The sequence below is a fragment of the Bos grunniens genome, chromosome 5, assembly GCF_055505025.1.
Source record: "Bos grunniens cultivar Pamir isolate PY7600 chromosome 5, Bosgru_T2T1.0, whole genome shotgun sequence".
Taxonomy (NCBI): domain Eukaryota; kingdom Metazoa; phylum Chordata; class Mammalia; order Artiodactyla; family Bovidae; genus Bos; species Bos grunniens.
In genome coordinates this window covers 1998693-2125003 of record NC_141169.1, presented here as the reverse complement: position 1 = coordinate 2125003, position 126311 = coordinate 1998693, and the positions used below count along the sequence as shown (strand labels likewise).

Here is a 126311-nt window from a genome sequence, read left to right as displayed (position 1 = left end):
TCTTTGGCATTCAGCCTTCTTTATGGTCCAACTCTCACATCCATACATGACTACTGGAAAAACCATAGCTTTGACTATATGGACCTTTGTTGGCAAAGTAATGTTTCTGCTTTTTTGTTTGTTTGTTTGTTTGTTTCTGCTTTTTAACATGCTGTCCAGGTTTGCCAAAGATTTTCTTCCAAGGAGCAAGTGCCTTTTAATTTCATGGCTGCAGTCACTATCTGATTTGATTTTGAAGCCCAAGAAAATAAAGTCTGTCACTGTTTCCATTGTTTTCCCAACTATTTGCAATGAAGTGATCAGTGTCATGATCTTCGTTTTCTTAATGTTGAGTTTTAAGCCAGTCTTTACATTCTACTCTTTCACTTTCATCAAGAGGCCCTTCAGTTCCTCTTTGCTTTCTGCCATGAAGGTGGTGTAATCTGTATATCTTAGGTTATTGATAGATATCTCCCTGCAATCTTGATTACAGCTTGTATTTCATTCAGCCTAGAACTTCACATGATGTACTCTGCAAATAAGTTAAATAAACAGGGTGACAATATACAGCCTTGACGCACTCCTTTCCCTATTTGGAACCATCTGTTGCTTCATGTCCAATTCTAACTGCTGCTTCTTGACGTGAATAAAAGTTTCACAGGAGGCAGGTCGAGTGGTCTGGTATTCCCATCTCTAAGAATTTTTCACAGTTTGCTGTGATCTACATGGCCAAAGCCTTTAGTGTAGTCAGTGAAGCAGAAGTAGATGTTTTTCTGGAATTCTCTTGCTTTTTCTATGATCCAACAGATGTTGGCAATTTGAGCTCTGGTTACTCTGCCTTTTCTAAAACCAGCTTGAACATCTGGAAGTTCACAGTTCACATACTGTTGAAGTCTGGCTTGGAGAATTTTGAGCATTACTTTACTAGCGTGTGAGATGAGTGCAGCCATGTGGTAGTTTGAGCATTCTTTGGCATTGCCTTTCTTTGGGATTGGAAAGAAAACTAACCTTTTCCAGTCCTGTGGCCACTGCTGAGTTTTCCAAATTTGCTGGCATATTGAGTGCAGCACTTTCACAGCATCATCTTTTAGGATTTGAAATAACTCAGCTGGAATTCCATTACCTCCACTAGCTTTGTTCGTAGTGATGCTTCCTAAGGCCCCTTGACTTCTCACTCCAGGATGTCTGGCTCTAGGTGAGTGATCACACCATTGTGGTTATCTGGGTTATTCAGATCTTTTTGTACAGTTCTTCTGTGTGTTCTTGCCACCTCTTCTTAATATCTTCTTCTTCTGTTAGGTCCACACCGTTTCAGTCCTTTATTGTGCCCATCTTTGCATGAAATGTTCCTTTGGTATCTCTAATTTTCTTGAAGACATCTCTAATCTTTCCCATCCTATTATTTTCCTCTATTTCTTTGAACTGATCACTTAGGAAGGCTTTCTTATCTCTCCTTTCTATTCTTTGGAACTCTGCATTCAGATGGGTACATCTTTCCTTTTCTTCTTTGCCTTTAGCTTCTCTTCTCAGGTATTTGTAAGGCCTTCTCAGACAACCATTTTATCTTTTTGCATTTCTTTTTCTTGGGGATGGTTTTGATCCACATCCTATACAGTGTTATGAATTTCCATCCATAGTTCTTCAGGCACTCTATCAAATCTAGTTCTTTGAATGTATTTGTCACTTGAATCTATTTGTCAATCCCTGTATAATTGTAAGGGATTTGATTTAGGCCATACCTTAATAGCCTAGTGATTTTCCCTACTTTCTTCAATTTAAGTCTGAATTTGGCAATAATGAGTTCATGACCTGAGCCACAGTCAAATCTGACTACAAATCTGAGTGGAAAAAGAAGCTGAGACAATGGGTCTCAACCTGGGCTAGGGCCCCAGTGTTGGTCCAATCAATGAATTTGGTAAAAATAGGTCCCCTCAAATACTGATACAATCCAGGCAACCCAGACAGAATGTGAAGGACATTCTGAACTGACAAAGATTACTAACACTGATATTCCATTTCTATTATCTAGAAGTCAAACAAGTAAGTTCAATTTTAGAAAAATAAAATTTCTTGTTTGTGGGCAAAAACTTTGTACCCTCTGTAGAATAAATGAGTAATCTGAATACTGAGAGAGGAGTAAGAATCAGCCAAGGAATGAGATAAATATTCAGATTTCAAGACACAGCATGCCATTAAACAAGCACCAGGAATCAGATGAGCATGGTAAGAAATGAATGTAAAGAACTAAATAAAATCATATGGAACCTGGAACATCATGCTAAAAATTTGGGGCTTTATCATAAAAAACAGTGAGAAGTCCTTTAGGACGATGTGACACAAAATGTAGTCTGCAGACCATCAGGGTCATTTGGAAGCCTGTTAGAAATGCAGATTCTCAGATTTTCAGTCCCCACTTTTGTGACCCCATGGACTGTACAGTCCATGGAATCCTCCAGGCCAGAATACTGGAGTGGGTAGCCTTTCCCTTCTCCAGGGGATCTTCCCAACCCAAGGATCAAATCCAGCTCTTCTGCATTGCAGGCGAATTCTTTACCAGCTAAGCCACAAGGGAAGCCCAAGAATACTGGAGTGGGTAGCCTATCCCTTCTCCAAGGGATCTTCCCGACCCAGGAATTGAACCAGGGTCTCCTGCTTTGCAGGCGGATTCTTTACCAACTGAGCTATCAGGGAAGCCCATAGCATGCTAAACCATTGCTCTCTCCCACCCCCAATCCCCATTAAATCAGAATTTCTGGGGGAATCTGAGTTTTAACAAATTCTCCTTGTGATTCTTATTCATACTAAAGTTTATACAGCACTGATTTTAGGAGACAGGGTTAAGCAAAGTGAGAGAGAAAAGAAGGGACTGAAGTCTTGTATTTCTGGCTTAGGCAATTGGAAAATGGTGATGCCTTTCACTGAAATAAGGAACATACTAGAAGGAAAAAATGTCATATTCTTTTGGTTTAGGGCATTTTTGTTTTGAAGGCTTGAGAAGTTCCCGAATAGAAATACCCCTACCTGCTAGTATAGGAGAGAGATCTGGGCCTGAGGCAAGGATGAGAGAGTCATCAATACAAACAGAGAAACTGACCGCGGAAGTGAATGAGATCCTGCAGGGGGAGTGTGTAAAAATCAGCAGCCCCAGGGCCTAGGACCAAATCCTGAAATCACAGACTTTTTTTTTTTTTTGGCTGTACTGGCTCTTCATTGCTGCGCACAAGCTGTCTCTAGTTACAACAAATGGAGGTTACTCTAGTTGCAGTGCTCAGGCCTCTCACTGCAGTGGCTTCTCATGGTACAGAGCATGAGCTTTGGGGCACACAGACTTCAGCAGGTGTGGCGCATAGGGCTTAGCTGCATGTGGAATCTTCCTGGACCGGGGGTTGAACCCATGTCCCCTGCACTGGCAGGAAGATTCTGAACCACTGGACCACTGGGAAAGTCCTGAAAGTATTGACTTTTAAGGGGTGGGCGAAGGGCTTCCCAGGTGGCTGAGTGGTAATGAATCAGCCTGCAGTTCAGGAGACACAGGTTTGATCCCTGGGTTGGGAAGATCTCCTGGAGAAAGAAATGGCTACCCACTGCAGTATTCTTGCCTGGAGAATCCCATGGACAGAGGAGCGTGACGGGCTACAGACCAGGGGGTCGCAAAGAGTTGGACACGACTGAGCAACTAAACAACAACAAATAGGAGCTTCGAGGGACCAAAGGAGTAAAAGGCAAACTAGGAGTCAACGTGAAGGAGAAGAGAATGTCTTAAGAAAGAAAGAATCTTGAAATGCTTTGGAGAATTCAAGTTAAATAAGGACCTGCGAATGTCTACTGGTTTCTGTGTGTGTGCATGCGTGTGTGTGTGTGTGCTCTCTCAGTCACTAGCTCCAAGGTAGCAATTAGAGATCTTGGTTTAATAGTTTCAGTAGAATGGTAGGGGTTGCATTAAACTTGTAATGCTCAGGAATGAACTAAAAATGGTGGACGTAGATCAGCAGTTCTCAACCAGAGGTAATTATGCTCTCCAGGGGACATTGGCAACATCTGGTGACATTTTCGCTACTGGCATTTAGTGAGAAGAGGCTGGAAATGAGACTAAACCTTCTACAATGCACAGCACAACTCCCCTCCCCTGCCCCAGTGAAGAATTATCCTGCCAAGGTTAATTGGCAAGATAATTAAAATAATGCCAAAGGTCGAAAAACCCTGCTTTAGCCTAATAAAGTCTGTACACTTTTGGGGCCTATCATAATTAGAAATCTCCTGGGTGTATCAGGGACTTCCTAGGTGGCGCTAGTCATAAAGAATCCACCTGCCAATGTAGGAGATGCAGGTTTATTCCCTGGGTCTGGAAGGTCCTCTGGAGTAGGAAATGGCAACCCGCTCCAGTATCCTTGCCCAGAAAATACCACGGACAGAGGAGCCTGGTGGGCTACGGTGCTCGGGGTCACAAACAGTCGGACGCAACTGAGCACACACACATCCATGAACGCTGGGTGTATTAATATTATTGAGGCAAACACAGTATTCCTGAACAAGCAGTAAAAGCATGAGAAACTGGGGACGTCCCTAGTGATCCAGTGGTTAAGACTGTGCTTCCAGTGCAGGGGGCAAGGGTTCAATCCCTGGTCAGCAAACAGTTCCCAAATGCCTTGTGGCCAAAAAAAAAAAAGAAGAGAGAGAGAGAAACTCAAGAGTTCAGAAAACTCTTTCCAATGTTGCCACTATTATCTATGTATGTCTTTTAAATTGTCATTTAAGTGTTTTCTCAGCTCCATTTCTTCATGTAGAATCATCTTGTATTCCCAAGGTATTTATAATCCTCCATGAACATATTTTCCTTTAAGCAAGTGTTACAGGGAGTACATTCTTATTCTAATGAGGTTTCTCCTTAGGGACAAAAAGGGAATTCAAACACACCTTTGATTCTGGTATAGATGCATGTTTCTGTATAGCTGAATTTCTACAAGTGCAAAAAATCTGAGTTTATTGTGCAATCATTTGACAAAGAATAAGTTCAGTATGAGGAGATAAAGTGGAGACAAAACAGGAATACAATTAGAAAATAAAGGAAATGGAGGAAACAAAGTAGAGATATTATTCCTGCAGCTGCCAGAGCTGAGGGAGGTGAAATTTGGAGCGTGGCAGCAAGATAGGGATTTTCAATATAACCGTCTGATGTGCTGTCCTCTAGGGGCTAGAATTGTGTTTGTCATATTTTTTATCTCCAGATGCTGGAATGTAGTGCTCAATTCATATTTGTTAATTAAAACAAGTGAATAAAAAAAGCTAAGCCTATAAAATACTGAGGTTGGGAAATGCTCTTGGACATATGGAGATTTGTTAAATAAAACTGTCAAAAATTTTTTCATTTTAAGAATCTGTTAAGAATAATCAGGGCTTACCTGATGGCTCAGCAATTAAAGAATCTACCTTCCATGCAGGAGATACCAGTTCAATGCCTGGGTCAGGAAGATCCTCTGGAGAAGAAAATGGCAAATCACTCTAGTATTCTTGGCTGGGAAATCCCATGGACAGAGGAGCCTGGCGGGCTACAGTCCCTGAGGTCACAAAGAGTCGGACAGGACTTAGCGACTAAATGAAAACAACAAAGAATAATCATACAAAGAAAAATAGCTATCATCTACTGCGAACTTTCTGTGAATTAAACCCTTTTGTTTCTCTCCTTGCTCAGTCATTAAACAGCCTTCGTTGAATGCCAAGCAAGTATTTTTGCCTTTGTAGCGCTTATATGTGTGGCAGGCAACACAGAAAACAACTACCATAAGGTAAGGGGTAGCGGCCAACTCGGCATTCACACTTCCTTCTCCTTTTCACGAGAGTCTGTTCCTTGCTCTTGTATCCACTCTCTCCTGTGCAGCCCATGTGCCTCTAGCTTCCAGTTGGTCCTCATCTCATTTCTCTATGGTTCTTTCTAGCTTTTAGAGGCCATAGTTCATGCATGTGAAGCAGCAGTTCACATACCTCTTTCTAGCAAACAGAAACTGAGCTGAAATTGTAAGCACTGGGCACAAGGGGGCACTAGCAGCTCAGTGAGGTTTACCAGGTTGGCTGAGTACGGTCAAGACTGATTTTGAAGTCAATTTTCTCCTGAGTTGTAGAAAACAAGAAAATTCCAAGGGACATACGGGCTAGAGGAGGGAGAAGAAACAGTTTCCAAGCCATTTATCCCTCAGATGCCAATGGTGAGTAAAAGTGTCAAGAAATTTTACATATTCCTGTCAAAGAAGGAATTTAAACCAAAACTTGCAGATTCTCAGAACTTATCAATTTATAGTAAAAATATATAATCTCAAAAGTGAAAAAGGGAGGGCAAACAAAGAAGCCAAACAATTTAAAAGTAATGTCCTTTTTATTTTTCCATTTATAAATTCTACATGTATTTTGAAATAAACAGAGCATGCTGCTGCTAAGTCACTTCAGTCGTGTCCAACTCTGTGCAACCCCATAGACACCAGCCCACCAGCTCCCCCATCCCTGGGATTCTCCAGGCAAGAACACTGGAGTGGGTTGCCATTTCCTCCTCCAATGCATGAAAGTGAAAAGTGAAAGTGAAGTCGCTCAGTTGTGTCTGACTCTTAGCCACCCCACGGACTGCAGCCACCAGGCTCCTCCGTCCATGGGATTTTCCAGGCAAGAGTACTGGAGTGGGGTGCCATTGCCGTCTCCAAACAGAGCATGAGGTTGTATCAAATGGAAATGCATGTTCAACATATTTGGCAATAGAACTGTGTTCTAGCAATGCGTAGGAAGGTATCTAACTGAAAAGGTTCAGTTAGAATGGTTGCAGTTTGAGTCAGTCTCACTTTTTAAAACTAAATATCAGTAGTTAAATGGAACTGGAAATTCTAGAGATTTGTCCACTTGAACTAGGCCTGAATGACTATTCTATCTTGAGAAATAAATCAGTGTAGAGACAGAAAAACTTCTTAGAAAAATTGTTTTGTCCTGGTGAAATAATTTGGCTGAGAGTTCTTACAGGAGATTTGTGATGTTGAGTTTGGAGAGCTTTTTGATAGCTGTGGACTGTCTAATAGAAAGTTTGTAAGTAGTACAGATGTATGCTGAGGATTATAGCACTCAGTACTACGTGCTTGAGTGTTTTCTCCTCTTGGCCATTCATTTCTGCCTTATGGTCTCATTTAAAATTTTATCATTCCTCCATACCATTTCTAGATGCTTCCTAGTGTGTATCATTGAATATCACAATTGCCCATTTACCTATCAGTACTTAAGCTGTAAGCTCTATGGTAGTAAATATCTCTACCTGTCTGCCTTGCTCTCCATTATCTTCTGTGACCATTAATGTCTGGAACATGAGAGATACAAAGAAAACCTGACCAAATCTCCCAAATACCAACTCTCTCAGGCCTTCCTTTTCAATATATATATTTTCTGCATTTGCACAAACCTCTAACTCCTTGAACTTCCGTCTGCTGCCAACCCCCTACCTCCATTTGCATAGAGGTCTCTCACTTAAATCTTTTAGATTAAATTCCAATCGTGTGGGTGAAGGGTGGAATTCCATGAGAGAGTGCAAAGAACAGCTGCTGAGGAGGGAACATTTCCAGAGAAGCTGTACTGTAGAAAACTCACCCTCATCCCCTAGTCCATCTCTCTGTCAGCCTGCTCTTGGCCTCTTCATCCCCCTACTTCTAGCTCCCTCATATCCCCAGACTCCTCCAATACATTTGGACTTCTCGTTGAGCATCTAGATTCTCTCTGACCAGCATTCTTGGTTCTATTATATCCTTATTTTGGGTTGGCAAAGAAATTCGTTCGAGTCTTCCATAACATCTTAAGAAAAACATGAAAGAACTTTTTGGCCAACTCAGTATTTCCACTGCATCATCACAGAACACCAACCTTCAAGTTAACTTCTGGAAAAATTTTCCGAGCCACCTAGACTTTGTGCATCAATACAAAATCATAGTCATCAAGTTCATCTTGGGCTACCTGTCAGTTCCTTTACTTTTCTGGCTTCAGCTTCTTCCCATCCTTTTACTACTGTTGCAAACTCTCCTCAGGCTACCTCTGGCTTTAATTTAAATTGTCCATGGTATCTCCTTCATATCTTTTTTAGTATTAATGGATACATAGTGATCCCTCTTCTTTTATTCCTGATACTGGTTATTGTATATTCTGGGTTTTTTTTCTTGGTCAGTCTGGCAAGAAATGTATTAATTATATATCTTTCTAAGAATCAGTTTTGATTTCATTGATTTTCTCAGTTATTTTTCAGTTCTTAATTTTACTGAATTCTAATCTTTGTTATTTCCTGCCTTCTGCTTAATTTGCTCTTTTTCCTCTAGGTTCTCAAGGTAGAAGCTTAGATTACTGATTTAAGATCTTCATTTTTTTCTTTCTTTCTTTTTTAAAATTTTGGTTGTGCTAGGTCTTCTTTGTGGTATACGGACTTCTCTAGTTCAGGAGCTCGTGTTTACTTGTCCCAAAGCATGTGGGAACTTACTAGCTCCCTGACCAGGGATTGAACTCACATCCCCTGCACTGCAAGGTGGATTCTTAACCACTGGACCACCAGAAAAAAATCTCTTTATTGTTTTCTAAGTATTTGTTATAGCCACATTCACAAATTTTAACACCATATATTTTCACTTTCACTCTGTTAAAATACATGCTGTGCTGTGCTTAGTCGCTCAGGTGTGTCTGTCTCTTTTGTGACCTCATGCCCTGTAGCACGCCAGGCTCCTCTGTCCACGGGCATTCTCCAGGCAAGAATACTGGAGTGGGTTGCCATGCCCTCCTCCAGGGGATCTTCCCAACTCAGGGATTGAACCCAGGTCTCCCAAATTGCAGGCAGATTCTTTACCAGCTGAGCTACCAGGGAAGCCACATTAAAAAAAAATATATATATATATATATATATTTTTTTTTTTCCTTGTGAGATTTCCTCTTTGACTCATAGGCTATTGTGGAAGGCAGAATAATGTCCCACCTCTCTCTGTCCCCAACCTCCAAGATGTCTATATCCTAATTCTGGATACTGTGAATATGTTAGGTTACATGACAAAGGGGAATTAAAGTTGCAGATGGAACTAAGGTTGCTAAACATCTGACCTTAAAATAATGTTAAGTTTTAAGAACATCAGGGACTGTTACAAAGAATCTGGTTACTAAGTCAAGGCTGTCTTTCTGCTGTTCTGGGACTCCCCTTCCCCTAACTGAAACAACTAGAAAAAGTAGCGGGGGAAGTAGGGGAAATACGAAACAACTAGACAACAGTCAGCGCAGGACTGTGATCCTTCAGCAAAGGGAAACAAACTAAGTGAGCACGAGGAAGGCCCTGACTTTCTCCCTAAGGACGATTTTCGTCACAGTGCCAGAAAGCCTCATTAAGATGAGAAGACACAGATTAAAGTTCAGGGAGGCCAAGACAGCTAAAATATGTGGGTCGGTGACTCAGAGAGGAAGGGACTAGAAAGAGAACCCCAGAAATGTTCACAGATGTCCCTCCCTTGATTCTTTTAGACTAAATTCTAGTCTTGTTGTGTGAAAAGGAAAACTCCATGAGATTGGGCAAAACACTGCTGAGGAGAGAATGTTTACAGAGGATCTAATGCAAGAAAATTCCTAGAGCTTGCCCAAGCCTTGAGATGATTCTAGTGCCCATCAGACAGAATGAAGAGACCTCATTGAATAAATGGGTCGTTAAGTAGAGATCTCAGAGGTTCCGTCTTAGCAGTGGAGCAAAACTGGTTCTAAATAAAGGCTTCAGTTCAGTTCAGTCGCCCAGTCGTGTCCGACTCTGCGACCCCATGAACCGCAGCACGCCAGGCCTCCCTGTCCATCGCCAAGTCCTGGAGTTCACCCAAACTCATGTCCATTGAGTTGGTGGTGCCATCCAACCGTCTCATCCTCTGTCACTCCTCCTCCTGCCCTCAATCTTTCCCAGCATCAGGGTCTTTTCTAATGAGTCAGCTCTTCGCATCAGGTGGCCAAAGTATTGGAGAGGATACACATACACATACCTAAAACACACTTAAATTCAAACCTCAAGAAGATGAGGCTGGGGACTTCCCTGGTGGTCCAGTGGCTAAGAGTCCATGCTCCCAATGCAGGGGGCCAGGGTTCGATCCCTGGTCAGAAAACTAGATCCTCCATACGGTAACAAAGACTGCAGATCTTGCGTACGGCAAATAAGACATGGTGCAGCCAAATAAATAAATAAATATTTTTTTTAAAAAAAGATGAAGTTGACCTCAAAGTAACTTAACTTTCTGCCAGAACAAAATCTAATACTCATCAAGAAATACTGTAAAATTTTCAAAGGAATATAATTTTAAAAGTTGGGGAGGCAGATATGGGAGTTCAGGGAGGTGGAAGCTGCTAGAATTTCTGAGACAGAATTTGAGAGAAGGGCATGGCACAAAGACAGATGTCTGGAGAACTGTAGAGGGTTCTCCTCAAGTATCTGAGTACTGATATGCACACGAGTGAGAGGAATCTTAGAAACTGCCACGGAAAAGGAGTAAGCAAAACAATTCCTGGAGTTCACACAGGGCAGAGAATAGTTTGTGTTCACACCGGTCACAGACCTTGTCATATACAGGGCATTAGGTATAGCCTTCAAGAGAGTCAGGCCTTAGGAGTAAGAATAAAAATCCCAGAGTAAAGTCTTCTCTGAATCCCCTGTAGCAAAGCTTAATAATAAGCCTCACAAGGATCAAGTTGATCCTCAAGTAGATTGAACAAAATCAGTACTCTAAAAGGATAACTCTTGGTCACTTTTGGTGCGAATGTAAAACGGTGCAAAATCTATCCTCACTCCAGGTAATCTATCATCCTTGTGATTCTTAAATTCAATGTATATAAAGTATTTTCTTTATTTTAGTTCATCAAACTTTTTGTCTTTTCCTATTACATCACATTGGTTTGACAGCATATTTATATTAAATATTCAAAATGTAATGACTTTATTGTTCTTATTTCTTACAATTTTCTTGGCTCCCCTATAGCATTTACTCTTTCATATAAACGCTAGGAGCATTTTATCCAGTTATATAATAAACATGGTTGGAATGATAATAATATATTAATTTGGGTAGAAATACTATTTTTATGCTAACTTTTGCCATCTACAAATAGAGTATATTTTCCAGTTCTTTAGGTCTAATGTTTTTATATTATTTTATAAATTTCTTTTCATATTTTTGACCAACTTATTTCTAAGAATTCTATAGTTTTTCAACTATTATGAATAAAATGTGGAATATTTTTCTCATTCTTCATTCCTACATGCTTGTTACCAGAAATTAAAAACCTAATTAATTTAATATATTGTCTTGATATGTAGCCACCTTACTAATTTCTCTTACTAATAGTATAATTGATTAGTATTTTATTGGTTAACAAAATAAGTATTGTTTTATTACTTAAATAAATTAATTATTACTCAATTTTATTATTATTATTTTTGAATAAAATAAAATAATTTGTTACTTAAGTTAATAAATATTTCACTGGATCTCTTCAGCACTCTTTAATTGTTCTAGGCACTCCTTAATTGTCATAGTAATGAATTACATTGCTACATTTCCTGATGTTCAGACACATCGCATTCCTGAAACAAATCTTGTTTGAACCTAATTTTTATTTTTTTTATATATATATATGGATTCTATTTACTAAATTTTGGAAGAGAATTATACATTTGTAGTTGTGAGATAGGACTATAGTTTTTACCTCCATAAAATAATATATTTAAAATTTATTCTCATGTCCTAAAATACATTGGAAAACTTTCTTATATAAACAATAACTTTAAAAAATGGAACAGAATTATCTGTTCTTAAAAGTTGTGAATCTATCTTGTACTGGAGTCTTTTTTAAGTGGCAAATTTTAAAAAAAAATCATCTTTAATATCTCTTTTGTAAAGACTGTAATTTTATATAAAATACACATATTTGGTAATTTATATTTTGCTAGGAAATTATCCGTTTCATTCAAGGCTTTCAAATGTTTATTTTCAGATTTATTTAATTTACTTATGTGGCTGCACAAGGTCTCAGTTGCGGCATGTGGGATCTAGTTCCCTGGTCTAATTAACGGTGTCGTGATAGTGTGAACAGTGAAGGGACTCAGCCGTACATATACACGTATCTTGTCATAGAATTGCTAGTAGTATTCTCATAATGGTTTTAGTCTCTGCTGCATACGTTGTATGCCTTTTTTCTCATACCTAACTGTTGCTCTCTCTCACTTAAGTAGACCTATAACTTTATCTAGTTTATTTTCAAAGAGCCAGCTTATTTGTTTCTTCTATTATTTTTGTTTCCTGTTTCCTCAATTTCAGCATTTTTAAAAAAAATTTTAATGTTATAGTACACTTTGTTAATTTTCTAATTTCTTAAGATAAAGACTTCGTTCCTTTATTTTTGTTTCTTATCTAGTAATAAATTTATTTAGAGAGAATGATTTCTTTCTACGTTCAGCTTTTGAATGTTCCCTACATTTTGGTGTGAAGTCTTCTCCTTTTCATTGCTTCATAGTTTATAAATTATCTTTGATTTACTCTTTGATCCAAAGGTACAGAAATTAGTGTATTTCTTAATTTCAGTGAAGTTACATTTTCTGTCATTTCTATATATTTTCCTCTAATTTTTATCGGGTTATGATTAGAAAAAAAGTAGGCAGTGATATCTCTATTTGTTTTTTTAATTTGTTAAACTTTTCTATGTGGACAAGTATGTGATAAATGTAAAATTTCCAAGGAAACAAAATGAATATTGTGTATTAGAGGAACCTAAGATCCTTTATATGGGCTCTCCAGTGGCTCAGTGGTAAAGAATCTGCCTGCAATGCAGGAGACACAGGAGATGCAGTTTTGATCCCGGGCTCAGGCAGATCCCCTGGAGGAGGAAATGGCAACCTCCTCCAGTATTCTTGCCTGAAAAATCCTGTGTGGACAGAGGAGGCGTGCTACAATCCAAGGGGTCAAAAAGAGTTAGACACTGAGCACTTAAGCATGAAGATCCTATATATAGCTATTTAATTAAGTTAATTGACTTATTTAGCTTTCCTAGAATTGATTTCTAAGAGGGATATAGTTAAGTCTTTAACTAAATATCACATTTTTTATCATGCATTTCTAATAGTTTTGATTAACATATCTGATCGCTCTGATGCTAGGTGCATAACCATTTTTAATTACATCTTTTTCACAAACTGTGTCTTTAAAAATTACATAACGTCAATACTTTTAACTTCAAATTCCATTTAGTCTTGAGTCTTCCCCCGTGTTCCAGTGGTTAAGACTACACTTTCAACCAGGGGGCTGCAGGTTTGATCTCTGATCTAGGAACTAAGACACCATATGCCACGTAGCCAAAAAAAAAAAAAAAAGAAATTCCAGTCTGCTTTTTTTTTTTGGCCTTGCCACATGTGGGATCTTAATTCCCCACCCGGGGATCCACTTCCTTGGAGTGGAAGTGCTGTTAACCACTGGAACACTGAAGAAGTCTCCTCTGCTTTCTTTTTGTTTGAATTTTCTTGATATCTTTTGCCTATTCCCTTAATTGTCAGTTTTATCGTTTGATTATGCTTCTTTTAAACAGTTTTTTATCTTTTAATGTGAATGTTGTCTTTTTATTTATTTTTATTTGGCTGCACCAATCTTAGTTCCACCACTCAGGATTTTTAGGTGGATCTAGTTCCCTGACCAGGGATCAAAGCTACCTGCAGTGGGAGTGTGCGGCCTTAGCCGCTGAACCACCAGGGAAGTCCCTGGGTATTGTCTTTTTAAAGTTAGTGTAATGATTGGGCTTCCCGGGTGGTGCTAGTAGTGAAGAACCCACCTGCCAATGTGGTAGGCTTAAGAGAAGAGACTTGGATTTGACCCCTGAGTTGGGAAGATACCCTGGAGGAAGAAAGTGAAATCTCTCAATCGTGTCCAACTCTTCGAGACCCCATGGACTATAACCTATCACATTCCTCCGTCCATGGAATTTTCCAGGTAAGAATACTAGAGTGCGCTCCCATTTCCTTCTCCAGAGGATCTTCCCAACCCAGGGATCGAACCCAGGTCTCCCACATTGTAGGCAGACGCTTTACCATCTGAGCCACCAGGGTGGTCACCCTGGAGAAGGCCATGGCAACCCACTCCAGTTTTCTTGCCTGGGAAATCAGAGGAGCCTGGCGGGCTATGGCCCATGGGGTTGCAGAGAGTTGGACATGATTGAGTTGGCACCTTGGATAATGATCTCTTTATTTTATTCCTTCCCTCATACTTTATATGTAACACTTATGTCTTACTTTTCTACATACACTTTTCCATATTTCAGCTGTTTCAATCATGTTAATATTTCACTCTCCCCTCTGTTCAACAGTTCTATTAAAACCTTCCACTACATTTCTTAATCAGACACACATTTTTCTACTATTATTTGAAAACAAAACACAAAAGATTGCCCTATCTAGACACACAATTTCCTCCACTGAGGAACTGTATTTCTCCTCCACTCTCGTTACCAATATGTTAAGATCTTTAGAATAATTTTGCTTGCCTCCTTCTTCCCTCTATCCATGAAGTCTTAGAAACTTTTAATTCCTCTCTTCTTATACTGTCCCTCTGAGTTTCATACTTTCACTTCTAGACACTTAGATTTTCGTTTCAAGTTTTCCTATTTATATTATACATGTATTCTCCACATGCCCAGTCTATTCTCAGCTATTTATATGGAACTGTGCATTTGCCTAGCAACGTGTATTGCTCATTCTGTTTCTTCCGCTTCTGTTTTGAAGTATTTGTGCATATTAATTTGTTGTCTTTAATATTTTTCTAATCAAGGCATGGGAATGATCTTATCTCTGAATTATTGCACATTCTCAGATTAATTACATCATAGCTAACTTGCTTTCTCTCAAGCTACTAGTGTTACAGAGGTAATGCAAAGGTGCATCTTTTTTTTTTTTTCCAGCAGCTTATTCTTTCTAAATGGTAGCATTAATAATATTTCTTTAGAATTCAAGAATTTTACCAGGTTGTGCGCGTCAGTAATCTTTTAATGTATAACCACGTGTAACTAGCCAAAAAACTCCCATGTATACTGTGTCTTCCCCTACTTCTTTGGAGCAATTTCCTAGAGCTACTGAGAGAACGGGCTTCCCAGGTGCCGCTAGTGGTAAAGAAACTGCCCGCCAGGGCAGGGTAGATGTAAGGGTCGATCCCTGGGTCCAGGAGATCCCCTGGAGAAGGGAATGGCAATCCACTCCAGTATTCTTGCCTGGGGAATCCCGTGAACAGAGGAGCCTGGTGGGCTACAGTGTATAATGTTGCACAGAGTCAGACACGACTGAAGTGACTTAGCACAGCACTGAGAGAATGTTTCCTGGGTTATAGTCCTCAGTATGATGTTGAATAAAACTTAACCCACTACTTTTACGTTGCGTGTTTTTCTTTCAGTTGACATTGGCAGTGTAGAAAGCATGCAAGCTGTCTCCTCTCTTCTGAATCCACAGAGGTCTTACAACAAAGCAGATAACAATATGTATTTTGGAGCCAGATGCCTCAGTTCAAATACTAGCTCTGTATTTACCAGTGATGTGGCCTTGGGCAAATCATTCACGCTCTATGCTTCAATTTCCTTATTTAGCCAATGGGGAAATGGTGAGTATTATTATGGGTTGATTGTGAGAGTTATGAGTCTACTTTTGTGAAGTACTACTTTTTCAAAGTCTACGTTTGTGAGAACGGTGCCTGGCAAACATATGGGCTGTTTAAAAGAAAAAAAAAAAAACTCGTGCTGAAATTAGATGCATATGTGGTGAACACAAATTGCTAAAACTGAGCTTTCTAGCTTTCCCTCCAAATTGTTCTTAATTTTGGCTGCACATTAGAATCACAGAGAATCTTTTAGAAACTCTCTTGCTATGTACTTCAGGCTGCTGCTGCTGCTGCTGCTGCTAAGTCACTTCAGTCATGTTTGACTCTGTGTGATCCCATAGACGGCAGCCCACCAGGCTCCCCTATCCCTGGGATTCTCCAGGCAAGAACACTGAAGTGGGTAGCCATTTCCTTCTCCAATGCATGAAAGTGAAAAGTGAAAGTGAATCTGCTCAGTCATGTCCGACTCTCAGCGACCCCATGACTGCTGCTGCTGCTGCTAAGTCACTTCAGTCGTGTCTGACTCTGTGTGACCCCATAGATGGCAGCCAACCAGGCTCCCCAGTCCCTGGGATTCTCCAGGCAGGAACACTGGAGTGGGTTGCCATTTCCTTCTCCAATGCATGAAAGTGAAAAGCGAAAGTGAAGTTGCTCAGTCGTGTCGGACTCTTAGCAACCCCATGGCTAGTTAGATCAAATTTCCCCAAAGGAGAAACAAAGCAATGGAAATTATCAAAACTTCCCAGGTGATTTCATTCTGCAGCCAACACTGAAAACATTGCCTTAACTCCTTCATACACCAAAGAAAATTGAGCGTTTGTAGATTGAGTTTCTTTTCTATTATTCTTTTGATTTGTAGAATGCAGATCTTACAGACAGGAATAGAGTGAGGCTAAATCTCAGATTCAAGGAAATTCGGAAAAACTTGGCAGTTGTTCTCTGTGGCACTGAGATAGAACCCGGAGTCTGAGAAGGCAAAGCTCTGTCAGGGGCTCCGTCCACACTCTTTGAATGACTCTCCCCCTTGTTCACTATGCTCCAGCCTGACAGCCACCTTTGCCTTCCTTTAACAGGCCAAGCTCTTTTCTGCTTCAAGGTTTTTCTGCTGACTGTTTCTTATTCCAGGAATGCTCTCTACTCCCTACCCACCCACCCCCCTTTTTAAAAACAAACAAACAAAACCTGGCCATTGCCTACTATTGTTTCCTCAGAAAAAAAATATTTCTTGACTTTCCAACACAATTAGCCCTTCCAGGTCCCACTATTGTAATCATCCACCAACATTATATTTGCCTTCACAAGTCCTATCATGTCCTTCACAATGTGTCATTATGTGTTTAGTCATGGGATCATTGGCTTAATGCCTAACTCTTGGAGTATAAGATTTATGTTTATTTTGTCTGACTCCCAGTGTTTCATGCCTAATAGTGTATACTACAGATACTCCCTACTTATAGTGGTTTGCCTTATGATTTTTTGACTTTACAATGGTGTGAAAGTGAAACGCATTCAGTAGAAATCATACTTCAGATTTTGAGTTTTGATCCTTTCCCAGCCTAGTGATATTTACTGGGATGCTCTTTCATGTTGCCAGGCAGTAGCAGGGAGCTGGATTTCCCAGGGAGCTACGTGACTGTGAGTGTAAATAACTGATACACATCCTGCACCCAGATAACCATTCTGCTTTCACTTTCAGTATAGTATTCAATAAACTACATGAGCTATTCAACATTTTATTATAATATAGGCTTTGTGTTATATGATTTCGCCCAACTATAGGCAATGTTAGTCTTCTGAGACCTTTTAAGCTAGGTTAGGCTAAGCTATGATATTCAGTAGGTGTATTAAATGCATTTTAACTTAGGATATTTTCAGTTTTCAATGGGTTTATCAGGATGAACACCATCATAAGTCAAAGAAGATCTGTATATCCAAAAGATCATAAATATATATTGAAGAAATGAATAAATGAAATTTAGCCCTGAAAGGGGCTTTTGATTGTCTATTTCAAATAGGTTGTGGTTTGGATGAAGAAACTGATACTCAAGTATTACTGTGATTTGCCCAAAATCATTCAGCTAATTAGTGCTAGAATTAGGACTCAGTCTCATTTTTCCCACCTCTCAGTCCAGTGAACTTTCTAGTATAAATGATTTGCTGTACTGATATAAAACAAGAGGATCAAGAAAGTAATTTAGATATATGGAATGAATGAAAGTTTACCACAGTCATTACACACAAAAACAATTTTTACTATACAATAATGTAAAGTGAGTACTAGAAACACAGGAAACTGAACTGAGCTTCAGTTTCCAAGTGAAAGCAGAAGTGAATAAAGGCTTAGTTTAACTTTTTTCAAAGTTAATGTTTAGTTCAGATTGCATTACTATTTGGAACATATCCAGTTCCTTAGAAAGTGTGCCATCAATCAATAATAAACCTACCCGTCATTAAGTTCCCCTACAAGTGATTATTTTGGGTTCCAAAATCACTGCAGATGGTGACTGCAGCCATGAAATTAAAAGACACTTACTCCTTGGAAGGAAAGTTATGACCAACCTAGATAGCATATTCAAAAGCAGAGACATTACTTTGCCAACAAAGGTTTGTCTAGTCAAGGCTATGGTTTTTCCAGAGGTCATGTATGGATGTGAGAGTTGGACTGTGAAGAAAGCTGAGCACCAAAGAATTGATGCTTTTGAACTGTGGTGTTGGAGAAGACTCTTGAGAGTCCCTTGGACTGCAAGGAGATCCAACCAGTCTATTCTAAAGGAGATCAGCCTTGGGTGTTCTTTGGAAGGAATGATGCTAAAGCTGAAACTCTAGTACTTTGGCCACCTCATGCGAAGAGTTGACTCATTGGAAAAGACTTTGATGCTGGGAGGGATTGGGGGCAGGAGGAGAAGGGGATGACAGAGAATGAGATGGCTGGATGGCATCACCGACTCGAGGGACATGAGTTTGAGTGAACTCCGGGAGTTGGTGATGGACAGGGAGGCCTGGCGTGCTGCGATTCATGGGGTCGCAAAGAGTTGGACATGACTGAGCGACTGAACTGAAGTGAACTGACAAGTGATTTGCATACATGAACTCCAAATCTCTGTGCAACTTCACAAAGTATATATGACTATTCACTGATAAGAAAAATAGGCTTATTATTGCACAGTTTGTAATCAGTTAACATAAGGATTAAAATCACATTGGTGAATTCAAGTTTCTCACCTGACAACAAGGCAAAAGCTGAACACACAAAGTCAACGACTCTGCTTTCCCAGAGAACTGAGGTCACAGAGCAAACTGCTTACCCCCAGACTGGAGAGAGACAGATGGATACAGAGAATCACAGCTATTGTAACAGGGAGCAGAAGCCCAGCAGCAAAATTCAGCAGCTGGAACCAGTATGGAGCCAGTATCAGTAGAAAGACTTTAAACTATAATTGAGGAATTGCTGGAAGCTCAGTATAGAACGTCTTGAGAGTTAAAAACCACTACAGGACCCCAGATTAGAGAGGTTCCACAATTTCCTGAATTTTACCTCCAAGAGTCAAACCACAGAGAAGTCTCCCTCCATGAGAAGAACAAAAATAATCATTTAAAATGTGCCCAGAGGGCTTCCCTGTGGGTTCCCTCGGCTCAGTGGTAAAGGATCAACCTGCTAATGCAGGAGACACAGGAAACTCGGGCTCAATCCTTGGATCATGGAGAAAACGGCAACCCAATCTAGTATTCTTGCATGGAAAATTACATGAACAGAGTCCATGGGTTGCAAAAGTCAGACATGACTAAGCATGCACGCACGCATGCACTCAAGGAGAGGTCATCTTAACAACCCTGATCATAAGTGGGGAAACAAAAATCTGGTGGTGGGAGGTGAGGAAATCTTCCAGGAGCACCCACTAACCTGTCACTATGTAAAAATGGGTGAGACTCATTCAGCTCCTAGGGACAGTGGGACAGTGAGCGTGACAGAGAGATGCCTCAAAGACATGTCCTCTCAAGCCAGATGATTTTTCTCTTCTTCCACCAGGCAGAAACCCAGTAGGGACCACGGTGATCGGGATATTTAGATAGTGCTTCCTACTTTTTGTAATGTCTCTTGTTTCTTCCCTCAAAGGCTCTAAAGATAGAGGCTTCTGTGGTAGGAATATGGGGTGGAAATTAAGTAAAAGAGTAAAGGAATTTGGAAAGTGGACACAGAAATTATTTTACTATATTCCTACCACTCTAGGATCTAATCTATTGTGCGCAAGTACATACGTGTTCTCACAGATGCCAGTCAACTTCCTGCCAGAATAGAAGCAAAAGCCTTCTAGTAAGAATGTGTGGAATAACATGGAGATATCTGAAAGCATAGGAGATACCCTGAGAGTATTAATTGTCCAGATGGCCTGGATATGTGCAGCACGAGTAAGGAAATAACTGTTGATGAGTTTAAAGAGCATAGGGAGCCCTGTGATTACTATTCAGTTCAGTTGGTCAGTTGTGTCTGTTTGTGACCACATGGACTGCAGCACGCCAGGCTTCCCTGTCCATCACCAACTCCCGGAGCTTGCTCAAACTCATGTCCATTGAGTTGGTGATGCCATCCAACCATCTCATCCTCTGCTGTCCCCTTCAAATCAGTGTTGTTTTAAGCCACTAAGTTTGTGATCATTTTTTCCTTTTTCAGCAGCCACAGAAAACTAATAGACCATGTGGGCTTTGAAAGGCAGCCAAATACAGCACAAGTCCTAGAGCTAGACTGCCTGGGTTCCAAGCCTAGCTCTTCCACTCATGAGCTGCATGACCCTGTTTACTTAGGCTTTCTGGCCTCAGGTTCTTCATCCGTAAAATCGGGCTATTAATAGCACCTAGCTCATGATGTTCCTGTGAGCATCACGTGAGTTCACCCTTCTAACCTACCTAGTACAGTCTCTAGTATTATAACATGCAGATAGTTAATGTTATCGTTGGACTTCCCAGGTGGCTCAGTGGTAAAGAATCTGCCTGCCAGTGTGGGAGACACAGGAGACTCAGATTCAATTTGGGTTGGGAAGATGCCCTGGAGGAGGAAATGGCAACCCACTCCAGTATTCTTGCCTGGAGAATCCCATGGAGAGAGGCGTCTGGAGGGCTACAATCCATGTGGTCACAAAGAGTCAGACACAACTGAGCAAATGAGCATGCACACATACACATGTTATCATTGCTATTTGACACATCCAAAGTGCCATGCAAAAGCAAGTTATTTCTACTTTTTCTGAATTTTTATTGATTTTCAGCAGTGCAAGGTCTCCGGTGCTGCTCCCAGGCTTTCTCTAGTTTCCGCAAGTAGGGCTACCGCTAGTGCAGGCTCTGACGGCGGTGGCTTCCAGTTGCAGGCACGGGCTCTAGGTGTGCAGGCTTCAGTGGCTGTGGCACCCAGGCTTAGCTGCCCCGCATCATGTGGAATCTTCATGGACCTGAGATGGGACCTCAGGGAAGTCACTGTTATATTTGACATTATTGGTATTATTTTGTGAAAAAGATAACCTCCAATGTTACATGAATTAACTAGGTTCATGTAATTTATTTTTCCAGAGGGAAGAAAAAAATATATTTTTTATATCAAACTATATTAACTAAGGCCTTCCCAGGTAATACAGCAGTGGCCACAGGACTGGAAAAGGTTAATTTTCATTCCAATCACAAAGAAAGGCACTGCTGAAGAATGTTCAAACTACCATACAATTGCACTCATCTCACACACTAGCAAAGTAACGCTCAAAATTCTCCAAGCCAGGCTTCAACAGTACATGAACCGAGAACTTCCAGATGTTCAAGCTGGATTTAGAAATGGCAGAGGAACCAGAGATCAAATTGCAAACATCCGTTAGATCATCAAAAAAGCAAGAGAATTCCAGAAAAACATCTATTTTTGCTTTATTGACTGTGCCAAAGGCCTTTGACTGTGTGGATAACAACAAACTGTGGAAAATTCTTTTTTGTGTGTGGAAAATTCTGAAAGAGATGGGAATACCAGACCACCTGACCTGCCTTCTGAGAAATCTGTATGCAGATCAAGAAGCAACAGTTAGAACTGGACATGGAACAACAAACTGGTTCCAAATAGGAAAAGGAGTACGTCAAGGCTGTATATTTTCACCCTGCTTATTTAACTTATATGCAGAGTACATCATGAGAAGTGCTGGGCTGGATGAAGCACAAGCTGGAATCAAGACTGCCAGGAGAAACATCAATAACCTCAGATATGCAGATGACACCACCCTTATGGAGGAAAGCAAAGAGGAACTAGAGAGCCTCTTGATGAAAGTGAAAGAGGAGAGTGAAAAAGTTGACTTAAAACTCAACATTCAGAAAACTGAGATCATGGCAGCCAGTCCCATCACTTCATGGCAAACAGATGGGGAAACAGTGGAAGCAGTGACAGACTTTATTTTCTTGGACTCCAAAATCACTGCAATAGCCTTACAGTTCTGCAGGTCAGAAGTCTTGAAGTCAAGGCATCGGTAGGGCTGCATTCTTCTGCAGACCACAGGGAAGAATGCATTTCCTCACTTCACCAGCTTCTAGAAGCTGCCCACATTCCTTGGCTCATGGCCCCCTTCAACCATCTGCAAAACCAGCATCTCTCTGACTCTTCTGTTGTCACATCTCTTTCTTTGATCACAGCCTGGAAAAGTTTTCCATTTTAAGGGATGCCTGTGAGGAAGTTGAATTCACCTGGGTAATCCAGGCTAATCTCCCCACCTCAAAGTTCTTAACCTTAATCTGTAAGTCTCCTTTCCCAGGTCTGGTTGTCATGGACTCCAAAGACTGGGACATGGACAGCTTCCGGGGACCATTATTCTGCCTAGAGCACATGGTATTCTGAGAGGCATTTTACTTATATTGACTGATTTGATACCAACGATATGTTAAACTATGCATATTAACACCATTTTCCTAATAGAAAGACTACGTTTTGCCCCAAGGTCACAGGGTTAGTATTAGGGTCCTTTACAGATTCCAAACTACCAGGGCTTCCCTGATGGCTGAGATGGTAAAGAATCTGTCAATGTAAGAGACCTGGGTTCCATCCCTGGCTGAGATGGTAAAGAAATCTGTCAATGCGAGAGACCTGGGTTCCATCCCTGGGTCAGAAAGACACCCTGGAGAAGAGAATGGCTACACACTCCAGTATTCTTGTCTGGAGAATCCCAGGGACAGAGGAACATGATAGGCTACACTCCATGGGGTCACAAAGAGTTGGACATGACTGAATGACTAATGCTTTCACTTTCAGTCTTTCGGTTCAGTTCAGCTCAGTTCAGTCGCTCAGTCGTGTCCGACTCTCTGTGATCCCATGAATTGCAGCACACCAGGCCTCCCTGTCCATAACCAACTCCTAGAGTTCACTCAAATTCATGTCTATCGAGTCAGTGATGCCATTCAGCCATCTCATCCTCTGTCGTCCCCTTCTTCTCATGCCCCCAATCCCTCCCAGCATCGGAGTCTTTTCCAATGAGTCAACTCTTTGCATGAGGTGGCCAAAGTATTGGAGTTTCAGCTTCAGCATCATTCCTTCCAAAGAACACCCAGGACTGATCTCCTTTAGAATGGACTGGTTGGATCTCCTTGCAGTCCAAGGGACTCTCAAGAGTCTTCTCCAACACCACAGTTCAAAAGCATCAATTCTTTGGCGCTCAGGTTTATTCACAGTCCAGCTCTCACATCCATACATGACCACTGGAAAAACCATAGCCTTGACTAGATGGACTTTTGTTGGCAAAGTAATCTCTCTGCTTTTCAATATGCTATCTAGGTTGGTCATAACTTTCCTTCCAAGGAGTAAGCGTCTTTTAATTTCATGGCTGCAGTCACTATCTGCAGTGATTTTGGAGCCCCCCAAAATAAAGTCTGATACTGTTTCCATTGTTTCCTATCTATTTCCCATAAAGTGATGGGACTTTTTCACTCTCCTCTTTTCTTTCATCAAGAGGCTTTTTAGTTCCTCTTCACTTTCTGCCATAAGGGTGGTGTCATCTTCATATCTGAGGTTATTGATATTTCTCCCGGCAATCTTGATTCCAGCTTGTGCTTCTTCCAGCCCAGCGTTTCTCATGATGTACTCTGCATATAACTTAAATTAGCAGAGTGACAATATACAGCCTTGACATACTCCTTTTCCTGTTTGACAGTGAAGCCAGAGATTGCACTGAGACTGGGTACCACTTCCAGAGGAAGTGCTTCCAGGAAACCTCCAAATAGCCCACAAAAGCACCCCGAAAGGTAATACCAAGTCTAACCTCCTATACGAGACTCATCCAGTAACACCAGCTTTTGCCATCAGCCATGCCTCAGTTCAGTCGCTCAGTCCTGTCCAACTTTTTGCGACCCCATGGACTGCAGCACGCCAGGCCTCCCTGTCCATCACCAACTCCCGGAGTTTACTCAGACTCATGTCCATTGAGTCAGTGATGCCATCCAACCATCTCATCCTCTGTGGTCCCCTTCTCCTCCCGCCTTCAATCTTTCCCAGCATCAGGGTCTTTTCAAATGAGTCTGTTCTTTACATCAGGTGGCCAAAGTATTGGAGTTTCAGCTTCAGCATCAGTCCTTCCAATGAATATGCAGGACTGATTTCTTTTAGATGGACTGGTTGGATCTCCTTGCAGTCCAAGGGACTCTCAAGAGTCTTCTCCAACACCACAGTTCAAAAGCATCAATTTTTTGGTGCTCAGCTTTCTTTCTAGTCCAACTCTCACATCCATACATGACCACTGGAAAAACCATAGCCTTGACTAGATGCACCTTTGTTGGCAAAGTAACGTCTCTACTTTTTAATATGCTGTCAAGGTTGGTCTAACTTTTCTCCCAAGGAGTAAGCGTCTTTTAATTTCATGGCTGCAGTCATCATCTGCCATGCCTAGACAACCAAAACTGTCATTGCAGACTTATTTCTTCCTGCCTCTTATCTCCCTTCCCGCTTCTACACCAGTGTCTCAGTCTGTTCCAATGGCTGTAACAAAAGTACCAGAGACTGGGTGACCTACAAGGAACAGAAATTTACTTTTCACAGTTCTAGAGGCTAGAAGTCCAAGGTCAGGGTGGCAGCAAGGTCGGATTCTGTGAGGTCCCCCTTCTGGGTTGCAGATGGCCATTTTCTCAAGTGTTCTCATGTGGTGGAGAGGACAAGAGAGCTCTCTGGCGTCTGTTTTATAAGGCACTGATCCCATTCAGGAGGATCAATGATCCAATCAACTCCCAAAGCCCCACCTCCTACCACCATCACACTGGAGGTTACGATTTCAACATGTGGGGCCATACAAACATTCAGTCAACCAGATTCAGCAAACTTGAGTTCATCAGCAGTCTCAATTCAAGATTTAGAATAGACACACCTGGGTTAAAAAATAAAAGCCAAACATACAAACAAATCTTCCCCCACCAAATCCCCACTCTCAGCTCGAACCTGCTTCAGCTGGAAGCCTGCAGTGGGGAAGGGGAATGTGTTTTTCTGCTCTCTTAGAGTTCACCCATTCTCCCACCTGTTTCTAGGAACAATAAGGAGTGATCACAGCTTGCTATTCATATGGCAAATGTCCACGTTTCTATATATGGTTATGGGAAGTTTGAAGGGCCAATAGAAGACAAAAAGTGGACTGTGATTAACACAGTCCACGTGTCCCATTTATCCAACATGCTAGTTACACGTCTGTCTTCCCCACTCTTATCAGACCCGGAGGGCACCGTCCTTATCCCAGTCATCTCTGATTCACTGGATCCGGAACACAGTGCCTGAAGCATAAAGACATCAGGTGAACATTGGGCGACTGGATTTATGTTGCTTGAAACCCCATTTTACTTTTCAAATTCATTGCTAATAAGGCTGTTGATAAAAAGAGGGAATACTATTTAAAATAACAATGGGGAAGGGTAGTAGGGAAGAGGGGTTATTCCCAGAGATTATTTTGGTTACTCTGAGCATTTTTTCATTTGCAGAAGAAACTTATTTGATTGCAGACTTTTAGAAAAGTATTTAGGGAATTCCCTGGGGGTCCAGTGATTAGAATTTGGTGCTTTCACTGCTGAGGCCCAGGTTCAATCCCTGGCCAGGGAACTGAAATCCCACAAGAAGCACGGCACAGCCAAAAACAAAAACCTCATAAAGACGTATTGAAAATTATTTTTGTATAAGTATTTTAACAGTAGCTTTATTGGTAAATAATTTATAGATCACAAACTTAAAAATTATCTCAAAAATAAACATAATCTATAACACATTAGTATTTTGGTATATATCCTTCTAATCATTTTTCCTAAATAATTTTTTCTTGGGTTTAAGTACCTGACTTGAAGCAGCAAAATGACAGTGCAAATTATAAGAAAATCTGACTGATTTATATATATTAAAACACATCCAAAACAAGTAATATCTAGAAAATATCTCAAATTTCTAGCAGTTGTTATCTTGAGGAAGGTGGGAGAAAGCTAGATTTGTTGAGGCGATAGTAGAGGCAAGGATGTTTTAGTTTGCCTCTAGTGTTACAATTTTTTAAAAAGAAGGATAGATTCAGAGTATCAATTACGCATTAAAAAAATTGAAACATTAAAAAAAGAGTTGCCACATGTGTAAAATAAGTTTTGAAGGATGTGGTTATGATAAATGAACGGGAATTAACATGTATTCTCAGAAAAAATAAATTCAGGAGCTTTGCCCTTTTAACCCACCTCAACCCCACCCTTTCTACAATCACTTCCTGATTCATCAGTTCCAAAGCCATTAGAACTGTGTCACACGATTGAGAAACACTGGCATCACGGCAGTCCTGTAAAGTTCAGGTAACCAAACTGGTATTTTAATTTTCTTCCAGAAATATGTTCCTGATCATCTTTTTTTTTCCTGCCTTAAATGGGAAAGCTGATTAGGCTCAAACAACTTAACATATACTGAACACTTATTTTTTATATGTTCAGAACCATTTGAAGTTATAGCAATAATGCTCCATGGTGCAGTTGCACATTTGTGCATTCACGCTGAAAGCTCTTGCAAGTCCCCTGGGATCTGCTGGCCAAGCAGTCTCTCTCACTGTGGTGGCATCAGGAACACCAGAGGGTGGGGCTCCAGGACGCCCAGGTGCAGACAGGCAGCAGCTGTCTGCGCTGCAGGCACATGGCAATGTTTACAACATGTCACCTCACATGATTTTTCTTTATACTAAGTCTATGCCTAATTGGGATGAGGTTGGCATTTCTGGACTCAGCATCCTACAGGTAAAGCAGCTAGAAAAAAGAAAGAGATACTGATTCCTGGGTCAGGAAGATCCCCTGGAGAAGGAAATGGCAACCCGCTCCAGTATTCTTGCCTGGAGAATCCCATGGACAGAGGAGCCTGGCAGGTTACAGTCCATGGGGTCACAAGAGCTGCACATGACTTAGTGACTAAACCAGCACCATCCGCACCTGGGCCGAGGCATAGATAAGTTAGTGATGAGAAAAGCTACGGATGGAATGCCTTGTCTTATCAGTTCACTGTTCTCTTGATGGTTCCCTTTGATGAGTCTTCAAATACTCCTCCTTGAAGTCTTCAGATCTCCTTTTGGAGCTGCCCTGAGCCACATATACCTTGCTCTTTTCTACTGTATGAGAGTATGGCAAGAAATAGAATGTATGCCTTTAGGCTGCCCAGGTAGGCAGCAGTACACGTATTACTTTAGTAAATGCCTCCATGGAGCTCTTCCCATGAAAAGCATTTTTTACATAAACTATTTATTGTTACAGTAAAATATCTAATACATGGAAAAATTTTTTTAAAAAAGCACATTTTTTAAAAGTCTACAATTATCATATCCAAATATGCTCTGCAAACAGAGAGTTTCTTCCTAAATTCTGTGACAAAAACTGATCTGACCTGATCTGAGGCTCTCGGCGTCTTTAGTTATCACATTTATTAGTGGTATTCATATATCCACCACAGAAGTATCAATGTATTTGGTAATGGGTGCTCTTCTAGACTCTTTGCACAGTTTTAAGTAAAATATTTTATATTTACCCTATCACTTGTCTAAAATCTGAAAAATTTTGATTCCAAAACACAACTAGCCCTTGGTTTTCAAATAAAGGACTGTAAAGCATATGTCCCCAAACTGTTACCAATGTGGTGATTCCTCCAAACCACAAAATGGTTCCAATGAGCATGTCTGCCCCAAAGAATGTCATGAAGTTAAATCTCCAGGAGAAGAGAGAAGAGGAATGTTAGAACAGCTGTAGGAAAAACACAAGCTGCATATGAAAAAACGACAGAGAAATGATCTGGGAAGTCATGTAAGACTTCTGGTAATACGGAGGTATTACCAGAAGCTATCCATCCATAAAGACAGTACCCAGTACTATTGCTAATAGCTGTCTGCATAAAAATGAAAAGCCCCATTCTTTTGAGACTTTTAGGTATGGGGTATTTTTTAAAATTTATTTTTATTGAACTATAATTGATATACAACATTAATTTCAGGGATACAACATAATGATTTGACATTTGTATAAAGATATTCTTAATTCGGGGCTTCCCTAGTGGCTCAGTGGTAAAGAATCAGCCTGCCAATGCAGGAGACACAGGAGAAGTGGGTTCGATCCCTGTGTTGGGAAGATCCTCTGGAGCAGGAAATGGCAACCCACTCCAGTATTCTTGCCTGGAAAAATCCCATGGACAGAGGAGGCTGGCAGGCTACAGTCCATCCACAGGGCTGTAAAGAGTCAAGCACCACTGAGTGACTGAGGACAGCATATTCTTATTTCATAGTTCTCAAACTGTTTAAACATTGGACTCTCCTAGGGAGTTTGCTAAAAATAACCCATGCATGGATCTCACTTTCAGACATTCTGATTTACTTGGTCTAAAGAGCGGCCTTAACAACAGTGTTTTTAAAAACTCCCTATTAAAATTGTGTTTAAAAACAATTCTAAGGTGCGGCCAGAACTTTTAAAAGTCCCAATACTCAGTCTGTGTCCCAGACCACATAAATCAGAATTTTGGGGAGAAGCGCAGACGTAAGTATTTCTTTAAAAAGATGTTCAGGTGATGTCAATGTATACACAAAGCAGATAGGTTGAGACCCACTGAGTTGCTTGGCTTAAGGCTTAAGTGTGTCAACTGTTTTTTAAAAAATTCTTCCTGAACCAAGTCATTTCTAGATAATTACTGAAGCAGTCACCAATAAAGAATTCTAAGCTTTCTCTACTCTGATAGTGGCTTATTCATGAATCTCTCCTCAATTTTTCTATGAATGCGCAAGCGGCAGGGGAAGAAAAATATTGAAATCACATGAGATATTTCAAAATACTTTTAGCACAACAATCCATACTATATTAAACTCCTTTAGCACTTCCATCAAACTGAAGGACGTAACTGAAAGTGGCATTCACTTTGGTTGAAGCTATAGTAGAGGAGAGCGTACCTTAACAGGAAGTCACAGCATCTTCCAGTGAATTCTAGGACAGCGAATGAAACAATAATTGCACTAATTTTCCAGTGACTCTCACTGGTCAAGATGCTAATGTAAACCACATTCATAGACAAATTTCAAAGAAAGCTACAAAGTACGTTAAAGGTATTAAATTTAAGATAACTTCTGCTCAGAGACCAACTGAAATATATAGAAAGGTGCACATTTTTTAGATCTCAGGTATCTCTTTTGCTTTTACTTAAAAATAATCTTTTTTGTGTGCCTTCTAATGGTCACATGAAAAAGACATTAACTTTTTTTTTCCATCACTAACTCTGAGGAAGGAAGAACAAATGTGGAGAAGACCTTGCAGCTCACCAGGAACCAAGCTCCACACTTCTTGCAGTACTAAGTGGCAGGTAACGGGAGAAGTCCAGGATACTACACTTACGCAGGCTTCCGCACACATTCGTTTAAATATAACATCAGGGTAACTGGCAGGGAGGCATTTCTCCATCACAACTCAACCATTTAAAAATGTTATCACTTTTAGTCCCTTTGCTGATTTAAATAAACAAAACAATTTATATCTACCATGCAGGAACTTTCAGTTCAATATATTGGGACACTATAACTTCACTGTTCAAGTTCTATTCAGCAGAAGAAAAATAGCTAAATTGAGTCTTGTCTTTCACTGGGAAGATATTAGCTATCAGAAATGCATCACAGAGAGGAAAACTGGCATGCCATCATAATGGACTAGAGGAGTAATTGGCACTTCTGCTTTGTCATTACAGTTATTCTTCTTGGGATAAAACTTGGGATAAAACTTGGAATTGCAAGTTTAGCTAAATTCATCATAGTTTTAACTTTGGTAAATGAAATAAAGTTCACTGTCTAGGCCAAAAACCCCAAGCAGCTGTTGGGAGCAAGAGGGCTACGAGGACAGAAGTAAACAGATTCACGGCATTGTTGTCGAGGATGGGTTTCCCGGCTATGTACTTCACTTCCTTCCCTGGGCTGTTGACCACCATGCCAGTGCTTTCATCCAAACCTGGAATGAAAAAGAAGCGAATGAAGTGGAAAATCCAAATGACTTGATTTAAAAAAAAACAACAGCAAAAACCAAATTAGCTTTCTGCTCTAAAGAAGCTACCCTTGCGAAGATTCTTGGCCATTCAAAGAATGACTTTGGTGGATACCTACATGGTGAGCGACAAGGAACCCACGGTTACAAAAGGCCTCCTTGAAGAAGTGGGTCTCAGTATGCCTCAATACTGGTCTCTCAACAATGCTGGAGTTCTTTCAGAAGGAGAAGGGAGGCCTTGAACAGCAGAGGTGGCAGGAAGGCTCCTGAAAGCAGGGGTCACCTTTGCAACCTCTACGATAGACACTAAGGCCCAGCAAGGTGCTCACACAAAGGAGGCACACAGAGATGAATCCAATTTGCCCCCCAGCCCACATTTTTTTCCCAACCCACTCAATATGATCAGAAATTTCCGAGTAAGAACTCAGTTTAGAATAAAACCTAGGCGCTTTAAAATAAAAAGTGTAATGCGTTGTGTGTATGGTTACTGACCCTTTAGTATAAATTAAAATCCAACTGCTTCCTCCCAGCATCTAGATAAGACTAATGAAGCTGAGAGAGCAGATGTTTTGTTGGTGGAACCAGATTATACGGGGGTGTGAAGAGAGACTGGGAGCACTGTGTTTGGGGAACTGTCTGGAGACTTCCAGCCTCTTCACTGTATGAATCAAAGGAGAAGACGTGGTTGGTCAGAGGCTGGAGCAAAGACACACCAAAGAGAACAAGTCGGTACACTGACATGACAGGAGAGCCTTAGGTGCAAAGCACAGAAAATGTTGGAGAAACGCTTATGTATCTTGATGCAGGACTAGCAGACATGACGTCACAGTAGAAAAGTACATCATCCGTGTGGCGTCAGGTTAGCAGAAGAATTATTTCTCAAATGGATTTGGAAAACAAATGGAAAGAGGGGCATAAGACTGGTCTGACTCCCAAATTCTGCTTCCCTGGGATTAAAATCCCATAAGCAAATGCATCTGTCGCCTGCATGGTCATTCCCTGTATAGCTTCTACTCATTGCTCTGCAGGAATAATTCTCTGTCAGTCAGTTTATCACAAAAGAATAAGAAATTCAAAACTGTATTACAGACTTTGCCCTATTATTCTGGCTCCCTGAACAACCTGTGTCTTTGGGATTGTTTTTATTATCTTATCTCTTTTTTTTCTTTTCCATATTTCTTCCCCATTTCTTTCTCTCTTTTTAACATATTTATTTTGTTTTTGGCTGCACTGGGTCTCACTGTTTTGCATGGGCTCTCTCTAGCTGTGGAGAGTGGGAGCATCTCTTCGTTTCAGCGTGCGGGCTTCTCATCGTGCCGGCTCCTGTTGCAGAGCTTGGGCTCTAGCTCAGCGGGTTTCATGTGCTGGCACACAGGCCCAGCTGCTCCATGGCATGTGGAATCTTCAGACTCCTATCCACTGCACCACCAAGGAAGCCCCTGTCTCTTTTCTTTTGGTTTTAAGGACACATTTATTCAGTGTCATGATCAGACTACTACTTTTAGCAATCAACCAGCAGCATAGGTGAAAAAAAAACCTTACATTAAATATCTCTGTTGTAATGCTTTCCACTTTCCACAGAAAAGAAACTAAAATAACTTGTTTACAATTAGTCAAAAATACAGTCCTAGAATTTTTTGTCCATAAACATGACATATCTAAGATATGTCTAAAACATATCTTCTCTGAAGTGGCTAGGCACTGCTACCACTGTCTGTGGCTGAGTCCTCATTTCTTTAATACACCAATAAGTTGCAATAATAAGGTTATGTTCTTACCACTAAATTGCATGGTAGCTCCTAAATATGAATCCACAATTGATCCTAGTAATCCAGCCAGACCCCCAAATGCAATAATTGGCCACTGGGGAGCAGAAATGTCTAAATCGTTAACAAAAACCAACTGTGTGAGGAAGTAAGTGATGCCCACAAAGGTTCCACCAAGAAGACTGGAGGCAAGGCCCACCACCGTCACTCCACCATTGGTCCCTAGAGAAGAACGTGACAAGATCAGCTGGTGAACAATCAGCCAACATATGAAGTCAAAAGAAGCAAAACATCTGGTACCTGTCTAATCAAAACCAACTCAAAGAAAGGGTTCACTCTGATGCAATCCAAAGACCCTCCTACTTAGAAAGGAGGCTTTTCTCCTCAATAATTCCTGACATTTTCAGCAGTGAGTTTAGGAGAGCCAGGCTGCTTGGTTTCACTTTCAGTTCTGTCATTTCCAAGCTTGGTGACTGTGATGAAGTTATGTAACTTCTCTATGCCTTAGTTTACTTGTTTGTGAGATATAAACAATAAAAGGACCAATTCACATGATTATTAAGACTGCTGCTGCTGCTGCTGAGAAGCACTAACCACGTAACAGGCTCCCAAGAGATACTCTACCATTTCTTTCCTTTTCCCTTCCTACTGATAAGCCTGCAGGTCAATCTCTATGTTTGCATACAATTTATCTAGGAGTTATTGCTGCTGCTGCTAAGTCACTTCAGTCGTGTCCGACTCTGTGTGACCCCACAGACGGCAGCAACCAGGCTCCCCCATCCCTGGGATTCTCCAGGCAAGAACACAGGAGTGGGTTGCCATTTCCTTCTCCAATCTAGGAGTTACTAACACTTCCTCAAATATTACTTATTATCACCAGTTTAATAGCCTATAGTCATTTTCCAATTAAGGGGGAAAATTGAAATTCTCTCTTTTTAAAAAAATTATTTATTTGGCTGCGCTGGGTTTCAGTTTTGGCATGTGGGGTCCTCACTCTTCCTTGTGGCATGCAGGATCTAATTCCCTGACCAGAAATGGAACTCAGACCTCCTGCACTGGGAGCACGGAGCTTTAGCCACTGGACCACTAGGGGAGACCCCAAACTGAAATTCTTAAGAGGCTTTTAAGTAAGAAATACAATAAATCAAGAGGCTTTTTTTTTTTGGCCACACTGTGTGTCATGAGGGATCTTACATCCTGATCATGGATGAAACCCGGATCCCCTGCAGTGGAACCTCAGAGTCTTAACTACTGGATTGCCAGGGAAGTCCCTGTTCACTTTTTTTTTTAAAAAAAAAAGAAACTTAAATAAAGACTCACCAACTGGAACTTTCTCCCAGGTTGTTATTAGCCTTGGCGTGCTTTTACTCAGAACAGGGCCAACTTCTGAAGCCCATGTGTCTCCAGCAGAGGAGGCCAGTGCAGCCAAGAGAGACAAACACATCCAGGAAGCAGTGTGCTGTCTGGAAAAATCTATTGGGATTTCCCCAGGGCCACTTTCTATCATGTACAGCAGGGCCAGCTCCGTGGGCACCGCGCCATTACAGAACACCTGAATCCAGTTTCTCTGCCCACCTAGGATCCAACAAGAAAATGAAGAGCACAAGGGTGTTTCCTCCTCAGGAGGAAAATCATGCAGGTACCTGTAACTGCTCCTAATTTACATTGTAGAGTTTAAGAAAAGAAAAATGACTATAATTTTTAAAATGACTACAAGTGGGATGATAACGCTGCCCACATTCTATATTGTTTCAGAATAATTAATGATAGACTTCAGTACTTCTAAAATTCTGCTGTTCTTGCTATCATGGTAAAGTAACAATAAACTATATCAGGCCACTACTTTAAGTAATTCTCATATAAAATTTATGTTTCATGAGTCTAAACAGGTTCTGATTAAAAGCTTCTGTTAAGATGAAATAAAAGTTACTAATTTAAGTGACATTAAATATAATTCATTTTACCTTCCTTGTATTCTGAATCTAGATGCTTCTTTGCTTCTCCTTTCCATTTAGTAAGTTTTGAGGAAGAAAGAAAAAACGTCACCAAAGAGGTGAAAAAGCTGAAATTTGCAATGGTTAGGATAAATCCAACCACGAGCCCTGAAAGAAACACATATATACAAAATTACACTTAGTCTATACACTAATACTGTGAAAAAAAAGAATGAATTTTTTCAGTTATTTTCATATTAAAACCGGAAATGTTCATTTCTAATATATTGACATTTTTACCAACTAAGACATTACCAAACAGTATGCAATGGGAACCCACTCCAGTGCTCTTGCCTGGAAAATCCCATGGACGGAGGAGGCTGGTATGCTGCAGTCCATGGGGTAGTTAAGAGTCAGACACGACTGACTTCACTTTCACTTTTCACTCTCATGCATTGGAGAAGGAAATGGCAACCCACTCCAGTGTTCTTGCCTGGAGACTCCCAGGGACGGGGGAGCCTGGTGGGCTGCCATCTACGTGGTCGCCCAGAGTCGGACCCGACTGAAGCAACTTAGCAGCAGCACAGTCTTTCAAGTTTCTATTTTTTACATTTCCCCTCCATACCTGGGATTTTTTTTCCACTTTACAAAAAATTCAGTAAATAGACCATCCAAGAGTGAATCTGGGAGAAAGAGGCACATAGAAAACAAATTCCAACATGACAGAAGTCTCTACTTATTAATAATTATTTTAAATGTAAATGAGTTAAGTGATCCACTCAAAAAAACAGAGATGGCAAAATGGATAAAAATACTGGTCCAACTATATGCTGACTACAAGAGACTTGCTTTAAATCTAAAAACACAATGGGTTGAAAGAACTGAAAAAGATAATCCATGCAAATAAGTGACCAAAAGAGAGCAGGGGTGGGTATACCAAAATCAGACAAAACACACAAAGTAGACAAGCTCAGAACTGTATTCATATGACATGATCATCTCTTTCTATATATATATTTTTAAGCATTTCTTTTCTTTCTGGCATAACAGAATACTTGAGGCTCATCTTAAACCTACTTTTTGCCCCAGCCCTGAAAGCAGCCATTTCTCTGAGGAGCTCTGGTTCATTCCAGTGGGGAATGGATATTAGAGGTCAAAATCTAGGCTCATGGTCTGTCCATGTCTACTGAGATATATTTGCTTTTTGTGGACAAAGCAAGTGAATACACACATAGAAATATACACTCATGCATATATACTCACGCACATACATGAGTACTTCCAGCCTGGCATTTTCCAAGAATGTGACGAGCACATCCAGGCACAGCTATCTTCCATGCCCCTATCCAGGCTACCTGCTAGTATAATATTGCTGACTACAACCTCTTCCACCCCTAACTGCATGGTGGACAATCTCTGCTCTCTGTAACTCTTAAGATAAATATTTTTGCTATATGAAGATTTTTATTAAATAACACAACAAAACACTACTAAGTAACAGAATAGATATTAAACAATTAAGTATGCTACCATGCATTTCATAGTTTAAGTATTAAAGAACAGAACAAGGGCCCAGATTCCTATTTCTGAAGTAATTCCTTCCATTGGTTAGCTCAAGCTAGACTGATTCATCAGTCACTGAATTACTTGATTATTGGCATTTTACTTAAGTTCAGTACATTTTAATTGAGAGTGCAAGAAACAGGATAATGCTGTATAAAGTACTAATAAAGTAATAAAGTGCTGTACCTCTGGAGTTGAACATTCTGAAGTTAAAACCTCAACTGCTGCACTTACTATTGAATAACTAGATGTTACCTAACTTTAAGCTTCAGTTTCTCATTAGTGTATTAATAATAATAATAATTCCTACCTCACTGGCTTACTGTGGAAAGTTAAATGAGATAATTTTAATAATATGCTTACTATATAAGTCAGCACATAGGAGGTCCTTAATAAATGTTAACGAGGATCATTGGCAATAACATTAAATAGCAGTTACTGTGGCAAAACCTCAACAATCACATTATTGTTGCAATTATGATTATTATTGTAATAATAATAATAATGATGTTATTATGTTATCCAACCTTTAAGTCTTTTCAATTGTTTTTATAATATATTACACAAGTAGTACACATGTGGGCCTCCCTGGTGGCTCAGTGATTAAGAATCCACCTGCCAATGTAGGTAACATGGCTTTGATTCCTGAGTCAGGAAGATCCCCTGGAGAAAAGAGAAAGTTGCTCAGTCATGTCCAACCCAGGCTACCCACTCCATGGCATTCTCCAGGCTACAATACTGGAGTGGGTAGTGTTTCCCTTCTCCAGGGGATCTCCCCAACCCAGGGATCGAACCCAGGTATCCTGCATTGCAAGTGGATTCTTTACCAATTGAGCTATCAAGGAAGGCCTGCCCACTCCGGAGAAAGAAATGATAACCCACTCCAGTATTCTTGCCTGGAAAATCCCACTGACAGAGAAGCCTGGCGGGCTATAGTCCATGGGGTCGCAAAGAGTTGGGCAAGCTGAGCAAATGTGCACACATGCTCACAGTACACAAGCACTGGAGAGGAAAGCCAAAACATATGGAGGTCTATGAAGCAACAGTCAGTGTCTTTCTCCCTCACCACCACCATGCCCCACCCTTCTCCAGGAGGCTGCCCTTTACTTCAGCCACCTCAAAATACCATGTGAAGCAATCAGTGTTTGAGTTGAGGAAAGGTTCAGAATGAGGAATAAATTGAAGGCAACGTGCTTCAAAGGAATGATTTCTTTGATGTAGTCTAAAAATCTTAGAATTTTTTGTATCTCCCAGTTATGTCTGAACTTTTAGATTAGTAACTGCTGTCTCCAGCGCATGTCTATTCCACCTCCTCAACCCACCTCTAACAACTCTAATGGTTCCTCAGTGCTAAGGACTTAATATGTGTAACAGTGGGAGGCTTTCAAACAATGTGAAGACTCTAAGAATTACAGCTATCTTCTGAGTTTAAAACATGTTAATTCTGTAACTCGTGGATGAGATCTGGGGAAGTGAAACAACGCTGTCTATAAATAGCTCTGATAGAGGGAATCAGTCAGTTCAGTCGCTCAATTGTGTCCAACTCTTTGCCACCCCATGGACTGCAGCACGCCAGGCCTCCCTGTCCATCACCAACTCCCAGAGTTTACTCAAACCCATGTCCATTGAGTCTGTGATGCCATCCAGCCATCTCATCCTCTGTTGTCCCTTCTCCTCCCACCTTGAATCTTTCCCAGCATCAGGGTCTTTTCAAATGAGTCAGCTCTTCACATCAAGTGGCCAAAGTATTGGAGTTTCAGCTTCAGCATCAGTCCTGCCAATGAATATTTAGGACTGATTTCTTTTAGTATGGACTGGTTGGATCTCCTTGCAGTCCAAGGGACTCTCAAGAGTCTTCTCCAACACCACAGTTCAAAAGCATCAATTCTTTGGTGCTCAGCTTTCTTTATAGTCCAACTCTCACATCCATACATGACTACTGGAAAAACCATACCTTTGACTAGATGAATCTTTGTTGTCAAAGTAATGTCTCTGCTTTTTAATAAGCTGTCTCAGTTGGGCATAACTTTTCTTCCAAGGAGCAAGCATCTTTTAATTTCATGGCTGCAGTCACCATCTGCAGTGATTTTGGAGCCCAAGTAAATAAAGTCTGTCACTGTTTCCATTGTTTGTTTCCCCATCTATTTGCCATGAACTGATGGGACCAGATGCCATGATCTTAGTTTTCCGAATGTTGAGCTTTAAGCCAACTTTTTCACTCTCCACTTTCACTTTCATCAAGAGGCTCTTTAGCTCTTCTTTGCTTTCTGCCATAGGCGTAGTGTCATCTGCATATCTGAGGTTATTGATATTTCTCCCGGCAATCTTGATCCTAGCTTGTGTTTCATCCAGCCCGGCATTTCGAATGATGTACTCTGCATATAAGTTAAATAAGCAGGCTGACAATACACAGCCTTGATGTACTCCTTTCCTGATTTGGAACCAGTCTGCTAGTCCATGTCCAGTTCTAACTGATGCTTCTTGACCTGCATACAGATTTCTCAGAAGGCAGGTCAGGTGGTCTGGTATTCCCATCTCTTGAAGAATTTTCCACAGTTTGTTGTGATGCACACAGTCAAAGGCTTTGGCATAGTCTTTAATAAAGCAAAAATAGATGTTTTTCTGGAACTCTCTTGCTTTTTGATGATCCAACGGATGTTGGCAATTTGATCTCTGGTTCCTCTGAGATCTAAATCCAGCTTGAACATCTGGAAGTTTTCGGTTCACAAACTGCTGAAGCCTGGCTTGGAGAATTTTGAGCATTACTTTGCTAGCGTGTGAGATGAATGCAACTGTGTGGTTGTTTGAGCATTCTTTGGCATTGCCTTTCTTTGGGACTGGAATGAAAACTGACCTTTTCCAGTCCTGTGGCCACTGCTGAGTTTTCCAAATTTGCTGGCATATTGAGTGCAGCACTTCCACAGCATCACCTTTTAGGATTTGAAATAGCTCAACTGGAATGCCATCCTCTCCACTAGCATCCTCTCCATTTGTTCATAATGATGCTTCCGAAGGCCCACTTGACATTCCAGGATGTCTGGCTCTAGGTGAGTGATCACACCATCGTGATTATCTGGGTCGTGAAGATCTTTTTTGTACAGTTCTTCTGTGTATTCTTGCCACCTCTTCTTAGTATCTTCTGCTTCTGTTAGGTCCATGCCATTTCTGTCCTTCACTGTGCCCATCTTTGCATGAAAAGTTACCTTGGTATCTCCAATTTTCTTGAAGAGATCTCTAGGCTGAAAGTTACCTAGAATTGCAACCAAAGGGGCCTGGGAATAATCTCTGGGAGGCAGAAAAGGGAAAGGTATGATTGTAATTTTTTAATCTAATAAACTTTAATCAATTATATCATATATACTATTGCCTAGAGAAACACTGTGAGAATCAAAAGAAGGCTGGTTAGCCCAAAATATAGCATATGAAGGCCAAGAGAACCAGAGGTTGGCAGACTTGAATGCTATATCAAGGCCAGGACTCTCTGAACTATGCATTTGCATCACTGACTGTTTCTCAGGAAGGTGTGTCTATGCCGTTGTGTCCGACTCTTTCCGACCCACGGACCACAGCCTGCCAGGCTCCTCCGTCGGTGGGATTTTTCCTGACAAGAATACTGGAGTGGGTCGCCATTTCCTCCTCCAGGGGATCTTCCTCATCCAGGGATTGAACCCATGTCTCCCAATTCTCCTGCACTGGCGGGCAGATTCTTATACCACTGAGCCCCCTGAAAAGCAACCTTCTAAATACAAGCTGACTTCTCAACTGGCCTGACCTGAATAGTGATGTTTGCACCCAGTTGGCCCAGGACTTCTATATTTAATCAGATTAATAAAGTATCACTCTGGCTCACTGATTAGTCCTTTGTGGCAGTAGGCAACATAAACCAGTTTTCCTTGGCTCTGATCAATTCTGGGTACCTGACTGAATGAGATTTCTATTTGAAAAGACTGAAAACCGTACCTGAACTATGATAACCAAAGAGGTAAGGGCACTTTTGTGAGACCACATGAAGCACAACCACTGGCCTTTTCTGACAACACCCCACTGGCTCTGCACTCCCATCACCCTTACAACATCTTCTTCCTGGGCTTAAATGCCTCAAACACCTCCTGCTTCTCATCTGCTTCCCCTGACTAGAAATGCAAGCTCTTTGACGATGGAATTTTTACCTATTGTCTTCACTTCTTAGTCTTCAGTGCCCCAAACAGTGTCTGGAAAACTAAATATTTATTGCAGGAATGAATTAAAAAAAGCAAAAATCACTAAACCCGAGAGTCTTGACAAGTGAGATTAAATTTAAACTTGTCAAGAGATTGATGACAAATTATTTACACAGACATGTTCAAAGGAACACACTGAATAACTAGACTGGAGCAGATCACTGGCACAGTGCTTTATAAGCCCTATGTGATCCTCTCCTTATTCTAGAAGTATTCTTTCTCTTGAGGGGACAAGAGCACTCCAAATACCCAGATCCTGAGGATGTTCTGAAACCCTTCTCAGTTCAAAGCACACTAAAGACATACTATGGCAAAACTGAGTAAAATCCCTATGACTATAATAGTAATTGTGGAAGAAAAACAATACTAACATTTATAGATACATATTTTAAGTGCCAGGTTCTATGCTAATCATCTTATATGTATGACTCCTCACGATGAGTCAGTGCTATAGACATTATTATTCCTTCTCATTTTACAGGTGGGTAGTCATTAAGACGAAGTTTAAGTGACTTGCAGTCACACGTTAGGACAGATTTCCCAAGTACGATGATATACTTTGAAACAACAGTACAGTTTTTTTATCCTTAAAGGGAAAAGAAGCTCCAAATAAAAAAGATACCAACTTTCTATAGAATGAGTGATTAGGTAGAGAGTGGAGGTTTTAAAATCCATCCACACGTATTTCCTAAGCACTGCTACAACAGTGCACAGCACCATTCAAACAGCACGGGGCACAGAAGCGTATGGTGCGGTCTGTCTGGGGGTAGTTTACCGTGTAAGACTTCACAGACTAAAGAGATATGGTGTCCCACACATTTTGTTGTTTGAGCCTCACCAAGAAGCCCATAGGGACCTATTTTATGAAGAAAGTGAGGCTCGGAGGAGATAGGTGCCGTGGCCAAGTTCACAGAGAGAGAGGTGGCAATGCCAGGATTCAAATGTTTATCTTCTAATTCTAAATCAAGCCAAGTAGGAGAGGAATAGAGGCCAAAGGGCTAGAAGGCAGAAAAGGAAATGGTAGCAGGAAAGAAAAGAAAGTGGAGATCAGAAAAGTAAGATGAGAAAACAGGATAATAAACAGCATGGAAGTCAAAGGAAGACAGCACTTCAAGAACTTGATGTTTCTTCCCACAGGTCAAGAACGATAAAACCCAAGGCAAGGCTGCCCAAGAAAAAACATTTTTAGCAAAGCCTAACTCTATATTATTATATTTAATCAAAAATTGTTCAAATTGTTTGGTATAGATGAGTTAGTACTGTCAAAGTGCTAACAATAAATTTCTCAATTTCTCAACAGAACTTGAATAGTGTATCTCAGTTTTGAAGAACGAGAATGAGCATGATTCCCCGAGGACCTGTGCCTAATAATGGTAATCACCCTATACGTGCCGGCTATGTGTCTAGGCACTGAGCCAAAAACTTCACAGAAGTTATTTCATTCCCGCTGCAACTCTAAGAATGAAATGAGGGGTAGATCAGAATTTTGTGGGTCTTGAAGCTTACAAATCGGGAGCCTGCTTTTTTTTTTTTTTTAAATCTTTTACCTCTGAAAAATTTACAAAACAAGAGGACCATGAGAGCACATTGCTAGGGCCCTTCCTAGGACTTTGAAAGGTACTACTGGAAATGAGGTGCCATGGAGTTTAAGCTGTTACTTTCATGGTGTTGTTCTTCTCTAGATTGGATATTTGTAATTCACAGGAAGCACTTATTCATCTTCTGAGTCCTTAAAAAGTTGAAGTATAGTTGATTTACAAAGGCATGTTAATTTCTAGGTTAGATGTTAAAAACCCTCTTCTTTGAAGAGAAAACTGAGGTACAGGGAGGTTAAGTGACTTTCTCGAAGTCCCACGACTTTCCTAGCCGTTATTCAGACCCATCTTGCCTGATTCTACTGCTTGTTCTTTTACCTATCAGACTATCTCGCCTCCGTGAAGGCCCACTCTAATTCATAAAAGTTTATAAAATCTCTGCTGTATGTGAACACAGAGGAGAGCACATTTACAATACATTAGGGCTAATGATGAGCAGCCACTTGAAGGCTGGGTAGGCGGCTTTGAGACCTGCCAGTTGTAAATATCAGCATCGTGTAGTGATCTCAGCCTATAGAATGTATTTGAGGGGAATCCTCATGTCTTGGGGCTTATACCATTAGCAGAATATGAAAATCCCAAAGTCATATCAGATTCCATCACTCCTCTGGTTTGAGACAGGGGGATTCTAGCTTGGGATAAAATCTTTTTTGTGCCCCACAGCCCTGTATTATCTGGCCATTGCATCTTTCTTTAATGTTTATCTCTCATGACTTTTCCAGTCGAATGAGTCTTATTCTCACTCCCAAATAAATCAGGCTTGAACATGTCAGGGCCTTTCTGCTTGTTTTGTCAAGCCTGGAACATGCTTCTTGCAGTTCTTCTCATATCTGACTTTTTTAGGTCCCAGTTCAAAACTCTCTCTTTAACACAAAAGTTAATCCTGAGCCTATTCACAGAAAAATGTCCCACATTCCCCAATATTCACACTTTATTATCTTTTTCTCATAAACTTTATCATTATATGTAAAGGTTTATGTATTTTATTATCTATCTGTACTAAAGAATAGAAGTTCCATATAATCTGAAACCTGCCCTTGTTCACAGCTATTCCCCCAGTTTCTAGCAGAGTGGCACACAGTAAATGCTTAATAAGTATCTGCCAGAAGAATAAATCAATGGCCTGTCCTCATCGCAATTCTGAAGACTTGAGAATACTCAGCTGGGACTACTCCGCTTGAGGCTGCGAACAGTAATTTCCAAGTGCTATTCTTCCCAAAATGGGCTTCCCAGGTGGCTCAGTGGAAAATAATCTGCCTGCAGTGCAGGAGATGCAAGAGACGTGGGTTCAGTCCCTGCATAGGGAAGATCTCCTGGAGCAGGAAATGGCAACCGGCTCTAGTATGCTTGGCTGGAGAATCCCATGGACAGAGGAGCCTGGCAGGCTACAGTCCCTGGGGTCCCAAAGAGCTGGACATGACTGAGCACATTCTTCCCAATGGCTCTTCCATTTCACCTTGAGGTAAAATGCTCCAATGTGTCTGCCTGCAGAAAATTTAATCCAACTCAGGAGCTGAGTAATCAAGGTACTGAAAAGTCTATCCCACTAATTTATTTGTTATCAACTACAAAGTTCAATTTGTTAGGAAGGATATGTTAGTATCCGAAATTCTGGCAGAATAGGAATGGCAAACAATGCATAACTTTATCATTGTCTAAGTAATCACACTAAGTAACGTTGTGATTTATAGTTTCATATGTTCAGAATTTAGAAACCACATGTTTAAATTACATAAGCAAGCAATTATTATACGCCAAACGTTCAAAAGAAAAACATACCTCCTAACGCCCCACTGTGATCTAGACTTTTCTTCTTAAAGCCATTAGAGACGATCAAAACAGTAACAACAACAGAAAACAGCCAACGCCAGGGAGAAACAGGCTGAAAGTTACCTGGAAAATTATAGAAGTAGAGCATAAATTGTGTCAGGCCTACACAGGTTAGTCTTGGGTGCAAGCTTTGATAACTGTATTCTGGATTAAAATACTGTTGTAAGCAGAGAAACTGAGATGAAGCCACCAAAGTAAAATATTTACGTTGAAACTTGTTTAAGAGAGACAATCCTACTGGTGAGTGACAAAGTAAGTCCTAAGTTTTAAGAACCATTTACAACTATTTATAATAATGGGTATTTGATACATATTTGAAGATGTGAAATGCATTTCTGGTTCTTTCTTTGGAAATCAGGCACGTATTCAACCTCAAGAACTGCACAGAACAAACAGGATCCAATTTTTTTTAACACGATCCAATTATTCCTCTCTCTGCCTTTCACAGAGATTTCTTAAAAAGGTAACATTCCCACAGGCTACATACACACCTCAGGATTCAAAGGTTAGCAACTGATTTTTCCAAAGGTGGCATCCTTTGTTTTGTTTCGGCTAGCATAATTTCTTTTCAGATAATTGAGTCAATAAAGATTAGGAAATTTAGTATAAAAAATCCAGACTCTTGTTTTCTGTTTTAAAACCTGGATGTTCAGGCTCACATGGCAGAACTGACTACAGGGGAAGAGAAACCACCTCCTTTAGACCATTCATGGCGTTACCATTTAAAGTCCCCCCTTTAATATAAAGTGATTATAAATGTGAACTATTGCTTGTGCCCACATTTCTACCAAAAATTGGAAAATGTTACAGTAACTATAGAGCATAACTTTTAAAAATTATGACTCACTTTATCGCACACCTGTAACATAATATCGTACATCAACTAAAACAACAAAAATTTTAAAAAATGAAAAAAAAAAAAGGAAAATGGAAGACAAAGAGGGTGAAACATTAAAAAAAAAACTGGGAAAATCCTATTTCTAGAAGTGCAAACTGTTCTCATGTGCTTAACATGCAAAGAAAAGCCTTGGACAGCTTCACTTACCTGCATTAGGTGCCTGGTCCCAAGGGGTCACTTACATTTACAAATTCTGGCTTATTCTATTTCGTTCAAGTCATAGTTAACACTGCCCCAAGAAAGGGCAGTGTTACTTATTTACCTCCCTCCCCAAGCCCTCATTCCCTACTGGGAACCATGAATGAACAGCCAGAAATCTGTATCTTGGAAAACATTCACTAGATTATTCACACATTTCTTTGCAAAACGACTAAGGTCTAAAATGGCAATCACTTATAACCATTTATTGGAGAGGGCAATGGCACCCCACTCCAGTACTCTTGCCTGGAAAATCCCATGGACAGAGGACCCTGGTGGGCCGCAGTCCATGGGGTCGCTAAGAGTCGGGCAGGACCAAGCGACTTCATTTTCACTTTTCACTTTTATGCATTGGAGAAGGAAATGGCAACCCACTCCAGTGTTCTTGCCTGGAGAATCCCAGGACAGGGGAGCCTGATGGGCTGCCGTCTATGGGGTCGCACAGAGTCGGACACGACTGAAGCGACTTAGCAGCAGCAGACTTAGCAGCATAAACATTTATAAGTTTACTTTCTCTATTTTTCACTTTTCCTTTCAACTGAACAGTATTCTGTTTTCATAAAGGGGTATCAAGGAATCTGTACAAAAGCATACTTGTGCTCTACAGCAGCTTCAAAAACCTTCAAGTTCTGAGTTCAGAGTACCTCATATTTATGCAAATTGGCTTCAGGCTTTAAAACAATTTTGCTCTTCGGCAGTGACCAAACAGCAGGCAAATCTTCCAAATCTCCAAATGTGAACACTGTGTCGTTTATTTTCATTTTTTTTTTTTAACAGGACACATGAAACTGATGAACTTTATGCATATTCTTATTAAAAGTATCACTGCAATTGCTTTGCAAAATTATGTTTCACTTCACTTGCTTTTCATCAAGATAGATGTAACAATTACATAAAACATAAAACATATTTTAGAACAGGTATAACTAGTATGACAAGCAATATTAAAGCTTTAAAACGTTCAAGGCACTGTATATTTCCATGTTAGTTAAATCCAAGTCAGGCCACAGAAGTTAAATAAACACAACAGTTTATAACCCTTCATAGGACACGAGTTTTGACCTTCAAAATGGGACATTCTAACTTTCACCAATTAAAGACAAATTAGAACATTCATACTCACCATAATAGGTGCTTGCAGTCATAGACATAATCCAGAAAGCTGAAGAAATGCAAATGATCAGGCTCAATATAACTATATTAGTTATCATCTTTATGTATTTTCTGTACGTACTGTCGTCAAGATCTCGCATGAAAAATAAGGATATAAACACCTGGGGAAGAAACTATCTCGCGTTTCGGAGAAAAATAAAGTCAGTTAAGTGGCCAGCAAAATATTCGTATAGAGGCGAACATAAATGCTAACATTTGTCACCAATCGAGAAAACAGTATAAACCGACACTGTTTCTAGATACTGGGCTGAGCACTGCCGCGGAAGCTTAGGCGAGGAAATCAAGCCGCAACCGTGATGGGCGCCTGCTCGCAGAGCTCGGATACTTCACACCTGAACTTCACCGCCGCGAACGGGAAAGGGAAGCGGGGGCAGCCAAGCAGAGGCCTGGGGCGGCGAGCTCCGCCTTCCCCGCCCACCCGTGAGAGGGAGGCCGGGCGCCCGCGGCGCGAAGGGGCGGGACGCAGGACTAGGATGCGGGGTGTCCCGGCGGCGAGTCCCGCCAAACCGCGCGTGGTCGCTCCGCACGGCCGCCCGCGCGGCTCTAGAAGCCTGGTCCAGCCGGCCGGGCGCAAGGCCCCTGGATCTCGGCCCGCGCCTGCCCTCTCTTCTGCGCCCGAGACGTGCCTCCTGCGCGCATGCTCCGTGGCCACCGCGGGCGCGGCTTCGCTCACCAGAGCGTTTAAAGGGCGGCTCCAAGGGCAGGTAGGCCTGGAGAATCCCGCAAGCGAGTGCCGACGTTTCTTTCCTGTGCGTTTGTAGTGCTTCTTAGAATCTAGGCAGTTGGAACACCATATAAAGGTCTTGCGTTTGAGGTCATCCCCAAGCGCGGAAAAGTGAAACTGCCACCATGAGAGTAAGAGAAATGAAAGCAAGTGGATTGAGATCCACTTAAGTCTATGTCAAGCATCAAATTCGGATGAATTGTTCATGCCATACAGTATTAACGGGCTTTTTAAGGGAAGGGGACATATTGGGCTGTAGAAAGGGAATTTTGACTGAGAACGTCGTTTAAAAACAATGTAGTTCTGTAAGGTGCTGGACACTGTTGGCCACTGGAGATATACAGATAGCTCCACATAGCTCATGTTATTGAACTCTCAAACAGTTACTGTCTGGAACTGTGGGAAATCTGTTCCCACACCTCTCCAATTTGAGGTCTGAATTCAGTCAGTTCACTTAGAAAGCAGAACAGCTTGTCATCATTAAAAATCTGAATCTTGTGACTTCACATTTTATTTCAAATTAATTTTTGTTTGCTGAGTTATCAGTAATTGATAATTACATTATATTCTGAAGTTTTCCCGCTAATTGCTGACAGTGTAAGCAGCAGCAGCAACTCATTTTCAGACGTAGTACCCAAATGTGTTTTAACCTGTTAAGAGTAATTACTTTTTGAACAGTGTTATATGCAAAGACTATTTAAAACGCTTTCCTTTGGAAAGTAAGTGAAAGTCGCTCAGTCCTCTCCTACTCTTGCGACCCCATGGACTACAGAGTCCATGGAATTCTCCAGGTCAGAATACTGGAGTGGGTAACCCTTCCCTTCTCCAGGGGATCTTCCCGACCCAGGTCTCCCGCATTGCAGGAGGATTCTTTACCAGCTGAGCCATCAGGGAAGCCCAAGAGTATTGGAGTGGGTAGCCTATCCCTTCTCCAGTGGATGTTCCTGACCCAGGAATCCAAGCAGTCTCCTGAATTGTAGGCGGATTATTTGCCAGCTGAGCCACCAGGGAAGCATTTGATTAATTACCTGAGAACCACATTTGTGAAGTAGGACTAAATAGTAATGGACTTCTTTCACTACATGCATATATAGTCTTTATGCAGAGATGATGTTCCCACTTTAGTCTGGGTCTGTTCAGCACAGGTAAACAATTGGATTACTTCAGAAAGGATATTGGCCAATCATAGTGATACTAGACTACCTGGTAGTTATTATTAATAAGTGACCTTGTTTTTGTCTTTGCTTAGACAAAGTTATGAACTGGTATTGCTTATTTATCCCCTTCACATCAGTATGGTTGCAGGGTCTTCTTGCCCGATCCTGTTCTATGAGATTTTTATGTGCAGTAGGAAACCTGTGTCTGACCATCTTTAGACAACACTGAGTCCAGCTGTGTCAGGCTAGTTCCTGACTGTCAGGGCTGATTTTCTCTCTCATGAATATGTTAGCTAAATTTGCAGATTAAATAACAGTATCTGTGATTGACTCTTCAAAAGAATAGTGCTCTTCCATTTATTCCGGAAGTCCAATTATTGCTGTTGTTCTTCATAAAATAAGTTATTCTCTCTTAAAGCTGAAACAATTTGGGGGAATTGACATAATTAAAATATTCTTTAAAAAGAAACATCATTTTACAATCTGATAATGTTTATAGACTTTGATAATCTGAAAATATTTCAACAAAGTCTTTTTCTATTTGCTTTAAAAGCCATCTCTAGCAGAATTTCTGGGTAAGCATTTTCTAAATTATGCTCAAGATATTATTACATACGCGACCCCCCCACCTTCCCTCCAAAATATTCTTAGTATTAGTTGCTCAGTTGTGTCTGACTCTTTGTGGGACCCCATGGACTGTAGCCTGCCAGGCTTCTCTGTCCATGGAATTCTCCAGGGAAGAATACTGGAGTGGGTAGTCTTTCCCTTCTCTGAAGGAATCTTCTCGACCCAGGGATCGACTGGTCTCCTGCATTGCAGGCAGATTGTTTACTGTCTGAGCCAGGAGGGAAGTCCTCCAAAATACCTCCGATAAAATTTAAGGTTCAGATATGAGGTTTGTTTCCTCAAAGGACTGGGAGAGTGCAGTAAAGGCTCTGAGAAGTTAAGAAACTGAACACTTTTGTTTAAATGTTTCCAACAGAGTTGTTTTACCACAGATTTCCTTCCCTCATAAACCCTCACAGTTTGATAATTGTTATAATAATCAGAGCAACAGCCTGAAAGTTGATTGTTGGACTAATAATCTTTAAATTTCACAATGTAAATACCTACTTATGTGGTTTTTGACATAAACATTTTCTGGGGTAAACATTTGATACATAGTACTCTAGTATTCTTGCCTGGGAAATCCCATGGACTTAGCAACTAAACAGCCACCACCAATTGTAAAAATCATCCTGCTGGCAAAAACCACTCAGCTGATGCTAGGAAAATATCAGTGTGTTCTGTGTACAATCACTTTGAATCTAAGCCAAAGGAGTGTTTTAGATTTTGTGAAATCTAAATGTGCTAATGGCTAAAATATACATGTCAGGCCTAAACCATCACACACATACACATTTGACTGCAGTGCAGGAGACCTGGGTTCAATCCCTGGGTCTAGAAGATCCTCTGGTGGAGGGAATGGCTACCCACTCCATTATTCTTGCCTGGACAATCCCACAGACAGAGGAGCCTGGCGACATAGTCCATGAGGTCGCAAAGAGTTGGCCAGGACGGCGCAACTAACACTTTCACTTTCACATATACATGTCAGACCCTGAAGCCTAAACAAAACACACACAGAGCCTTGAAGAAACACAGAAAATGAAAATAGATGTGTAGACGATAATAATGAGATGATGACTTTATCCAAGTTATGCATAAAATAGGACTTAAGGAGAGAAGTGCTTATGTCACTTTGATATGTTATAGGAAAGTATCAGAGTGGGAGCATCAGAGCTAATACTTAAAAACATAGCGAGTTTGCTAATATGACAAAGCTAAAGTACAGGCAATATATAAAGATTTGGTGGTTAAGAGCATGAAAATAAACATTCATGAGAATGGAGGATTTTGAGAACACAAGGTCTGAAATAACTAAAGAGCCTCTTGATGAAAGTGAAAGAGGAGAGTGAAAAATCTGGCTTAAAGCTCAACATTCAAAAAACTAAGATCATGGCATCTGGTCCCATCACTTCATGGCAAATAGATGGGGAAACAGCAGAAACAGTGACAGACTTTATTTTTGGGGGCTCCAGAATCACTGCAGATGGTGACTGCAGCCATGAAATTAAAAGACGCTTACTCCTTGGAACAAAAGTTATGACCAACTGAGACAGCATATTAAAAAGCAGAGACATTACTTTGCCAACAAAGGTCTTTCTAGTCAAAGCTATGGTTTTTCCAGTAGTCATCTATGGATATGAGAGCTAGACTATAAAGAAAGCTGAGCACCAAAGAATTGGTGCTTTTGAACTGTGGTGTTGGAGAGACTCTTGAGTCCCTTGGACTGCAAGAGGATCCAACCAGTCCATCCTAAAGGAAATCTGTCCTGAATATTCATTGGAAAGACTGATGCTGAAAGTCCAATACTTTGACCACCCGATGCGAAGAGCTGACTCATTTGAAAAGACCCTGATGCTGGGAATGATTGAAAGTGGGAGGAGAAGGGGACAACAGAGGATGAGGTAGTTGGATAGAATCACCGACTCAATGGATATGAGGCTGAGTAAACGCCAGGAGTTGGTGATGGACAGGGAGGCCTGGTGTGCTGCAGTCTATGAGGATGCAAAGAGTAGGACACAACTGAGCGGCTGGTGTGCTGCAGTCTATGAGGATGCAAAGAGTAGGACACAACTGAGCGACTGAACTGAACTACTTAAATAAACAGAAAAAGACAGGCACCTATCTGCTTTCTTGAAGTTGAACCCAAAGTTGTTTTTTTATTTTTTTTTAACTTTCGGAGCACAAATTTTAAAAGCCTAGGCAGCTAAGACTGATATGTTGTTTTAGATTCAACTTATTGTAAAAGGACAATAGGGAGATGGTAGGGGAGAAATAAAAAAATGGAATATTCTTTTCCCTACAGACTTGAGGACAGGAATCATGTTCATTATCGTTTGCTTAATATCTTTTAGTGAATGTTTAAGATAGTGTTTTTAAAATTAAAGTATAAATAATATTTAATAATCAGAAAATTAATAAAATAATCTTATTTCCTTGTTATTCAAATAATGCTGTAGTAAGCATATCAATTGTGATCCACACAGTCAAAGGCTTTGGCACTGTCAATAAAGCAAATAGATGTTTTTCTGGAACTCTCTTCCTTTTTGCATGATCCAGCGGATGTTGGCAATTTGATCTCTGGTTCCTCTGCCTTTTCTAAAATGAGCTTGAACATCTGGAAGTTCATGTATTGCTGAAGCCTGGCTTGGAGAATTTTGAGCATTACTTTATTAGTGTGTGAGATGAGTGCAATTGTGCGGTTTGAGCATTCTTTGGCATTGCCTTTCTTTGGGATTGGAATGAAAACTGACCTTTTCCAGTCCTGTGGCCACTGCTGAGTTTTCCAAATTTGCTGGCATATTGAGTGCAGCACTTTCACAGCATCATCTTTCAGGATTTGAAATAGCTCAACTGGAATTCCATCACCTCCACTAGTTTTGTTCGTAGTGATGCTTTCCAAGGCCCACTTGACTTCACTTTCCAGGATGTCTGGCTCTAGGTCAGTGATCACACCATCGTGATTCTCTTGGTCATGAAGACTTTTTTGTACAGTTCTTCTGTGTATTCTTGCCACCTCTTCTTAATATCTTCTGCTTCTGTTAGGTCCATACCATTTCTGTCCTTTATCGAGCCCATCTTTGCGTGAAATGTTCCCTTGGTATCTCTAGTTTTCTTAAAGAGATCTCTAGTCTCTCCCATTCTGTTGTTTTCCTCTATTTCTTTGCATTGATCGCTGAGGAACGCTTTCTTATCTCTCCTTGCTATTCTCTGGAACTCTGCATTCAGATGCTTATATCTTTCCTTTTCTCCTTTGCTTTTCTCTTCTCTTCTTTTCACAGCTATTTGTAAGGCCTCCCCAGACAGCCATTTTGCTTTTTTGCATTTTTTTTCCATGGGGATGGTCTTGATTCCTGTCTCCTCTACAATGTCATGAACCTCTGTCCATAGTTCATCAACTCTATCCATGAGATCTAGTCCCTTAAATCTATTTCTCACTTCCACTGTATAATCATAAGGGATTTGATTTAGGTCATACCTGAATGGTTTAATGGTTTTCCCTACTTTTTTCACTTTAAGTATGAATTTGGCAATAAGGAGTTCATGATCTGAGCCACAGTCAGCTCCCAGTCTTGTTGACTGTATAGAGCTTCACCATCTTTGGCTGCAAAGAATATAATCGGTCTGATTTTGGTGTTGACCATCTGGTGATGTCCATGTGTAGAGTCTTGTGTTGTTGGAAGAGGGTGTTTGCTATGACCAGTGCGTTCTCTTGGAAAAACTATTAGCCTCTGCCCTGCTTCATTCTGTATTCCAAGGCCAAATTTGCCTGTTATCCCAGGTGTTTCTTGACTTCCTATTTTTGCATTGAAGTCCCCTATAATGAGAAGGACATCTTTTTTGGGCGTTAGTTCTAAAAGGTCTTGTAGGTCTTCATAGAACCGTTCAACTTCAGCTTCTTCAGCATTACTGGTTGGGGCACAGGCTTGGATTACCGTGATATTGAATGGTTTGCCTTGGAAACAAATAGAGATCATTCTGTCGTTTTTGAGATTGCATCCAAGTACTGCATTTCAGACTCTTGTTGACCACGATGGCTACTCCATTTCTTCGAAGGGATTCCTGCCCACAGTAGTAGATATAATGGTCATCTGAGTTAAATTCACCCATTCCAGTCCATTTTAGTTTGCCGATTCCTAGAATGTCAACATTCACTCTTGCCATCTCCTGTTTGACCACTTCCAACTTGCCTTGAATCATGGACCTAACATTCCAGGTTCCAATGCAATATTGCTCTTTACAGCATCAGACCTTGCTTCTATCACCAGTCACATCCACAACTGGGTATTTTTGCTTTGGCTCCATCCCTTCATTCTTTCTGGAGTTATTTCTTCACTGATTTCCAGTAGCATATTGGGCACCTACCGACCTGGGGAGTTCCTCTTTCAGTATCCTATCATTTTGCCTTTTCATACTGTTCATGGGGTTCTCAAGGCAAGAACACTGAAGTGGTTTGCCATTCCCTTCTCCAGTGGACCACATTCTGTCAGACCTCTCCACTGTGACCCGCCCATTTTGGGTGGCCCCACACGGTATGGCTTAGTTTCATTGAGTTAGACAAGGCTGTGGTCCGTGTGATTAGACTGACTAGTTTTCTGTGATTATGGTTTCAGTGTGTCTGCCCTCTGATGCCCTCTCGCAACACCTACTGTCTTACTTGGGTTTCTCTTACCTTGGACGTGGGGTATCTCTTCACGGCTGCTCCAGCAAAGGGCAGCCGCTGCTCCTTACCTTGGACGAGGGGTTATCTCTCCTCACGGCTGCCCCTCCTGACCTTGAACGTGGAGTAGCTCCTCTTGGCCCTCCTGCGCCCTCCTGCACAGTTGCAGCCACCGCTCTTTGGACGTGGGGTAGCTCCTCCTGGCCGCTGCCCCTGACCTTGGGTGAGGGGTAGCTCCTCTCAGCCATGCTTCTGCGTGGTCCGTCATAGCCAGCGTGCTTCTGTGGAAAATTCTGAAAGAGATGGGAATACCAGACCACCTGACCTGCCTCTTGAGGAACCTGTATGCAGGTCAGGAAGCAACAGTTAGAACTGGACATGGAACAACAGACTGGTTCCAAATAGGAAAAGGAATACATCAAGGCTGCATATTGTCACCCTGCTTATTTAACTTATATTCAGAGTACATCATGAGAAACCCTGGGCTGGAAGAAGCACAAGCTGGAATCAAGATTGCTGGGAGAAATATCAATAACCTCAGATATGCAGATGACACCACCCTTATGGCAGAAAGTGAAGAGGAACTAAAAAGTCTCTTGATGAAAGTGAAAGAGGAGAGTGAAAAAGTTGGCTTAAAGCTCAACATTAAAAAAACTGAGATCATGGCATCTGGTCCCATCACTTCATGGGAAATAAATGGGGAAACAGTGGAAACAATGGGTGATTTTATTTTTTTGGGCTCCAGAATCACTGCAGATGGTGACTGCAGCCATGAAAAGACGCTTACTCCTTGGAAGGAAAGGTATGACCAACCTAGATTAACATATTCAAAAGCAGAGGCATTACTTTGCCAACAAAGGTCCATCTACTCAAGGCTATGGTTTTTCCAGTGGTCATGTATGGATGTGAGAGTTGGACTGTGAAGAAAGCTAAGTACCGAAGAATTGATGCTTTTGAACTGTGGTGTTGAAGGACTCTTGAGAGTCCCTTGGACTGCAAGGAGATCCAACCAGTCCATTCTAAAGGAGAGCACCCCTGGGTGTTCTTTGGAAGGACTGATGCTAAAGCTGAAACTCCAGTACTTTGGCCACCTCCTGCAAATCGTTGACTCATTGGAAAAGACTCTGATGCTGGGAGGGATTAGGGGGAGGAGGAGAAGGGGACGGCAGAGGATGAGATGGCTGGATGGCATCATTGACTCGATGGACATGAGTTTGAGTGAACTCCGGGAGTTGGTGATGGAGAGGGAGGCCTGGTGTTCTGCAGTTCATGGGGTCACAAAGAGTCGGTCACGACAGAGTGACTGAACTGACCTGAAGGATATCTATGGTCTTCCCCGGTTGCTCTGACAGTAAAGAATCTGCCTGCAATGCAGGAGGCTTAGGTTCAATCCCTGGGTTGTGAAGATACACTGGAGAAGGGAATGGCCACCCACTCCAGTATTCTTGCCTGGAGAATTCCACGGACAGAGGAGCCTGGCAGGCTCCAGTCCATGGGGTCGCAAAGAGTCGGACACGACTGAGCGATTTTCACCTCAAGTGTATCTACAATCTTGAGTGTGTGAGCCTCAAATTATTGTGAGGAGAGACATAAATTTTTATAGCCCTTCATATTTCTGGTGTAGATTGTATAACCAGTATTTAAAACAGTGAAAATAAACTATAATGTATGTTTAGATATAATTTGAGCCATAAAATGAAATGATAATTCCTCTTCTAGGCTTTACATATCTTTATTTTGCTTACAGTTTGCTTCAATTTAAGGAGAGGGACTTCTATTAAAGTATTTCAGGGGTTCAATTTAAGGGAAGGATTTCCACGGAAATGTTTATGTACATATTTTAGAAATAATAGGCATGACAGTAATTTCCTTAGAAAAGTTTTAGAATCAACATACTCAGAATACATTTTTTTGTGTGTGAAAACAATACGCAGCTGTTTAATATATTATAAATTCCTTAATTTTATAGTTTTCAATGTCTAAATGCCAAAAGAATCCCATAATCTGACATAAAGAGGAACCATTTTCTATATTATACCAAAATTACAATTTACCCGTATTCTAAGATTGAGAAGTGAGATTAAAAAAAACCCCAGCATTATAAAGTCTACCTAGAAGAGATCAACAATGATCAGACTGTCTTTACTGTATATCTATGTATCTATATATATTTATACACACAATATTTTTTTAGTTTTTTGAAACACATGACCTGCCCTATTTTAATGATGTAGTTAACAGAGGGTTATAATGTAGAGGTCAGAGAATAGGATTTGGAGGCTGAAGACCAGTGTTCAACCTAGAACTTTCTTGATCACTGCATTTCTTCCCTTTGTGCCAGATACATTATAAATGTCTGAATAATTACATTAACAAAGATTTCTTCATCTATAAATTAGAGATAACACCGCCTACCACACAGAATATTTGTAAAGAACAAGAGAACTAATTGTTGCCATAGTGCATTGTTAACTTGAAGACTCTGATTTAAAACTTTTTTTTTTTTAATTTGTGATAGTAGGGCTTGTTGTTTAGTAAAAATATCAAATATCAAACTCCAATCTTGTCTTTGATATAATATTTCACTTAGTTATGTTTCCCTTTTAACAAGATATCATGAACAACAAATTTGTTCAGTGTTCATTTTAATGGGAGGAAAGTTTTACAATTCATTAAATAAACACTATGTAATTCACCTTAACACCCATGTTCTACAAAATCTCCTTTGGTAAGTCATTATAAGAAGAAATCCATTTATTTCAAAAGAAAACTATTATAAAAAGGTCTAAAGTTTACATGTTCTCATTAAATTCCAATTTAATGGCATTTACCAAAGCACTTCACACACACCTCTTTCATAGCATTTATCATATTGTATTATAAATAATATTTGTTTCTCTCAAAAGACTGAGCAACTTAAGGGCAGAAAAATCATGTCATATTCATCTTTATATCAAATTCCTAGCCTTTGGCTGGTTCTCTGTAAAGGTTAGTGCCTACCAGACACAGCATGAATGATGGACATAAAACAGGATATATGTGTACAGCAGAGGACAAAGAGCTACTATAATTTTGATGAGTTTCATGATATACGGGCTAAGTGATAAGTTTATCAACAAACTGAAAACAGGATTTTAAAAGATTCCTTTAATTTTTAAAGTAAAACTAAACTCCTTTGATTTTCTCTATGAATGAAAGTAGTTTTAAGGCAGACAGATACATGTTAACATAACTTGATGCAGACAGAGTTTGTAGCATGTTATCAGAACAGTGACATGAAAATGCCATGGGGAAAAAACAGCAAAAAATGTACTGAGTGGTAGTTTATTCAGTGCTCTCAAATAATAATGAAGTCAAGTTAATGTGCCAAAAGTTTGTTGTATTTTATAATGGTTCATTTTTGTGATTTAAAAAATGTTATATTAAGATATTAAGGTACTATTGTACATGGGAATCAGCCTGCATTGGTGTTTTGTTTTGTATTGGGGAGGGGTGGTGAACCACATGAGAGTTTATGTTTGGAAAACATAGTTTATGTTTAAATGATTATGTACCCAACTTATTTTGAAGTACAGAAATGGTAAGTATTGATGATTATGTTTGAAACCACATAAAGACAGTTGAAAACATGAAAGGACAATTCCAAGAAGGGAAATCCAGTATTAAAGATAACATGACTAACAAGGTTTACACTATACACAAAAGGATTTTCTTAAATATTTACTTTAAGTGCCTGATGTAAACTAAAAGAGATCTTTCCTACCACTGCTTTTGTTAACTCTAGTAGGCACTCCTAACACTCTAGTAGGAGTGCCTCTAGTAGAGTTAAAGGGTGTAAATAATCTAAAAAGACTGTTGCTAGGATTTAAGCAAATGTTATAAAAACTTTTTTATCATCAAGGAGCCATGACCTTATGGGAAAGATTTACAGTAATATGTGATTATATATATGGTACTTTCATATGTTGTTGTCAGAAACTCAAGTTAGGCCTGGTTAACCTGATTGTTCATTAATAAATTTTTATATGATTTGACCAAAGCTGTTTGAAGGGCTCTTACTAAACATTTATCTGGCAAAATAAGGCAAACCCTTTAATTGTTCAAGTGGAAACTATAAGAAGAGTTCTGATAAAATAATTCTGTTGTAAAATAATTAGCACCTGTATAGCTTTATCAGAGACACAAGAATTTTTATAGAGATCTACACTTCATTTCCCTTATGCAGTATGGTTACTCTACTTACTAAAAGAGATAAAAAGCAAACTGATATGTAAGATAAATTAATTCCATTTTAGGTTATAAGCTGTGGAGATACAATCTGGTAAGTACTTTTCCATAATTCGATTCTATTATGGGTTTATAGAAAAAAAAGAAAGCTTAAGAATTTTGGTATCAATACACGTGGTGATACAGGGAGTATTTCTAACATGAAACTTTATAGCATGTTTGCCTATTAATGCATCAACTTTGAAACTGAAAATGTATTTTTATTTATGAGAAAAATGTGGTATATTTATCTTTGTGTTCAGTTAAAGTAAAAAGCTAGATCTCAATCTCTGTGTTATTTCATAGCATATTTTCTCAGAAGGTGACTATAACCAGCTACCAGTTTTTAGAAGCCTGAGGTACTTGGATAACTCAAAGGTACTTTACATTTGAAAATATTATTTTCAAAATATTTTACCAGATATTGCAAAAGCTAATTTTGTTATGATGGAGGCCATGATTAGCTTATTTTACAGATAAGAAGATATAGAAAGTTTAAATAAAATAATTTGCCCTGTATTTCAGGGGGTTTTTCCCTATAATTTTTCCCAATCACAGTGCCAATAACAATAATTCAATTAATAAAAAACTGAACAATTTTACAGTTATATGTCAGTTAATCCCTACTAGGCAAATTACTTAGAATGTAATATCCCAACTTTGGTACAGGAAAAAATTTTTTTATAATATAAATTAAAAACATTACTTGTAATAGACTGTTCTTTAAAGAGGTTAAAAAAACAAAAACACAAAACATTCTACAAATATTAAGTTTTCTAGCAAAAGTTTTAAGTATGTAATTCTCACAATAAGGCACTTCTATTCTCATTTAAATGTTTCATAGAAAGTTCTCCATTTTTTTGTAATCAAGTCTTCATAAATTATACAGTAATGTTGTTACTTCAAGTAAAACTTTATTAACTACTCAATTTTGGAATAATTTCTTTGTCTTTACTTGTGAATAGAATGGAGTTTAAGTAACAAATCCTAAATGAACGTACTCTTGGTCTGTTTCAGATTTAGAGAACTATGATAATGTTTTACCCTGTTGATCTTGTTCAAGAATCTTGAAATCTTCCAAAGCAAGACTGTTTAAGGCTGCTGGTAAAATGTATTCTGATGTGCCCTTACGTAATACATTATTTGTTTCCAGATTCTTCACCAAGCACGCGGCTTTAATCCATCTTCGAGTTGCTCTGCGTTCTTTCTGTAGGCAAGTTTTCATTTTCCTTCTTAAGCTTGCTATCTCCTTTTCCAGTTTAATTATCCTTTTTTTTGCTTCCATAGGATTCCTGAAGGCATAACTGTGTTCAAGTAGTACTTGCTGACTACTAATGCTTGATTTTAAATTAGATGGTCCGGTTGGTGTACAACTGTTGTTTTTCTTCAAAAGATTCCTTGACTTGAGTTTCTGAGCCAAATAAAATCAGAGGGTTGAATATAAATTATGGAATATCACAAAAAAGCAAATTCTGTCCAATTTTGGATAACAGTACTTAAACTGCTCTTTTTGGAACCAGACAATGCCCTTCCCAGGTTTCTTTCAAATAACTGAATATGATTCTATAGATTTAAAAATTTTATTTGCAATATTCTCACCAAGACCAATATAGAATGCATTTAGACATTTGTGATACTGATTTGATCTCTTTTTAAATACTATTCTCTCAATTTGATTAATATTTCAGACCTGTGATCCTACTTAATAAAGACATACCTAAGAATCAAGCTCCTGAATAGGTTTACTTATTAATTATGCACAGTTATATCATACTATCAAGGATTTAAGATCTGGCTAGAAAACTTCTGTCCAGATAAGAAACCCGAGGACCCTTTTTTCCCTTTAATTTCTTTCATTCAGGTAGTCATCAAGTCCTATTAATTCTACCTAAATATCTCATCAGGATGTTTAGAATCTTCCCATCATTCTTAATGCTACTACCCACATCAGGCCCATATCATTCATGTCTAGCTTGAATATATTAAAAACTTTATTGATCTCTGGGCTCATTTTAATCCTCACTAATCTATTTCCCTGACCAGTAATGCTGAAGAGCTGAAGTTGAACGGTTCTATGAAGACCTACAAGACCTTTTAGAACTAACACTGCAAAAAGATGTCCTTTTCATTATAGGGGGCTGCAATGCAAAAGTAGGAAGTAAAGAAACACCTAGAGTAACAGGCAAATTTGGCCTTGGAGTACAGAATGAAGTAGTGCAAAGGCTAATAGTTTTGCCAAGAGAACACACTGGTCATAGCAAACACCCTCTTCCAACAACACAAGAGAAGACTCTACACATGGACATCACCAGATGGTCAACACCGACATCAGATCTATTATATTCTTTGCAGCCAAAGATGGTGAAGCTCTATACAGTCAGCAAAAACAAGACCAGGAGCTGACTGTGGCTCAGATCATGAACTCCTTATTGCCAAATTCAGACTTAAAGTGACGAAAGTAGGGAAAACCACTAGACCATTCAGGTTATGACCTAAATCAAATCCCTTATGATTATACAGTGAAAGTGAGAAATAGATTTAAGGGACTAAATCTCATAGACAGAGTGCCTGATGAACTATGGATGGAGGTTCGTGACATTGTACAGGAGGCAGGGATCAAGACCATCCCCAAGAAATGCAAAAAAGCAAAATGGCTGTCTGAGGAGGCCTTACAAATAGCTGTGAAAAGAAGAGAAGCGAAGAGCTAAGGAGAAAACGAAAGCTATACCCATTTGAATGAAGAGTTCCAAAGAATAGCAAGGAGAGATAAGAAAGCCTTCCTCAGCAATCAATGCAAAGAAATAGAGGGAAACAGTAGAATGGGAAAGACGAGAGAGCTCTCAAGAAAATTAGAGATACCAAGGGAACATTTCGTGCAAAGATGGGCTTGATAAAGGACAGAAATGGTATGGACCTAACAGAAGCAGAAGATATTAAGAAGAGGTGGCAAGAATACACAGAAGAACTGTACAAAAAAGAGCTTCACAACCAAGATAATCAGGAATATGGTGTGATCACTCACCTAGAGCCAGGCATCCTGGAATGTGAAGTCAAGTGGGCTTTAGGAAGCATCATTACGAACAAAGCTAGTGGAGGTGATGGAATTCCAGTTGAGCTATTTCAAATCCTAAAAGATGATGCTGTGAAAGTGCTGCACTCAGTATGTCAGCAAATTTGGAAAACTCAGCAGTGGCCACAGGACTGGAAAAGGTCAGTTTTCATTCCAATCCCAAAGAAAGGCAATGCCAAAGAATGCTCAAACTACCACACAATTGCATTCATGTCACACGCTAGTAAAGTAATGCTCAAAATTCTCCAAGCCAGGCTTTAGCAATACGTGATCCGTGAACTTCTAGATGTTTAAGCTGGTTTTAGAAAAGTTAGAGGAACCAGAAATCAAATTGCCAACATCTGCTGGATCATTGAAAAAGCAAGAGAGTTCCAGAAAAACATCTATTTCTGCTTTATTGACTACGCCAAAGCCTTTGACTGTGTGGATCACAACAAACTGTGGAAAATTCTTCAAGAGATGGGAATACCAGACCACCTGACCTGCCTCTTGAGAAACCTGTATGCAGGTCAGGAAGCAACAGTTAGAACTGGACATGGAACAACAGACAGGTTCCAAATAGGAAAAGGAGTTCGTCAAGGCTGTATATTGTCACCCTGCTCATTTAACTTATATGCAGAGTACATCATGAAAAGGCCTGGGCTGGAAGAAGCACAAGTTGGAATCAAGATTACCAGGAGAAATATTAATAACCTCAGGTACGCAGATGACATCACCCTTATGGCACAAAGTGAAGAGGAACTAAAGAGCCTCTCAATGAAAGTGAAAGAGGAGAATGAAAAACTTGACTTAAAGCTCAATATTCAGAAAACTAAGATCACGGCATCCGGTCCCATCACTTCATGGGAAATAGATGGGGAAACCGTGCAAACAGTGGGTGACTTTATTTTTGGGGGCTCCAAAAGCACTGCAGATGGTGACTGCAGCCATGAAATTAAAAGACGCTTACTCCTTGGAAGGAAAGTTATGACCAACCTAGACAGCATATTAAAAAGTAAAAACGTTACTTTGTCAACAAAGGTCCGTCTAGGCAAGGCTATGGTTTTTCCAGTAGTCATATATGGATGTGAGAGTTGGACTATAAAGAATGCTGAGCGTAGAAGAATTGGTGCTTTTGAACTGTGGTGTTGGAGAAGACTCTTGAGAGTCCCTTGGACTGCAAGGAGATCCAACCAGTCCATCATAAGGGATATCAGTTCTGCGTGTTCATTGGAAGGACTGAGGTTGAAGCTGAAACTCCAATACTTTGGCCACCTCATGAGAAGAGCTGACTCATTTGAAAAGACCCTGATGCTGGGAAAGATTGGGGGCAGGAAGAGAAGGGGACGACAGAGGATGAGATGGCTGGATGGCATCACCGACTCGATGGACATGAGTTTGAGTGAACTCTGGGAGTTGGTGATGGACAGGGAGGCCTGGTGTGCTACGGTTCATGGGGTCACAAAGTGTCGGACACGACTAAACTGAACTGAATCTATTTTCTGCCACTAGCATAATTTTGTAACAGATTTGATGTTTTAATACTGGCTACATTCTTCTTTGCCTATTTTCTAAAGAACAAAAAAATCTTTACATGGCATACTATACCATTTAGGATCTCACCCCATTCTGCCATTCACCATCCTAATTTTTATTCCAAAAATATTAAAACTTTTAGTTCCCACATTATGTCATCAATTTCATAACTTTGTGTCTTTCATTCATTCAACAAACATTTATTGAAACAACACAACAGTGAACAAGTAAGATAAATATGGTTCCTGTCCTCATGAAACCTAAAAACTGGCATTCTTTCTGCCTAAAACAACTGGCAGGAGCTCCATTTTCATCTTTATATTCCCAGCATCTAACTTGGATTTCGACATATGTAAAGCTTAGTAAATATCTGTTGAAAGAATAAATGATCAAAGTGTCAAAACCAAGGTATACTTCAAATTCAACAAACATCTGAGTGTGTACTATGTACCAGGCACTATTTGAGGTTGAGGATTCAGAAGTGAAATGCTTGCCATCCTGGAGCTTTTCTAATATCTGTGATGTTAACATTAATAATTAGTTTACCACAATCTCCTCTCTCTTCTCTCCCATTCAGATATTAACCATGTAGATTTACAAATTTACCCATCAAAAATAACTCAAGAAAAGCAGTTTTTTTTTTCCTCTTTCAGAGGAAAAGATATCTGTCCTTTTTTTCAAAGCTAAATTTTTTACATTTTTTTTGTTCATTCTACCCCTTAACATTTCAGTGACCCTGTCTTTCGCAGCTAGCTTTTCTCTTTTCTGATCAGATCTTCCTTGAGTAGATAAAACATTGTTTTAATCCATTCATACTATACCTTAAATTTCTCCTTCAAATAAATTTCCCCTTCAAATAAGATACAAATAAGTATCAGTTGCTCATACTTATTTTCCACTCATCCCTCAACTCATTAGTTTTTGTTCTGTTTGTACTACTGCAGCTGCCCTGTGCAAGGTCAAGAACTCTCTCCTAAGTTCCAAACTCCAAGCTCAAATCCAATCTAAATGCTGGAGTTCTACAAAGTTTTCTGTTATGCCTCCCTCTGACCTTATATTCTTTGGTCTGACTCTGGTATTCTTTGGGTGTGCTGCCATGAAAGCACTTATCACACATTATTTGTATGTCATCCTAAAACCAGGGCAGAATGATGCTAGAGGTTTCATTAAGATTTTTCAGTTTAACCAATGGGTCAGTTATTGATAAGAATTAACAATAATGTAGAATTCCGATATGATAAAACAGTTTGGATTGGGGAAAGAATAATAGAATCAGGAGATCTGAGCACTAATTCTAGCCTGCATCTTTACTGCAATTTTCCAACTTCCTTGAGCTACAGTATTATATTTGAATTTCAATATATTCTGAATCATTCCATTTTACAAACAAAAAAGGATGGATTCTAAAAATGGAGTTAAAGAAAAGCAGCATTACCTACCATGGACTTTATATGGGTACAAAAATCAAAAATGGTTGGAACAGCATCCATTTTAAGTCGTCTAGTTTGTCCTGTTAGGTCAAAACAGGAAGCTTCAAAGTGCTTTGAACAAAGAAAAGTATGTTTTCCTGGCACAAAATTTTTGCGCCTAACCAGGCGGACCCATTCTTTTCTTCTTTTAGGATCCAAAGGAAACCTTAAAAAAAAAAAAAAAAAGAAAAAAAGGGCAACTCAAATTCCAACTATCACACACTTCTGGTTGCACTAAATAGTCAAAAGAAATTTTGAAAAATGACAATTTAAAATGTCTTCCATTTATATAACAAATTAAAATTTTCTAATATCCAAACACTGGAACAGAAACCAATTCATGTTCATTTTTATAAGTTCTTAAAACTTAATAAAAAACTAACTTAAGTAGATCAGTTTTTCAAGGTCTTAAAAAGAGACATTTCTTCCCAAACTAGTCCTTAACAAGGGAGAAAAAATAAGTAAAACAATTCAAATTTATGTGAAACCATTGTAAGCAGGAATCATTTCACAATGATTTGATCTGCTGTTGATATACATGGTCAAGACAATTCAGATAATCCACAGATTAAATTTTATCAAGACAGATTCTGGTATTCCTCCCTCTGTGTTCATTATGATACTTACCACATGCTTTGTAATTTTTCATTTTAAAAAATTTCCAGTGAAATGAAAGATGATCAGTTTCTTGAGGACACGGATCATTATATCTTTTTATCTATCTTTACCACTTAGGTATTGCCTTGCAAATAGTTGGGACTCAACAAAAATGTGCTTAGTTACTATAAATATAGAATATATAAATTAATACTATACTATACTACTTTCATGAAGTTAAACTGCATATATTTTTGAAAAATGAACTCTTAAGCTATGTAGTACAGTTGAAAGCACAATTACTACAAGAAGTAAAACACTAATGACAAGCCAGTTGGAATGTTTTTCCTATTTATTTCAAAAATAAAATACAGTGATATCACCCAGTGTACAGCTGTTAAGGAAGAGAAAAATATAAGGGACTTCTAAAAATTCTGAAGGCAGCTGTGCTGTGAAGTGAAAGTTGCTTGGTTGTGTCCCACTCTTTGTGACCCCATCGACTACAGAGTCCACGGAATTCTCCAGGCCAGAATACTGGAGTGGGTAGCTGTTCCCTTCTCCAGTGGATCTTCCCAACCCAGGGGTTCTGAACCCAGGTCTCCTGCACTGCAGGTGGATTCTTTACCAGCTGAGCCACCAGGGAAGCCCAAAAATACTGGCGTGGGTGGCCTATCCCTTCTCCAACACATCTTCCCAATCCAGGAATTGAACCAGGGTCTCCTGCATAGCAGCAGATTCCTTACCAGCTGAGCTATCAGGGAAGCCCCTGTGTTGACGGACTTGGAAATAGAAGAATCAACATTCACATGCAATAAGTTTGAACTGAACTCTTTAGTTTGACTACCTTATCCTTTAAGTATTAATTATGAACTCACTAGTGCCTAAAAAGAACAATTAAATTTATGTTAGAAGATCCTGTGGCTCCAAAGCCCCCAGCTGAAGATTCACTAGAACAGCTTTGGCTATATTAGATATACTAGGGTTGCTCAAATTACCAGCAGGGAGGGGCACAGTGATGAAAGCCCAGGTTTACCTATACACCCTGCCATCTCATGTCCCCATTCCCCACAACCTCAAATACACCCTGATCTGAAGGCAGCATTTGTATGTCACTCTACAGTTCCTGTATTGTCTTAAGGTACTTTTATTCTATTTCATTAGACACTTCTGATGGAGAAGTAATCTACTCTGTTAGCTCTCACTTCTTAACAATAATGTATTCTCACTTCAAAGCTCTGTTCCAATATTTAATGATTTGAAAATCCTCCTGAGGACTGAGCTAAAAATTAAGCTATTAATTCATTAGCACACTTCTTGCTGGGACCTCAATAAAGGCTCAGAATAAATAAGTACTATCAGTACTATCGGAGAAGGCAATGGCACCCCACTCCAGTACTCTTGCCTGGAAAATCCCATGGACGGAGGAGCCTGGTAGGCTGCAGTCCATGGGGTCGCTAGGAGTCAGACACAACTGAGCGACTTCACTTTGACTTTTCACTTTCATGCATTGGAGAAGGAAATGGCAACCCACTCCAGTGTTCTTGCCTGGAGAATCCCAGGGACGGGGGAGCCTGGTGGGCTGCCGTCTATGGGGTCGCACAGAGTCGGACATGACTAAAGCGACTTAGCAGCAGCATCAGTACTATTTTTTTTTTTTTTTTATAGTAAGGGTGTTTACTGTCACTTTTTTATCACCAGTAATATTAAATACTTTACATCTTCATTCTTTTTTTTTTTTATTCCTTTATTTCTCATGTGTTCCCCATCCTGAACCCTCCTCCCTCTAGTACTATTGTATTAGCATTTGTATAAGACTCTTCAGATATATGAAGACTGTCAGATATTATTTTTCATACCCACCTTTAGCTCTTTTTTAAATAATGAAATCAATGCCTCCAACTGGACCTTAACTTCATCAAATTCTACTTCGTTTAATACTCAGTTTAATAGTACTGAGTACTATTAAATAATAGTACTTACATAATAGTATTAAATAATACTCATTTTCCTAACAAGTTTTTCATGATCAGAAGACTTGGTTAGATGTTCCTGTATCATATAGTACAAATATAACTGAATTCCAATTGTTTACTATCTCCACCACTAGATCACAGGTTTCTCCTGGTTAGAAGCTGTTTATTTCACTACTTTATCCTGTTAAGTAAGCATTCAATAAACTTTTCTGAGTGAATCAATGAATACACAAGCTAGTGGAGTTAGTTTGGCATTACTAAATAATCTTCAGATTATCTGTGTTGAAATAAAATAAGAATAATCAACAATTTTATATTTTAGTTTGGATAATGTTTTATAAAGATTAACCCGAATTATGTTTTTCACATGTTGTTTGGATTTTTTCCCAGCAAACCCAAAGGGTGAGTGAAACAGCCTGTAAGCTGAATTTAAGTAATAATAAATCCTGTAAATATTAGTTTTAAATAAGTGAAGTAGTGTTAATAGATGGATATATTCTTTGCTACACAAAAATAGAAGCAGGCTTTCAGAAGCATTAGATGTTTTGGAAAATCACTCAGTATTTTAAACAGTGCTACTTTGCTAGGGTCTTTAATAAATAACTGAATGTCTCTAACATTCCAAGCACTGTCCTAGGCACTGAAGACATGGTGCTAAATAAAACTGACCTACCTTTATGATATCCCCCTTTTTTGAGGGTATACTGTAATGAGGAAGGTACAGAATCAAACAGCTTGAGGTAGCAGAAAAGAGTGGCCAAGAACAGTTTCTCTGGAATCAAACCAGGTATCAATCCTGGATCCTTCATATAATAGCTGGGTGACTTTAAGGATGTTGTTTAACCTTTTTAGGCCTCAGTTTTATCACCCATAAAGTTGAGTAATAATGAACCTAGTGGGGTTCTAGGAATTAAATGAGACAATGTGAGTAAATGCTTAGCTCAGTGCGTGTGTGTGTGTTAGTTGCTCAGTCCTACCCGACTCTGTGACCTCATGGACTACAGCTTTCCAGGCTCCTCTGTCCATGGGATTCTCCAGGCAAGAATACGGGAGTGGGTTGCCATTCCCTTCTCCAGGGAATCTTCCTAACCAAGGGATCGAACCCAAGCTTCTTGCACTGCGGGCAGTCTCTTTACCATCTGGGCCACCAGAGAAGCCCAGCCCAGTGTATAGTACATGGTAAATATTAAATAAATAGTTTTTATTATTGGGTTGGCCCAAAAAGTTCATTTGGGCTTTTCCATAGCGTCTTATGGAAAAACCTGAATGAACTTTTTGGCCAACCCAATATTACAAATGTAATTACAAGCGTAATTATATGAACTTAGAAAAGGGTAAGTACAGGATTGCATGGAACCATAATAGGAAGAGCTAATTTCATCAAGAAGCCTTAAGAGAGTATGGGAATTAGCTAGGGAAATGGTAGTAGTGAAGAAAAGAGTATCTTGGGTACAGGGAAGTGTTATGACATGAAATGATGATGGAGGGCCTGCTAAGATAAAGAGTGATTTTGAATTTTATCCAAAATGGTATTGGTAAGTCATCAAGAACCTAATTTAGAGGTGACTGTTAACAGAAAATGTTTTAACTGGTTGTTAAACACAGCCATGATTAAAAATTATGTAAGTTTGCATTTAAGTAGATTAAAAACAAAGGTAATACATATTAAAAACCCAGCACCTAGTTACTTTACTATTATCTACACTCTTAGGTTACTTATATGTATGAAACCTGTATGAAATAAATGATACAGAATAGGGTAATATTGTACATTTCTTCCCAACTCCACTATCAGTGATGTCATGTTGGTAGCTTAAAACCAGTTATGGTTGGGAGTATTTATATCCTGCAAATTGGACAAACACTACAAATCAGGGCTTTTGCCCTTCCCCGGAGATCCTGTTGTTAAACATTTAGCAACACACCATTTACTATAAAAGAGCAGTTAGAAGGACATGAATGGAAGCAGTGAACCACTTAAGAAGTTGTTTTAATACTCAATTGAGAGGGAATGGTAAGAAGTCAAGGGAGGATAACCTCTCAGCTTCTGGGTGGCTGGTGTTTCCTTTTATGAGAAAGGGAAAATGGGAAATGTAGTTTTTGGGGAAGGACAAGTTCAAGAGTACAGTTTTAGTGTGCTGAATGTGAGGAACTGAAGAGATGGGGGAAATAATTGAGACACTTCATCTAAAGGTCTAAAACCCATTGGAGATTTGGACTGGAAGTACAAATTTAGGAGGCATTTAGGAGGCATCAACAAGTAAATATTAACCAAGACCATAGGAACAGCTGCAATCCTTTTGATGAGAATGGGCTAGGCGATAGAGTGGTAGAGGAGACTGAAGTTAGGCCAAGGAAGTAAGATGAAAATCACAAAATTAGTGTCAAATAATTCAAAGTAGAGAGTATTTCAGGGAGGAAATGATCACATGCCATGAAAAAAGATGTAGGAGTGACAATTCATGTTAGCTAGAACAGTTTCCAAAGATTACTGGGGAGACTCAGTCTGGAATGGGCTGAGGAAGAGAGAAGAAAAATGGGGACAATAAGTTTAGGCAATGTAAGTTGTATACGGGGATAGAGTCTACCAATGGCCTAGGAAAGGAGTGAATTAAATGTTAATTATGAAATAGGAATTAATTTCATTATGAATAATGCTATTTTAAGGCCTAAACTTCTGAGGTGACACATGAATATGTTAATTTCATAGCAAGCAAATGGTCAAACGTGGAAAGGAGGTGTGTTAGTGTACCACGACACATCTCCTAAACATTCCTTGCTGGTGCCGTGACTCCACCCTCTTCCTCATTTTCCAAATCAAATTACCATATACAATAATTTCTCCTCAAACATTTCTCAAATCTGTCCACTTCTTCCCATCCCTACTCTCAGTACTACTCTAGTCTAGGCCACTGAGTCTCCCTTATTTTATTACAGGGTCCTAACTTTTTTCTCTATCAATCTAGGGCTGATTGTGTCAGCATCAGAAGTACATTGTTTAGTTCCACTGAGCTGCATCAGGATTTCCCTGTGAAATAGTAGGTATGCTAACATTCTGTAATAAGCTCCTTTCTCGTCAAATTCATCTCATGATGATGCTTAACCAGCACTTTAGGTAACAATGTAATTTGCTACACTGCAGCCTGAGGGCTTTTTAATATGGAAATCTAATCACTCCATTCTTTGTAAGCCTTCCATAGCTACTCAAGAACTCACTGGATAAAACAGAAAATCCTTAAAAGTATTGTACAGGACCAGATATATGTCATCTTTTGCTCTCATTTGAAATTTCACATCCTTTGAGAAGTGTTATTTGACTTTCCAAAGCTAAATTAGGACTCCCTGAAAGTCTCTTCTGTGGCATTTAACCATAATTATTTGTCTGTCTTTCTTATTCCAGGAAGGTTAAGAATTTTCTGGATCCTTAGCACCGTGTCAGGTGCTAAGAGCTTGGCACATATTCAGTTCAGTTCAGTCACTTAGTTGTGTCCGACTCTTTGCAGCCCCATGATGCCACCATGGACTGCAGCATGCTGGGCTTCCCTGTGCATGACCAACTCCCCAAGCTTGCTCAAACTCATATCCATGAGTTGGTAACGCCATCCAACCATCTCATTCTCTGTCCTCCCCTTCTTCTCCTGCCTTCAGTCTTTCCCAGCATCAGGGTGCTTCGCATCAGGTGACCAAAGTATTGGAGCTTCATCTTCAGGGTTAGTCCTTCCAATGAATATTCAGAACTGATTTCCTTTAGAATTGATTGGTTTGATCTTGCAGTCCAAGGAACTCTCAAGTCTTCTCCAATGCACTGATGCTCCAACAGTTCAAAAGCATCAATTCTTCAGTGCTCAGTTTTCTTTATAGTCCCACTCTCACATCCATACATGACTACTGAAAAAACCATAGCTTTGACTACAGGGACTTTCGTTGGCAAAGTAATATCTTTGCTTTTTAATACATTAGATAGATCAATGAATAAAGCACTACATTTTCATGACATACATGAAAAACATAAACACCACAAGGATTTTGTTTTTTAAGTGGTAACTTTTAATAGGGGGTACATTTAGTCATAATGAGGTGGGAAGAAAGGTCAAGGATATCATTTTCTGAATTCTAAGATCTTATTAAGTTGCAAAGTATATAAATGCAGAACTGTTTGTACTTAACTTTTTGAATGCTTCTTTTCTTCAAGCATATGGCACGCACTTGCAGAGAAGGCAAATGTTCACCGAGTCATTATTTCATGTAGTATTCAACGTGCTTTCCAGTGTTCTGATTTGACAGAATTAAAGAATTTTGACTGCTTTTCAGCAAACGAACGAAGAACGTAACCTGGGTTCTTTGTATACTACTCTGTTCTAGTAAGAATAGAAATCTTATCTTTTCCATTTTCATTCACATAGCTTAATTCTACTGCTATTAATGACAATTTCTCCGCAGTTACCGTATGTGACTATCAGAAATCTTAAACGCTTCCCATGTCAATATAGCTAGTGAGAACTGACTAATTATAACGGGAACGTAGTCCGCTTTTTAGGTGATTGCTGACTTGAAAAGGAAGATCTCGCTTCCTCTTATGGCGTCATTAACATCAAGACGTGGTCGAATACATAAGAAATAAAAAAGCAGAAAATTAAGATATCCTCCTGTCGCTTTCTAGAGAAGGACTAATCACTGTACAGAACTTGAGTAAACCTTCCCCGAAGGGAGAGAAAAACTGGACAGATTTGAGAAACACAAAAGCCAAAAATGATGCGTCCCTGCTACTTAACAGCTAAGTTAGAACTAGTAGAATCCTCTTGTTCTTCTCACACAAGTGATACCCAGTGTAGGAACTCCCGTTTCCGTCAGCCCCACTCCCTGCCCAGGTTACCTGTGGAAGCTGATGTTAATGTGCTTGTTGTAGGTAGTAGCACAGCCCGCCGCGGCGCAATTGGTCGGCATTTCCCTTTACACCTCATTCGGCGCTGTCTTAAGCCTGATTTGAGGCACGGGATGCTACGCTTCCTTCGGGCGGACCCTAGGCAAAAGAAGCTGGGGAAGGGCCCACCGAGCTGAGTTGCCAGAGATGGCTGGGAAGAAGGGGTATGTGTGTGTATGCGTGTGCGTGTGTGTGTGTAGCTGGTGGGGAGCGGGAGGGGTCAACCTGCCCTTTCTCTTTATTAATATGGCGGACTTGGGCCGGCAAAGCCGACGGTCCTGGAGCTCCAGTCGCTCCCGTTTGCCTTCACCAACATGGCGGACGCAACCCGCCCTCTCCCCGGCTCCCGAAAGGGAGTGGGACTATATAGCGTCTGTTTAGCTGCAGGCCACCGAGCAATTAGACGAGGTGTGCCCCCCTATCACTATGAAACTCTCTCGAGGCCAAGATTAAAAACAGGCCCGCCTACCCCGCCACGCACCCTAAACCCCCAAAGGCCAGTCAATAATAGGTACGAGCCTCAGACTGGAAAGATAACCTCAAAGCGAGCGGCAATAAAAAGAAAGACTACAACTCCCAGGGAGCATCGCGCTGTCCTAATTATTATCGCGTGGACTGGGAGTCTTGTTTCCGGCGTGCGGCAGGAAGTGACGGCCGAGCAGCCCAGAGCCACTTTCTCGCGAGGCGGAAGAGCCCCGATCGCGGAGGAGCAAGGGGGCGCTAGGGTAGGGAAGTGGGTTGCGACGGTCCGGCGAGAAAGAGCTGGGGTGCGGGGAAGTTGGGGAGCAGAGCCCGCTAGGTCTCCAAACAGGATAAGGCCGCACCGACCGGGTCCGTTAGGGAAGAAGGAAACCGAAGAGGAAGGCAGTAGTCGGGCGGATCCCCGGATAGAGGGCTAAGGTTGTGTGGAAAGCGCTGCTCCCGGGATGGCGACCGCAGATACTCCGGCCCTGGCTTCCAGTGGCCTCTCGCCTAAGGAAGAAGGGGAGCTTGAAGATGGGGAAATCAGCGACGACGACAATAACAGTCAGATACGGAGCCGGAGCAGCAGCAGCAGCAGTGGCGGCGGGCTGTTACCGTACCCGCGGCGAAGGCCTCTTCACCCGGCCCGGGGCGGTGGATCCGGCGGAGGCGGTGGCTCCTCCTCGTCGTCGTCCTCTTCTCAGCTGCAGCTGAGGAATTTCTCACGCTCGCGGCACGCGTCAGAGCGGGGCCACCTCAGGGGACACAGCAGCTACCGACCCAAAGAGCCGTTCCGGTCTCACCCGCCCTCTGTGAGGATGCCTTCCAGCTCACTGTCCGAAAGCAGCCCCCGGCCTTCGTTTTGGGAACGGAGCCACATCGCCTTGGACCGTTTCCGTTTTCGAGGCAGGCCTTACCGGGGTGGGAGTCGCTGGAGTCGGGGACGAGGAGGGGGTGATCGAGGAGGCAAGCCGGGGGGCAGACCTCTGGGAGGAGGAGCGGGATCCGGATTCGGCAGCAGTCAGAGCTGGCGAGAGCCCTCTCCACCTCGGAAGAGTTGTATCCTTAACGTGGCGGTCTGCCCTGGGTGTGTCACTAAAGTTCCCTTTAGCGTCATTACTAGGTATGAGATGAGTAACTTTTCTGAACCGTCAGAACCGCTTGTTTGTCATTGTGTCAGAATACTTAACGTAGGTGGTTCGTTGGTAAACCTCGTGTGTCAAACTGTCGCGTTGTTTCTTAAAATTGCTTGACTGGGTATATTGCTTTTTTAATAGTAACTTGTTTTGGACGGGGGCCAAACTAGTGGAATCTAAGTGTAAAATCAGATTTGAAATACTACATCACAAGCCCAGGTTTCATTAGCCTTTGTTGTTGTTAGTAAACTTTGTTATGTGAAGTTGCCTTAGATTGTTAGAGGAAGAAAAAAGTATTAGCCATAAAAAGTCTGAGGAATACTGTTGCTTATATCGTATTGCACTGTCACATTGAAGATTATGAAGTTTCGTTACGCCGAATCCTACTGTTTTTATTTGTGGTTCTGTTTTTTTTTGTTTTTTTTTTGTTTTTTTAACCTGTCTTGATTTATTCTTATACATTGCTGCGTTTTAAAGTTGGGGGGGAAAAATCCTGGTGTCACCAACTATTAATTCGGAGGTTTGAAATTCATGTATCTTTGGCAGAAGCTTTACCTCCTTAACTTCTCTATTTCTTATGTTCATATTTTGGGCATTTTATAACTCTTGGTGCTGACAGTTGTGGACTAGGGAGAGAATGAAACTTACCAGAATTTTAATGCATTGGAAACCATGGGTTTATGGGGAGGTGGAGCTAATGGAGAGGTTAAGGAGGAAAATAGCAAATATCTGATTCTTGTCCCCTCTAATCTTATTCTTAGTTATCTTAAACATTCCTGAGTTTATTCATCTGAGAATTTGCTATTTTAAGATGTGTTTATAGAACTATCCTTTAAAAAAATTTTTTTTAAGTTATACATATGTGTTTCAAGATACAGCAAAGTGATGCAGATGTATATATTATAGTAATTATATTAATATTCTCTTGCAGATTATTTGTAGAACTATGTCTTGACATACTCCATGATAACTGCCTAAAAATAGTTTGTTGAGAATACTTATTGCTGATTGTAATTTCCATGCTGTGATGAGTTTTTAATATATTTATTATATATGAAACCTACATGTAATGACATTTGTTGGGGAGACACTCAACGTTATTTTCACAGAATACTTAAGACCAAATGGTCTTTGCCAGATATCAGGATAGAAAGAGGACCAGAAATGTAGTTTAGATAAGGAGGAGGAGCTTCTGATGCTAGTGCTCTGAAAAAACTTATGCAACCACAAGTTGGGTCAGGAGCACGCAGGACTGTTTCAGAAAAAATATCACTTAGGTGTTTAACTTTTAAAAAGAAAATGTTCTTTGAATAAAGATAGAAAACCTTAGCCCAAGATATTTTTTTTAAGCAAGGATTTATTAGTTGTCAGTTCTGAGCCTAAGAACAGAAGGGCTGTTTAATTACAGACACGTAAATTATTTAAGAATACAAAAATGAGGTTTGACAGAAAACAACGAAATTCTGTAAAACAATTATCCTTCAATAAAAAATTTTAAAACATAAAAAAGGAATACAAACATGAATGAAACTTGTGTGTTGAAGAGACAAATGTTAATTATATTCAGTGTAAAAAGTTCAAATTGAGGTATGTAAAAAGTACTATGGGAGCTTAAAGTTTTTTCTTAGTTTATTTTATGTTAGAAAGGAGGTGATGCCATGGACTTGCCTACTTCCTGCTTTTGCCTTCTTTTTGTCCATGCATTTGATATCAATTTGGCTTCTACCATATATATGCCTTTGGAGCCTGGTAGGCTGCAGTCCATGGGGTCGCTGGGAGTCGGACATGACTGAGCGATTTCCCTTTCACTTTTCACTTTCATGCATTGGAGAAGGAAATGGCAACCCACTCCAGTGTTCTTGCCTGGAGAATCCCAGGGACGGGGGAGCCTGGTGGCTGCTGTCTGTGGGGTCGCATAGAGTCGAACATGACTGAAGCGACTTAGCAGCAGCATATACCTTTATTGTTAACCTTAGATGTTTTTATTAATGAACAGGCATATGGTGTTGTGAAACAAGTATGGCAAGTATCCAGTCTGATTTCTGTAGTAACTTATCAGAAATGAGCTGTCTTGCTGTTTTTCTTTTCACACATCCTGCACAAGGATGATTGTTTTGATTCTCTGCTCATTGTTTTCTTTGAGGTGTATCAGTAATCCATCCTAGAGGTGGAATTCTTTATAAGAATTTATGAAGAGAAACATAGTTCCCAGCCACTTTTATGTAACGTGAGCAAATAAATTTTGTAATAAAAAAAAAATTGTAATAAAAGATTTTGTTAAATTCCTTTAATACCATGATTATACTAAGTTTAATTTTTATTTCCACTGTGTGATTGTAACATTTTTATGTTACAAGAATTGCATTAAGAAAGAGTAAGAGTTATTCTGTGACTTATTTCCATAATGTAGAAGTGAAGTAGCATGAGTACAGGTAGGTATTTTTTAAAACTTTTTCAGTAATAATTAAAATATGCTAGATGCAGCTTTAAAGAAATAGAATAAACCAGATTCTGTTGGAGGTAGTTATTTTCATTCTTGTTCATTTTTAATTTTCCGTATTGATAGGCACTTAGTCAGTCTTAGCATATGTCTCCTTTGGATGGCTGCTGCTTAAACTTTCAAATCTGGTCATAGCTAACATAAACCAGGTTTCAGTTAGAAACTCCATGTTGACCAATTTTATATTAAATCATTTAAGTGTTGGTTTCATTCTAACTGTTCTGTGTAGGTAGAAGTAGGACACTTCATTTAGCCTTGAAGGAGATTAATTAGTCATAGTTCAATTGATTTTCCTTTTTTTCTGTCCTTTAGTTAATTTTTTGTTAGTGTATTGAATCTTTTCTCTTTCTGAATATATCCAAGGACTCTAGTCTTATTTTTTTAGTTGTTGTGACTCCTCTGAAAAAGTGAGATTTAAATGTAGATAATTCCCCAAGTTTATGTACAAAGAGTATGTAATGGTGGGGTCGGGGAGCAAGTAATTATCTAGCTTCATATAGCGAGGGGGCCTTTGAATTGGGGTAAATTTGAAGACCAGAAAAACCTAGACACAAAGCTATGCATAAATTGTGATAAACCTGGACGAGATGAGATTGGAAGGGAATCATGAAAGCATTATATGCCATTGTAAGGATTTTGGACTCTATTCTTAGTGAGATTAAAACAAGGGATAAGATCTGATTTGTGTTCTAGAAAGATTAACAATAGGATGGAAGATGGCTTGTGGGAGATAGAACCCCAAATATCACCAGGCAGAACTATGGGAGTGCATTAGAATGCTCAAAATGAAAAGAGAGAGACTAAGTAGGACTCACTGGAGAGCACTATTGTTGCAGCAGTTGGGAGACAGAGGTGTCATTAAAGACCAAAAAAAAAAAAACCAAACCCCAAAACCTAGAGAAACAAACGAAGAGTGGAGTTACGGAATGCTGCAGAGAAATCAGATAGAATAAGGTTTGAAAACACGATGGATAAACTCAGCCAGCAGAAGCCAGATTCCATTTGGTTGAGAAACACAGGTAATGAGAAACTAGTATTATTTCAAGAAACCCAGCTGTAAAAGGAGATCAGAAAACCAAAGACTTGCTAGGACAGTTTTGCTGCAGAACTTTTAAAGATTTTCAGTTGTAGTGATTATTTAGTTTCTAAAATACTTGGTGGTAATTCCCATTCTTAAATTGGTCATTAGAGAAGTTTAAAAATCTTTGCAGATTGTCTAGTAAGTTGTTACACAGAAGAAACTATATACAGGGAAATGTAATGTTATATACTAGCCAATTTAATGATCTATTAATGCCTTATTGTGTTAAAACCAAATAAAATACTTGTCTTTTATTAATTTCTAGACTGGAGAAGTGAGGTGGAACGGTTTTTACGTGTGTGAATTATTTTGAATAAAAATTTTAGTTTGGAACTTTGTAGCCACTTTCAACCATGAAGTTGTTTTATGTAGTACTATGTTAAAGAAAAAGACCAAAAATAACAGGTTTTGATATCCTTATCTTCAAGGAAAAATTAGAAGATACATCTTGAATACAACTTAAGGTTTTTGTTTTTTTTTAAACTGGTTTCATTGTCTTAGTTGTACCTATTTTGGATGTTAGTATACTTGATGAGTTCTAAGATTGCTATGTTAGGTTTTCAATACAGTGTTTCTTATTCATAACTTAGCCTTAAATATTAATTATCAGTGTTCATTTTTTATCTCTTTTTAAAAATTTGAGACACAAGAAGAAACTAATTAAAAAGAAGGAACATCTTATTATTTGAAGTGTAAATTATCAACATCTGTGACAAACCATTCAGTTTCTCCCCTCTTCCTTCAGAAACAAATCTTTAACAACCAGCTTATGGGCTTTCCTGATACCTGCAGAAACATGCTGTAAACTAACCAGGTGCTGTATCTGTGGATACTGTGAGTAATAAGTGACATTGGTGATCTTGTAAGTAGACTGTTTATATTAATACTTGTTAAATTTGAAATACGGGTACATAATGAAAGTGCTTAACACATAACAGCACATGTATTAAATGGAATTTAGTAATTTTAAAATATCAATTCATCTTTGAAAAACACAAAAAAGGGTGACAATTCGTCTATAACTTAATGTGTTTTTGTTAAATTAACTGGAAAATTTTTGGCAACTGGTTTCCTTAATATGCTGTTCAGCCAAAAGTTTTGGAAGATCTCCATCAAGAAAACAGAATTATTCATCAAAAAGTGAAAACTGTGGGGAAGAAACTTTTGAAGATTTACTTTTGAAGTATAAGCAAATACAGTTGGAACTAGAGTGTATCAATAAGGATGAAAAACTGGCTTTGAGTAGCAAAGAGGAGAATGTGCAAGAAGATCCTAAAACGTTGAACTTTGAGGACCAAACGAGCACTGATAATGTCAGTATTATAAAAGACTCAAGTAAAGAAGTAGCTCCTGAGGAGAAAACACAGGTCAAAACTTTTCAGGCATTTGAGTTAAAACCACTCAGGCAAAAATTGACTTTACCAGGAGATAAGAACCGATTGAAAAAAGTTAAAGATGGAACAAAACAGCTTTCCCTGAAATCTGACGCTACTGAATCTAGTCCAGGTAATGGAATTTCACATTTCAGTTAGTGATGAGATTTCCTTTGAAGGGGTAACTGGTTATTTTGGTAGTGTACTTCATTGAAATCATTCTGATGTTTTGTCTGAATTCTTTTTGCACTGTCTACGTAGATAGTCATGTTGTTGGATAATGACAAATTCTGTTTCATTTTGGCTTTAAGTGTTGATCAGGGCTAATAATACAATTTTAACATAAGTGGTAATGGGCACTTTTGTTCCCTAACTTACAGGGGATACTTTTGCCATTTACTTTTTTTTTATTGGAGTTTAGTTGCTTTACAGTGTTGCGTTTCTGCTGTACAGCTGAGTGAGTCCGCCATACATACACATATATCCCTTCTTTGCCGTTTACTTTTAAACATAGTGTTGGTTAAGTTTATTGTTGGAGTTCAGACCTCACCACCATTCCTTGTTTGAAATTTTCAGCATGAATGGATGTTGAAGTTTATCAGATATTTTTTCTTCATTGTGGAGAAGAGCATCTAATTTTTTTTGTTTATTAATGTAATGGATTATATTAACTGATTTTTTTTAGAGTTAAACCACTCTTGTATGATTGGGATAAACCCAGCTAGTTATGATACATTATTTTTATACATCATGGATTCAGTTTGTTAATTTTTCTTTTTCTTTTATGTGAGTGTATATTTAGATACAGTAAAAATTTATCCATTTAACTGTGTAGTTCTTTGAGTTTTGACAGATGGAAGGAGTTGGTAATCATTGCCAGCCATCACTATTCAGATACAGAACAGTTCCATTAACTCCTGCCTTTAACATGGTGCCCTCATGCCACCAACCCTACTTGGTAACCACTGGTCTGTTTTTCTGACCCTATACTTTTGCCATTTCCAGAATGTCATATAAATAGAGTCATGTAGAACATTGTTTTTTAATCCTAGCTTCTTTGATTAGTGTGTTTGAAATTGATCTGTGTGGTTACATGTATCAGTAGTTCATTCTGTTTTACTGCTGAATGTCCCATTATATGGCTTTGCTGCAGTTTTTTTATTTATTTCCCACTTGAGGGACATTTGGTTCTTTCAGTTTTGGGCAGTTATAAAACCTTCATAAATAAAGGTTTGCTAATATTTGTTTAGAAATTTTCATCTATGTTCATAGCCTGTAGCTTTGTTCCTTGTTTTTCCTTACAAGTTTTAGTATAAGGTTGGTAGTGTGTCCAACTCTTTGTGACTCTATGAATTGTAGCCCGCCAGGCTCCTCTGTCTATGGGATTTTTCAGGCAACAATACTGGAGTGGGTTGCCATTTTTTCCTCCCAGGAATCTTTGCAATGCAGGGATTGAACCTGCCCCTCCTTTATTTCCTGCATTGCAGGCTGATTCTCTACTGGGTGGGGGGAGGGGAGCCTAGTATAAAATTATGATGCTCATAATGAGTTAAGGAGTGGTTTTTGCTCTTTCGAATAGGTTTAAGGTTGTACTCATTCCTGGGATATTTGATAGATCTTGCAGGTAAAATTATCTGGGGCAGGATGGAGTTTTCCTGGGGAGGTTTTAAACTACTGACTGTTCATGTTTTCTATTTCTGGGTAAAGCAGTTTAGGGAAACTATTTTTCTAGTAATGTGTTAATTTCCCGTAAGTTGAACAGTTTATACTAAGTTATTCTTAAATGTCTTACCTTTTTATTAACTGTGGCATTTATAAATTTTATCTCCCCATACCTTTTAAAATTTCCTCAGAAATAAGTTCCCTGCTTGTTAACTCATTAATTCTTAGCCTCTCTACTATTGACATCATTTTGTGATATAAAATTCTATTAACCTTATTTTGGGCTATAAATTTTGCTTCCCTGATAGCCCAGTTGGTAAAGAATCCACCTGCAATGCAGGAGACCCCACTTCCATTCCTGTTTGGGAAGATCCCCTGGAGAAGGGAATGGCTACCCACTCCAGTATTCTGGCCTGGAGAATTCCATGGATTGTACAGTCCATGGGGTTGCAAAGAATCAGACACGACTGAGCAACTTTCACTTGGGCTATAAAATTTCTATTTTAGTTGCATCTCAGCTTATGATATGTAAATTCTTTTCATTCAGTTCTAAGTATTTTCTAATTTTTGTTGTTCTTTGGCCTGTAGGCTATTTGGAACTATTTCTTAACTTCCAAGCATGTAGGTTTTTTTAGCTGTTTTTCTGTTATCCACTTGTAAGGCAGTCACATTATCAGAGACCTATGTGGTACCAATCCTGTGAAATATTTCTAGACACTTATATTATTGTCTAGCATGTGATCAATTTTTGTAACTTGTGTATTTGAAAGGAATGTTTGGGTTGTTAGATCAGGCTTTTATGTTCACATCTTAGAAGGAAGATGTAAACAGTTTTTTGACCTGCTTGATCTATCAGTTAGTGAGAGGCTTGCTAAAATCTGCCAGTATGGTGGTGGATTTCTGGTTTTCAGTTTTTACTTTAAATACATTGAGGCTAGGGAATTATTATTCTTATTATTATGTGGTGACCTCTATCTCTAGTAGTAATTTTGCCTAAAAGATTATTTTGTCTCATATTAAATAGCCAGCCACACCATCTTTCTCTTCATAGAAGTGTATGTTTTTTGTATGTCAGTACCTATCCTTTTCGGAGAGGGCAGTGGCACCCCACTCCAGTACTCCTGCCTGGAAAGTCCCATGGACGGGGGAGCCTGGTAGGCTGCAGACTGAGCGACTTCACTTTCGCTTTTCACTTTCATGCATTGGAGAAGGAAATGACAACCCACTCCAGTGTTCTTGCCTGAAGAATCCCAGGGATGGGGGAGCCTGGTGAGCTGTCGTCTATGGGGTCCCACAGAGTCGGACACGACTGAAGTGACTTAGCAGCTTAGCAGCAGCAGCCTATCCTTTTAATCTTTCTGTATCTTCTTGTTCCAAAGGTTATTTGCACATTGTATGGAGCCTATTTCATTTATAATTTAACCTGATAATCTTTGTCTTTTAACAAGAACATGTAATTTGTTCACACTTTTTCATGATTACTGATCTTTGTATTTCCTTTTTTTCTTTCTTGCCTCTTTTGTTTTTTTTGTTTAAAAAATTTTTTTTTCTTAAAAAAAATTTTTTTTTCTTTTACTGGTTTGAAAGTTAGATATTAAGTTTTGAGTCTCATTTTGATTCCTTTAAGAACTGTAACATGAATTCTTACCAATGTTTAAAGCTAATCAAGTTATTTACCCTCTCCCTGATACACAAGGACAGTTTTTTCCTACCTTTGGCCGTGTATTTAACTCTTTCTTGACTTACTCTTCTGTGTCTAGAATCACTTATGCTTAAAATACGTTTTTAAGAATCTCCATGTAGTAGTTAGTGTCTACCATATGAAAAAGTTATTTCTGTTTATCCCCCTTCAAAGACAGTTTTCCCAGGTTTAGAATTCTAGATTAGTTAATTAAGTATCAATATGCTGAAGATATTTTCTGGCTTCCATTGTTAACTTTGAAAAGTCATCTTAACAGTTTTGTCCATCTTAACAGTTTCTCATTTGAAGGTAATCTATCATTTTTCTCTAGTTGCTTTAAAGACCCTGTTTTTGTCTTAAAACTCTACAGTTTAACTGTGATAATTGTATTTTTTATTTTTATCCAGCTTGGGACCTGTTTTGCTCCTAGTTTTCATTGATTCTGAAACTTGTCATTATCTCTTATATTGTCCCATTCTCTTGTTTTGAACTCTATATTGTATCAGTATGTTTTATTAAATCATCTCACTTTACTTTTCATTTCTCTTAAATTTCCATCTGTAACTGTGTGATACATTCTGGAAAATTTCCTCTGATGTATCTTTCAGTCCACCTAGTTCTCAAATTCTTTATCTCTTGTCTGATTGGCCTTAAGCCCACTTACTGAATTTTAAATTTCAGTTACAGTTTTTGTTTTAGTGTTTCATTTTTATTTTGTTCTTTGGTCATGTTTTAAATTTTTTCTTCTGTTTTTCAAATTTATCTTTATGTCTTTAAACATTTTAATTATGAGCTTGTTTTGATTTTCCTCTTTGCCTGCTAGTTTCTGATATCTGAGTCTAATTTCTAATTTTTACTATCCCTGCTGGTTCTCATTTTTTGGTACCTTCTTTTCTTGCATGTTTAATTTTTTTTTTTTTTTTTTTAAGTAAGGTGTTCATTTTCCTCTGAATTATTTTGGTGGGGAGTTTTGGTGGCCTGTACAAAGGTGAATTTCCTAGAGAGGATTTGCTTTTGCTGCTGCCAAGGAGCTAAGTAGACTTTTGATTTGGGCTATGTTATATTTGACGTCTTCAGGCAACTCATGTGATGTACATTTGATTGCAAACCTGAATGGTGACTGATTCTGGTTATGCGTTTTTAGGGACATGTTTTTTCCTCCTCAGTTTAGCACCATGATTCCAGACAGGCAGTTTCAAAGATTATATATACCCCAGTGGGATAGAGAAGACACAGATAAATACGGAATATAATGAGTTATGTATGAAAGCCTGCAGTAATGCAAAGTGAAAGTGAAGTTGCTCAGTCGTGTCGGACTCTATGCGACCCTATGGACTGCAGCCTACCAGGCTCCTCCATCCATGGGGTTTTCCAGGCAAGGGTGCTGGAGTGGATTGCCATTTCCTTCTCCAGGGGATCTTCCCAACCCAAGAATCGAACCCGGGTCTCCCGCATTGCAGGCAGATGCTTTACCGTCTGAGCCACCAGGGAAGCCCAGTAATGCAAAGGAAGGATCAAATACCTTCATTTGGATTTAGAAAGTTTTCATTGTGATGGTAATGTGTGATGGCAATGTCTTGGAGAATGTATCTTTTCCACTTGGGAATTCCCATCAGAAGGAACCAAATGAACAGTTGAAAGCATAAAGAACTTTTAAAGGATATTGAGATTGATCTAATACAGGTGCAATGTGAAATATATGTATGTTTGTTGAGTGGTTGGATATAAATTTTTAAAAGTACAGGTTGAGATGAGAATGCAAAGGGCACTGAATATCTTGCTTAAGGGATTTAGATTTTCTTTAAATCTCAGGTAAGCCATCAAATATGTTTAAACAGAAAAATGACGTGATCAGATGTCTGCTTTAGAAAAGTAACAGGCAGCAGTGTAAAAAGAGGGATTGGAAGAAAACCAAAAAAGCTAAAATTTATCTGAATCAAGAAATTCTATTGATTAGTGTTAAAACACATGTACCCCTTCTCAAGTCTTCAGCAAAACTCGGTGCTCTGCCATTAAACCTTTTGACTGCTATGGGTCAGCTTCCTCCCCGCCACCCCCATTTCTCTTTTTTTCAGGCCATTTACTCAACCTTTATCCCTATTGTCAGCCTGTGAGCTTGCCTCCTATTTCAGGTGATCTCACTCAACTTCTAACTTTTCACTTCCTAATTGTAAGTTTATATGTATATCAATTTTCATTTCAGTTCTCTACTCTGAGAAAGTGGTGACCCTCTTTTTGTTTATGACCATTTTGTTTTAACCTGATTCCTGGCTCTGATTTCTCCCACTTTCTCTGGGATCTTACTCCAAAGGTTTTTTATTCTGTTTCCTCTTTAACCACTTTTCTCTCTTAAAGAGTACTTACTATAAACACACTGGTGTTTTCCATCCCCAGATCTGAACAATTCCCCCTGCCCCTTCTGCCTTGTTCCTTAACTTCTGTCTTTTCACCCAGACTTCCAGAAAGGCCCTGCGTTGACTCTCTTCACTTTACCTCTCATTCCTTCTTACCTCAGTGCGGTTTGCTTTTCTGCCCCTACCAGAGTACTGAAACTACTCAGGGCAAGATTACTTTAACCTAGTTGCAGATTTTACTGTCCATTTTCTTTCATTTTTTATTTCATTTATTTCATTTTTATTCCATTTATTCAAAAGTTAGTTGAGCTTTGTTCCAGGTTCTTGGGAGTACATCAATGAACAAAATAGTCATTTATTCCTTCATGGGCTTGCATTTTAAGAAGAGGAAACAATAATTATGATGACTAAATAACAGTTGTAGAGAGAGGAAAAGCATAGCAGTAAGTAAGTTAGAATGGAGGCAGTGGGTACGGGCTGCAGTATTAATGAGTGATCAGGAGAGGCCTGAATTTGAAGGTGAGATTTAAACAAAGGCTTTGAAGATGGTGGGGGAATAGCCAAATGTATACCTGTGGGAAAGAGGTTTCCAAGCAAAAAGAATAGATAGCTTAGAGTATTGGTTTTTTTAACTGTGGTTCTTAGACCTTCTTTACTTGGAAACTTAATAGAAATGCAAATTCTCAGGCCCTCCGCCAGATCTCATTGGAAAAGACCCTGCTGGGAAAGACTGAAGGCAGGAGGAGAAGGGGAAGACAAAGGATGAGGTGGCTGGATGGCATTATTGACTCAATGGGCATGAGTTTGAGCAAACTCTGGGAGATAGTGAAGGACAGAGAAGCCTGATACACTGCAGTCCATGGTGTCGCAAAGAGTTGGACACAACTGAGTGACTGAACAACAGCAACCCTAGATCTACTAAAGAGGAAACTCTGCAAATGGGGCCCAGCAGTCTGTATTTAACAAACCCTCCTGTTGATTCTGATACCTGCTAAACTTTGAGACTCACTGAACTAGAGTAATGACCCTTAGGCAGAGGGGTACTGGCACATTTGAGGAATAACAGGGAAGCCAGTTATTCTTTATTCTAAAGAAGAGGGAGTGAGGGGGATGAATAGTGGGAGAGAAGAGGTCAGAGATAAAGGGTGGGACAGATCATGCAGTATCTTACAAGAACGTTAGTTTTTATTCTGAGTGAAACAGGATTTTGAGCAAAAGATTGGCATAATTTGTTTTGTATTCTCTAAGGGTCACCCTGGCTGCAATTTTGAGAGTATTCTATAGGGAGTAGATACATCTGTTACATTCAATGATACTTTTCTCATTAATCTTGAAATTTCAGTTGAAACACTGATACACATGATACCATACACATCAGTAATTTCTTACAACTTCCTTCTGATTTTCCGGTTTGTTTTTTTATAATACTTTTCCTTTGTAACTCCTTATCTGTTGATATCTTTGGTGTTCTGTTCTCCGTGGTGGTTCTCAGTTGTTACAGTTTTTTTTTATTTATTCATTTTTGGCTGTGCAGGCTTTCTCTAGTTGTGGCGAGCAGGGGCTAAGTTTCCAGTTGGCGTGTGGGCTTCTCATTGTGGTGGCTTCTCTTGTCGCGTGCTGTAGGGCATGCGGGCTTCAGCAGTTGTGGCTCACAGACTCTAGAGCTCAGCTCAGTAGTTGTGACGCATGGGTTTAGTTGCTCCCTTGCATGAGGAATCTTCTGGGACCAGGGATCAAACTCGTGTCCTCTGCATTGGCGGGTGGATTTGTAACCACTGAACCACCAGGAAAGTCCAGTTATTATGGTTTCAGCTACCCCCAAATCCTGATTATCTCTTGCTCAGTTTAAAATTTCAGGTAATAATTTTAAAAATTCTACATGGCTGCACAAGACCCATTTTCATTTTGGAAGTTTTGAGTAAGAATTGATATAATGATGTTGTAAAGACCGATGACAGTGGTAGGACAAAAGGGCCAACCACGTATTTGGTCAGTTACACCGTACCCTGCTTTTATTATTCTCTGTGTGAAGCTGGGTTTATGGTCTGAAGTTTATGGTCTGTGCTTGTTTTTCAGGTGACGTGCTCGTTAGGTATCCGCCAGCTTCGTAGATGGTTGCTTTTACTTCCCTGACAGGGAGGTGCTGCCAGCTTTTTATAGAGAGCCTCATCAACTAATAGACTTCGCCTAACTTAATGATTTCCTCTCATGTATGAGGAAAGTTCAGTTTTTTTTACATTTATTATGGAAACTCTGTCTTTTTTTTTTTTTAATTTTCCTTGTTAATTTTTATGTAATGGTTATTACTCTTCTGGTATTCTTTAAAGTACAGTCGGTTTTGCTATAAGGTGACATGCATTCCTGAAAATCACTACACTGTGGAATTACACAATAAAAACCATAGGGTTTATGGGCAGATCATGTTAGGGGAAAAAACACTCAAAAACCGTGTCAGTGGCACATAAAAAAAAAGATTGGAGTCTAATAAAAATGGTGGTTCAAGTTCACACATTAAATGGGTAATAATGCCTGAAATACTATAATGTCACTTTACCTTGAAAAAGACCTAAAATGTGCTTGTGGAAGCAGCCTACAAGTTACAAGTGGAAGCAGCTCCACTTACGAGTTACTGTGAGTAGAGCAAGGGAGGTTATTTGAAACTGGAGAGTAAATTGTAACACCAGATGGGGATGGGTGTACAGTGAACTGAAGAGCTGGTAGATGGCTCAGAGTCTGTGGGGTTTGTACGTTCCTACATGGCTCCTACTAGGATCAGCTGGGTGTGGCTTTCTGCATTCTTGTAGTGTTTCTTGGACGCAAATTGTACGTAAGCAAATGGGAAATTTGTATTGTCCTCAAATTATTTTCTAATATGGCAATCATGTTGCAACAAATTCGTATTTCCAAAACAAGCAATGTGGCAGAACTGACATAACTCAAAGTTTGGTGGTTGCCTTCCATTTACGTTTTTAGGGTAGTTGATTAATTCTATGTATTGAATAAGTTGCCTATTCTTTTACCAGTAGATCTTGAGCAATCAAATTAAGATATTTGGAATACTGGCAGTGGTATTATGGAAAAAAACCTAGGCTTGGCGTTTAGACTTAGTTTGAATCCTAGCTTTGCAAATCCAGTTGTGTCATCTTGAGAGATATTTTTAGTTTTTAACTTAATCTGTTTTAGTTATGAAAGAGTCTCATAACCGTTGCATAGGTACTATAACTTTATTGTGTGATTTGTAGAGCTGTCATAGAGGAGATATCGTTACTTAGTTGCTAAGTCATGTCTGACTCTTTGCAACCCCAGACTGTAGCCCCCCAGGCTCCTCTGTCTATGGGTTTTCCCAAGTAAGAATAGTGGAGTGGTTTGCCATTTCCTTCTCCAGGGGATCTTCCCAAGCCCTGAGAAGTCAAACCCACATCTCCTGCATTGGCAGGTGGATTCTTTACCACTGAGCCACCAGGGAAGCCTGGGTTAGATAATATTTAGGTAAGATTTTGTAATAACTTAATCAGAAATATGGGTCCAAGGCTAGAATTCTGGAAAATGTGTGGATGGACTTAATTTTGTTGTCATTTAATCTACTTCTGCAAATACTTTTCTGGATAAGTAGAGAACATTTCTTCTCCTTTTTTTTTTTTTTAAGTACATTTTCGCCAGCAGGGAAGTCCTGAGGACATTTCTTTAATAAATCAATACTATCTCTAAATGTTTGAATTCATTTCAGCTTCAAAGGTTTGAATTAATCATCACATATTCTTTTTTATGTGTTATCTATTTAGTAAGGAAGCTTTGTTTTTTGCCTGTCTACTCTAAATTCTGTTCTTATTTGAAATGTTTTTAATTCAGAAGTCATTTTTATCATAGTGCAGTTTTAATTTGTATTTTAATGTTTTGAATTATTTTTGCCTTTCTGACTTTCAGAAATGAAGCTGATATGGAAAGTTTTTTCAGATTTTCATCTGGCAACATTCTTTCCTTTTGGTTGAGAGATTGAGAAAATGAAACCCTTTATTGAGACCTTTAAAAATAATTACTAGTATAAATATCACATAGCATTTTATTTTAAATTGATTGTAGCAGTCTTTTAAAGCATTCAAAGTATGCTGTTTTATTTTAAAGGATTAGAAGATAAGGAACAAAATTTAACCAGAAGAATTAGTGCCTCAGATATTCTATCTGAAAAGGTAAGATAATGCTTTGTGGGATTGGATGTCTCTGTAAGACTGATTCTTGTTTTGCTTTACTCTGTTCTCTTGAATGGAAAGTTCTGTCTTGTTTTTTACTTTCTTTTTTTTTTTTTTTATTCATTGCTGTACCTCCATTTTGATATAAGCCTTAAAGATAAAATCTGGAGAGAGATCTTGGAATATCAATATCTCCACTGGATTCAATTAACATATGTAATTGAAATGCTATATGTATCCATAGATGAACTTTCTGCTTGTTTTTTGAAACTTTTAATTTTCTTCCAGACATTTTCTTTTCTTAATTTTGAAGGATTATGCTGTGTGAGGAAGCTTTGAAGTTACACCTTGACCTGGTGTCCACTTCTAGTTCCTCTTATAGCTGGGTGATCTTGTGTTAGCTGCTTAGGCTTTACTTGCCTCTGTTTTCTTTTCTGCAAAATGAGTTTAATGTCATCTGTTCTCTGGATTGTTGTGAGGTTCAGCAGGGTAAAGTGCAAGAGCATCAAGCACTGTGTTTGACGTTTAATAGGTATTCACTGGGCCAAGCCTTTGTTTGCTGAATTAGACAGCTGAAATATCTTCAGTTTCTTCTTTCTATGAGTAAATTGAAATGAAAACAGCTTAGAAGTTTTAGGAAAGAGATGGTCTTGAATTTAAGGGTGATAAAATAACAGATATACCCACAGGCGTGCATGTATATATGTATATATAGTTTTGAATATCCTAACAATAACTCTATAAGGTAGGTTGACATTATCTCTTACAGAAGAACTAAAGTTCACATGTGTAGATAAACTGACTTGCTTAAAGTTTTATAAGAATTAGATATCAGAGCACGGAGTCTGAATGAGCTTCAGTACTCTTACTGATCAAGTAGCTGCTTTGAGTGACAGAATCAGTGGTCTCTTTCATTCCACAAGGGCAAGTAGCAAAAGATAGTCAAAGACTTTTAAGTCTCTGTGGAACAGTAATGATAGCTTTATTTTAGTTAAACTCTGGATCAGCACTGCCCAATAGAATTTTCTATAATAATGGAACTGTTCTATATCTACACTCCAGTATGGTAGCTTTAACCACATGTGCCTATTAAATATTTGGAATGTGACTACTGTGGCTGTGAAACTAAAGTTTTCATTGAATTTTAGTTAAATAGCCACACATGACTTACTGGTTCCATTTTTTGGATAGCATGACTCTAGATCTTCAGTACCAAGCAGTAGAATTTGATGTTTAAATGATTAAATGCCTTAGAGTAAAAAAGACTCATGATAATTTTTCAGCTCATTTTTTACATATATTTCCCAAGAAAGCAAAGAGTAACTATATCCTGGTTTGGGTAAACTGAACTACCGAAATATGTGATGGTAGTTCAGTTAGGGATTTGTAATAGCCTGTAGAAGGTTAAACCACTAGATAGACTCTACTGTTTTCTCTATGTTTAAGAATTAATTTAATTTGATTTTAAAAGTATAATTACAATTCACTTACTAAATAAGTAAGCCTTCGCTTTTTTGAGTCTTAGCCTCTTTTTAGTTTCCTCTCCTTTTCTATTTATACACATAAGGGACAAACATGCACAACTTTGTGTTGAACTTCAAGGAGTGGGGATGCCAAAGGACCCCCTTATTGCCCTCCCTCCAAAGTCTCATGGACTTCTGTCTAACACTTTTGCTTAGGTTGCCTGACATTTTCTGTTACATTTTAGCTAAAATATACAGAATAGATAATTTTTAAAATTAACCTAAAAAAAATACAGTGAAAAAATAAAGGTTATTTCAATTGGAAAAAAGTTCTCAAACATTTATTCCTAACCTGTTTCCCTGTTTTAGCTTCTCTGAAGAAGTCTTGGGTGTTAAAAATATTGTCCGTATCAGATAAATATCTACCTTTAGAACATGGAATGCTCAAATATAAGCAAATCTTGACGTATTTTTTCATTCAAAACTGATTTGAAGAATTATAAAATATATTTTAAAAGTTTGCGAATTTGAATCTTGACATTTCACTGTACCTGTTCTGTGTAGTACTTGTAAGGCTAGTAAACGCCCATGATTAAGGAACCACTTTGTTCTTTGGTCATTACCCGCCCTGGGTTGATTTCTTCTTGCATTCACTGCCGTCAGATTTCTTCTCTTGTTTGGGAAGCAGTTAAATGCCAGTCTCAAACTTTTTTTTCGTCAGTTGTACCCTCCCCCTCTAACCCTTCTCATGTGTACATAAACCTTCTACAGATTGATCTTCAGTTTGTATTATAGGGCCTGAATTAGAGTATAGGGCTATGGTAACTTATTCAGTTTCCTTATTTTATTTGTATTTACTATTTAAGTATTTGTCTTAAAATTAACTTTAAATTCTGATCTTATAGCAGCTTTGACTTGGTAATATGTCTAAAGTCAAATAGAATTTTTAAATGGCAACTGTTTCTTTTGTTAAAGAAGCTTGGTGAAGATGAAGAGGAGTTATCTGAACTGCAACTTCGTCTTTTGGCTCTTCAGTCAGCCAGTAAAAAATGGCAACAGAAAGAACAGCAGGTGATGAAAGAAAGTAAAGAAAAGTTGACTAAGACGAAAACTGTACAGCAAAAAGTTAAAACCAGTACAAAAACACATTCGGCCAAAAAAGTTAGCACTACAGGTGATCATTTCTATTAAACTCTTTTAATTGATTTCCTATATCAATATAGTTTCTAGATTTTAATTCAGAAAGTTTTGAGTTGGGGAATTATATAGGGCCCTGAATAAAGGACAGTCCTGTATAAATAGAACTTAATAATTAAAATAATTATTAAAGCTTTGTTTTCTCTATCTTCTTGAAAATTCTAACTCTAATAGATGCTGATGTTTCTATATTTTTTAAAGCTAAACAAGCATTGAGGAAGCAGCAGACAAAGGCGTGGAAGAAACTACAACAGCAAAAAGAACAGGAAAGACAGAAAGAAGAGGATCAGCGTAAGCAAGCTGAAGAAGAAGAGAGAAGGAAAAGAGAAGAAGAAATCAGAAAAATTCGAGATCTCTCAAATCAGGAAGAACAGTACAATCGATTTATGAAATTGGTTGGTGGAAAGAGGAGATCAAGGAGTAAAGTAAGGAGTTCAAAAATACAAAATCAAAATATTACTCAAATTTGAGTATCCTTGTATTAGCTGATAAATTCAGTCAACTAGGAAACAGTATTAAGTTCTTTTGTTTGATAGAGCTCATTATATATAAAAAATTCCTTTGGGAAGAAGGGAAGGTAGGTTATAATTGAGAATGAATTGTTTTTATAGTTATAGATGCTAGAAATAGAAGAAATAGACTAAAATTATGATTAGAAAAGCCTCCCTTTGGCTTTTGTGTCCATTTCTATTTAGAAGAAAGAAGCATTCCTGAGTTGCAGTGAGAACTTATTTTTAAAATTACTATTCCCTTTTAATTTTCCATTGTTTAGTAATGTAGAATTAGAAATGTATCATAATTAGTCGATATGGACTATTTATAAGAAAGTTAAATCATCATATCATACTAGCCTTAGTGCATGTGGCTACTTTAGTTATCAAGCATTTGTGACCTTTATTATGTAAGTCATTGATAATGGCTGGACGAGTCATTGCCTTTTATGGCTGGTGTCAGGAAGTAAACTGGAGATTTAATATTGATCTGGTGCTATTAGCAGTGACAAATTTCAGAATTCTGAGCTTTGAGACTATACTTACAAGTGTATTATTGATATTAAAGAATAGAGGGATGTTAAAGAGTAAGAGCTCTTTAATTGTAGGGAGTCAAGGGTTAGATTTGTTTAAGTAAGGAATTTATTAACTATTCATACTTTGAGCATCCGAAAAGTACTTTGATGAAATCTCTTTATAGAAAAGTATTGTGCATTATTTGTATCCATTTGGATAGGTTTTGCTAATTTTTAAATTCTTATAAACTGTCTCCAAGTGGAGATTGTAAGAAGTGAAAAAAAAGAAAACAACATACAAGCATATGACCAAGAGTTTCTAGTTTTCAGTTATCATTAATTTATTCGTAACTGAAATGTTAATGGATTATTTGGGCAATATTCTAAATAAAGCTTGATTACATAAAACATGAATTCATTTATCTGATTTCTTAATTTGCAGAGAGGGGCCATTAATATTTCTGATCTTGGTGTCATCTTACTTTCTAGAGGAATAGCTGATTATTTAGTGGCTCAGCTCACTGGGGGATTTCATCTGTACATGTATTTTCTAGCTTCATTTTCTGTCTGACAGTTATAAAATGTCAGCCACAATGTACCTATCATGTATATTGAGTTTCCCAAATCAGATGTGATCGTTCTAACTGGATCATCATGATTTTTGATACTATTCTATGTAAAAGATAACTATTAATTGTTTTATAATTTCGAGCCTAAGAATAGACTAAGACAGAAAATGTTGTGAAACTAAAAATAAATCTTGTATATTAGTCTTCAGATCCTGACCTGAGACGATCCTTAGATAAGCAAGCTACTGATAGTGGAGGAGGCATTTATCAATATGATAACTATGAAGAAGTTGCTATGGATACAGATAGTGAAACCAATTCTCCAGGTATGAGCTAAAACTTAAAACATTTGTACATTCACAATTATTAAGTAGAAAATGGTCAAGAAGCTACCCAAAACATTGAAAGAAATGTAGAATGAATTTGCTGGTAGGTTGTACAACCAAAGACATTATTTGGTGGTTAAATACTTCAAAAGCAAACCTCAGACTGTAGTATTAACCTTTATTTTCTAGTATTTCTTCCTGTATAGTATTTTAATAAAAAAGGCAGTATTCTGCTGTTAACTGTTTGATCTAAGAAGTGAATATTGTGGGAAAGGTGAGAACGCTGCTTTAAAAAACAAATGAACAAATAAATCTTTCTTTATTTTTAAGTATCTTTATGTCTAAGGCATTCTTCATTTTAGTCAAAAAAAGAAATCTTTCTTTTGTACAGGCTTCTTTGCTCCTTCTGATGATACTTTGTAGGAATAGGGAGATGGAAAGTGATCCTAGTGGTGCCTTAGGATCAGCTGATACAACTGTTACGGCTATACCTCAGTTAGAGTGCGCAGTTTAGGGTGTGGCCATCCTTGAGAGTTAGAGACTTGCTTTAGTTGATTTTCAGGAGTAATGGACTGTGAGGGACCTATCCTCTTACTAATTGAAGCACATAAGAATGGGGCAGACAACAAAATGCCGTTAGCGTTCTAGAAACTAGAATACTTACTTGCAAGGTCATATGATAAGTGTTTTTCTTCCAGTGGTTGTATTGTGAGACCAAATGAAACTAGAATTCCACTTTAGTGTGTCTAGAGAGAAGGCAGAATCTATATGATTTGGTAATGTTTAGCAAAAGCTCATTTTCAGGTTATAATGTTTAGCTTCATATTTAATAATCTTGTATTTTCATGTCATAATTCTCTTTGCTCAGCCTTTAATTATTTCTAAGTTCTTGAAAATGATTCTTTGTAGTTCTCAAATATTGACATTATTATTACTCTATAATAATTTTATGATTTACCCTTTAGAAGAATTTTGTAAAAAAAATAATATAAAAAAATATAATCAAATGGCATCATTTGGGTCACAAATCAGCTCCATATAAGTCATGTGGTTAATACTCATATTGACTTGAAAGACAACTGGGGCAAAGAAGAAATATTATGTTTCCCTAAAGGTTACATGGTTTAGAGGTAGCAAGAGTAATCTTCAAGTCTGTCAGATTTCAGTGAGTCTAAAGAAACCACTGAAGGTAAAATAAGCAGCTATTTTTATCTGCTACCAAGGAAAAAATGCTAACAATTTAACTGAGATGAATCAGTAACTATTTCAGAATTACTAAATTTGAAAAAAAATGTATACGTTAATGATTAAATGTAATAGGTAATTCTTTTCATTCTAGTCCTCTTTGCTTTCTCTTCAATTTAAATAGTCCATTTCTTCACTTTTCTTCACATTAAGGGAGGAATGGAGTCACCACATCACTGTTTTCCTTTGGTTATGATACTTTGAGAGATTCAGGGGAATTTTTTGTTTTATTATTTCTTAAAAAGTATGTTTTTTCCCAAAAAGCAATAAAAGCCTTTCCTGCTTTATTCCCTTTTACCACAAGTAGGTGAAAAGTAGAACAAGGTAGAAAAGTTTTCGAGGGACTAAATATCAGCTTAAGTGGATGGCTAACTTTATAGTGATATAAGAGCAATTATAAATAGGCAGAGGTAGTCTCATGGAGGTTAAGTATTTTATTGGAGATTAATACAATCTCACTTGTACTTAGATTTAGTTGTATGTCTTCAAAAATACTATAAATTTAATTTATTCCTGTTGAATATATGTTATTAAATTCCTATAAAAATTTTTTTTAACAGCTCCTTCACCAGTGCAACCACCATTCTTCTCTGAATGTTCATTGGGGTATTTTTCTCCAGCACCATCTATTTCTTTGCCTCCACCACCTCAGGTTTCTGTAAGTGAGGATTGGTATGATTTCTAAGAAAGTTTTGTTGCCTTGTGTCTTTTCTAATTTGTTTTGAAAAGCTGGCATGTAGTTAATAGTTAGGTTTGAGAGCATAAAGTCTGCTTGCCAGAATTAATAGCTATGAAATCTATGGTATATTAGTTACTGGCAGGCTATCGATCTGGTAGATTTTTTCATAGCTAATTTTTAGTCTCATGTTAGACTTTCTTTCAATATTTAGCATGTTTCCTTCTTTATTTTTGCTCCTCAGAAAATATATTCTTAAGCAGAATAAGAATTATCTGTTTGGATTTTTTTAGAGGGTAATTGGGATTTAAGTGTGAGTTTGAGTGAACTCCGGGAGTTGGTGATGGACAGGGAGGCCTGGCGTGCTGCAATTCATGGGGTCTCAAAGAGTCGGACGCGACTGAGCGACTGAACTGAACTGAAGCTTCTTCTAGAAGCTTTTTCCTTTTTCGTCTTTTGATTATATAGTTGTTTTTAATTTGAAAATTCAGTAAAGGAAAAGCATTGACTAGTTAAAGAAAAGTTCATTTCTTTTCAACCTACTTTTGAAAGAACTGCCAGTCCCCTGTTAAAAAAATAAAAAAGGAAGTGGGGGAATCACTAAGTGATTTGTAAGTTTTCTCTAGATTGAGAGAACCTGGAGCTCACACTGGTTCTCTCTTAATGGGTTAGTAGGAACTTTGCTATTTCACAGGTGCTAGGCAGACACCTGGTGTGTCCTCCTGGGACGTTTAAGATGAGGGGAATATTGGAGTAGAGAGTGAGAGAGAAACATTTTTTCTTTCTTCCTTGAATCATTTTAAGTGCCAAGAGAAATATTGGAAGGTCTTTGAAGCAAAAATGTGTGCAAATGCAGGGATTTGGGTAAAATTAACTATCTTTACAGATGCTCTCTAAGAAGCCATTTCACAAGGATTTTATGAGGGTAGTGGTGGTGATTTCTCACATTTAATTCTTATACTCTAGACTGTTCCCATCCAGAATCCCTTTGGTTCCTAATTTTTAATTTTTACTTAAATATCTGTTTTCAGGTAGTCACCTAGAGAGATAGATCCTGTAAAATTTGATTTCTCTATCATGAAGTTCATAAATTAAATTACAGTTGATTTTAACTTTTTGTAAAAATTATACTTTTTATTGGCTGAATATTGAATTTGGGTTAGTTTTAAGATTTCCAGTATACTTAGTTCACTTATTCTTACAGTAAAGTAATAACCTGATATTTGCCTTTTTCTAATTTGATATTGCTGTAGCAGTAAACGCTTGGAATGAGTAAAATTTGCATGGTAATTATTATTTCTTCTTTTTTTAAATTAACTAGTCTGTACCACCTTTGAGCCAGCCTTATGTGGAAGGCTTGTGTGTTTCTCTTGAACCTCTACCTCCTCTACCACCTTTACCACCTCTTCCACCTGAAGATCCAGAACAACCTCCAAAACCACCTTTTGCAGATGAGGAAGAAGAGGAGGAAATGCTGCTTCGAGAAGAGCTACTTAAATCTCTAGCGAATAAAAGAGCTTTCAAGCCAGAGGTAATTTAGGTACCTGAACCTCTAGGTGGTGCTGTTGAGCTTAGTTTTAGGTAGGACTACTCTGCTAGTTTGGGATTTATTGGGCTTTTCAGTAAAGTAGGGATAAGTCAGTTAACTAATTTGCTCAATACCTTTAAAGATGACAGGAATTTCATTTAAAATGGCTTCATATCTGTCTCTTCCTTCTTTAGGAAACATCCAGTAATAGTGACCCACCTTCACCTCCAGTTCTAAACAATTCACAGCCTATGCCAAGAAGCAATCTGTCCATAGTCAGTATTAATACAGTGTCTCAGCCTAGGATACAAAACCCAAAGTTTCACAGAGGACCTCGTCTTCCACGAACTGTGATCTCGGTAAAAACAAAATAATTAGTCCCTACTCTTACTTAAATATCTTGTGAGAAAGTTTATGCAGTTTTGCTGTCCTGTTCCCTGCCTCTAGTTTATTATATACAAACATCAGTTCAGTTCAGTTCAGTTCCGTAGCTCAGTTGTGTCCGACTCTTTGCGACCACATGAATTGCAGCACGCCAGGCCTCCCTGTCCACTTATTTTTATTTATTAATAGTGAAATGGGAGCAGCTTTTTCTCTTGTAAACTGGTGGAATTTATGATAATATTTTGGGGAAGCATTATTTTCATCTGAGGGGTATTCTTTCCCCTGCCATTTCCTCAACTTTTGTCTTATATAAATCGGTCCTTTTAGATTTTTCATCTATTCTAAAGTCAGTTTTAGCAAATTATGTACATATATATAGTTTTTTCTATCTTTGCTCATATTTTTTCAGTTAATGACTGTACTATAATGGAAGAACTTATGACTTTTTTCACTGTTTGTTAAGGAGATTGAAATGACAGTTTCTTTCTCCTTTGTTTTCTAATTACTTTGAAATAAATGTGGAGAAGCAAATGTCAACCCACTCCAGTAGTCTTGCCTAGAGAATCCCGTGGACAGAGGAGCCTGGTGGGCTACTGTCCATGGGGTCGCACAGAGTCAGACACGACTGAAACGACTTAGTATGCATGCATGTGTAAAATAAATGAAGCAAAGCCAAGTTGAAATCTTGCCTCTGTTAGGTAAACATATCCTCTGTATATCCTCTATATACACATGAAAGCCATAAAGTTTTATTAGTAATAATGTGGAATTACTATATTTTCTCTGACTTTAAAAGGTTAGTCTAGATTGCATTATGTTTCTTTATAGAAAGTTGGTTAAAATAAAATTTAATGAAAAAGATGATGATAGTAGTATCTAGAATATTTCATTTTAGTATATAGAATATTTTAAGTTTTTGGTGTATCAGGTAAAATATAGAATCTTTTATGTTTTTGTGTATCTGTGGAGTGGGACAAAGTTGGTCAATTAATGCAATATAAACAGAAGGAACCATAGACTGTCTACTTGAAACCTATTATTTTTATGAATTTAAATTCATACAGATAAAGTGACTTGTTCATTGTCATGAAGCTAATTGTGTGTGGTAGAGCTAAGAAAAGGATAGTGATACATTTGTTGTCAAGAATAACAAGTATATTGGCTTTGCAGCTTCCAAAGCATAAATCAGTGGTCGTAACACTAAATGATTCTGATGATAGTGAATCTGATGGAGAGGCGTCCAAGTCAACTAATAGTGTTTTTGGTGGATTGGAGTCTATGATTAAAGAAGCAAGACGAACTGCTGAGGTAATTAAGTGCAGTAATGAAATATCGAAAGATTTATTGACAATTACTAAAATTTGCTTGTTTTTCCTAAAAACTAGACTTTGGAGGTTTAGATTTTTTAATATATTGAATTTTTGGAAATATTTTTTGTACTTGTATGATTGAGTTTATATAATGAAGTGTGTGTAAGTTTAGATAGATTTAACTATTTAAAAACCCCCTTTGTCTCCAGACTAATCCTTCTTCCAAAATAGTAAAATAGTGTGGATAATTGTCCTCTGTACTAAGGAAATTTATTGGTTTGCAATTGTGTTATATTACCAGAAAATAGTTTTACTCAAGTGTGTGATCTAAGTACAGCTTTTGTCCCTATTTGTAATTGCAGTGTTTGTTTAGATATGAAATAGTTCAGTTATTTTTAAACCATAGGTCTTGACTGCTTAGTGGATTGTACAGTTAATTGGTGGTTAAAGGCCAGCATTGTTTTTTTTTTAAAGTAATAGAAAATAATGATGAAGATATTTATTTCTAAATATACAGATGTATACTGGATAATATAAAATTTAGATCTAAGTTGGAGTTATGAAAGTTTTTGATCTGGTTGACTTCAAACATTTTCTAGCAAGCTTCAAAACCTAAAGTACCTCCAAAATCTGAAAAAGAGAATGATCCCATGCGAACACCTGAAGCTCTGCCTGAAGAAAAGAAGATTGAGTATCGATTGTTAAAGGAAGAGATTGCCAAGTAAGTAGCATTTTATGTAGTTTACTTTAAAGGTGTGTGCTGTTTGCAACACTTAATCTGGATAGAGTTTATTGGCATTGGGAAATGAAAATGATGCTTTTATCCAAGATGAAGAATTAATGTTTTTATAAGTTGCACAGAAGGTGGAGCCAGATGATCATCTATAAACTTGAATGCAGTCACTAATGTGCTGAGATACAGACAGCCTAGAAATAGATAAATGCTGTTATAAGGAGAACTACACCATTAGCTTTGCATGCATATTGGTCATCATTGTTATTAGTCAGTGTTAGTCACTTAATATTTTTACATTATTTTATGAAAAAGAATACATCTTTAAAAAATAATTTCAGTTCTTCAGGGAATAATTTATCAACCTTTATTATTTTAGTCGTGAGAAACAGCGTTTAATTAAATCAGATCAACTGAAGACAAGCTCATCATCCCCAGCAAACTCTGATGTAGAAATTGATGGGATTGGCAGGATAGCATTGGTTACTAAGCAGGTTACAGATGCAGAAGCAAAGCTTAAAAAACATAGGTAAGTCTCATTATCTGGTTATACTGCATGTATCAAAATGTTCTATATCAGAAGGATGTATTTTTGTGCTGTGTGTCAATAATAAGTACACTGTATGATTACTAATCCTTTCATACCTGGTAGACTTAGAGAGGCTATCATTTTGTGGAATTGTCCATTTACAGTACATAAAGTAATAGTATTAATATTTAAACAAAAATACCAAGACTTCAAAAGAGTTTTCTTTAGATTTATGTATGGCCTATTCATTGCTAAAATGAAACTCTTTGTTTTGTAATTTTCTTTAAAACCTCTGGCATGTTTTTAGAAACACCTTTATTGGAAGCATATTTTTGTTGTTAAAGGTAGACTTAATTGTTTGGAATAAGTCATTACTTAATGTGTTCAGTAAGACACATGGTCAAATATTGTGTTATTATAAAGACTATGATATGCAATAACCTTAAGATGTATCCAGAGTGTTATATGCAGTAACATTAAGACGTATTAAGACTCATAGATGAAATACTGTGGTGACCATGAATCTTTAAGGAAATGGTATGGTATGTATATTTTAAAGGAAATTAAAATAAATTCATTTAGATTCTGTTTCTTTAATAACTTTCATAAATGAAAAGATTTTTTAAAATTGTCTTTCTAGTCATCCTCTTTATCACATATTTATCACATATCCTCTGTCTTTATGATTCATTCTAGATGTCAGTTGTTGTGACTATTTGAAATATATATTTCTGGGAAAGATGCCTTTTTTTTTTTTTTTAGCATAATATTCAGTAGTTGAAAAGATGGAAATCTGTATCCATAAATTTGTCTTTCTGTCCTGATTTATACTGCTTAAGTTCACACTTGTAAGTTAAAATTAAATGTGCTTATTTATGTTTATTAGATGTTTATTTGTGTGTTTATTAGGAACATTATAAATGAAACCAACATAAGGATTTTCTGTCTTAAGTCCTGGTTTTTCAGGAGTTATTTAGGGCTATGTTGAAATTTACTGTTGATAGCTTTTCAGCTATAATTCACATTACTCAGACTTGTAAATTCCCTGGTGGTCCAGTGGTTAGAACTCTGTGCTTTCATTCCTGAGGGTCCAGGTTCAATACCTGCTGTGGATGTGGAACTAAGATCCCATAAACCAAATGGTGGAGCCAGGAAAAGATTAACCCTTAGTTGCTTTCATAAAATTTAGCAGTGTGTATCTGAATACTTTTGTGATTGATGAATATGAAAATATTTATCCTTTTAAATATTTACCTCTCTGTATCATGAACATAATTTTAAAAATGAACTGTTACTTTGTAAATTTTTTATTCTGATGATTAACGTTAGTCCAGTAGTTTAGAAAAACATTAATAATTTTGTTATTTCCCAATTAGGATTCTCTTGATGAAAGATGAATCTGTTTTAAAGAATCTAGTACAGCAAGAAGCTAAGAAGAAAGAATCTGTTCGAAATGCTGAAACAAAAATTACAAAACTTACAGAGCAGCTTCAGGCAACAGAGAAAATTCTTAGTGTCAACAGAGTGTTTTTGAAGAAGCTTCAGGAACAGGTAGTGTTCTTTTTTAATTCAAATATTGTAGTCTCGTGTTTACTACACATTTTTATGGGCCAAATTTTTAGTAAAACCATAAAGTCATCAAAATATATAACCTATATATTGTTCTTCATTGAGACATAATGTTAACACATTTTAAATTTTCAGTTGAATACCCTAAAGCTATTATGTTTAAGAAGGTATTGCCTCTCCTACGATTTACATTTTCAGAATTACCCTTTATTTCAGATTCACAGAGTTCAACAACGCATTACAATTAAGAAAGCTTTGACTCTGAAGTATGGAGAAGAACTTGCTCGGGCAAAGGCAGTGGCTAGTAAAGAAATAGGAAAACGTAAACTGGAACAAGATCGCCTTGGAGTAAGTTGTTGGTAGAAATATTTTATGTTTGAAAAGGAGAAGGTTTTAATAATGCTTTTGGGGGTAAAAGATGGATGAAAAATTCAAGGTTTTCCCCTGCGTATTCAAAGAGAGTAAGATTAAAGCTTTGTTTTTAAATGACAGCCACACTTTTGGAAGCTTATTTTTTTATTTTTATTGTTTGTTTTTTATACACCACAAATTAACTAGCAAATCTGTTGGAGGCTTTTGTTAAACTGTTTTATTCTTGTTATTGACTTAGTTTTATAATGTTGGCATTGTTGGGATAGCACAATTATCTTAAGAAAAATTGTTTATAAAATCATAGCAATATAAAATATTGATATCATTTTCCCCCCAGCCAAACAAAATGATGAGACTGGACAATTCTCCAATATCAAGTCCAAGAAGGCATTCAGCAGAACTAATTGCTATGGAAAAAAGACGGTTACAAAAGCTAGAATATGAATATGCCCTGAAAATTCAGAAACTAAAAGAAGCCAGGGCCCTAAAAGCAAAGGAACAACAAAACATTGCTCCACTTGTGGAAGAAGAACCTGAATTTTCTTTACCTCAACCCTCACTTCATGATCTGACTCAAGATAAATTAAGTCTGGACACTGAAGAAAATGATGTGGATGATGAGATTCTGTCTGGTTCAAACAGAGAAAGAAGAAGATCTTTCTTAGAATCCAATTCTTTTACTAAACCTAACCTTAAGCACACTGATACACCTAACAAAGAATGTATAAACAAACCTACTAAGAATACAGTAGAAAAACCAGAACTTTTTCTAGGGTTAAAAATCGGTGAATTGCAGAAATTATATTCAAAAGCTGACAGCTTAAAACAACTGATTTTAAAAACCACCACAGGCATTTCAGACAAGGTTTTGCATGGTCAGGTAACTGAACATTTTATATTCTTAATGAAATCTAGAATTCAGCCTAGCCCTATTTGCCTTTTGAAATTGCTGTTTTCTTTTGCAGGAGATTTCTGTGGATGTGGATTTTGTGACAGCACAGAGTAAAACAACAGAAGTGAAGCCATGTCCATTCAGACCCTACCACAGTCCCCTTCTAGTTTTTAAATCTTACAGGTATAGAAGAAAGATTCAGTAAGCTTGAGTTTCAGGATTGCTCCTTGTTCTTAATAATATCTTAATCTTTAATGTTTGATGACAGTGAAAAAAATTGAATCACAATCACTCAAAAAACAAGCTCGTCATTTTAGGAGATAAAAAATTTAGGTGCTTTGTTGTAGGACTTGAACCAAACAGGAACTAAGAGTTAACTCACACTTGGGTTTATTAATTCTTATCAAATACTAATTTCTGGTTATTGATGGAATTGTGAAGAATTCTGAATTACTATCTGTTAAGGATTTTAAGAAAAGTAACTGAGAGAGATTCTTATGTGAATTTTTACTTTTGCTTTTTAATTATACTATTTAAGGAATACATTAGCTAGCTTTCACAAAATTGATTTGACATTTTCAGATGATTAACTTTGCCAGGTTGTGTGTGTGTGTTTTTTTTTTTTTTTTTTGAGACTCTTTAGAAGCTGTGTAACTGTTAAATTGATATGATTTTATTAGAATCTGTGAAACTGTTAAATTGGTATGATTTAATCATAAAATTGCAAAGCACCTACCAGGTAGTATAGACTTTTTCTTTGGTTTTTTGGGTGGCTGGTAATATGTAGAAGAAATACCAATGTTATATAGCATTTTATTATGTGGTAAGAAAACACTACTTTAAAAACACTAGGATATTTTTGTTTTTTGTTTTCTATTTCAGATATTTTATGTCCTGAGTGTAGAAGTAGTTTGTCCTTAAGACTTGATATTCTGGTTGTTTTCTAGAGTTAATTTTAGTATTAAGTAATTAAATAGTAAAGTATAGACACTTTAATTGAGAAAGAAAAAAATGAAAAAATTTAAAATTTGCTGAGGACTGTTTATGGAGCATCATAATGTGCCTCTCTTCTTAGATTTAGTCCATACTATCGAACCAAGGAAAAACTTCCCCTAAGCTCAGTATCATACAGTAATATGATCGAACCGGATCAGTGTTTCTGCCGTTTTGATTTAACAGGAACATGTAATGATGATGATTGTCAGTGGTGAGTAGTTTTTATTTGTGAATATTTTATAGTTTAAAAGCCAGTCTTGGTCATTTAGCTTTGATATATACATGATTATCTTTTCTGTGTTGTTATTTTATTTTAGGCAGCATACACAAGACTATACACTTAGCCGAAAACAGCTATTCCAGGATGTTCTCTCATATAATCTGTCTTTGATTGGTTGTTCAGAAGGAAGCACTGATGAAGAAATTGCTGCTGCAGCAGGTTTTAAAGACCTCTTGTTTCCCAAATGAAAATTGAATTTAGGCAATTTAAATGTTTTATATTCAGTTGTTGATATCTTTAAATAGCTATAAAAATTCAGTACAGTTATCTGTGACACCTTATCTAGATCTGCTCTGTCGAGTACAGTAGTCACTAAAATAAAAATTCACTTCCTCAGTCACTCTAACCACATTTCAAGTGCTTAGTAGCCACTCTTGAGCTTAGTCGTGGTCAGTAGCTTACCAGTAAGACAGTGCAGATGTGGCACATTTCCATTATTGTAGGAAATTCTTCACAGAGCTCATCTAACTATTTCAGTTTAAAAAGAGTATGTTAACATGGTTGTTAGAACTTTTACTGAGATTTAAAAATAGACTCTTTTTACTCCTTTTAGAAATAGAGGGGATTGGAAGTTGAGATGACTGTAGGTTCAAATTCTACAATGAAGTAAAAAAGAAGTTTATACAGTTTGACATTGTAGAAAACGTAGATTACTGCCAGACATTGTGTGTAAATATTGTTAAGCTTTTCCCCAGATTTAGTGCCAAATAAGTCTTTTGGAAGTAAGGAAATTGATCTTTGTTAAATTCAGTATAATCACAATTCTTAGTGATTGTAACAAAACAATCTGTTTAGTCATTCCTAATTAATGACCTTAATTTTCACTTGTTTAGGTTGCTTACTTTTTTTTCAACTCAAATTGGGGTGCATGATATGGTAGGGTTTGCTGTATTAGTTGAGATAATGTAGGCCTTGCCCTTTAGAAGCCATAGATGTTTTTGACTAGTACCTTTAATTTTTAAACTATTCTTTTGTTCATACTCTTTAATTAGCCTCATCTCCGTAATCTGTGTTTTTTATACTTTTTATGAAGATAACATTGTTCTAATTTCAGAAAAATATGTTGAGAAACTTTTTGGAGTAAACAAAGATCGAATGTCAATGGACCAGATGGCTGTTCTCCTTGTGAGCAATATCAATGAAAGTAAAGGCCATAGTAAGTATATGTATCTTTGTCTCACACAAAAGGACCTTACAGTTTATGAGAACAAATTTTTGGCATTATATAAAAAATATATTTATCGTTTCTGAGTAACATGATAGAATAAATTTAGCTCTTATTGAGCACTGTTTAGTTATTTTTCAGAACTATAAAAGACTAGTTCTGTTAACAGTCTTCTATCTACTTTAGCACCTCCATTTACAACCTACAAAGATAAAAGAAAGTGGAAGCCAAAGTTTTGGAGAAAACCTATTTCAGAGAACAATTTCAGTAGTGATGAGGAACAGTCTACAGGACCAATTAAGTATGGTAAGAAGTAATGTAAGATCCAGAATCATGAAATTGTGGTGTCATTTCTTTGTCTAACACTTTGCTAATCTTTTGATATAATCTGTGAATGCATGCTCAATTGTTCAGTTGTGTCTCGCTCTTTGCGACCCCATGGACATGGTCCCCATGGACAGAGCCCCTGCCAGGCTTTTCTGTCCATGGAATTCTCCAGGCAAGAATACTGGAGTGGGATGCCTTTTCCTCTTCCAGGGGATCTTTCCGACTCAGAGATCAAACCTGTGTTTCCTGCATCTCCTGCATTGGCAGGCGGGTTCTTTACCACTAGCTCCACCTGGGAAGCCCCTTGGTATAATCTACTAGCCTTTAAAATTTTTTCATTTTTAAAAAGCAGTGATGCTGCTTGGTGTTTAAGGCAATTAGTTCTTCCTTATGCAAGACTACCCCTTATATTGCAGGAGTGTTGTTCCATGACCCATGTTCAGTAAATGCAAGGATCACCCTTTGGTAAATGTGAAGGCTTTAAATATTGCTAAACCTACTTGAGTGGGGAGACTGCTCCCATTTGAGAACTACTGCCTGGCCTATGTGCTTGAGAACAGGCATCCTATTTTGTTTAATCTTTGATGAGTCTGTGTTTTCTGACATACAGTAGGCTCACAGAATGAATTAATTAAATGAGTGAACAAAGTAATGTATGAATGAGTGCTTTACTGTCAAGCACATCTTACATTATAACCTCAGATTTTCATAATTATGTACTATTTGTAGATTAGAAGATGTGCTCCTTAGATCTGTGGATTAGAGAAATTGTGAGGCTAACTTACTTTTCCTTATAGCCTTCCAGCCAGAGAACCGAATAAATGTTCCAGCTCTGGATACAGTTGTCACTCCGGATGATGTCAGATACTTTACAAATGAGACTGATGACATTGCTAATTTAGAAGCAAGTGTGCTAGAAAATCCTTCTCATGTACAACTTTGGCTCAAGCTTGCATACAAGTACTTGAACCAAAATGAGGGGTAGGTCTCCTTCTAATCTTTGTGTAAGCTGTTGCACTTTTATATTCTTATGTTTGAGGTTTATTTCCTCTCTGGTAATCAGGTTTCCCTCCTAGTATCAGTGGAGCCTTTGTTTTTTGACAAAGCGTAAAGTACTTAATTGTTTAAAAGCTGTTAGAAAAAGTTTAAGATTACATCTTGAGTTATGTGCATGGCTCAGTGTATGGATAATAATTTAGCTACAATCTTTAACTTAAGTAGGCTACTTCAAAGTAGTATCAGTTAAAACAGTAAATTCTGAGCAGTCCAAGAATTAATCATTGCATTTTTTAATAAGTCAGGTAGTCGTGGTCTCTTAATAAAATTTTGGTAAAGTCACAGTGTAACAGGTTAAATTTTAGGTTAATTATCATTTAGAGATTTAAAGGTTGTCTAAGAACCTCTAAATTCTGGTGGACTGACTTTCTGTGTCAGTGTTACATTATGTATATTCACATAAGATAAATATTAATTTATCTCAAAAATGACAACTCCTATTACATAATTAAGTTTTCTGACTCCTACTTGTTGATAGGATTGCAGAAATAATCTTTTATGACCAGGAGTAATATTTATTGCTATAATTTTGAAATAGGTGTATTTTTTTTAAAGGCTGCTTTATCTAAAAACATTTTTAAGGTAGCAGTACAAAATGCTAGTACATCACACATACCTGAATATGGTGCTTTTTAACTTGCTTTGTGTGTCATTTTCATGTTAATGGGATAAGTTAAAGTGTTTTCTTTTCTGACTCATTTACTAAATGAAGGTCCAAAAACTGTACATTATTTTATGAATAGGATCATGAGAGACAATTTTCTTCTCCAAGAGACAGCAAGCCCTTGACTGTTGAAAAGAACTATTATATTGAAAGCCTTGATTATTTTGTGCTGGTAGTAGCTGGCCTTGAGAATTGTTTAACTTTTCCCATTCCCAGACCACTGTAAATCATGACATATTGCTAAATATGGACAGAAAGCACATTTGAAGTTGATGATCTAATGGCTTTAAACCACCATATTTTTATCTGGTAAATGCACATTGAATATGCACTTAAAAATAAATTGTTGGCTTTATGGGAAAATTAGGACATTTTTGGACAAATGTGATATAAAATTTTAATCTACTTCTCTTTATCATAGGTAATTCTAGCTTCTTGGTAGGTTCTAATAGAAAATGGAATTTAAAAGTTGACTTATTAGACTAGACTGATTTAAAAAGTATTTTCAGGCATTAAAAAAGATGCTCCTCCTTTTCTTTCAAATATGTAGGCTGTGTTCAGAGTCCTTGGATTCTGCTTTAAATGTTCTGGCTCGAGCTTTGGAAAACAACAAAGACAATCCAGAAATTTGGTGCCATTATCTCAGATTGTTCTCAAAAAGAGGAACCAAGGAGGAGGTACAGGAAATGTGTGAAACAGCTGTTGAATATGCTCCTGATTATCAAAGTTTTTGGACTGTGAGTAGAAACAATAAAGTTGTGTGTGTGTGCGCATTATCATATAATTCTTCAGGCCATCTTAAATATGGATGTGTAACTTCATAGATTATTTGTTTTGTCAGCATACAGATATAATAATAAGCTTACTTTCACTGTCTAGTAACGTTAAAACCACTTCTCTGGGTCCAGATTAATTTAAACTTAAAAAAAGTCAGTATTTAGTGAAGAGGTGTTTTTTTATTGTTGTTGTTTACTTTATTGGTAATGAAAAAAGATAAACATTTTAAAGCATTTCACACTTACCTATTCATAAGCAATTTTATTTGGGACAAATTAAGTAAATTTTTGCTAAGTACCTGAAAATAATTTAAAAAACCTTTTTATTCTTATGTAACATTTTCATGAAGGCCGGAAAACATTTTGGTCTTTTTTTTTTTTTTTTGTAATTTTTCTAATTTTATTTTATTTTTAAACTTTACATAATTGTATTAGTTTTGCCAAATATCAAAATGAATCCGCCACAGGTATACATGTGTTCCCCGTCCCGAACCCTCCTCCCTCCTCCCTCCCCATACCATCCCTCTGGGCCGTCCCAGTGCACCAGCCCCAAGCATCCAGCATCGTGCATCGAACCTGGACTGGCAACTTGTTTCCTACATGATATTTTACATGTTTCAGTGCCCATTTTGGTCTTTTTATTATGTTCTCATTACTTATGAAAATAATCTGTAAATCATACTAATACCGAACCTTGCCAAATTAAAAAGATTTGGTGACAAAGTTTTTCATTCTCTGAGAAAATGGGATGTTGCCTACCTATGCTTAAAATCATAATTAATCCACTTGTAAATATTCATTGATACGTGAAGTTTTACTAGCTGAACTCAGGAATTATTAGACTCAGATAAGCCTTCATATAAGCCTATGGCTGTCAGGTCTGTTATTTGCTTGCTAACTGAAGTTCAGAACAGACAGACTTGGATGACATGACACCCTTAGTTAATGAACATGCCACTTTCTTATTCCCCCAACTCAGTGAACGGATTCAGACAGTGAGAAATGCTTGAGTTTAACCTGAAGCTTTATATAAAAATTAATGCTGTTGATCAACTCAGGTTACAGTGTGTAATGTTTTTCCTGAAGTTGTTTGGTCTTTAAAGGACTTCTTAATTCTTGCAGTTATTTTGTCACGTATTTCTTATATGAATGTTATTCTCGAAATTTTTATACAGTCACACACCTGAGCAATGCAAATTGTATGTGGTCATAAACACATGAGCTTTTGAAGATCCACTGTGGTCTTGCTGCCATCTATTTATTGATTCAATCAAAGGTGAAATGGCTTCAGTGATAATTCTAACAGTATATCTCTGTTGTTTTAGTTGTCATCTGATTCCAGTATCCAACTTAGTACTGGAAGATGGGTTTATACATATTTGTAATTATCCTTTTTGCAGAAATTGAATTTTTAATATATGACAATTTCTTAGTGAAATGTGAAAAATATGTAGTATTAGATATTCTTGTGAAGCAGGACTAATCATATGAAATCCCTTTGGACAGTTTCTGCACCTGGAAAGCACCTTTGAAGAAAAAGATTACGTATGTGAGAGAATGGTGGAGTTTCTCATGGGAGCAGCCAAGAGGGAAGCATCAGATACTCTGTCCTTTCAACTTTTAGAAGCTCTTTTGTTTAGAGTTCAGCTGCACATATTTACTGGAAGATGCCAAAGTGCACTTGCAATTTTACAGGTAAGCATTTATTACAGCATTTAATGACATTCTAAATCTTTGCCACTTTTTAGTAAGTTGTGTGAATTTGGGCAAGTTTGTGACTGTTTCCTCCTTTGCTTATTTAGTAGGGATAAAATCTTTAGAACAGTCTTTAGAATATTTATGAGGTTTAAATGAAAATAATAATTGTTGAGTACCCACCAGAATAAACTTCAATATTCTGGAGATTCACGCCATTAAGGGGATTAGTCCATAATGAAAATCTTCTATATGGGTGTGGTGGGGTTTTTTTGTTTGTCATTTTTTTTCTTACTAGATTTTGAATATTAAGACACTTTAAATATATAAATAAATTTAACCTTTTCATTAATTATGTCATAAACCTTAGTATAGTGAAACCTATGTTAATCTGTTACTGATCTCTCTAAAGAGTTTTTTCATTTAAAAAATTGGTGACTATCAAAAATTGGACTTAGCTGTTTAAGAATCATGCCAAAGAAATAAAACACTTCTAATCTTCTTTGCCTTTGCAGTTGAATCCTATTAGGAATATTTTAAAAAACACCTTCAGATTATTTTTCCATTTTACCTAGAATGCATTGAAATTGGCTAATGATGGAAGAGTAGCTGAATACCTTAAAACAAGTGATCGATGTTTGGCATGGCTGGCCTACATACACCTTATTGAATTCAACATCCTTCCTTCAAAATTTTATGATCCATCTAATGCCAATCCTTCAAGAATTGTTAACATAGAACCATTTGTAATGCCGTGGCAAGCAGTTCAAGATGTAAAGACTAATCCTGACATGTTGTTTGCAGTATTTGAAGGTAAGTATAAACGTTTATAAATTACTTAGAACATCAGCTTATTGCTTATTATGATTCTTCATAATAAAGTGAAACAAATTTATGTATTGCAAATTGTAGTTTTATTTCTTTTTTTAAAATATTTACTTTATTTTTGGCTGTGGCAGGTCTTTGTTGCTGCACGCAGGCTTTCTCTAGTCGCAGTGAGTGGGGGCTACTCTTGGTTGAGGTGTGCGGCCTTCAGCAGTTGTGGCACATGGGCTTAGTTGCTCCTGCTGCATGTGGCATCTTCCTGAACCAGGGGTCAAACTGGTGTCCCTTGCATTGCCAGGTAGATTCTTAACTGCAGGACCACCAGCGAAGCCCCTGTAGTTTAATTATATAAATGCTTTAAAGATTAAATCAGATAAGGTGAGCATGGTCATGTGTGAAAACCAGAAACTGTACGACATTACATAGGTTTTCTGATTACGGCAAAGGGTTTCAGCTAAGCATGTAAATAATACAGCATGTTTACATAGGTTTAGTGAGTTGATTGAGTCACAGAACCAGGTAAATTTTGTAAAGCAATCTATCAATGTGAAAGTTAAAAGATAATACCTTATTTTTTCAAGTAGTTAGTATTTTCTCCCTCAATCAGTTGAGTTTGATTCCTCTCTGTACTAACCAAAGTATCTGCTTTGAAATAATAAGATACAAAGTCTGTTCCCTTCTAATAAGAAGTATATAGCCTAGTCAGAAGATAAAATCTATACATATAACATCAATCAACATATGAGAAGTATGACAGTCTCAGCATATAGTCTAAATTCTGTGCTTAGAAAAGAGGCTGAGATCTGTGATTTAGAGAATTACATGGTACAGGCCATAAACCTAAAGGGAAGAGGTTATTGCAGGTTGGCACGATCAAGTATGTCTTCATAGAACAGTTAGGACTTGGACCTGCACTTTGGAGCTTGATTATGATGTGACTGACATAATGAACCTCATTCTCGAAGCTGGGATTCTGTTTTATTTCTGTTTCTCAAGGGCCTGTAATGTCTGGCAGCATATTCAGTGCTTAGTAAATGTTCATTGAATAAACCAGGGAAGAAAAAAGTAAAAGAAGGACATTCCTATTAGGGGAAGTAAGTAAACAAAAAGCAACAAGTAGATAAGAATTGGTGCAATGTATTTAAAGAGAAATTAGAAGATGGAAGAGTCCTTATCAAAATGAGTTGTGATGTTTAATTGCTAAGTCGTGTCTGACTCTTTTGCAATCCCATGGACTTCAGCCTGCCAGGGTCCCTCTGTCCATGGTATTTCCCAGGCAAGAACACTGGAGTGGCTTGCCATTTCCTTCTCCAATCAAAGGGAGACTTTTGTGATAAAGAATAGTAGGAATTAAACTAGATAAGTGGAATGATACTAGGTTTTCAAGAACTTTGTGTGGTAGGTTTGATGGCAATAGAGAATCTTAAAGAAAGAATGTGCTGGAGAGAAATGATACCAAAGGTAGGAAAACCAACCAGAAGCCAATCTCCATAACTGAGGTGTTAAAAGAAAGTAACCTGGAAAAGAGTATTTATTGGAGATATCTAAGAGACAGATTAAATATCAGGGAAGAAGAGAAAAAATAGTCAAAGATGATTTCAGGGTTTTGAGACCAGGAAAAGGAAAGTATGCTGATAGAAAACCGGTGAATTGGAAAGACTGCTAGTAAGAGTGTGAATGATAATCGGTGTCACTGATAATTGGTCACCCAAGTAGAAAGGCTTGTTGCTAGAAGGAGACAAGGAAGTATACCTTAAATGGACAGTTATGGAGAGAAATGGATTTAAAAGTTATCAACATAGAAATTATTGTATTATGTAGTATTTTGCAATTTTTAATGTGCTCCCACAGTAAGTTATTCAGTAGTTGAATGAGACCAAGAGAAAATACAATCTTTTAGAAGCAGAAGCAAGCAGAAATTAAGAAGAAGAACATTATCATATGCTAATGTAAAGATAGATTTGTTTAGATAGGATACTTACAAGCTAACTTCATAAGTGCTATTTCAGAGTGGCTTTCACTTAGCAAATCTGAGTAGTTTAGCTTAGCAAATCTGCTAAGTTTAACCTAGCAAATCTGAGAAGTCATATCACTATTGGGCAAGAAGGAAATGGTGACAGTGGTGCACAGTGAAACAATGGAGGACTATTCTCTAAGAAGCAGATCAAGTAAAGGATTCTTTATAAAGGGAAAAGTGTTCTGAAAGAGTAAAGAAGAATTGTATAAATCTTAATTATGCTGAATTGGTTCATAGTGCTTTTCAGGTCTTAAAAAAAAGATAAGGAAAGGGTTAACCATGATAGAAAACTGGGGGGAAAAAAATCAAGTTTAGGGGGATATATTTAAATGACTGTAGATTATCAGAGCAAGGCCTCTTGAAGCAGGTGAGAGAAAGATGAGAAGATAATTGATTCTTTAATTTTCTTGATATAGTTTTTCGAGACTCTAATATAAATGCAAAGATATATATTTAGATGCAAGAGCTAACAATGGATGTTTTATGCTTAACAGGAAAGTGAGGATAAGAGATCAGTTTTAGGAGTCTGGAGATAATCTGAAATATCTCCTTCAGGTGAAAGCCAGGAGCTTAATAAAGGTGAATAAGATATGGTCAAACAAAAGAAGAAAAATTGATTTTGTATTTGATTCATGTTTTTGTGATGTTTTTGGGTAGATGCGGTGAAAGCTTGCACAGATGAGAGCCTTACTGTTGAGGAAAGAGTAGAGACCTGTGTCCCACTTTACACTAACATGATTGTTCTGCACCAGCTTCTTGAGAGGTAAAACTTAATTGACAAGCAGTTAACCTCATATTAAAAATCAGTTTTTCATGTGTTAAGATGTGTGTTTTTCTTGTGAAGGTATGAGGCTGCAGTGGAGCTTTGTAAATGTTTATTGGAATCATGTCCCATGAACTGCCAGTTGTTGGAATCCCTTGCTGCTTTATATTTGAAAATGAATCAGCAGGACAAAGCCAGGGCAGTGTGGGTTACTGCATTTGAAAAAAGTCCTCAGAATGCAGAGGTTTTTTATCATACATGCCAATTCTTCATCTTACAGGTAAAGAAAAAAGAAAAAATTCTTTGTTTTTCATAATTCTTAAATATGATGTTTTTGTTTCACATTCATTTGTCCTTTAAGATGTTTCAGGCATCAGGCTCTCCGGGATGTTTTACTGATTGCTCTTTGCAAACTGTGTTAGGTATTCCTTCTCTTTCTTCCAGTATACTCCATCCATAGTTCAGCCATTGTATCACATTGTGAATTTGCTTATGGCTACTTTATATACTATACTAAGAACTCCTAGAGGGGAAAGAGCTCCCCTACTCCTCACCTAGCACAGAGCCAAACATGTAATAGAGCTTAGTGGCTAATTGGTGAAATTGGTGAATGAAATTTGCTTGTGGTATATTGGATGTTAAGCTGTTTATTGGTTAGTTCAGTTTGGAAATCAAAATACAAAAGTCATCTCTACCTCCACCTACTCAAAAAACTTAATCTACTCATTATTTTGGGGGTGATGTTGATGGTGGGGCTTTTTCTCCCTTGAAAAATTTTAATTAGACATTGTAAGCCTAATGTATATCTCTCCTCCCTCTTTTAAAAATAGAATCGAGGAGCTCATCTTCTTCCATTTTTGCGGAGGTTTATTGCATCCTTCTTTAAACCTGGGTTTGAGAAGTATAGTAACTTGGACCTGTTTCGGTAAGTTTGTAGAAGACTGAGAAATCGTGTAGCTTAGTGGAAAGACTACCAGTTTTTGGTGGATTGATTATATTTTAGATTAGATTTTTTTTTTTAAGATACTTGAATACCCTCTTATAGATCTGTTACAAGAGCAATAAAACTTAGTAAAAATGGACACAAAATGTAAAATGCTTTATTCTCTGTATTAAGAACACTTACAAAGGAAGTTTTGTATTAACACTATGGTGATCCATTCTGCTTTTAATTATTGTCATTGTTAACTTTAGCACTTAATACTATATCAACAAACTATCCTGAGATAATCTCAGTGATTTATGGAAAAATAAATTTCGAATTACTGGATTGGTGACTTAAAGTGAATCTAAATAATATGCCTTTTTGAAAAAAAATTCTGAAGACGACTACTTCAACTTCTGAAAGGTTGTTGAGTTAGAGCCTTTAGTGAAGTTTCTTTTCAACCATCACTCTCTCAGTAGCTTATCGAGAATTCTGTATTTACTGCCTTTATTTGCTTCCCTGTGAATTCTTGTTCTAACAACAATAAGAGGCCACAGCACATCATATGGGGTGGGTTTTTTGGAGGCTTTTAAAAAGTTCTCTTTTATTCTTCCTCCTCATCTCTCAGTAGGATCAGCAGACTTTTTTCCTTAAGGGCCAGATACTAAATATTTTAGACTTGCAAGCCATATGGCCTGTCACTACTAGTCAACCTTGCTTTTATAACAGGAAAGCAGCCATAGACAGTATATAAATGAATGGGCATTGCTATGTTCCAATAAAAGTTTATTTATGAAAATGGATGTAGTTTGCTGAGCATAAGTAAAATAGCATTGAAAGGAAAATATCATGATACAGCTTTATTATTTTACGTTAGGAAGAGCTGAGAGAAGGAAGGTCTAAGCTGAATATCTCCTAAAAAGTATTCCTATAGAAAATACTGAGTAAAGGTAAAGTCTTGGATTTATATGTGCAAGTCTAATGCTTGCATGCAGTTTTCTTTTCTTAGGTACCCCCTTCCCTGCATCCTACCCCTCAGTATCGTAATGTTATATGAAAACATATTTTCAAAAATAACCCACATTTTGTTAAGTCAGTGGTTTATCTGCTGTAGATTTTGAAATTTGACAAAAAAAGTTTGGGGTCACTATTCTTTACCAGACTTGAGTCTTTTCTTCTGTCCTCTGAGAGTTGCCAGTTTATTGACATCATGATTTTAGTACTCTTCCTAAAGGTCTTTCTGCTTTGCTATACCTAGATTGCAATGGCACCCCACTCCAGTACTCTTGCCTGGAAAGTCCCATGAACGGAGGAACCTGGTGGGCTGCAGTCCACGGGGTCGCAAAGAGTCGGACACGACTGAGCGACTTCCCTTTCACTTTTCACTTTCATGCATTGGAGAAGGCAATGGCAACCCACTCCAGTGTTCTTGCCTGGAGAATCCCAGGGACGGGGGAGCCTGGCGGGCTGCCGTCTATGGGGTCGCACAGAGTCGGACACGACTGAAGCGACTTAGCAGCAGTAGCAGCGGCATACCTAGATTAACATCTTACAGTTAATTACAAAAGAATAATTTGAAAGGCAAATTAAAGATGAGAAATTTAGAGATTATTCGGCTTCCCCATGCTGACTTTCTCCCTATTGGAGTTAGATTGCTTTAACATCTCAGAGAATAGGTTAACTTCAAGGCTGAACAAGACTTTTTTAAAACTTGACAATTCTGATTTTTCTTTTGGCATGAAGGTAATTATTTTAGTTTTGAAGAAAATGCTGCCAGTTTGTGCCATGGTCAAAAATGTTGAGATCTTCTTGATGTCAGCTTAATAAAGCAGAAATTTATTTTGGGTCAATAAAAATTTGAAAGTGGGCTACCTCCAGATAATCTTCTCATTGTTTACTAAGTCATTTTGCTTAATTAATTTGTTACTGTAAAGGCATAATTCACAGTTCACCAAGAATTATGAGGAAAAAATATCCTGTGCTTAGTTTATGTAGACAATTTGGAGTCCTTCTTTATAGAGTGCATTTCCGTTAACTGAGGAAATCTTTTTTGAGTCAAATATTAAGAGAATGGCAGTAAGTTAGAGAGTGTTCAGCATTGCCATATTTACTGCTGCTGCTAAGTCGGGTCAGTCATGTCTGACTCTGTGTGACCCCATAGACCGCAGCCCAGCAGGCTCCCCCATCCCTGGGATTCTCCAGGCAAGAACACTGGAGTGGGGTGCCATTGCCTTCTCCGGCCATACTTACTAGTATTGATAAAACAAGTTTTTTTGACCACACCACTCGGTATGTGGGAACTTAGCCCCGGACCAGGGATTGAACCCATGCATGCCCTCTGCATTGGAACCTCAGAGTCTTAACCACTGAACCACCAGGATAGTCCCTGATACAAATATTTTTAATTATTATAAAAGAGCCAAAGCTTATTAATAGTTGTCAGTGCTCTTAATAGGTTTAAAATATTTTTATTTCATGAGTAGAAATTGTAAAGTACTTAGAACTGTAATATTAGAATTGGAGTCTCATTTCTCTTTCTCTGTAACATTTAGTATAAATTTTATGCTGTAAAATGTTGCGTGTCAAATTTAGTATAAAAACAGAGCTAGAAGGAGTAATTTTCATGTGTTTCAAATCATTTTGAAGGTTAGTAGATAACCATAAAAATTAACCTGGGGGTTTCATTCACCTTACTGAAGTTAGTAGGGATTATATTACATACATGAGAGTTGAAGTTATCTTCTCTTACCTCAGTTTTGAGGAAAGCTGATACCCTTAGAAGTTAAGTGATTAGCTCATGGTGATACAGGTAGTTATGGCCAAGCTGGGATGATAACTTCTAGATTTACCATTTCTTCCGTGTCTTATGGCTCCCTACTCAATCTTCCCCACCCCAGACCCCATACAGCCTCTCTAATACATTAAAACGTAGCCCCTTGAAATAATTTTTTAAATCCAGTTGGTTGTCCTTGTTGAAATCAGTGTATTTCCTTTAAAAACATTGTTCCTGAAGATGTTGGTAGTGTTATACACACAGATTCAAATATATTGGGGAAAATCTGAATTAGCAAAGTCAAAAAGATAGTTTTTAGTATCCTTTAGTATTGTGGCTTTTTAAGAGCAGACTTTATTTTTCAGTATTTCTCAGTCTTATTTGCAGAAGGCAATGGCAACCCACTCCAGTACTCTTGCCTGGAAAATCCCATGGACAGAGGAGCCTGGTAGGCTGCAGTCCATGGGGTCGCGAAGAGTCGGACACGACTGAGCGACTTTACTTTCACTTTTCACTTTCCTGCATTGGAGAAGGAAATGGCAACCCACTCCAGTGTTCTTGCCTGGAGAATCCCAGGGACAGGAGAGCCTGGCGGGCTGCCGTCTATGGGGTCGCCCAGAGTCGGACACAACTGAAGCGATTTAGCAGCAGCAGCAGCAGCAGTCTTATTTGATCATAGACCTCTTTTTGACAAGTGCCTTATAGGCCAATATGTTACAGAAATCACTTTGATATGTCTAAAATTAAGTATAGTGGTATTTGTCTGTATGTATGTTATTTGAGGGAGAAACAGTTTTCAGATAGCAAGTTTTATAACTCGAATTTTGTCTTTACAAGAATGTATAGATTTTGTGGGTAGTCTCATTTGTTCTCTGTTTTTAATTAGATTTCATTAGATGATTATGGTGGTTGTTTAATTTGAGCTAAAGATTTTTTAAAATTTGTTTTAGAAGAGTTAATTAAGTAGGTGGTGGTGGTGGTTTAGTCACTGAGTCATGTTCAACTCTTATTAACCCCATGGACTGTAGCCCACCAGACTCCTCTGTCCATGGGATTTCCCAGGCAAAAATACTGGACCGGGTTGCCATTTTCTTCTCCAGAGAGGTTCTTCCCGACCCAGGAATTGAATTTGGGTCTCCTGCATTGCAGGGAGATTCTTTACCGACTGAGCTACAAGGGAATCCCATTTAAATAGGTAGAAGATAATAAATACATGATGCTAGAGATGTGATCAAAATGATATGATATACACCCCAAAATAAAGTCTCATTACCTTATAAAAATTTTTCAAGGAAATTTTACTTGAAACTGAGGACTTTTTAAAAAGTATTAATAATCCATATATACATAGGCATAATTTTAAAGAGTATGATTTTTTCCCCTCAGGTATCTCCTGAATATCCCAGGACCACTTGACATTCCAGCCTGTTTATGTAAAGGAAATTTTGATGATGAAATGTTTAACCACCAAGTTCCTTATTTGTGGCTGATATACTGGTGAGACATCTACTGTGGAGAGAAATGTTGCATACGAGGCTTGCACTTGTTATTTACTACTGAATTACACTATATTAAAATTAACCTGTTGTTAAAAATCACTGAAGCAGAATTGAAGGGATGCTAAGGTTTATTCATTATTAAAGAAGATCAAAAGAAGGATTCCATTGTAATAATATCTGTAGTGCTTATACTTTGTCATTCCTTTATCTAATTGAATTGAGCTGTAGACATACAATGTTTTCCTTCATTTTTTAAACAGCCTTTGTCATCCTCTTCAATCAAGTATTAAAGAGACAGTGGAGGCATATGAGGCAGCATTAGGGGTGGCCATGAGATCTGATATAGTGCAGAAGATTTGGATGGAGTAAGTTTAGTTCCTCTTAATAAGAATGGGATTTGAAATAAGGGAAATTGGTTGGGTTTCTTCTTAGAGAATTGCTGGCTTAATTATTCTAAATTATAATATTTTTCTTTTGGCAGTTATCTTGTCTTTGCCAATAATAGAGCCGCTGGATCCAGAAACAAAGTCCAAGAATTCAAATTTTTTACTGATTTAGTGAATAGATGTTTGGTTACAGTCCCTGCCCGATACCCCATTCCTTTTAGCAGTGCTGATTACTGGTCCAACTATGAATTTCATAATAGGGTAAGAGCTTAAAACTTTTTATCTTTAGATATTTGTACAAAAGAAGGGAACTTAAATGATAGCAAAACTCCTGTTTAATATCAGAAGAGCTTTTCTTAGGACCACTTTGCTAGCATTTACTATTATTCTTGACCTTGTTTTCTATTTATCTCTTCAAAGTCTCAAAACAGAGCCCTTTAAAGTTCAGTTAAGATAAATGTGCATATTAATTATGTTCTACTTAAGCAAATTTAACATTGAAGCACAAGTGAAGCAATATTAAGGTTTAATACATATTAAAAAAGAGAGATCAAAAGAAGTAACTAATAATATCAGTAATATTTTTCTTGAGTAATTGGAAATTTTACTGAATGAAAAATTCTGTAACTTTAAAATGAATAGTAATGTCCTTACATGTTGTAGCTGCCCTTTGTATCAGTATTTTGTCAAGCAAATATAGGCATACATGGGACATAAGAAAACTGAAATCAGATGACGTTTGGAATTTTTAAAATAGAATCTGAATATTGGTATATTTATAAGGTCATCATCTTACAGGCAGTGAAGCAAAGTGTTCTTTTAAAATTGTTTTATTTTCAGAGACCCCTATCATTCGGTGCAGTGTAAGCTAAAAGCTCCTGCCTAAAGCTCAGTGTAGACTAAAACATCTCTGTGTTTTATTTATTTTTTTGGTGGGTTGGTTTTGTTGCTAATCAGGATAACCAATTACTATGCTTTGTACTTCTATGCCATTCTTTATCCCAGGATCTCAAACCACTTTATGGACATTAAGTCATTTATACACGGGCATTCCATGAGCAAGATGTGGCAGGTATTATTAGCCCTATGACTTGCCCAGCTATACAGCAAGTAAAGGTAGACTCAGGAATAAAAACCCAGACTCCTGGCTTCTTGTCAGTGTTCTCAGTCCGTGGCTGTCATCACTGGATCATATTTCCTAATTCATACTTGGAAAGTCACTAATATAGTTAATGATAGGAACTATAACTCACAGCATCATACATTATTATAATTTATACATTCATGTCTTAAAGACCATTTTATTTTAGTTTTCTCGTTAGAACACATAGGTAATTGGATTTCACATTTTGTCGCATTCCTTTCCCCCCTCAACCTTTACAGGTTATTTTCTTTTATTTGAGCTGTGTTCCAAAGACCCAGCATTCCAAAACCTTGGAACGGTTTTGCTCAATTATGCCAACTAATTCTGGACTTGCACTGAGGTAAGGAAAAATAAAGTTCTCAGTTCAGTTGTATCGGCTCTTCAAAAAAAATGATTCTTGAAGACTTACTAAGAATAGTCTGTTCTTTCACTATTTCCTCATTCCACTTTAATTTCAGAGCTGTTAGCAATAGTTATTCACGTAAAAGTGATTGTAAAAATCTAGTCACTTCATAAAACTGCAAATTATAAGGGGACAAGAGTGAAAGAGAAAAGCAACCATCCATGTATATTTTAGTTACTATGACTTCATTTAGGTCAGTCATTCTCAAATATTAGCATGTTATCAGAATCTCCTGGGATACTCATTTAAAATGCAGTTTCCTGAGTTAGAGCTCTCTAATGACGTTGGAGAAACACTCATCCAGTGATTTCATACATTCAGTTAGATTTTTTTTTTAGAGCATTTGTTTGTAGTTTTTCTGCTCTGATAGAATAAAATCCATTTTAACTGTGAAGAATTGTGCTTTTTGATTCAAAAAGGTACCCTGTGTACTACTGCTCTGGCTTCTACTTGTGCCATCATTTCCACTGCATCAGTTGTGTCTTATGCTTCTAAGCTTGTTTTACGGATTATAAGGTGCCTAAGGACTTCTCAGGTGGCTCAGTGGTAAAGAATCCATCTGCTGATGCAGGAGACACAGGAGAAGCGGGTTCTATCCCTGGGTTGGGAAGTTCCCCTGGAGGAGGAAATGGCAACTCACTCCAGTATTCTTGCCTGGAAAATCCCATGGACAGAGGAGCCTGGCAGGCTGCATTCCATGGGGTCACAAAGAGTCGGGCACGACTCAGCGACTGAACACGCACTTGCACAAGGTGCCTAAAGTAGTTGGCAAATATTCCTCTATGTTTACACTCCACTTAGTGTGCATGTGGGAAACGGTGTAAGAGACTGAAAACTCAAAAGCCTCAGACTATGCCAAAAATAACAAAGTAGCACTACAGTGTTTTATAATAAAAATTCTCAGTCAGCATGCTAATCTACCGAAGTTAATTACAGAAATTTGTATTATAAATCATCACTTTTGGTAAAACATGTGAAATAGAAAATGTAGTGGTATTTGACTAGTTTCTGTAATGGTGGGTATTTTGGAATATAGGTAGTTTAATTGTTGGTTTTGTTGGTAAAGCTCCACTTTTGATCATTCTTATTTCCTTACAGTCATTCCTGTCGTATTTTTTTTAGAGTAGAGAACTTAATAATTAGTCAATGTACTTATTACATTTTAGCTTAAGGAAATTAAGTATACTCTGTTTAGTAAAGAAAGAAAAATACTAAGAAATCATATTAATATATCAGTTCATTATTTTAGAAGACTTGGGGCTTAAAGGAGGGGCATGTAGAGTGTTAATTTGGAGAGGTGCTTTGCTACCTTTTGCTAGTTTGCATGTTTCTTTCCCAGGGTAATTTTAATAAGAGGCTTTCTACAAATACTTGCTGAATAGCCTTGATGGAATTTAATGGATCAAAAATTATAACTAATCAAACATTCTGCTCATAGAGCACATCTGAGTTCCTCATACTTGCAATGCTTTTGTTCATTTCCCTGAATGTACTTTACAGGCTACTTCAACATGAATGGGAAGAAAGCAATGTTCAGATTCTGAAACTTCAAGCCAAGATGTTTACATATAATATCCCAACATGCCTGGCCACCTGGAAAATGTAATGCAACAATCTTGTACATGTTCTTATAGCAATTGCTTTTATTTATAAGGTTTGCTCCAGACAGGTAAATCTGAAATGATATCTATTTCTCCACGCGGAGAGATCTCTAATTTAGATTAATTTTCCTTGAAGGAGAACATGTGGATAACACTACTGTTATCAAACAGATCTGTTATACACATTTTAAGAGTGTCTCTTTTGAAATGCAGGGTTTTCCCCCTGTTACAATTGGATGTCTTCTTTCTTTTGTAGGTGTTAGTGCTAATTTTTTTTTTATTAGCAATTATGAATATTTTTCATGAACCTTAATTTATGTTCAGAACACTGGTCTGCTTTATTATTGTAAAGTTGATAAAAATTGTTGAATTTTTCTTTTCACTATAGGTTACCCTCCTTGGAAGTTTAGCCTGTTACTTTCAGGAAGTTTTGTTCTCAGATTCCCACAGTCAGTATTCTGCGAGTGGTAGTATTTCATTTTGTTCAAAGATATATAAATGTTTTTTTTTCCTTTTCTATATTCCTTTTTTTTTTCTTAGAGCCATTGCTGCTGAGATTGTTCTAAAGGGACAAAGAGAGGTAAGCCATGATTATCAGATGAGTTTCTTTTTTTTTTTTAAGTAGTTATTCTACCCTTTTTGTTGACTTCTCAATTTAAAAGGATTAAAATATAGAGGTTAACATCCTAAGAACTCTACATGTTTGGAAACTCCAAAACCCAATATAACCATTTTGTCTTGAATGTTATTATATTATGAAGTTACCATTCGGATGGTTAGGATTATGAAGGGGCTTTTCACCACACTTCCTGATGCAGTTGTATATATATCTATCTTATAGGTCCACCGTTTATATCAGAGAGCCTTACAGAAGTTACCTCTTTGTGCATCACTGTGGAAAGATGTAATGCTTTTTATCTTTTATTTCATCTTGAAGTTTTCCTATAAATTTTCTGCATGTGCCATATCCATTGATGTGGTAATGCTTAAAATCTAGCTAAGTCTTACTTCTATGCTTCCCTATCTTTTACAGCAACTCTTGTTTGAAGCATCAGAAGGAGGTAAAACTGATAACCTGAGAAAACTAGTTTCCAAGTGCCAAGAGATTGGAGTCAGCCTAAATGAGCTCTTAAATTTAAACAGTTACAAAACAGAAAGCAAGAATCACTGAACACTGGGTGCAGTCAGTTCTCAGTCCTTATAATAATTGCCAAAATTATTTGAATGATCCTTCAAGATTAGGCTGATCCCTGGCTAAGGTCTGTGTAAGGCAGACAAGCATTACTGATCATATCAAGTCCCCTACAATATCCTATCCTCAAAACCGGAAGCAATGAACATGACCCTCTTCGGTTGGATAAATGAACTTCCTGTTTGGCCTGCTTCTGGGCCCTGCCAGATTCTCATAACATCATGTACGTAAGTATAGTTCCTCAAAGTGACTGACATTTATTTTCATTTTGCTTTGTTTTTGTTTTTATTTTTTACTTTTCCCCCTTCCTTTATGTTGTGCTATTCCTGATTCACTTGACACTCTCTGATGCCTGAGAGATTCTTGTTTGGGATTTAATTTCCAGGGCTGTGTTTACAGTAAAAAGCCGGCAGTCCCTTTTAGTTTTTCCTCTTTAAACCTTTTGAGATTCTTCATTTCAGGATTTAAAACTTAAGCAGTCCATCTTAAGGAAAGTGTAACTGCCATGGCCACAAGTCTGCTAGTTGCACTTGAATGCTCTAACAGGGTTGTTTATTGCCCTTTCTACGTTCTGGACTCCTTGCCGAGACTGTTTAACTTGAAGATTAAAGAAACTATTGCAAATGCCAGTGCATCAGAACCTAAGAGTGGTCAAATATTATGTGCAATTTTTTTGTAAAGAAATTTTAATTTATAATAAAGTTTAACAGTTTAAAGAACAGTTAATATTTGAACTGCTTTGTATGGCAATACTACTTTGTAGTATTAAAATTGTTTATAAAATATTTTTAATATAAGTTAACTTTTTGAAAAATGTTGCTGTCTTTATTCACTTTTCACATTCTGGTGGGAAAGGGTTGAAATAGGAGATTATGGATATTCACTGTGACTATATCAGTACCGTCTTATCCTGAACATGCTTTCCCGTAAAAACATTCCAGTGTCTTTTCACATTCATGAGAAGGGTGGGTCCTTTTCTGTTTTGAGGACCGTGAACATACAGGCTTGCACTACTGTTACATTCCTTGTTCTTAAGCCAGTAGTATTTGGAAAGTTTTTCCAACTATAGTGTCAATGCCTTACTAAATGACTGCTATCTTATGTTGAATATCAATATGACTCCATGCAAAGGAGACTTTTTGCTTTGTTATCAGTCTATAGTGCATTGTTTGCACTTGATAAAAAATTGTTAATGACACACACACACTGCCGCAAATGTGGTCTTACAAGTGCAATCTTATTATTGAAGGCAGAGCAGCAGTCCCATGAAATACTAGGGAAATTTATACATCTGTACATTTTTATAATGCTTAGTTAAAATAAAGCCATGTTTGAGGCTCTACTAATGTGCCAACCTGGCAGTGCAGATTTCCCTAGTAAGTTCTGTTTGGTGAGGTCAGGAACAGAATCCATTTGACCAGTACGTTTCATTAAACCAAAAAGAGGCTATATGGTTTTTATCTAAAACCAAAGAAACTTGAGTTTAGTATCTCTGAGGGGTGTTCCTCCAATGTATTCACTTAACTGTTTAAGCTTGGAAGTTTTTCCTGCCTGATTATTTGAAAAGCAGTTAGGTGCTTGGAAAAATACGGTTTTTTTCCCCCATAGTATAATATTTTTGGTATTAATTGAATATCTCAGTTTTGAACTTTGGTTCAAAACCTATCATTTGTTGCATTAACAATTCCATCAGCAATGACTTTTGCCTCCTTTTTTTTTTCCTTAAAAAAGAATATTTTGCATTGGTGCATGCAACTGTAACATCCAGCCATGCAGACTGTCCATTGTACCAACTCCGGAGGTCCCAGTTCACATGTGCACAGTCATGCAGGCTGTGACTTAGCATGAGGTCTTAGCATATGTTAAGCAGCTGTTTAATTTTTAATCACTTGTCATATGGCCTCTTAAAATCATGAAGCTATTTTATAGAAATTATATTGCCTTAAAGATAATACCACGTTTTTTCTCTACCATTTTATAAACTCACTTTGCTGCTGCTGCTAAGTCGCTTCAGTCGTGTCCGACTCTGTGCAACCCCAGAGATGGCAGCCCACCAGCCTCCTCCATCCATGGGATTTTCCAGGCAAGAGTACTGGAGTGGGGTTGCCATTGCCTTCTCCAAACTCACTTTAACCTTCCCCCAAAAATAGTAAACATTGCTTACAGGTGTGGTGTATGTTCCTGTCATCCTTCCATATTCTTTTATTGTTTGATGAAGTGTTTTCAACAAGTAATAATTAGAACATTAAACAAAACTTAGGGTTAAAGTTGATAGAGTTATTGTAGTAACATGAATATAATATTTAACATACTGTATGACTGAAGTCTTTTCTTGGGCAAAGAATATTATACAGGGTGAAGAGATTAGTCATTGAGAACTGCAGTTCCTTACACTCTCCCACTCCTGTCATGGGGGAAAAACACAAAAGGGATTTTTTTAGGCTATGGGGTTTTATCTCTGATAAAGGAAGTGGTGTGGTAGATTGCAATGTATTTTTATGTGTTTTTCTTCATTTTAGAGAACAGCCTAATATTTCTATTTACCTTTTAACGGAAAGTGGACCTTGTAACATTGTTGTCACTGGATTATCTAAGGCGGTTTGCTTTCAATTAAAGGGCATATAAACCTACATCATAAAGCAGGCAAGAATCCAGGTGCAACATCTAAGAGCTAAAGGCACTAAGCAGACAGCAGAAGGTGATTAAGACTGACAACAAATGTAGAGGGGCTTTATTGAAGGTTGTGGTTCAAATATTTATTTTTCAAGGTTGTTGAAAAAGCAGGAGCACATGGCTATAATACAAAGCAGGGGCGGTACCCTCACTTGAGGCTGTCGTGCACTCACAGACGAGTTATAACTGCCTTAAGTCACTTGCTTTCATATCTCTGTTAACATTAGTGCAAGGGAAGAATGGGGAATACAACTTACGTGACCTTGCAGTTTGAGGATATTGCCTGCCCATATATCATTGCCCCTTAGTACAAATTAACAGTAATTATACAGAGCATTTTGGAACAAGAGCTTTTCAAGAGAAGGTAGGCTTCTAAGGGACATTTTTTATATTCTTTTTTGTCCTTCACAGTTTTAACAATTGGGTCTCTGTCTTTCTAAGCTATGGTACTTCTTAATGCAGGTGGTATTGCTGAGCTGAAAAGGGAGGACTTCTTAATATTTTAAAAAACTTTAGGACTATATTCCATATACCACCAAACAAAAGCCATTCGCTTTCTGAGGTATCCTTCAGATGTGTGCTCGCTGTTCAGGGGCCAGTGAACAGCCACCTGAGCGTGTGTGGCCCCATCCTGTGTTTCATCCCCATCTTCCACCAGCACTCACGTAGCCTTCCTCAGTAACAACTCACGTAGCCTTCCTCAGTAACACAGTGATGGGATGCTTCCTGAGTACTGCTTGCTGGAGGTACGTGCAATAATTGTGAAAAGAGTTTTTCATTTTTTTCTCTGACATATTTGAGGTAGATAATAGAAAGTGGTGTCTGTCTTTTGTAGGATGGTACAATGGCTATTGAATTTGTCTCCACTTTCCTTTAGTGATCTTCACAAGAGGGACCCAACAGCATGTTTTCAGAGGACCCACAGTAAAGAGTCAGGCATTTTTTCATTTCAGAATCAATTTGAGCACTGTGCTAGACACTTGCAATACAAGGAGAAATAAAGAGGTCCTTGAGTCTTAGCAGAAGAGTATATGCCAAGAAAGCATTTCCAGAAAGCCTCCAAATTTGGGGAAGGAGATTGGGAAAGTGTTCCCAGATGGAAGTGGATTATGGGCTGAGTCACAAAACAGGAGGAGGAAAAGTTGAGGCCAGTAATACTATTTTCAAAAAGTATGTACTACTATATACCTGAGTATTGTAAGACAGTTTGCAGTGTTTAGAAAGCTGTTTTTAAAAACTTCCTAAAAAACCTCTCTGGCTTTGTGCTGATTCATGCACAGCTGACAATTTGTTAGACATGATGCAGGTAAGACATGAAACTCCATAACAACCATGTCGATCTAGAAGAGAGACCTCTTGAGACATACTGTGCTTCTAAATCCCGATGAGCCAGACTGAGTGGGAGTCAGCCATATCAAGCTCAATTTAAACAGCCTTGACATAGAAAGTTAGATTGGGATTACAGCTGCCTCTGCTGGGTTTTTTTTTCATTTTTTCCCCTAACTTTGGGTAATACATGAAAAAAAAAATGCTACATTGGACATTTGTTAGTATTAAAACTTGTAGAGCCCTGTTTCATTCCTACTCAAGGCTATAAGATATATTTTGTGACTCTGTTACGAATCATTTGTATAGAAAAACTACCCGGAGATGGCCTAGCCTTCAGTGCTTTAAACTGATTTTTCCAAATGACGTATTTTAACCCAATAACAGAAATAATTCTGTTGATAGGAACTCAGTAATGCCAGGAGAAAATTAATATAGTTGGGGAGCAAAAAATTTTGCATGATCTTAAAAGGAATAGGTGCTGCTTGGTTTTTTCAACAAGAAAGCAGAAGATCTGAAATACTTGAGGCCAATTCGACTGGCCTTAAGTGATATGACTACAGTGAGTGCTGGTGGGTCTCAGTGCTTTCCTCCAGTTTAAAGACACAACTGTGTGTAGGAAACACTGAATAGAATGTTAACATGAGTCAGTCGTGTCACATGTACCATGTAGAATAATGAGTATTTTGCTTCTATGTAAGGCTCTTGAGTAAATTTTGGAGCCCACCCAAAGATAGAAACAAATATGACTCTTAAAGGCCATCTTCAATAAAGTAAAAGCCTAACTCCAAACATGAAGGCTATTTGCACAGCTGTTCTAAAAGAGAATATACTGCATTTGCCCTTTACCGGGTAATTTGAAAGCTTCAAGATTGATTATCATTTCAGCCAAAATCAAAGGTGGGTTTACAATATAGTTTGATCTTCCAAGCAAATTAAATCCTGCAAATGTTCTTACCTAGTGATGTAAGCCTTATGAAATGGAATGATAGCCAACAGCCTAAGGGAGCTGAACCAATTAGGAAGGGTGATAGAAGAGTTGGTGAGCTGTCTGCGTTAATGGAGATAATCAGGACATCTACAGCCAAGGCCAAAACAAACACTCAACTTGGCACAACTTACAGTCCAAATTAGGAGACTGCTTGTGGATTTATTTGGCACTTCATGCTGATTGAAATGGAGCTACAGAAAGATAGTTTTAGGAAATAGAGAAGTGTGAACCAATGTAATGAAAAAAGCACGTATCTAAAAGATCTGGATATTAGATGTAGCTCCACCACTAAGTAGCTATGCAGTCATGACAGGCCCTTTCACTGCTGCCTGTCTGTTCCTACATACACAACATATG

The 126311-nt window shown here is 38.0% G+C and overlaps 3 protein-coding genes across 7 annotated transcripts; 1 reads left to right on the top strand and 2 right to left on the bottom strand.

Moving 5' to 3' along the window:
- Positions 1 to 28045: 28045 nt before the first annotated feature.
- On the bottom strand, positions 28046 to 45897 carry TMEM19 (transmembrane protein 19). Of its 2 annotated transcripts, XM_086398674.1 has the most exons (6): positions 45235 to 45897; positions 42965 to 43078; positions 33838 to 33975; positions 33194 to 33448; positions 31886 to 32095; positions 28046 to 30074 (listed from the first exon to the last, which is right to left on the bottom strand). In XM_086398674.1, the coding sequence occupies exons 1-6, from the start codon at positions 45362 to 45364 to the stop codon at positions 29911 to 29913; spliced, it is 1011 nt and encodes a 336-aa protein (XP_086254800.1). In that variant the 5' UTR covers positions 45365 to 45897; the 3' UTR covers positions 28046 to 29910. The 2 variants fall into 2 exon arrangements, with proteins under 2 accessions (XP_086254800.1, XP_086254801.1); XM_086398675.1 differs by lacking the exon at positions 31886 to 32095.
- Positions 45898 to 57589: 11692 nt separating this feature from the next.
- On the bottom strand, positions 57590 to 70858 carry THAP2 (THAP domain containing 2). The gene is given in 4 exon segments (XM_086398676.1): positions 57590 to 57729; positions 57731 to 58108; positions 62722 to 62917; positions 70195 to 70858. Coding segments are annotated over 4 exon segments (690 nt in total). The 5' UTR covers positions 70266 to 70858; the 3' UTR covers positions 57590 to 57684.
- Positions 70859 to 70943: 85 nt separating this feature from the next.
- ZFC3H1 (zinc finger C3H1-type containing) lies at positions 70944 to 121685 on the top strand. Of its 4 annotated transcripts, none has more exons than XM_086398671.1 (35): positions 70944 to 71763; positions 76511 to 76927; positions 86614 to 86678; positions 89120 to 89315; positions 89540 to 89763; positions 91116 to 91239; positions 93045 to 93142; positions 94482 to 94691; positions 94883 to 95047; positions 96243 to 96380; positions 96982 to 97103; positions 97495 to 97644; positions 99021 to 99195; positions 99430 to 99561; positions 99923 to 100465; positions 100551 to 100660; positions 101553 to 101684; positions 101791 to 101912; positions 102808 to 102909; positions 103105 to 103224; positions 104043 to 104226; positions 105516 to 105702; positions 107248 to 107436; positions 108012 to 108249; positions 110936 to 111041; positions 111123 to 111321; positions 111872 to 111966; positions 116126 to 116236; positions 116499 to 116603; positions 116720 to 116885; positions 118008 to 118108; positions 119672 to 119773; positions 120313 to 120352; positions 120614 to 120676; positions 120806 to 121685. In XM_086398671.1, exons 1-35 carry the CDS (start codon positions 71169 to 71171, stop codon positions 120941 to 120943), a joined length of 5964 nt encoding a protein of 1987 aa, XP_086254797.1. In that variant the 5' UTR covers positions 70944 to 71168; the 3' UTR covers positions 120944 to 121685. The 4 variants fall into 4 exon arrangements, with proteins under 4 accessions (XP_086254797.1, XP_086254795.1, XP_086254799.1 ...); XM_086398669.1 differs by having other exon boundaries at positions 89117 to 89315; XM_086398673.1 differs by lacking the exon at positions 116499 to 116603.
- Positions 121686 to 126311: the final 4626 nt, after the last annotated feature.

Excerpts from the sequence above, each read along its gene's own strand:
- TMEM19 (XM_086398674.1), bottom strand. The coding sequence starts at position 45,364 with ATGCGAGATCTTGACGACAGTACGTACAGAAAATACATAAAGATGATA. Across the intron at positions 33,976-42,964 it reads TCACAGTGGGGCGTTAGGAG|GGCTCGTGGTTGGATTTATC; the intron begins GTATGTTTTTCT and ends TGTTTCTTTCAG. Across the intron at positions 32,096-33,193 it reads CTGGGAGAAAGTTCCAGTTG|GGACCAATGGTGGAGTGACG; the intron begins GTGAGTCTTTAT and ends GTTCTTCTCTAG.
- ZFC3H1 (XM_086398669.1), top strand. The coding sequence starts at position 71,169 with ATGGCGACCGCAGATACTCCGGCCCTGGCTTCCAGTGGCCTCTCGCCT. Across the intron at positions 99,196-99,429 it reads TGAAGAAGCTTCAGGAACAG|ATTCACAGAGTTCAACAACG; the intron begins GTAGTGTTCTTT and ends CCTTTATTTCAG. Across the intron at positions 104,227-105,515 it reads TACTTGAACCAAAATGAGGG|GCTGTGTTCAGAGTCCTTGG; the intron begins GTAGGTCTCCTT and ends TCAAATATGTAG.